The sequence below is a fragment of the Tamandua tetradactyla genome, chromosome 1 (assembly GCF_023851605.1).
Source record: "Tamandua tetradactyla isolate mTamTet1 chromosome 1, mTamTet1.pri, whole genome shotgun sequence".
NCBI lineage: Eukaryota > Metazoa > Chordata > Mammalia > Pilosa > Myrmecophagidae > Tamandua > Tamandua tetradactyla.
In genome coordinates, this window is record NC_135327.1 from 102,621,225 (window position 1) to 102,765,403 (window position 144,179).

The 144,179-nt window shown below is 37.3% G+C and overlaps 1 long non-coding RNA gene and 1 pseudogene across 2 annotated transcripts; both read left to right on the forward strand.

Moving 5' to 3' along the window:
- The first annotated feature begins 722 nt into the window (after window positions 1-722).
- On the forward strand, window positions 723-68,397 carry LOC143685803 (uncharacterized). 2 transcript variants are annotated; one of them, XR_013176751.1, is made up of 6 exons: window positions 723-803; window positions 20,995-21,135; window positions 26,003-26,125; window positions 32,442-32,600; window positions 66,828-66,984; window positions 68,077-68,397. It is a non-coding gene; the product is annotated as an uncharacterized LOC143685803 (long non-coding RNA). The 2 variants fall into 2 exon arrangements; XR_013176748.1 differs by lacking the exons at window positions 32,442-32,600; window positions 66,828-66,984; window positions 68,077-68,397 and adding an exon at window positions 30,267-30,969.
- On the forward strand, window positions 14,579-15,830 carry LOC143685792 (isoaspartyl peptidase/L-asparaginase pseudogene; annotated as a pseudogene).
- Window positions 68,398-144,179: the final 75,782 nt, after the last annotated feature.

Sequence of the window (144,179 nt, forward strand, 5' to 3'; positions counted from 1 at the left end):
AATTAGATGATTTTCATTTTCAAATTAAATCTTTCTTCTGCAGGATCCAACCTGCCACTAAACCCCTCAAGGGAATTATTAATTTCTGTTCATATGGACTTCAGCTCTGTTTGTTTCCTTTTCATAATTTCCATCTCTCTACTGATAGTTTGTGTTCAGCTATTGTTTTCTTGGTTTCCTTTAGTTCTTTATTCATGTTTTCTATTAGCTATTTATGAATATTTTGGACCATTTTCTAAAAGACTTTTTCTGGTATGGCCTAATTTTGGTCCTTTTCACTGATGATTTCTAATGCTTCATTTTTCTCTTTTACCTGGGCCATCACTTCCTGTATCTTTGTATGTTTTGTAATCTTTTGTTGAAACATGAATATTTTGCTATTTTAATGTGTTATCACTGGAATTTAGACTCTGAGGTATCTGTTCCTTAAGCTTGTATCCTGCTCGTATCATGACAGAACTTTCCTCGAATGTCAGAACCAATGCATACAATAAAAGGATAAAAAGAAAACACTTTTCTCAGTCTTTGCAGATTGACCTGTGTTTGTGCTCTTCTTTAGAGCTTATCCATACAGTAAATTTAGGGAAGAACTCCAGGACAAAGCATAGGGGCTTCCTTGACTGATTTTGCTCATGTGATTTTTCTTGGGTATGCACGTGTGGCCCTAGAAATTCCCCCCTTCATGGATATGACATCATCTCATCTCCTGGAAACCATTTCCTCATAGTCCCAGGTGCTGCATTGTGTATCTTAACAGCCAGCAATTCCTAGGCAGCCACTTGACTACTTTCCCGCAGCATCCTGTAAGAGAGCTTTCTGAACTGCAACCTACATGTAGAACAAACTCTGGAATGCTGAGTTCCTCAGGCTACTGCTAGTCAGCTTTGGCCATACATACATACTCTCAGTATTTCCATGAGGGTTACTCTGCTCCCTCTGGAACTGGTACCAGGAATCTGCACTGGGAACGAGGGCTGGCTTTAAGCTGGGTCACTGAGAAGCCAGGGTGCCACAAGGTTCTACTGGTTTTTAGTAGACTTTTTCTCAACTTGGCTCTTGCCCTATTACTGCAGTCCTTTTAACTGTTTTCTAAAGCTTTGAGAAAGATATTTCTGCTCATTCTTGTTGGTTGTATAAAATAGTTTTGGGGAAATGGAGCACAGAAGTGCCTCATTCTACCATCTTCTCACTTCTATTTTAAAAAGAACTTCATGGAACACTTTTTGGTGAAAGTGGGTGGTAAGATCTATTTAGTTTCTTTTACACACTTGAGCTTAGGCTAATTAATGATGGGAAATACAAAAATGAAATTGAAGAAATATTTATCACCCAACCTGTCATAAGAAGTTGACCAAGATTTGGACTTTGCGCTCAAGAAGCCTCATTTTATGTGGGAGACTGATACATGAATGATTTAATTAGGACATAAGGCAAATTTAAATGTGATAAAAAAAAAGGTACAGATAAAATACTAAAAGAAAATAGAGATGTTATTAGTTAGAACTGAGTCTGGAAATTGGAAGAAGATGCACAAAAGAGATACATCTTTTAACCTGGGCTTATTAGAAGTTTAGGTTTTGACAGTAAAGAGGGTTAGGATGCGTGTTGAAAGAACACAAACTCTTGGAATTGTATGAAGTCATGGAAATGAAAGGATCTGGGCAGTTTAGGGAAGACTAAACAGTTGTTGGGGTCTGGAATATAAGATGAATGAAGAGTTAGTGTTAAAAACCTAGACTGTAGACAGATCATGAAGTGTCCCAAAAGCCTTTGAATCTTCCCTTAAACAATGGGAGATCTTAGAGCAGGAGAATATGGTGACCAAATCTGTGATTTAATTATGTAGCTTAGGAGGCAATGAGAGGTGACCATTGGAAAGGTAATGACTTGAGGCTAGAACCCTTTAAAAAGACTACTGCAATTGTACCCATAAAGGAAAGTAGCAATGGGCATGAAAAATAGAAGACAGAAATGGGAAACTGTTGAAACTGAATCAACAATGGGATTTGGCAAGTGATAAGTTAAAGGAAATAAATGAAAGGGAGAAAAGAGAAATGAAAAAATTGGCAACATCATTAAATGGGATATAAGGAGGAGTCGGAAGGAAAGGATTTCAAATGGGATCCATAAAATGCTGCCTTTGAGGCATAATGAGTTCAATGTATTACTTGATCATCCAGGTCTTCCAAACTCTAATTGGAAATTTGGATCTCAGGATAGCAGTAGATGCAAGAGTTGGTGTGTGTGAAGTATGGTTGAAGCTATGGGAATGGGCATTATATACCTGGACTGAAAGTTAGGATGACTGAGGTTTTTCTTTCAATTAAAAAAATTTAAATATATTTTATTAATTATTATTTATATTCTAAATGAACCAAGCAAAAACTCCCCCTTCTTCCCTTCCCCATCCCTTAGTAACATCTAATCTACTTTGTCTCTGCAAATTTTCTTTTTCTAAATCTTTCTTATAACTGACATCATGCAATATTCGTCCTTATATGCCTTTGTTTATCTCATTCAGCATAATGTTTCAAGGATCTTTCATGTTGCAGCATGCCTCAGAACTTCATTTCTTCTTATTGCAGTATATTATTCCATTATGTACATGTGCCACATTTTATTTATCCATTCATTTGTTGATAGACACAGCAAATGTTTCCAACTTCTGTCTTTTGTGAATAATGCTGCTATGAACATTGGTGTACAAGTATTGTTTGAGTCCCTGTTTTAGGTATATACCTAGAAGAGGGATTATCTGATCATATGGTAAATCTATATGTAACTTTATGAGGACTTGTCATATTGCTTTCTTCTGTGGTTACACCATTTTATATTCCCATCAATGATGTACCAGAATTCTGTTTTTTCCACATCCTCTCCATAACTTGTAATTTTCCATTTTTTTTAAATAATAGCCAACTAGTTTGTTAAGTGGTATCTCATTGTGAGTTTGATTTGCATTTTCCTAATGGTTAATGACGTTAAGCATCTTTTCATATGCTTGTGGCCATGCGTATATCATGTTTGGGGATATGTCTATTCCCCATTTTAAATTCAGCTATTTGTCTTTTTGCTTTTGCACTTTGAAGGTAATTTATATATTCTGGATATTAAGTCCTTATCTGATATGTGGTATGGTGTACAACCATTTTCTCCCATTCTGTAGATTTCTCCATTTTCTTGACAATGTGCTATAATGCACAAAAGTTTCAAATTTTGTTGCAGTCAAATTTATCTATTCTTTCTTGTTTGGTCATGCTTTTGCTGTCATATCAAAAAATTCATTGTCAAAACTCAAGTCATGAAGATTTGTGTCTGTTATCTAAGAGTTTTATGGTTACAGCTCTCATATCAAGGTCTTTGATTCATTTTGAGTTGTATTTTGTGTGTGGTGTGTGATAGGGTTCCAAATTCAATTCTTTTTCATGCGGATCTTCAGTTTTCCTAATACCATTTGTTGAAGAGATTATTTTTTCCCTATTACATGTATTTAGCAATTTTGTTGATCTTCTCCATAAATATACGGGTCCATTTCTGAACTTTCAGTTCTATTCCATTGGCCTATTTGTCTATCCTATTCCAGAACACACTGTTTTTTATTACTGTAGCTTTGTAGTACATTTTGAAACTGGGAAGCATGAATTCTCAAAATCTGTTCTTTTTCAAAACTGTTTTGGCTATTTGGTGCCCCTTGAAATTCCATATGAATTTGAGGATAAAGTTCCCCATTTCTACAAAGAAGGCTGCTGGAATTTAGATAGGGATTGTACTGAATCTGCAGATTGCTTCTAGATAGAATTCTAGACTGATATCTTAACAATATTAAGTCTTCCATTTCATGGACATAGGATGACTTTACATTTATTTAGGTCTACTTCAATTCTCTCAGTAGTATTTTGTAATTTTCAGTGTATAAGTCTTTCAAATCCTTGGTTAAGTTCATTCTTAGTGTGATGGATTAAATTGTGTATCTTTTTTGTACATGTTTTCGGTTTTCTTCTGCATTCTGGTGGATGTGACCCCATTGTAAATAAATAAGATGTATTCAAGATATTACTTCAGTTGAGGTGGAACCAATTGAATCAAGTTGGGATTTAATCCATACTACTGGAGTCTTTTGTAAGCAGAGTCTATATCAGAGAGAGAAGCCAGAGCTGGAAATCAATGAAGCCTGGAAGAAAAAGGAGATGCCACTATATACACCATCACATGACAGAAAAACCAAGATCCAAGGATTAATGGCAGCCACCAAAAGGCCACAGTCTTTGGGAAGAAAACATTACCTTGCTAACACCTCAATTTTGGGCTTCTAGCCTCAAATTGTAGCCAATAAATTCCCATTGTTTAAGTCAAGCCACTGTACGGTATTTGTTTTAGCAGCTGAGAAAATAAAATTCCTCGAAAAAATTTAATTCTACACATTTTATTCTTTTAGATGTTAATGTAAATGGAATTGTTTTTAAAATAACCTCTTCAAATCATGCATTGCTAGCATAAAGAAACACAACTGACTTTTGTGTTGTTCTTGTACCCTGCCACTTTGCTGAATTTGTTTGTTCGTTCTGGTTATTTTCTTGTGGATTCCTTTTGGTTTTCTACATAAACATCAGTTGTCTACAAAAAGAGATAGTTTTACTTCTTCCTTCACAATATGGTTATCTTTTATGTCTTTTTCTTGTTCAATTGCTCTGGCTTGACAACACTGAATAGTAATGGTAAAAGTGAACATCCTTGTCTCATTCCTGATCCTAGGAATCTAGTCTCTCACCATTGAGTATGATGTTAGCTGTTGACATGCCCTTTTGCATGTTGAGAAAATTCCTTTCTATTCCCAGTTTGTTGAGTGTTTTTGTAAAGAAAAAATGCTGGATTTTATCAAATGATTTTTCTGCACCTATGGAGATAATCATGTGGGGTTCTTGCACCTTTGTATGATCTATGTGGTGCATTAAATTGATTTTTGTACACTACCTATAAATTCCTGGGCTACCTATAAAATCCCACTTGGTCATGTGCACAATCTTTTAAATATGGTACTGGATTAAGGTTGCTAGTATCTTATAAAGGATAGTTGCATCTATATTCATAAGAGATATTGGTCTGCAATTTTCTTTTCTTGTGAGGTCTTAATATCAGGCCTTGATTTTAGGGTAACATTGGTCTCATAAAATGAATTAGGAAGTGTTCCCTCTCAATTTCTTTGGACGTGTTTGAGAAGGATTGGTGTCAATTCTTTAAGAGTTTGATGGAATTCAACAGGGATGTCATCTGGTCCTGGATTTTTGTGATGGAAGGTTTTTGATTATTGATTCAATCTCCTAACTTGTTTTAGGTCTTTTGAGACCTTCGATTTCTTCTTGAGTTGGTTTAGGTAGTTGTTTCGAGGAATTTTTCCATTTAATTGTATTGTTTTATAGTCCTTTTAATTTCTGTAAAGTCATTAGTTTTACCAACACTTTCATTTCTAGTTTAGTTATTTTCATTCTTTCTATTTTTTTCTCAGTTTTCCAGTTAAAGATTTGACAATTTTATTGAGATTTTTAAATATGAACTTTTAGTTTTGTTGATTCTCTCAATTTTCTATTTTCTACTTCACTTATCTCTGCTTTAATTTTAATTATTTCTTTTCTTCTGTCAATTTTGAGATTTGTTGTTGTTCCATTATTGGTGATTTAATTTTCTTTTTTGAATATAAAAAATATTAACCTCTTTTCAAAAGTTAAAATAATATAACATATATTCATAGAAGTGTATTTTTTTCTCTCATTGTATCTACCCAGTTCCTGCCCACTCCCAGTAACTAATCTGTTTCATTATTTCTTGTTTAACCTTCTTATATTTGTTAATTTTGTTTTTCTTTTTCTTTTTTTTTAACATGGGCAGACTCCAGGAAATGAACTTGTATTTGTTTTTGAGAGAAATTATTCTTATTACTTTATAACACAAAGCATATTTCATAAAATTATTTGCCCTTTGCTTTTTTCCACCTAACGATATATCCTGGAAACCATTCCATAGCAGCTTATAGAGATCTTCCCCATTTTTTTTTTTTTTACAGTTGTATAGAATCCGTTGTGTGATATATAATAGTCTATTCAAACATTTTCCTATGTATGACTGTTTAGCTAGTTCCCAATATTTTACAATTCAAAAAAGGCTGTAATGAATACTTGATACTTTTATATTGTTGATGATGCATTTTTAGGGAAAAATCCCTGAATAACATACGTATAATAAGATTCAGGATGAATGAAAGCTTTACCTTTCTTTTGTAAACTGTGAAAAGGGCCATTGGGGTGGTCTGTTTATTTAGCTCACTCACATCAACCAACTTCATCCCTCCACTGTAAATGTAAAATATTTATATTATTATTTTAATTTATTTTCTTCCTTTGTAATTTAAAATGATATACTTAAAACATAATTTCTTGTATCATAACTTTTTAAGGCTATCTCTTGACTTGCCACCTTGAAAGATGAGAATATTACTTTCTCTATCTTTTCTTCACCTTTTCATTCCCTTCCATACTCCATCTTCTCTTGACTACTGTACTGGTTTGAAAGGATATATGTCCCCTAGAAAAGCCATGTTTTAATCTAAATCCCATTTCATAAGGCAGAATAGTCCCTATTCAATACTGTATGTTTGAATCTGTAATTAGATCATCTCCCTGGAGATGTAACCTGATCAAGAGTTGTTAAACTGGATTAGGTGACATGCCTTCACCTATTTGGGAGGGTCTTGAGAAGTTTCTAGAGTCCTATAAAAGAGGAAACATTTTGGAGAATGAAGGTGATTCAGAGAGAGCCAGAGAAGAACAACAGAGCTACAAGAGCCCACAAGCCAGCAACCTTCAGAGATAAAGAAGGAAAACGCCTCCCAGGGAGCTTCATGAAACCGGAAGCCAGGAGAGACAGCTAGCAGATGACGCCGCTCTCACCATTTGCCCTTCCAGCTGAGAGAAGCCCTGACTGTTTGCCATGTGCCTTCTCACTTGAGAGAGAAACCCTGAACTTCATCCGCCTTCTTGAACCAAGGTATCTTTCCCTGGGTGGTTGCCTTAGATTGGACATTTCTGTAGATTTGTTTTAATTGGGGCATTTTTTCGGCCTTAGAACTGTAAACTAGCAACTTATTAAATTCCCCTTTTAAAAGTCATTCCATTTCTGGTATGTTGCATTCCAGCAGCTAGCAAACTAGAACAACTACTTTTTCTCTTTTATATTCTCAAGGATGTTAAGTGTGGTGTAAATTGCCAGAAATTCCCCAGAAACCCTTTATTTTGTTTCCTTGTAGTGTCAGAACTACCTGGGTTAAGCTGGGCACAAAGTACCTAGCTCAAGCCTATTCTCCAGCCTCTTTTTCACCAGGTATGGCCATGTGACTGAGTTCAGGCCAATGGGATGTGGTTGCTCAAGTGAAACATACAACTTCTTGATCATCTCACCAAAGACAATACCCATTGAACTACGCATCTTCTTTCCTCATCCTCCAACCTGGAATTCAGATATGTGTTGAACACCTCGCTCCACCACCAAGGCATGTATACTGCCCACACAGAATAAAGGAGACCTTTTCTTTACACAAAATACCTGTTTCCAAAACCACTCCCAATTGGATCTGCCTCTTTCTTGATAGACCATGCTTTCCCAATTTGTCTGCTTAGTGGGGGTACCCTTTTTTGGTGCAAGGCTAGCTTTCATTGGCTAGACATGTTCTTGCCTGAAGGGGAAACATTTCTAAATTTGCAAAAAGTCAAAATATAGTCCATAAAACTACAAAATTTGCATAAAGGCAGAAAGAATACCTGGAGGTAAAACAGTTTCAATGAAACATGCAGATGAAGGCCATGTAGGAAATGGCAGTGCAGAAAGATGGAACATACCTGGGTCACTGAAGACCACCCACCTCCAGATACTATATGGAAAATTATTCCACTTATTTATTTATTCCACTGCATGTCAGTTGTGTTTTTTCCTGGTTGTTGGCTACTTAGAATATTTACCTTCTCTTCTGCAATCACAAAATAGCCTTCTGTGCTTTTATTCTTAGGTTGACTCTAAAAACTGAAACATGATAAAGTGCTCATATTATTATGACTATGTGAATGGCTGAGTTATGAGCTAGGATTTTATTTCCTTCTATATGAATGAATACCATAATGTCTGAGCCACTTGAAGTATATTTCTATTTTGAAGATCATCAAGATCAAATAGATTCTTCATTATTATATTTCATCAGCTCTCGCCTTGGATTTTCCAATTGTTTAGCTTACTTGCCTTGTTTGCCATTATTATATTACAAATTTACTTCTCTTTCATTCATTCCTTTCTTTTATTATACATTTCTCTTCTTTCTTTCTTTTTCCTTATTCCTATTTTTTGTTCCTGAAGGTCTCCCCTTCAGAATCCTTCATTCTTCTGCTCCAATTTCCTGATTATTTTTACTGGGTCTGAAATTTCATGATGATGTCTTTAGGCATAGGTCATTCTTTTCCTATATTTGGCCCTTCAATCTGAGGACCCCACAAACTTCATTCTAAAAATCAATTTTACTTACAAATACAATGTCCACCAAGCACACACTCCTCAAATCCTTCCTTGGGGGGGAACAATGTCCAACCTTTCCCAATTGCATGTTCAGTCTTTAGGAAAACAACCCCTGTTTTCCTTACCTACAAATAAATGCTGGCTCTCTGGGCTCTGTGTGAAGAGAGTAAGAGTGTCAGCTGTTGTATCTTAAATAGAAATTTAATCAACGCTCCTTTTTTTGGCCTTGCTTCTACTTCTACATTTACATACATATTGACTCTGAGGCCAGAACCTTACTAAGGCAAGAGTTTCCTTGAGCAGAAAGGTTCCCACTTCCTCTGCATCACCTTTGGAGTTTTTCCCCCTAACACAGATGCTCAGGCTTCATTTTAGACCTACTGAATCAAATTTTCCAATGACAATCTGATGCAACCATTAACATCACTTTACAGACTGTTTGGAAACCAGTGATATGGACTAACCTTGTGCGTTAGCAATTATCTCTGCTAACTTTAAGTCTCAGCTTGAAACTAACTTATGCTCATGCTTATTATCAGGCCTCTGGGGAACAGATGTCACAGCTCAGAGGTGTACCCTGGGTTTGGACATTAGGACCCTAAGCATTGGTAGCCAGGACAAGGCAGTGTGCTTTGGAAAGCAGCAGTGATTGCACCTGGTGGAAAGGATGTCTGACAAATACTTGCACCTGGGCTTATTCACAGACTAGAATACCCATGAGATCTTCACCAAGCTCAGCTGGACAGGGACAGAATTTCTACAAAGTGGATTGCAGCAAAGAGAATGAAAAGCTGATTAATGACTATTATTGTGACCCTATTTTTGTTCCTGGAGAATGTTGGTTAGGAAGTGAAAGCATGAGCACATGCTATTTTTCTTTCTCATTAGCCATCCTCTCCTTCATTTATAATTTTGCTTTTTGAAAGATTGGTCAATTCTCCTTATGATCCATTCACCTTTCAACTTTCATCTCTTCCACATTCTCAGCCACCGCTGCCAAAATCTATTCTTGTCAATGTTACCTGTGATCACCAAATTGACAAATCAGGCGAACAAGCTTTAGATCTTAACTTTAATTTGGAACTGGACCTGGGTTGAATTTTAGCTCTACCACTTAGTAGATGTGAAATCTTGGAACATCTCCCTGTCACTCTGATCCTTAGTTCTCTCATCTATTAATGAGAATATTTTAACTAATATTGTTGTGAAAATTAATGATGTGAATGATATAAAAGTTCCAAGCAGGATTACTGGCATCGTGGGAACACTCATTAATGACAAGTGTTATTATTATTGATCTCCTATATGCCAATTGACACTCCATGAAACATTCTTCCTTTGACCTCTATGATAATGCGCTCTCTTGCTTCCTCCTACATCCCTGAACTCCTTTCAGTGTCCTTTCCATGCTGCCTTCCCTGGATTCACTCCTCAAATGCTAGCCTTCCTTTAGGATTCCAGTCCCACCTCTCTTCTTTTCTGACTTCCAGATTAGTTTTTTTCGCAAATTTTTCACATCTGAGGCCCATATCATTCAGGAATTGGGTAGAACCCAATTCAAGTTCCTTTTGAAAAATTAAACATGGTTTTAAATGACTAGAAATAAAATTGTTTTTAAACTTTTTAGACTATTATCACTGTTTTAAACTATTTAGTAAAGTTGTTTTATATGCATGAGAAAAATAGTATGGTTTTCAGTCTTTCATCAAGACACCTCTGAGTTGTAAGTCAGGTACCACAACTGGGCATTTTCTATTCTTATTCTTTATTTCTTCTATATTATAAGAACATAATTCATAATTATAGGTTCTTGACAATGGCATTAAGTATTGTTGGCTCTCTAAGATAGTTCTGCATATTTGGATTAGACATGGATCAAGAAATTTTGCAATTATCTTATTGTAAATACTGTTAGCTTTTTCCAGGTGCTGAAAGGTTGAATATTCCAATTTGAGAGACAATAGCAAATAAAGTCCTAATGTATCTTTTAGAGATACTTTTAACTCTGAAACATAGCTTTGCGTTTCAGTTGTAACATTTGACCCTGGTTTTAAAATATGCCCCAAAATATGTTACTTATCTTCACACAGGGGGAAAAGTTCCCCAAGTGATTAAAAGAATCAAACTCATGCAGAAATAGTAGAATCAATATTCCATCTTCCAGAGAAACGGAAAAACACTAAACACTAAAATTATTATATTTAGGCCTCAAGTCAAAGTACTGGATGCATTGCAGAGACATACCATTTGAAAAAGATAATAACATCGATAAAATCATGGAAATGGGTTTTACTGGCTTTATCATATCATGAAGGACTGTTTTTTTTGTTAAATCTCATCTCTCATTTCCTTCAAAAGCTGAAAATCAGAACTTGAACTTGTTGCCCATTTATTTGCCCAACAAGTTGAAAAGAAGCTAAAATTTGATCTCATTTACAATTTTTACTATTTACTTTAACTCTGAATTAGGATCTGGAGATATTTTTACTTTCCTTCGATTCTTATGGGGAAGGCAGCCTGGGGTTTGCATACTATCTGCTTTGTAATATTGCTATTAAAGAATATGAAGACCCTGTCTCTCAGTGCCCCAAATGAGCCATGAGGCTGACTCAGACAAACCTCTTGTCTGTCTTTTCCTATTAAGAGAGAACAACTCTATAGCCACAAACCCGAACAATTCAAATAAAGAGACCTTACAGCATACAGTTGAGAAACCAAGGTAATAACTGATTAATAACAATGTAATCTTGAGTAGAAACAAAAGTCTTTCTGTGATGTCTGTTTCAAAGTTCTGAACCTTTCACATAGCTATTGATTACTTAAGGCTGTCAAGGAGAGGGTGTCTAGCCTAAACTTGAGTCGAAAATTCTCCTCAACAGAACACCAGGACTTTTAATGATAAACAGAAATAAAATTGTCAGGCACTTCTTTGTGTATGGATTAGACTAGTGCCAGGAACTGGTTCATACTCTACTCATGTAAAACAAGATATCTGCTAGTGTGGGAGGTTTACCCCGTCTCATTTATGTTTTGATTTTGTTATTCCAGTTATGTTTTGAGCTTATGAAAAGAGACAAATCAATCTGTATTTGGGCTTTTTCTGACTTACATTTCAGTATTTCATCATTTTCTTTTTAAAAAGAGATCAAATAAGGAGATTGACTAGATTCGTAATACGTTTCCCCAAACCTAGAACTCCAATAGCCAGTGCCTTCATTAAAATATTTAAAAATTTCTATTTGTTACAACAATGTAAAAGTAGTAAACAGAAATTGGATGTGACAAATTCTTCTGGGTTGCATTGCTACTTATTCTAAAATATTATCAAACTTTAAATCTAAATTTAAAACCTTCTGACATATAGTTTTAGGGCAGAAGATATTTAAAAATAAATACATTGCTGCTTCTTAGGGCTTGAGGTTTCCAAAAAGAGACTGTTTGATTTTTGTATATTCGAGAGGATCATCACACGAGACTCTTAGAGGCAAAACCTAGGTATTTCAGAATCAAAGTGTTTTCAAAATTATCCCTGTTATTGACCACTGAATAACTGGAATTTAAACTAGTAAAAAGAACAGAGGAAAATCTGTAGAGTGACAAGTATACCATAGAAAATTCCCATCCCACAAAAAAGAGAAAGAGGTAGAAAGAGTCTAAGAACAGACAGCAGTATAATTTGGGAGCATACAATTGTATGAGGAAGAAGTTCTCTGAGCTCTCCCACACCAAGCCAGTCCCCGAAGGAAGGACGTGGGCCCAGCACTGAACACTGGCCCTGCCACTTACTGCCTGCTTGAGCTCACACAAGCTTCTCCATGTGTCTGGGCCTCAGTGTCCCCAGCTGAAAATGGAGACAATCCCTTCTTCACAGATTGATGGGGATTAAATGGCACAATGTACATGAAAGAATCTACCACCCAGTCAACTCCCAATAAGTGTTCTTCAGTTAAAAAAGAAAATTACATATGAAGAAGAAGCATAGAAGCATAACAGTAAATGGCTCACATGCTCTTTTTTGTGGGGTCTGGCTTAATGATTGCTTAAATTTACATCATTACAGAAAAAGCCATCTATTCCTATTTTGCTCAAAGAAAAGTGATAGGTCAACCAGTTCAGTCCAGAGCTAAAAGCGTGGATCCAGTTTTCAGTAGAAGACTGATAAAATAGTGGCATTGGTTCCTTTTGAAGTACCAATCAGCTTATGTTATGTCTTTCTATCTGAAGGTCTTCCTTTAATATTTGTTGCAATGCAGGTCTGTTTGTAATAAATATTCTCCATTTCTATATGTCAGAAAAAATCTTTATGTCTCCTTCATTCTTGAAAAATATTTTTTTTCTGGGCCTAGAATTCTGTTTTGATCATTTTTTTTTCTTTCAGTGCTGTAAAAATTTCATTCTACTCTCTTTTGACTTTCATCTTTAGAGATGAGAAGTCTGCTGTAATTTTTATCTTTGTTCCTATGTATGCAATGTGAGTTTTTCTCTAATTGCTTTCAATCTTTTCTCTCTGCCAGTGTTTTCAGCAGTTTCAATATGATGTGTCTAAGTATTTGTTTTGTTTTTTGGCTATTATCCTGCCAGGGTTTCTTATCAACGTGGCTGTTCTAGTTTGCTAGCTGCCGGAATGCAACAGACCAGAAACAAATGGCTTTTAAAAAGGGGAATTTAATAATTTGCTAGTGTACAGTTCTAAGGCCAAGAAAATGTCCCAATTAAACAAGTCTATAGAAATGTCCAATCACAGGCATCCAGGGAAAGATAACTTGATTCAAGGAGGCTGATGAAGTTCAGGGTTTCTCTCTCAAGTGAGAAGGCGCATGGAGGCACGGTCAGGATTTCTCTCTCAGCTGGAAGGGCACATGGCACACATGGTGTCATTTGCTACCTTTCTCTCCTGGCTTCCTGTTTCATGAAACTACCTGGAAGGCATTTTCCTTCATCTCTAACAGTTGCTGGCTGGTGGACTCTGCTTCGTGGTACTACAGCATTCTCTGCTCTCTCTGAATCTCTTTCATTCTCCAAAATGTTCCCTCTTTTATAGGACTCCAGAAACTAATCAAGACCCACCCAAATGGGCGGAGATACATTTCCCCCAATCCTGCTTGACAACCATTCTTGATTGGGCTACATCTCCAGGGAGATGATCTAATTACACATTCAAACATACAGTAGTGAATAGGGATTATTCTGCCTTTACGAAATGGGATTTTGATTAAAACATGGCTTTTCTAGGGGACATACATCCTTTCAAACTAGCACAGTGGCCTATAGGAGAGTATAGGCCATTTGGTCCATAGGGAGGAAGGTTCTCGGTACGGTTTCCTACCTTTCTTGCAGTGGTGACAACTCCTTTCTTCGTCCCTGCACCCTGAAGGAGGATTTCACTGGTTTTCCTACCCTGGCTCCAATTTTTCTCATGAACAGCAAATGGAAGTCTGGGAAGAAGAGCCTGTGAGCAGGTGTGAATTCCCCTTTGTCTGCATCTACCTGGGGTTCAATATCCTCATGCTGGTCAACACTAAGTCTTTAGCAATTTGTTAAAACTTGTATCTGAATTCTTCTCACTATGACAATCACATATTCCTCTTGTGCTCTGCCCCGCATGCATCTATCTGAACAGTGTCTTCTTGGAGTTTCCTTTCTTTATAGTTCAGGCTAATGGTTTGTCCTGAGACCTCCACACTCTGATGGGTGCAAGATAATTTATGATTTTGAGAATTTACCAACTTTTTTTTGTTAAGGTAAGAGTGATACTCTTCCAGCTCTAAGTAACTGAAGCAGAAGATTGAAGTCCAGTAGTCAAGATATTCTGGACAGAAAATTATATACTTCAAACATCAATGATTCAGCAATTCACCTAATATTTTATTCATTAGAGAGAAGAAATTAGTGTCTTACATCGAAAGTGTTGACTTCCAAGTGCTACAAAAATATAATATTTTGTGTTTTTTAAATGGAAAATTGAAATATTTATTAGAGTCATTTTTATTTTATGATTTCTGTAGAGCAATGGTACTATTAAATATCTCTTATATTTAATGATCCTGAGTTCAACGCAAGTTGTGGATCTGTGTTAAATGTAAATGGTGAAGTTGAAATGGATGCTAGTATCATGGATGGAAAAGATCTGTCCACAGGAGCAGTATCTGCAGTCTGCTGTATAGCAAACCCTATTAAATTTGCACGTCTTGTTATGGAAAAGACACCTCATTGCTTTCTGACTGACCAAGGTGCAGCAAAATTTGCAGCTGCCATGGGGATTCCAGAGATTCCTGCAGAGCAACTGGTAACAGAGAGAAGCAAAAAGCACTTGGAAAAAGAGAAGCTTGAGAAAGGTGTTAAAAAATCAGAGTGTCAAAAAAACTTGGGAACTGTGGGTGCTGTTGCCTTGGACTGCAAAGGAAATGTCGCCTACGCAACCTCTACAGGGGGGCATCGTTAATAAAATGGCTGGCCAAGTTGACGATTCACTGTGTGTAGGATCTGGAGGTTATGCTGACAATCTCATTGGAGCCATTTCAACCACAGGGCATGGAGAAAGCATCCTGAAAGTAAATCTGGCCAGACTCACTCTCTTCCACATAGAACAAGGAAAGACATTAGAAGAGGTTGCTGACCTGTCATTGGGTTATATGAAATCAAAGCTTAAAGGTTTAGGTGGTGTCATCTTGGTCAACAAAACAGGAGACTGGGTGGTAAAGTGGTCCTCAACATCCATGCCCTGGGCAGCTGCAAAGAATGGCAAGCTGCACTCTGGAATTGATGTTGGCGAAACTACTAGCACTGCCCTGCCCTAAGCCCATGGGACATTGTATTTTAGATGCTAGCTTGGAGGTAAAGTACAGTTTCCTCGTGTGGAGACTTAGCTTAATCAATTAGATCTAGAAATGGAAAAATTATGCAATCTGTCACTCATTTTGTTGCCTTGATCAGTAAGTGTCTATCTGAATGATTGGTTGAGGAGTGGGTTTTGAAGTGGTGAGACAAATGCCTCTATTTATATCAAAATAAGACCAGTGAAGATGATAAACTCTAGGGAGCCTTTCTTATTAACAGTCCTCATTGTGTTAGGTCAGAATGAAGGAATGACACAATCTTGACTTGAATGAAGAAACTGCTTCAATGCAGGAAGTGCTTTTTGGCACTGGGAGACCTGGAGCAGGGACAGAATCTGTGGGCTTGAAAGGTGCGGGGATCCAGGGGAGACCCAAGCTCCCTGGGGCTCTTTTGGTTGCAGACTTTCTAAGAGGACCCAGTGAAGGGGAATGGGTGGGAAGGAAAGGATCCAGTAGAGGTGTATGAAAGAAAGACAGGAGCAGCAGCAGAAGAGCTAATGGGAAAAGCCAAGCTGACTCTCACAATGTCACAGAGTTCATTTTCAGTAAAATAAGTGTCATAACTATCAGGTTAAATAATGAAAATCCTTTACAGGAGATGTTCCCGGTTTATGAGAGGATAAACTGATTTTTCCTAAAAAGCTCAAATCTTCTCAAACTAATGTAGACATGTTTCCAGAAGCTTGAAAAACATTCTGTGGTAACGCAGAGCTCCCTGATCTGGGGAAGAGAGGTCCTGGTGGAGCCTGGCAGGCACTGTAGGTTCCTGAGGGTTTTCTGCTCGCCTTGACCACACGGTGCCCTCCCACTGGCCAGCATGCCTGAGCAGAGCCAACCTCCACCTATTTCAGTGCCTCTGAGTCCTCATACAGTGAGTGACCAGGCTCCCAACTCTCCCACTTCTCTAAAGGCAGGGGAAGGGCCAGTGGATGAGGAGATGACACTGGGCCTTGCTGCATTTTCATGCTGTTTCTTAGTTTGGGATTTCCCCTTCCTGCTGAATTAGGTGTGTGTACAGTATGGTCAGCATGGTAAAGAAGGTAATATCCTTGGTGGAGAGTATTCCTATTATTCTCTCTTTATACTGGAATTGCTATTTCTACTGTGACATATCGCTTGGTCATTTTTGTTTTTTGTTTTTTTTTCAGTCTGTCAGGGCTACCCTTCTCTCTGGAAAGAAATTGCTTAACTTTAAATTCCATGTGCCACTAATAACTTTTCTTTGGTCTCAAAGAGTAGGTAAGATTCTAAAATATAGACAATGTCTTCCTTACCCCTGTGTTCTGAATTACCTTACTTCTGACCTTTGTTCTTCGCTCTGAATACCAGGTTATACATATATAAAATAGCCTCTCAAAATCCAGAAATGATAATTACCACTCTGGACTAAATGTGACTGCTATAAAAGCCTGTAATCTAGGCCCCTGTTTCCTTATGAGCATTTTCTAAAGGAGACCATACAATAATTGCTCTTTTGTTTCTGGCTTATTTAGCCTCACCAAATGTACCACAGGTTCTGTCTTATTTCTGTCTGTCTTATTTCACTCAGCATTATATCCTCAAGGCTCATCCATTTTGTCATGTGCTTCAGGACCTCATTTCATCTTACTGCTGCTTAATATCCCATCATATGTATATACCACATTTTGTTAATCCACTCATCCACTGATGAGAGTAATCTATCATATTGTTAATATAATGACTGTGAAATAGTGGCCAATGAGATAGAAGTAACATATAAAAAAGGTGCTATAACCAGAAAGGGGGTTGATAATTTAATTAACTATGGACTCCAATGTGGCTCGTGCAGAATTCCATCTGTATAAATCAGGCAGTAAAAAGTGGAAAATAAAATTTGTACAAAGATGAAAGTTGAAATATGCCTGGGGAATGTGTGTTAGAATATGAAACTACCTGAGCACCGAAAGCAGTGATTGGAAGGAGGAGCACAGATGTGATCATGTTCTAGTTCTCATATCAGACCAATCACCCAGATCTGTAACTGTATCATTGTCTTGAGGGATTTTTATCAGAGAAACCAGGGACTACTGGAGACAGTGTAGAGATAATGAAATAAATTAAATCTGTTGAAGTATTAATACTTTAATTTTCATTTAGGCAGAACTTGTTTTAAATCAATTTATGTTTCTTCTGTGAAGTGTTCGACATGTTTAAGAGATTTTGATGTGCTAGAGAATCTAATTATTTGCCCTACATTTTTAATTAGAATTACCTGATTGATATTGTGACTTAAGTTTTTTTTTAGTAGATTTTTTCAATTAGAGAAGTTGTGGTTTACAGAACAATTTGACTTAAATTTGACATGCATTAGGAAATGTAATTAATTAAGCTTATAACCAAAGTTTGACTGTTTATTAATGTTTAAATTTCTTTGTGTTGTATTTCAAAAAGGTACTTAAGAGTTTACAAAGATTGCATTAGTTTTGAAAGCTGGCCTTAACAGGAATGGGATGTGTTTGATAAAATAAAAAAAATTTTGATTTGTAAGTGTAGGTTAAAATGTTTAAGGGAATTTAGTGAACTAAGTTTTTGAATGGGTTTTAATTATGATATGAGAACATTTGCTATATTAAACTTAGTTTTTAGTTAAAGTGAAAATAAATCAGGGCCGTGCGACGGTGGCTCAGTGGCAGAGTTCTCCGCCTGCCATGCTGGAGACCAGGTTGGCCTCCCAGTGCCTGCCCATGCCAAAATTGCATAAAGAAATAAATAAATCAGAGTAAAGCGTGCTTATTTTAATAAAAAATGATTTAATTCATAAATTAACTAACAAGAATTACAAGTTGAATTTAGAGGTTTAAGAAAAATTTAGTTTTTAAATTAATAAGAATAATGAATTACATATTTAGACAGCTCTAAGTGGTTCATTTTGCATATAAAATCCCTTCCTTGGACGTTAAAATATCCACTGATCTTCAACCCAATGATAACTGTCAACTGAATATGACAAGATGACAAATTTATGTCACTCTAGAAAATCCATTTCATTATACTTATTTGTATTTAAACAGTGATATTTCTTGCATTTTAACATAAAAGTATCATACGTTTATTATTGGAAATTTGTAAAGAAAATTATAAGAAACAATAAAAAATCACCATTAACTTGTCAAAAAATAACCACTGCTAATATTTTGTTTTATTTTATCTCAGTCTTTTTTATATATTCTAAGCATTAATCCATTAAAATAATGGACCCATTGTATATATGATTATTAAGCTTATTTTAATGTAATTTTATTGATATATGTTATATATTCACAAACCACATAATCATCCAAAGTGTACTGCCAATGGTTCACAGTGTCATCGTATAGCTGTGCATTATCATCACAATCAATTTTTTTCTTTTTTGTGAAAAATAATACGTACAAAAAAGCAATAAATTTTAGAGCACAGTGTAACAATTAGCTATAGAACAGATTTCAGAGTTTAGTACAGATTACAATTCCACAAGTTTAGATTTTTACCATTAAGTGCTCCAAAACACAGGAGATTAAAAGAAACACCAATTTAATGATACTCATTCTCATTTTTTAGTACTCATTTGTTAAACCCTACCTTCACTGTATAACTTCACAATCTCCTTTGATCTTTCTCCCTCTCTTCAGTGGGCTATGCCCATCCTATCTTTTTCATGTTGGAAGGGGCTTTTGATAATATGGGGTAGGGGGTTAGAACTGATGTTCTAGAAAGGCTGGCCCTGGTAGGTTTCAGGACTTATCTGGCGTAGGAAATCATCTGGAAGTTGTAGGTTTCTGGAAAGCTATCCTAGTGCATGGAACCTTTGTAGAATCTTATGTGATGCCCTAGGTGTTCTTTAGGGTTGGCAGGAATGGTTTTGGTTGGGGTTTGGCAAGCTATGATAGGTAGCAATGTCTAGATGAAGGTAGCATAAGAGTGACCTTCAGGGCAGCCTCGACTGTATTTGAACTCTCTCAGCCACTGATATTTTATTTGTTATACTTTTTCTCCCTTTTGGTCAGGATGGCATCGTCAATCCCATGGTGCCAGGGCTAGACTCATCCTTGGGAGGCATATCCCACATTGCCAAGGAAACTTTCACCCCTCTATGTCATGGGTGTAATGATTTCACTTGTAGAGTTGGGCTTAGAGAGAGAAAGGCTGTATTTGAACAACAAAAGGCTGTATTTGAACAACAAAAGAGGTTCTCTGGAAGTAACTCTTAGGCACTCCTATAGGTAGGCTAACTTCTCTACTATGTGAATAAGCTTCACAAGACCAAGCCTCCAGATCAAGGGCTTGGCCTATTGACTTAGGGGTCCCTAATGTTTTGCATATATGGTTTTTTATATGTTGCTTTTAAAATTTTAACTGTGATTATAGCAACATGTGCAGATTTTATATGTCAAAAAGAGAGAGTCAGAGTCCTGGCTGACAACTGAAGTCATCTAATAGAGGGAGTATTGGATTTTGAGTCAGAGAAAGGAGGGTAAATCCTGATTTCAAGGCCGACCAGCTGAGGGGACCTTGGATCAGTCTCCTAACATCTTCTGCCTCCACTGCCACACCTGTGGAGGTGATGATACCTGCCTTATTTGCTTGTTGAGGCCATGTGGTATCTGTATCTGCAAAGGGCAGCACCTGACAGTAGTGGTAGCTTTTGTTATACTAAGAATCCTAGCAGCTGATGTCAGGAGCAACATAAATCAGTGATCTGAGCTTAGGGCATCTCAGAGACATGGAAGAGTTTTTTGTTCTCCTCTCAATTTCACATATAACTTGTTTGAGCTGGTCAGCATGGTTGCCAGTAGATTTGGAAGCATGTGCTATAATCGCTGCAAGGATGAGTATACAGGCCAATTGATGGTAAAAATTCAAAACAGGCCAAACAACACACTGCCCTGAGAGGCAATAACATATGGATTTACATAAAAGTAAGTATTTGTTCTAATTGCTTTTATGCTTGGTCAGAGACAAATAATTTAAAATGACAAAAACAAGTACTTTGGAACAGGTACATTGGAAAACCCAGCAGGCTAAAATTTAGCACCCTGGAGAGTAATAGGTATGAAGGGAAAATATTAAGAGGGTGGCCCTCAGTTTTCAGTTGGAAAACTGGAGACTGCATTTGTGCGAGTCCAATTAGTACAGCTTGTCAGATTTTGTCAAATTGCAGAATTACATTAGTTTTTAAAAAGAAATTCTTTATATAATGGTATTAAATGTCTTTATTCCCTTGTGGTTGAACATAACCCTTTCTATGACTTTTTCTTCTCAGAAGAGAAGAATTTCATTTTATGTACTAGACATCCTATTTTTTTAGACAGAAAAATGAGACATAAAAAAGACCTCCTGGAAATGATGAGGAGAAGCCAACTTACCCTTCATACATACATTCTGATTTCCAAATATTCATAACCACCTCTCTTAAGACACTCTCCTGAATTTTACCCAAGGCTGCCTCATTGCCCAACTTCTCTGACAGGTTTTTCCTTCTTACTTATCGTTGTACTGATATCTGGTGTCAGAACATTGTGGATTGTGCTAGAAACACTATGTAATTATATAGGCTTTCTGAGCTCAAAGTTACCTCACCTATTTCATCCCTTTATTTTTCTAACAGGGGAAAAGAAACCCAAGATATAAGACATCAGTGGGAAATTGGCACTGTGGATATTGGAGAACCAATGACACTATATTAAACTTCAAAATGAAAGGATTCTCGTGGCAAAATTCACTTGCTTCCACTTTCAAAGGTCAACAGGTAACATCTTGAAAAGTGGAGTGATTTTTCAAGTGATCTGTAAATATTTCATGCGTTTAGAAATGAATGTTGTAACTTAATCATTTTGGTGACTATAAATACTCAGACGTCATTGCTCTCTGTCTTCCCCCTTATACCTAAAGACTTGCACAGTGTGTAGACTGTAATAGTTTAATGGCAGAAATAGACTATCAAGCTGGCACGTCTCCATTTTTAGTTTACTAAAATTTTGACCACAATTCGTAATATATGCAGATTAAGATTATTTAAAGAAAACGGCATTCTGAATACAAATATACTCCTCTTTGATTTGAAAACAGTATTTTTGTCCTTACAAGATCCAATAAGTTGTTTTTAAATAATTATTGTTTTATTGGTAGCAAGGTCAAGTGTTGAAAGAAAAAAGTGGGAATGGCATTAAAATTGTAAAACAATATATTTTGATATCAAAAGAAATTGTTGAGGTAAACTGATGTCTGCAGTTTTTAAACTTTGAAAATTAATGCCTTTTCTATATTGACATGCAAAGACTCATTATAGAGATTGGGGGAAAAATAAAAGTACTAAGGATTCTTGAAGTGTGCAAGTCATACGGTCTTAGGTTGTTTAAGCAGGTATTTTGGGTACTTTAAAATGTTACATGATTTAGTAACATAACAAAAATATATACTTTTTTCCTTAGGTAAAAATCATTTTGAAATCAAGAGCTTTGTCTCTTATCATGTAAACAAAAATAATTTTGACTTCATTAGTTAAAGATATAGAATTTAAAGAGGTCTGCAAATTCAATGTGGAAAGTGCAGTAAAAAAAAAAAGGATATAGAATTTATTAATCTTACTACTGTGGTTCCATCAAAGGGGACTTATTTGATTATTGATTTTGGGGAATAGACTCCAAAGTAAATTAGGGATTCTGATCTTTAAGAAGTTTTAAAAGACTGACTGGGCTGATCCATTTGGAAGGTACCTTCTAATGAAAAGAACATGTATTTTCAAAATATGCTTTGTTAAGAGGGTTCCCTTTTTAAAATCTGAACAATTCTGTTTGCACCTGTTTCTATTTTGAGGAATTCAATTTGCCCTGAGAGTTTGAGTACTCGCCACTGTCTCTGGGAGATAATTGTTAAGTCAAGGTCAATGCAACTAACCGGTTAAAACATAATGGTGTGCCAAGGCCACTGGTTTAATCTAGGCAGGAGCCAATAATCTTCACATACAGAAAAGCTCTCCAGACAGCCACATTCCCTAGCTGTGGTTCCTTAATCTATGCTGCTGGCCACTGAGAAACCAGGGAAAAGAAAGTAGAGGCTTTGGAGACCCCAACAGAAAAAGTAGAAACCAGCCCACATCTGTCCCCAGGTGTTTTGGGGTCACGATGTGGTTACAATAGTCCTTACTGTATGTACAGAACAGCACATTCATATTTACCTTTCTAGAGCTGCACCCACTGATACCATAGATTTGGAGATGGACTACCTCTAGAAAGAATTAATGCCCCCAATCAATGCAAGCATTTTCTTTTCCTTTGCACAGATTTTGGCTGCATAATGTAATCAAAGAAAGGAACAAAGAGCAGCAGTGGTAGCAATAACAACAAATTTTTACAACACAAAGAAAGGAGCATAGCCAACTGAAGAAAGGGTAGTTTAGATCAGGCGTGGACTTGTGCACCAACTATGGCTTGTGAGACAACTGTTTTTATAAATAAAGCTTTATTGGAGCACAGCCAGGCCCATTCATTTACATATTGTTTATGGCTACTTTCATTCTACAATAGCAGAATGAAATGCTGCAATGCCTAAAATATTTATTATCTAACCTTTTATAGAAAAGTCTAAATCCCTGGTTCAGATTAAAGAACTATGACATATCTCTGTTTTTTTTTTTTAAAGGCTCTTTATATTGTTACTTCTCAATAGCAATTTTGGCCTACTTCACGGCTAGATAATGGGTCTAATGAACTGTTTATCACAGTGTGGTCATTAATAAACAGCCCCAAATGTCAAGATTTAAAATTCTTTTTTTCACAGGCCTAGTTACAGTGAAGAGGGCTCAACACATGAAAGTTGTGGCTGCACATTCACCCTAACGGGACCGTGTGAGAGATTAGCAAATCTTGGTGCAGAAAGTTCTAAAGCATGAGGGACATTGTAGAGTTCAACATTTTTACTGTGTCTTTGCCTATGTCCTCATTAAATTGTGAATTTGTATAAAAGACCACAATGTTAAAGAAACTTGTAATGATAAAAGTGTATATTTTTGCCTTGGTGCCTAAAAATATTTTCTTCTTCAACAATTTGGTATAATTATTTTATTGTATTGCATTGAAATGTTTAAGACTCAATTAGTGCCACTAAATTATAACTGCACTTTTGACTGTGACCAAAGCAGCCAGGAAGGAAATTTACATTGTAGTTGTAAAATACAGATGTAATGGTAGATAAAGCTTTTTCCCATGAGGTCAGGCTTTGACAATGGGTGCTGTGCTAACAAAATGCAGTATACTTGGGCAAACATTCCAGATAAGACAGCACCCAGTTTTATCCTACCCACTAAAAACAAAAAGGCCTGAGGGACACTATAAGGAAGTAATCAAGGTAATAATAACAAAACAATAATAGCCAACATTTATAGAGTTCTGACTTTGTGTAAGGCACTGTACTAAGGATTTTTCAAAAAATTAATTCATTTAATATAATAAACCTATTAAACAGGAAGTATTATTATTATCCCTACTTTATATACAAGGGGTCTGAGGTGTAAAAATGAATTTTCATGCCTTCACTGTTGGGTTGTTGGTGGGGTGGATATTGGGCACCTGCTGGATTTTATTTATTTCAGGGGTCACTTTCTCAATGCAGGAGGCCCCGAGGACATACCTCATATGGGGAAGAACATGAAATGGGTTAGAGGGTTAGTGACCTTCTCTCTTTCTCAGCGTGCTGATTCCCATGTCTTGCCTCTAGGTTGTCCTCAATTACCTTCCAGATGCCCTCACGATGGCAACTCTGATTCTTCTTCCTGCCCCTTCTTTTGCTGCCTCCTCCCTCACCCTTACCATACCCACTTCACTCCAGTTGTATCAAGCCTCTTGCAGTACCAGAAATGTATCTTTCCTATATGATTTCAGATCCATCATTTCCCAGTTACACTGTTTCTCAGTCTTCTTAAGTCTTTGGATCTACACCTCTTAAATCAGGCAAAGAACAGCATTTAATTCATAGGATTGCTTGAGGAATAAGCGAGGTTGTAAAAGCCATGGACGTGACATACTACTCAGTAAATATAAGAAGTCTATTTTTCTTCTTTCTTCCTATTGCTCCTGGAAAAGCAGACCTCAGGGGTCAGATGCCTGGACTGGAATGCTGACTACATTTACCAGTTGCGTGACCTCAAACAAGCTCCTTAACTTCTGCATGCTGAAGTTTCCTTGTCCATATCATGGAGATCTTGATAGTACCTACAACACCTGGTTAATCTGAGGATTAAATGCAGTACTATATGGAAAGAACATTACTTGGCCCAGAGGAAGCATTGTAAATGTTCATTATTTTTACCTTCTCCCTCCACTTTCACCTTCTTCCCCTAGGAATACTCTGAACTAACCTGTTGTCCAACGTGCTCACACACACGCAGATACCCACACTCGTGCACGCAAATATATTCACGCATGCACACACAAGAATGAGTTAGACACCTTTCCTTCCTTAGCTTATCACTTTTGTGGCACTTCAGATTGTTGTCTGTCTTCCCGCACCTTTATATGCCCAATATCTAGGAGAGTACCTAGCATCTAATAGGTGTTTAATTATTACTAGTTGAAAAAGAAATGGATGAATGTTAATCACTTAGGATGATGTAGAAGTATGATGGAGCCATTCATCCATAAGAAACGAATACCCTTAGGTATAAGGCTGAGATTAAGTATGATGGGAGAATCTGACTCAACACGATGAAACTCAGAGTATTAAATACCTCAATGGGTATTTTTTTAATGGTACTTAAAACTTAGTAAGTATCCACAACTTATTGGGATTTAAAAAATGAAATGCCAAGTTAATCTAATGAGAGTAGTTAGATATAATATGTTTTAAATACTGATCTCAAGGTCCATTTGTATGGGGAAAAAAAATCTTAAAAACCTTGATCTAGATTATGAACAAACAGGAAATAAGCCCATAAGATAATTACTTTAAAGACAAAATATCTAAAACGTCTAAGAATAGGTAAACTACAAAAACATTTCCCATGTTACAATCATTATCCTTGGTTGAGTTAAGGGACAAAGTGTGACAGAGGAGAGGAGAAACAAAGTTTTTGTTATTAAAACAATTATTCTGGTGCTGCATACAGAAATTATCTTCAATTAGCAGATATCACATGGCATGAAGTATGGAAAGTTTACAATAATATTGACTCATGAGAGAATGGGATAGCTAGCACAAATAATACTTATCAAATAGACACTAGACATTTTAAAAAGTAAACTTAAAATAAGATCTAGCTCTTTAAATTTGTAGATTTTAGTTGTTTTGCGATTACATAGATGAAGTCCCTGAATTATTTGGTGAATAGATTGAAATATGACCATTATAGAAATAAAATGGCAACAACATTTACTACTTTTATTTAACTTAATATTTGTTATATCTATTGCGCATATATAAGTTGTACATTTATGATCTGTTTATGATTATATAGCTTTGGTTATATATGATCTTTGTTTCCTAAGACTTAGCAATGAGAATTATCGACTGTGATGACTATTGCTTGGGAAACCAATTAGGAAATTCCTGCACAAATATTGAGTGTCTGTTCTACATGACCCTATGAGGGATTCACCTTTTTTTTTTTTTCACGTGGGCAGGCACCAGAAATCGAATCTCAGTCTCTGGCATGCCAGGCAAGAATTCTGTCACCAAGCCACTGTCGCACCACCTGAATTCACATTTTTGATGAGAAAGAAAAGAATAACTGGAGCCTAACTGAAGTAAGAGTTTCAGAAACTAAATATTAACTTAGTCCTAATCTGGGGCTAGTAGATGATGTTTCTTTTAAAAAAATATTTCTATTGTGACATCTTCATCTACCATATAGTCCATCCAAAGTATACAATCAGTGGGTCACAATATCATCACATAGTTGTGTATTTATCACCATGATTGTTTTTAGAACATTTCCATCACTCTAGAAAAAGAAAAAAAAAAAAAAAAAACATACCCCTTACCCTTCTCACTGACCATTAGTATTGCAATCTACACAATTATTTTCACCCATTAAGCCCCCTATTATTCACTTATTTTTTGTCCTTATTTTTTTACTCATCTTTTCACATCCAGGATAAAGGGAGCATCAGCCATAGCTCTCACAATCACATGGTCACACTGTAAGAGCTGTATAGTTCTACAATCATAAAAAAAAAACACAGTTCAACAGTTTCAGGTACTTCCTTCTAGCCACTCCAATAAACCATAAACTAAAAAGGAATATCTATATCATGCATAAGAATAACCTCCAGAATGACCTCTTGACTCTGAAGTCTCTCACCCACTGAAACTGTCTCATTTCTCTTTTTCCCCTTTTGGTCAAGAAGACTTTCTTAATCCCATGATGCCAGGTCCAGGCTCATCCCTGGGGGTCATGTCTCATGTTGCTAGGGAGATTTACACCCCTGGGAGCCATGTCCCGATGTAGTGGGAAGGGCAGTGATTTCACCTGCCAAGTTGACTTAGAGAGAGAGAGGCCACATCTGAGCAACAAAAGAGGTTCTCTTGGGGTGACTCATAGGCATAATTATAAGTAGGCTCAGCTTCTCCTTTGCAGGAATAGGTTTCATAGGGGTGAGCTCCAAGATCTAGGGCTCAGTCTATTGAACTGGCTGTCCATTATTCCCAAAATGGGGAAGTTGAATATTTCCTCCTTTCTCTCTAGTCCCCCAAGGAGACTTTGCAAATATTTTTTTGTTCTCTGCCCAAATTACTCTGGGATGAATCAGGTCATCACACTAACCTGTACAAACCAACAAGATCTCACTCTCTATTGAAGATCCCATGTAATTATGGTGTTCACATAAACTCACCATGCAAATTAAATTAGATAATGTATGCCAAGAATATACATTTTGCCAAATAAACATCTCTTCCTTTGGTCTCACACAGAAGTTAGATGATGTTTGAATGCCGTTTCCCTTCAGGCTAAGTTTCCCAAACATACCCTTATTGTTTTTTTTTTTTTTTTTCCTTAAAATCAATTCAATTTTGTGATGAAAGCCTTCTGGATTGTGCAGAATCTTCTGATTTTCAATTTACCTAAAGTACCTTATGATGCTATTAATAGTTCAGCCCCACATTCAGAGCAAATTAAAATTAAGAACAGCTTTTTAGCATCTGTTTGGTATTATGTTAAGTATGGTTGGGGGCATAAATCATTCATAAAAAGAGACATACAGCAATAGAATAAATGTTAGGTGTTTGTGAATTGTATATACTGTGTGTAAAAATAAGAAAAGGAAGGAGGAAAGAATGGCAGAAGAGAGAGGAAGACCATGTAGAATTTTATCCTCACCAGAGGCGCTTTATTGGTACAAGCAGAACTGGTTGGGGGAAGGTAGGAGAGGATGCTTCAACTGAGAGGTTCACATGAGATACTGCCCACCCGGGAGACTGGTGGTGGCCAGTGGAGGGCTTAGCTGTCATCAGATTCAATATCAGAAATTCTTTTAGCAAAGACTCCAAGCAACACCAAAGTCTATGAACTAAAAAAAAAAAAAAAAAGTTTGTGGAGTTTGAATTGGGCTCTTGAGATCTTCATGGTGATATTAATGTGGGAAAAATTGCTCTCCCTGAATTATATGCAAATATGAGGATATTTCTGTCTGGGAGAGTAGAAGTATGTAAAGACAAGCTGATAATGGGGTTGTTTGATGAATAGCCTAAGTAAGAGAGAAAGCCAAGATGGTGAAGGAAAAATTGTTGAGATCATGGGGACTAGAAAGTTTTTGCAATTTGAATGAGGGTTAAGGGACATAGGAAGTGACCAAAAATGCATTCATATGTCACCACAGGTCAAGTCATCTGGAAAAGGTCTAAAATTAGGACATGGTCTTAAAAAATTATTCATCTAAGCAAATGGGAAAGACTTCTATCTTAAAAGAAAAACATTTTGGTATGGATGATGGAACAGGTGCAGAACCCCAAGATACATTTCCAAGGGAGGGTGCTCCAAGTCTCAGGGCTGACAGAGTCACCAGTGGATAAGAGGAGGCAAAAAAGAGTCCACACTGTGAAAGAGGGAAAGGTGTGTGAGGCTGAAAAACTAAGAGCTAGAAAACAAGATTCCTAAAGAGCAGGAAAATGAGCTTGCTCCTTTGTAAGTTATTTGAGTACATATAGCTTATATACCCCTCTATCTAACCAGCAGTAATGAGACAACCTGTGATAGGTGAAGGCGAATGCAGAGAAAGAAAGGACAGCCTGAAAAGGAAAAAGCTCATATTTCTATGGGGTGGTGCAATAATAGGGGTCTTCTGTTTGGAGGTGCTGACCTATTTGTTAATTAATTTGTATAAGTCGGTTTTCCAATTGCGGCCTTTCACTTTGTTCACATCAGGGTGGTTCATAAACTCTGAACCCCATAGAAAAGCTGAAGACTATGTCCAGAAATCCCCTTCACATACCATCTACCTCTGTGTGTATAGCTTAGATGCACCTTCGATTGCTTATACAATGTTGGATCCATATTATACAGAGTAATATAATGGAGAGAGCACAGGTTTTAGTATTACAGATCTGGGTTTGAAGCCAGCTCAACCATTTACTAGTTGTCAAATTCTGGACACATTTCTGGACTTCATTGAGCAACAGTTTCCTCTCTTGCAAGGTGAAAAATAGTAATATAGTAATGCTTATTACTGTGCATGGAGCATATTAGTGATCATTTATAGAAAATGTCTAGGGTAGTGTCACATACACATGTGGCACTCACTTAATGGTGCTATCTTTATTATTCTCTAAAGACTACCATTACTACAGAACGCATTAGTTTCTTGTAGTTTGAATGTGTTTCTTACCCCCCTCCCCCCTACCCCTTCCAAGGAAACTGTGAAAAAACATTCTTAGTCATTCTTTATGTTTCTTTCTGCATTGAGTGCATGGTAGTATTTCCAAAACAATTTACCATGAGTACATTTTACTGGCTTTAGAGTATTTATTTTCTTTTTCTTTTCTATAGTGGTGCTAAGCAGGCTGGATTTTCTCATTTTTAATTAGCTATTTCCAACCATTTTTTTAGAAAAAGCTTTTGCTCCCTCTGCCTGGCATTGAACAATAAAGAACTAGTGTTGTTCTACCAAGAACAATTCTTAATGTGATGGTAGCACAACACTGTGAATGTAGTTTGCAACACTGAATTATATATTTCAATGTGGTTAAAAGGGGAAATTTTAGGTTGTATATATGTTACAGAAATTGAAATTAAAAAAAAAAATCCATGAAACTACACAACTCGAACAGTAAGCCCTAAGGTAAACCATGGACTATAGTTAATAGTACAGTTATGAAAGTGTACTTTCTTCAATTGTAACAAATGTATCATACCAATGCAAAGTGTTAATAATAGGGTGGTATATGGGAACCCTGTGTTTCATGCATAATTACTCTGTAAACCCACAACTTCTCTAATAAAAAGTTTTTTAAAAAATATTAAGGTACAAAAAGTATCTAAGAATGACAATCTAAAAAAAAATTTCTCTTTTCTGTACAAGGAACCCTTCTGACTGGAAGAAACCTCAAACATTTAATCCTATGAAAATCTGTAAATTCTATTGGTGAAAATAATTCATGTCAAATGCTTCCATTTAACTTAATTCCCTTCTTTGAACAGAATTTTTACCTTCGGTACAGTGACCTGTGGCAGAATTTAACGATTATATGAATCTCTTCTTTTCTTGGCTTTAAGGAAAGGATTGCCATTTTACCCTGGTCATATTTCCTTGTCTTCTTCAGTGATTGAATGATGGTGGTTGTTTAGAGAGAGTTGTTATTTTGAATGCCTCATGCAGATTGCAATAATTCACTTGTGAAGCACTTTAAAAAGGCAGTTTATAAATCAGAAAATTCTTCCCTTTCCCCTAGGGATTAGCTCTTGAAACTCATGAGGGAGCCAAGAAGATTACTTTTTGATATCTCCTGGAATTATGTGCCATCATAAGGTGCTGCTCCCGAGGGGAGGAAAACAAAGAAACAAAGCCCAACCTCTTCTTGGGAGGAAAAGAGCAGCTCTATGAGCAGACCCCAATCTGGCTAAGAATGCATCTTGATTTTTAACAGTATATACATATATATGTTTTTAAAATTTTACAGTACGAATACCCAGTCACCTGACATTGAAGGAGTTCCTCTAGGAGTCAATTTATTGTCTCTCACAGGCCCCAATAACTTCACTTTGCTTCAAGCAATCCCACTGAAGTGCACAAAATGGATTTGACACTGAGTAACCCAGATATTTTAACCTTCCACTAAAGAGCTGCTGAAGTGTTGCCACGTCAAGGCTGAGTCCCTTGTAATGGTGGTTAACGACTCTGTGCTCTAACTAGATGCTGCCCTGGGTTACTGCTGCTCTGAGAGCGAGAAGGAAACCATAATTCATCTGATGTGGCTTTTAGCTGAGGAGCATGTTAGCATTGACAAATGGCAAACCGTTGTGCAAAATCCTGAGTAAGTTGCATGTAACTAGAGCGCGATCACTTCCTCTGACATATGTTCATCCTGCCCCATTGAATATGGAAATGGCAAGATACCAAAAAAAAAAGCAATCAGGTGATTGATTTCTTTACAAATAGAGAAATGTTTTATTATATAAACTTTATGAAATAAAGTTTTTTTAAAAGTACAATTGAGTATAGTCAATTTTTATTTCCTACGTTCAAATTATAAGTACTGTGACTCTTGCTTCTTAATCCTCCTAATTCATTCACTCATGTGGGAACGCACATAGCTAATATGTATTAAGTCCTTGCTATATGTAAACCATGGGTCAAGGCACTTTGGGGAGTATGAAGATCAATCAGGTACAATCTCTGACCTCAAGGGTTTGGGAAGAGGCTAAAGCCAAGAGTTAAAAAGCATGTATAGTTCAAATTATAATCTAAGAGTGTATGTTATAAGTGCTGTAATAGAGCTTCCCCAGGTCATTAGGGATAAAGAATGTGCTCCTGGCCAGGGTGGTCAAGAAAAGTTGTAAAAAGAGATGAGAGCTATATCTTGTAGAAAAGTATAATTTTGAGAGCCAGCATGATTTCATGAGAGAAAGCAACATGAAGAAACACATAAAGATGGGCTCCTGCAATGCATTTTAGGGGACAAGCAAGAGGCCAGCTTGAATAAAAACTGGAATTTATATAAACTAGAAAGCTAACTCAGGTCCAGAATGTGGAAGAATTTGATTGCTAGAAGTTTAATCGTTATTTTTTAGGCAATGGAGAGCTGCTTGTGTTTTTGAAATGCAGAGTGACGTGATTAAAGAGGCATGCTAAGAAGATTAATTTGGTGGTGGCATGTAGGGTGGATTACACTTCTCTATCTTATAGATCAGCAGGCTAGAAGGAGGTCCTGAGGGGATTACTTGCTATTGTTTTTATTTTCCATTCTAATGCTTTTACCTTTAGCTTGAAAAATCAGAGTTGACTATACTTTTCATAAATAGCAATCCACATCTATCATTCATATTTTCCACTCTTAGTGATTTAATAGGACCAAAAGTTTCCTTTCATTTCTACCATCTGCAGTCTCTCCTTTCTCAATCTTAGAATAGCAGTGATTCTCAAACATTTTTGAGTGAAATACCCTATTAATTTTTTATTTTGCATATTACCACCCAACATTTAACAAAGCCCTGGGAACTAAATATCAAGTGTATTAGGGTTCTCTTGGGAAACAGAACCCCTCACCACTCACATATATATATATATATGTTTACACACATATAATATGTAAAAATTATGACATTTTTAATAAGAATTGGCTCACTTGCCTATTGGCAAATCCAGATTCCATAGGGTAGGCTGCAAACTGGGAACTCCAATGAAGGTTTTTGATGAATTCCTTCAGGAGAAGCTGGGTGGCCAAAGTAGAGATGGAAATTCTCCTTTGTGACTGCTGAAATAATCATTCCTCCTTTTATGGGCTTCAACTGATTGGATGAGACTTCTCTTGTTGTTGAAGGCAATCTCTTCAATTGGTTGTAGATAAAAATCAGCCATAGATGCAATCAACTTATTGTGATTTAAATCCATGAAATATCCTCATCAGATCAGTTCCTGCTTGACCAAACAACTGGACACCACAACCCAGCCAAGTTGACACATGAACTTAACCATCACACCAAGTTATTTCAAACTTCTGCAATAACCTCAAGAGACCAGATGATCAGTACTGTGATCATCATTCTACATGCAACCCTAAAAGATGGTAAGTAAAGCAATATTCCTGTCAAAATCCTTAGGATCAGTGGCTACGCTAAGATCAGAAGGCCTGATTCATTCTTTTACTCAGTCATCTCTCTCCATAGTGGAAGCCTGGGGAGTGCTGTCATGTACTACTACATAGAGTACCAGTTTTACCGGACAGTTGGTTACGTATATAATAAGAGTTCTTCTCTGGTAGATCAATTTCAAGGAGTTGATATGTATGACAGCTATTAGAGATTATAACCCTTTCAAACCCACTTTCCACCTCCCTTCCTGTACTACAAAGACTGCCAAACTAAACCCCCTCTCGACAATCTTTCGCAGTCAGGTTTCTCCTTATGGTCTAGGTTCTGCCAAGAAGAGACTTGCACACGGAAGAAATCAATAGGAAAGGGAAACAGATTTTCTGGCAAGCATGATGGCAGAGAGTTTGGGTTCTTTCCGGACAACTACAGCAAAGAATCTCCTCTCTGGTTCCCAGCAGCGTAGGTGTTTAAACATTTGTGGTTTTTACGAGAACAGTCTTGTTGAATGGCTGGTCGTTCCCCTGACTGCATTGTCACTGGTTCAGTAGCATCCAAACTTAGTTTCTTTTCCTCTTATATGTCTTGCGAGCTCCTTTAGACCCGAGAAAAAATCCTTTCCTGCTTAAAGTGGCTGGAATAATTCCTGTTGCCTGTAACTAAGAATCCTGACTGACACAGCATGAGCCCTAGTTGCCCAAAGAGCTTTTCCATGGGAATGGAATGGTCCAACAAACCAAAGAATGAACTGACAAGACAGAGTTGTATGGTGTACTTGCTGCATATATTCTACATGTTCATTTTTTCTTTCTTTCTAATACATAAATGATAAGGAAAAGTACAGGATGGCTGTTTTTCATGAAACTGATTTGTAAAAAATAACTACTCAAATAATCTTAAGTATAAGGAGGTGGATGGTGTGGTGGAGGATATTGTAAGCAGACAGGTACAACAGTAGCAGCTTGGATGGCAGGGAAATTCAAGGACAGGAAATACAGTCAAACTTGAGTCTCAGAAGAGTTAGTACTTGCTCCACCACTGCTTTAGTGATCTTAGAGGAAGGACTTTGAGGAGTTTCACTCCAGTACTCTGTTTAACACGACCAAGCTACTTTCAGCTCATTTTTCAACTTCTGTTAAATTGCATATTCATCAAGATTCTTGATTACTCAAAGTTTCTGCTCCCTCTTCACTTGGGCTTCTACAGATGTTCATAGTCATGACAGTATCTTGTGGCTTCTCTCAGTATACCCTTTCAGCTTCAACTCCTCTGGATTCTCACTAAGGTTCTAAAATGAGATTCCTAACAGTGAGAATCTGGTTAACCAAGCTCATTGTTTCACGCCAAACATGCAATCACCAATCATATCACATCAACTGTGATTGGGTGGGCTGTGTAATAGAGATGCAAGCTGTCCACCAAAACTGGTGTTCCTTTTGCCCAGTACAGAATTGTCAGTCAGAAGTGTCTGCTCCTTGCCATCAACTTAGCGGGCTAACCTGGGGTAAGGAAAGCATGTTTTAGGGAAGCTCAATTTTACACATGTTACAGTTGAGGCACCTATTTGGAGAAGGGCTAATTCGCAGCTACTCTACCACCAGCACTTGAGGGCTTAGGGCTACCAATAGACTACTAAATAAGGCTTGCTTTCCAGGCAGCCTGTGTGAGAAAGGAAGCCCAACTCTGGACACAACTAACAAGTTATTCTAGGTTTGGGTTGACAAAAAAGAGAACTGAAATTATGACACCACCCCTCCCCAGTGCACAGTCCATACCTTCTGCCAACCACACTCATCTGATTTCATCACCTGCCCAATCTGACTCTTTGAAATTTAAGGAGGCAAGTTAGGCTGTCCTTTTCCTATGTGCCCCCTCTTTTTGGGCAATTATCTTATTGCAATGCAAATGTTTACCCATCCCCACTAGCACCTGGATGGTAGATGTGATAGGCAGAATTTCTAAAATGATCCTAGGACCTATGAATACATAAGATAGGACTACTGAAATTATGCATTTTTTTAATATGACACAATTGATCTTCAGATCAGGAGATTGGCCTGGATTTTCCATATGGGCACAGTGTGAACACATGAACCTCTAAAAGCAGAGCACTTTCTCTGGCTGGTAGAAAGGAGGAGAGATTGAAGCACAATGTGATTCAACACACTGCTGCTGGTTGGAAGATGCAGGGGCCATGAGAGAAAGAATGAGGTGACCTTAATGAGCTGAGAGAGGTCCCCAGATAACAGATAGCAAAGAAATGGGAGCCCTCAGGCCCACTACTGCAAGGAACTGTATTCTCACAACCTGAATGTGCTTGGAAGTAGATTTCTTCTCAGAACTCCACATACGTTCCCAGCATGGCTGACATTTGATCTTGGCTTTATGGGACCCAGACCAGAAATTCCAGCTATGCTATGTTGGACTTCTGACCTCTAGAATTGCATGCTAATAAAAGGCTGTTGGTTTAAACTTCTAATCTGTGGTAATTTATTATATAGCATTGGAAAATATAGCAGAGACTCTGTCTTTTAATCTTTTCCTTCAGTGTTTAGCCAAGTGCCTAGAATTTACTAGTTGCTCAATAAATTCTAAGCAAACAATTCCTTCAAGGAGGAGGGGAGAACAGGGAAGACGGGAGGAGGAGAAAAAGGAAGGAAAATGCAGAAAGAATGGAAGATGGAGAGAGATGAAGGAAGAAAGAGTGATTAGGAGTAGGAAGTCCTCACTTAATGTGCATGCTGGAAATCTGTCAATAAAAGCCTGGATTAACCTTTATCTTCTCAAGAAACTCACACTTGTCAACCCTCCATGTTTTATTATGCCATTTTCTTGGTGCCCTGTTGCGGCACATTTTGTAACTTACCTGAACAGAAATCATAGATATGGTTCCATTTTAATTAAGACCAGTTAGGATTTAAGATATAAAAATTCATTTTCCAATCTCTTATGCATCCAGATAGTAAAGAATAGCCTGTAAAGTCTCTGAGGACAGTAACTCAGTAAGAAGTGAGACATTAATGTGGCTAGATTTTGAAAGAATGTGGCAAAAATATTTGTAAGTTGCTCTGTGAAATGCTATCCCTTGTCCTACTATAAGAAAAAAAAGAATTTTATCTCCTGCATGGCTACATGTTTAGATTTTGGAATAATGTAAAGAGAAAACAAACTTCTGATACATAAAATGTCATTTTTATAGCTCCTCACATAAATAGCAGGATAATTTTCTTCACAGAAAATATCCCTTCATGAGAATCTGGTTGGATGAGAAACTGGTTGGACCCAACCCTAAAGTGAAACTAGTATCAAAGTCCACTTTACTTTCTTGGACATTCCCTGAAGTGCAAACCTTGGAGGGAAACCTTATATATGAGTTTCAATTTAGTTTTCACAATCAGCTGAACTCCATGTTCAAAAGGCATGTTCAAATATCAAGGCAAGGAAAGGTACTATAGGGTTAAATTGCTTTCTTAATCTAATTAGACAAAAAAGGGGTGGTATATATCAAGGGGTTTATTTATTTATTTTTAAGTGTTGATTCCACAGTGCCAGGGTCAGACTCATCCCTGGGAGTCAAATCCCATGCTGGCTGGGAGACTTTCACCCCTGGATGTTATGGCCCACATAGGGGGAGCATTATGATTTCACTTGCAGAGTGGACTTAGAGAGAGAGAAGCCGCATATAAGGAACAAAAGAGGTCCTCCAGAAGTAACTCTTAGGCATGCCCATAGGTAGGCTAAATAAATAAACTGTACAAGAGTAAGTCTCAAGATCAAGGGTTTGGACTATTGATTTTTGGTGTCCCTAATATTTGACACAGTATCAGGGGTTTCCTCAGCGGTAAAGTTGAATAGTTCCACATATTTTTTCCCATCCCTCAAGGGACTTTGCCAATAAAATGTGTATTTCTTAAATAATAAGACTTGAAAGTTGAAGTGACTCCTTGATCCAAGGGCTGCAAAATGGGTGCTGTGTTAGTTGGCAGGAAAACAACACGAATCTTGTTTTACATCTCCTTCAGAGCTTTGGGCGATCAGGTTCGTTGTCAATGAGCTGTCATATTTTGAAAGGAATCTTTTTTTCTAAGCAGTAGGGCTCAAGAGTAGGCTTAAAATATTTAGTACTCCATGTTGTAAACAGATGTACTGTCATCCAGACTTTGTTGTTTCATTTATAGAGCACAGACAGAGTAAATTAAGCATAATTCATAAGGGCCCTAGGATTTTTTTTCTTTGTATTCTGTATGGCGGGGGTCACATTTCATTCTCTTTACATGTGAACATCCCCTATTGCAGCAATATTTGTTGAATTTTTGTTTGGTTTTTAATTTGTTTGCTTGCTTGTTTGGGAAGTGCATGGGCCGGGAATCAAACATGGGTCCCCCATATGGCAGGTGAGAATTCTACCACTGAACAACCCTTGCATCCCCTTTTCCTTGTCTTTTATGACTTTGGCACTTTGGAAGAATGCTATTTATTTTGTAGAATGTTCCTTAGTTTGGGTTTATCTGATATTTTCTTATGATTACAATGAAATTCTTTAACTGGGGTAAGGATACAGAGCAGGTTATCCTTCTCGTTGCATCAGATCAGGGGTACATAAGGTCAAATATCTTAATGCTAGTGATGTATCCTTGATCACTTCATTAAGGTGGTATCTGATGGATTCTTTGTTGTATAGTTTCCATTTTTCCTCTTTGTAATGAATGACTATTTTGAGGGGGATACTTTCAGACTATGAAAATATCCTGTCTCTCTTCAAATTTTGCTTGTTAACTTTAGCATCCATTGGTGATCTTGTGTACCACAATTATTACATTAATTAATTGGAATGCTCCTGTAAATAAGAACTGCTCCTTTTCAATTTATTTGTATATTCAGTTGTGTATTTGGCGTGGTATACTCTGATGGATAGTCATATTACTCTATGGCTTATGATTCAACATTCTCATTATTAATTTTGTTGCTCACAGTGCTTCAGCTTTGGCCATTAGGTGTTCTTGCAGGTTACCCAGACTCTTTCGACAGGCCCCACCACTAGATACTCCGGGTTTCTCTTGTATTTTCCCTGTCTCAGCCACTTGTTCATGGGACCTTAGTATTTTGTTAGAGAAATAATCTAGTTAATATGGACAGTGAGTACAGCCTGGATCCAACACAACAGAGACTAGGAATCTTTCTGAGCTTCACCCCTACTTTCACTCTCAGTTGGGGTACCAGTCAATGCATTAAGCTAAACTTTCAATCCTTCATGTTTTATGACTTGGAGTGAAGTGAACAGAAGGGACCACTGTTTTCTGTACACCAGCAGGCTCTCTGATAAGTGCTTTACATGAGGTTCTCAGGTAATTCTCACAAAAGCCCTATGAGGAAAGCATTAGTATCCCCAGTCTACATTGATTGTAGACCTGAGACTTAGGTTAAGCACCTTGCCCAAGGCCATGAAGCACATTTGCTGGAGAAATAAGATTTAGACACCACACTCTCTTGCTTTAAGGACTCAAGTTCTGCCTCGAAGCAATGTTACTATAACTGAATTCTTGGTAAGTATGCTCTCTCTGTACTCATTCCTCCAATTCTGAACTCTCTTTTTCTTTTCCCAGCCTCTTTTCCTTCTCCCCCCAGGAGGGACTGAAGTCAGCATCACAAATCATGAACACTATAGGGGTTCTTAGAGAAATGCTAATACAAATGAGAAAAAGAGGCTCAACCTGGGGGGTGGGATTTAGTTCAACTCAGGCAGCTAAGTAGCGAGTTGAGCCTGGCTGCCAGCCCTGGCTTCTATTACAACATTCTCTCCCTCGTGTTATCGGAGCCCTGCTCTGTACAGATGCATTCATTCCTCTGTGTCTGAGCTTGCAGAAAAGCTTTCTGGAAGCTGGAGGCTTTTCAGAGTACATCAAACCTATCAAGAAACATCTCTTTATTCACATCACTATACCAGCATCTCTGGGGCCTATAAACAAACTCTAACTCTACATTTCTTTGAAATAAAAGAGTCATGATTTTGATTTAGAATAGACCTCTCCAGCAATAAGAGAGAATTTATTCCTCAGAGTTTTAAAATCTTTCTTCCAGAAAGAGGGAGCAAAGAAGAGAGGAAGGCTTTTTTTCTTTTGTCAGTTAATCACAGGAAGAGTCTAAATTTTAGGCCATCTATACTTAAAGCTGTCAAAAATTATTTCATGGATATTCACTCCCTCAACCCCCCAGGAAAATTGAACATAAAAATAGTCTCATGCTAATTATCATAATTAGAAAGTAGAAACTAGTCTTAACAATTACTGTCCATTCCATGTTAGTTTGGGGACCTGAATGATGCTTTTCCTTGGAGCAAAGTATAAACACAGACAAGGAACATGCTTGAGGCCGATATGATACTCAGCAACTGACAAAGAAAAGGGCTGGGAGAAAGATCCAGGAGAGAGTAAAAATGTAGCTGGTTCATACTGGCAAAAATAAAGATGGAACCATTCATTGACTGAACAACCTATGTGCCAGATACAAGGTCAAGGGCTTTGTATGGATATTATCTCTAAGTCATATGATGAAAATGCATGATCATTATTATGATATTCATTTTGCAGAAGAAGAAGAAGCTGAGGTCAGAGAAGGTAGGCTACTTAGCTAAGATCACACAGTTATGTGCCGGCACCACCCAGTGCAATTCAAGCAGCACTTAGCAGTCAGCATGGTGGTTCCTGAAAGAGGTCATGTGGTTTCCACCAGGCAGGCAGAGCTGGAGACTGGGTTGGGGGCGGGGTGGGGGTTGGGGGCGGGTGGGGGCAGTGCTCTGCAGACTGCTGGGCTGCTGATGTTGTCAGGGATATCTGTCTTGGTTTTGTACTTGGTTGGGGCTCAGGGTAAGGCTTTCAGTTTTCAAGGTGAGTGACTGACAAGGACAAGAGATTATGGCATGGTGGATAAAACCTAGGGCTCTTAAATGAAGTACATCTGGGCTAGAGATAAGAATGACAGTATCCTGGGCACAGCACCTAGTCTCTTTCAATTGCAAGGCTCTCATCTGTCAAATAGGAATAACAGTCATATCTTTCTAATAGCACTTTTGTAAAAATTAAGTAAGATGATATATGTAAAAGTACAAAAAGCCCTGTAAAAATGCATATTTCGGATATAATGCAATTGTCAATTGTCTCCCAGACCTTGGAACTCCCAGCTGCCCGGCTACTATGTAGGCTGGCCCAGATAATCTCATTAACCACTCAATAAAGAATGTCGCATTTTACATGATTGAATTTTGGGGGCCTCGCTTATAATCTTATGGTGGGGATTTGCTTGTACTCAATTGTGTCTGGAAGATTGAAAAACCTCATTAAATGTAATATATTAATGATAATAACAACGAACGGAAAGGAGGAGAAAAGGCAGATTTATCAGGCGCTTTAGGCCTGAGCACTGAGTGAAATGTGCTTGTAAGCAAGTCCACATAGCCATTCTCAGGACAAGATTTTACTAGAAATAAATATGGACACAGAATTAGGGAAAAAACATTGCCTATTTCCCCAAAGCAAGGAGTAAATTAATTCAGGAGAGTCACAGGGGACCAGTAATCAGGACTGGGATTCTAAGACTGCTTAAATCCTCTTTGCTTTATGTCAAGAATAACATAGAAAATGGGGCAGGGCTGACCTTTCAGGAAGGGAAGTCAGCACAGCTAGCAAAAGTTGGGGAAAATAGACCTCTGAGAAATGAGATGAAGATTGATAAATCCATCAGTGTTAAAGACATTTTAAACCAGAGAAACAGGATTTTTAAACAGGGTTAAAACTACGCCATACATCAGAGTACAAAACGCTCCTGGCAGTATTTTTGAAGCTCCTTGGCAATTGCCCAAGTAGAACTGACACTTGATTCTACATAATCTGCCTAATAAAATCCTATTAAAATTGTGACATTTAAAAAGTAGTTTCTAGTACCTAAATGGCTTAAAAGGAGAGTTCTATTTTGTACAGCTAAGTTGCAATAATTGGTTTTAAACTGAATGCAAATGCACTGATTATCAAGTAAGCAATGGGATTGATAAAAATGTGACAGTTGGCTATTTGTTTTCAAGCTTTTTCTTTCTTACCGATACTCTACAGGAACTTCTATCAATACCCTGATTAGAAAAACAAAGTCCTGGTAAATGATGAAAATGTTATACAAACAAGAGCTATAGAGCAAAAACTATTGTGCCAAGTAATGATGTCTGTTCATTTCAATGTGTTTGTCAGCAAGTGCATGTAGCAATTTTCATTACAAGCTTTACTAGAAATAAATACAGACCCTAATTTAGGGAAAAGCCATTGCCTATTTCCTCTTCCTGGGAAACCCATCTGGCTGCATCTTGAATATGGCTCCCACATTCTGTTGATGTGTTAGAGCCAGAAGCCTACAGAGTAATTAATTTAGGTTTTGTCTACACAGCACCAACACAAGCAACTGGAAAATGAAAACTTCAGTTAAATAATTGGGCTTTGGGAGGGGAGTTTCTATATGACTTTAAACAGCTAGTTAGCTCTTTTTTATTCAGTAAAATGAAAATGCATTTGGACTAACTGGTTCTTTCATCATCATGTGGACCATAATATCAGTAACTGACCGATGAGACCAAAGAGAGGGTAGGAATGAAGGTGTAAAGAGTCTCCTGAAAATCTACCATGAGTTAGCAGTACTATGCTAGACTCTTTACATTTTTATCTCATTTTCCCAATGCAACAATTTTATAGAGCAGCTCTCAAATTTCAGTGTACATCACAGTTATCTGGAAACCTTGGTAAAACACAGTTTCTGGGAAAAGGTCTGATAATTTGCATTTCTAATAAGTTTCCAGGTACTGCTAGTATTGCTGGTCTTCAGGTTGCATTTCTTTTTGTGGTAATATATGTATAGCAAAAACAAAAAGTTTGAAATGGCAAATTTTAAGTGTGCTACCATCACCATCATCCACTAAAACTTTTTCTCAAAACAGAAACTCTGTACCCATTAAGTAAATTCCTCATCCCATCTGTTCCTGGCAACCTCAAATCTGTTTTCTGTCTTTATGAATTTGCGTATTCCATACATTTCACATAAGTGGAATTACATAAAATTTGCTCTTTTGTGTCCGGCTTATTTAACATAATGTTTTCAAGATTCATCCATGTTTGCATGTATCAGAATGTCATTCTTTTTAATGACTGAATAATATTCCACTGTACATATATACTATATTTATCCATTCATTTGTCAGTGGACACTTGGGTTACTTCTACCCTTTAGCTATGTGAATAATGCTACTGTGAATGTTACTGTACAACTTTTTGTGTAGACATGTGTTTCTGTTTCTCGTGGGGGTATATCTAGGTTCATATGGTATGACCATTGCTGGGTCATATGGTAACCCTATGTTTAACATTTTGAAGAACCCTAACATTTCCACGGCAGCTGCACCATTTATATTCACATCAGCAATGAACAAGGGTTTTGTTAGCTTCGTCAAAACTTTCTTGGAACTGCTCTATAATCTAAGACTTTTCTGACCAAACCTTCCTTTTTTCCCCTCTCTCTTCCAACATTGTGGTCAGATGAGTCTCCCAGCCTATTCTGGCTTTTCCCCCATTCCTCTGAGAGGAGTGTCCCCTGATACATCTCTTATATGTCTGATCTTGAAGGACCTGAACTAACAGATACCAAAATGAAAGAAAACTTATGTTATGCAATCTATGTTTACATGATAAGCATTTGATTTTTAATAAAAAGGAGGCAGAAAAATACGGCGACTAAGGTTTAACCTAAGTTTGAATATCAACCATACCATCAATAGCCATGTCACCTTCAGCAAGTTGCTTAACTTATCTAAGTCTCAGTTTAATCATGTGACAAATGATGATACCAATAGTGTATAGTTCAAAGGGCTATTGGGAGGATTTCAATAAGATCATGCATATGAAGTACCTAGCTATGTGTAAAGAACATAGAAGATGGTGAGCAAATATTAGCTACCATTATCATCATCATCATCATAAGAAAGTAAAGCAATTTGGGAACTTTGTTATCAGGTTTATGAAATAGAAGAAACACTGGAATAAGGATCAAGAGATCTGGCTTTTATTTTTTGTGCTTATTTCTGATGCACACAGATATATACTTATATTTATATATTATATATTAATATACACTATATCATTATAAAGCATACTTCCTTGCTTGTAGTAATTCTCTTTGCTATCGAACTCCTTTTACTCTGATAATAATATTGTTATTCTAGATTTCTTATGCTTATTCTTTACATAGCATATCTTTTTCAATCCTTTTACTTTCCACCCATTCTATTCTTAGAATTTAAAGTACTTCTCTTAGGGGAAACAGATATCTGCTTTTTTCTTTTGGATCCAGTCTGCTAAACCCTACTTTTTTAGTTCATTTATATTTAATATAATTACTCATGTGGTTGTATTTAGGTCTGCCATTTAGATATTTGTTTTCTGTTTGTCTCATCTGTTTTTCCTCTATTTCTAATTCTTTGCCTTTTAAATCAACCAACTATTTTTAACTAAATAATTCTAATTCCCTTATTGACTTTCTAACTATAGCTCTGATTATTTCTTTTTAGTGATTGCTATTCTTATATTACATATTATATATTTTATTATATATGTCTTCAGTTCACCTAAATCTACTTAGAATTAATATTGACTTATATCAGGTGAAATACAGAAACATTTGTAATAGTATATTTCCTTTAACACTCTTGTTTTTAGTTATAGTGGCATCATAATACATTTATGTATGCTATATACCTATTAATAAAGTGTTATAATTTTTGTTTTAAATGGTCATATGACTTTTCAGAAAATTAGGACAAAACCATCTTTTATATTTCCCACATATTTCCCATTTCCAATGCTCCTTATTCCTTCTTGTAGATCCCAGGTGCCATCCTCTGTCATTTCCCTTTAGCATAAAAATTTGTTTTACCATTTCTTTTACTACAGGTCTGCTGGTAAAAATTGTCTTTTTATTTACATAAAAATATCTTTAATTTATTTTCATTATGGAAGAATATCTTTGCTGCATATATCATTTTTAATGGAAACTATTTGCCTTCAGCCCTTTGAATAAGTTCATTACTTTCTGGCTATCATGACTTTGGATGACAAGTGAGACATTAATCTATCCTTACTTCCCTCATGGAATGGTTTCTATTTTGATTTTTTCTTTTAGCTGCTTTCAAGATTTTCTCTTCATTCTTCTCTTTCAGCAACACAAGACAAGACAAGTGTGCTATCATCACTATCATTCAATCAACCATTTTTAAGAGTGGTTTTGAATTTATTCTGCTTTGGATTTGTTATGCTTCTTTGACCTCTATCTTAGTATTTTATATCAAATTTGGGAAGTTTTCAGCCATTATTTCTTCAAATATTTTCTCCTTCCCTCTTGGATTTAAACTATTTGTATCTTATACCCATTGCTGTTGTCTCACAGGCCTTAAGAACCTGTTCATTTTTCAATACTTTTTTCTTCTCTTTTTCAGATTGGGGTAATTTCTATTATCTTTAAGTACCTGGGTTCTTTCTTTTTGCATCTTTAATCTACTGTTGAGCCCATCATATGGACTTTATTTGTTATACTTTTGAGCTGCAGAACTTCAGTTTCTTCTACTGAGATTCCTATTTATTCATTGATATCATTCTGTCTTTATTTCTTTGGACATTTTTTAAATTAATTTTTTAATTTTTTAAAAAATATAACAACAAACTCAGTAATTCACATTATCATCACATAGTTGCATATTCATCCTCATGATCATTTCTTAGATCATTTGCTTCAATTCAGAAAAAGAAATAAAAAGACAACAGAAAAAAAATTCATATATACCATACCCCTTATCCTTCCCTTTCATTGATCACTAGCATTTCAATCTAAATTTATTTTAACATTTGTTCCCCCTATTATTTATTTTTATTCCATATGTTTTACTTGTCTGTTGATAAGGTAGATAAAAGGAGCATGAGACACAAGATTTTCACAATCACGCAGTCACATTGTGAAAGCTATATCATTATGCAATCATCTTTAAGAAACATGGTTATTGGAATACAGTTCTACATTTTCAGGCAGTTCCCTCCAGCCTCTCCATTACAGCTTGACTAATAAGGTGATATCTATTTAACGCATAAGAAAAACCTCCAGGATAACCTCTCAACTCTGTTTGGAATCTCTCAGCCATTGACACTTTATCTCATTTAGCTCTTCTCCATTTTGGTCGAGAAGGTGTTCTCAATCTCTTGATGCTGAGTCCCAGCTCATTCTAGGATTTCTGTCCCACGTTGCCAGGAAGGTTTACACCCCTAGGAGTTATGTCCCATGTAGCCAGGGGGAGGGCAGTGAGTTTGCTTGTTATGTTGGCTGGAGAGAGAGGCCACATCTGAGCAACAAAAGAGGTTCTCTGGGGGTGACTCTTAGGCCTAATTTTAAGCTGGCTTGACCTATCCTTTGTGGGATTAAGTTTCATATCAAATTTTAAACCCCAAGATTAGGGACTCAGCCTATTGCTTTTGTTGTCCCCACTGCTTGTGCGAATATCATGAATTCTCCACTTGGGGAAGCTGAATTTTCCCCCTTTCTCACCATTCCCCCAAGGGGACTTTGCAAATACTTTTTTACGCACTGTTCAAATCACTCTGGGATTTACTGGGGCATCACTCTGGCAAACCTTCGAAATCTTATGCCCTACACAAGGGTCCATGTACTTATGGTGTTCAATTAAGCTGTCTTTGGGCATATTTTACTTAAATACTTTGCATATGTAAAAAGATGTTGCTAAAAGTCTTTAACTGCTAAGTCCAACATCTGAGCCCACTTGAGGTCACGTCCCATTTTTCCTTTTTCCTGAGTATAGATCTCACTTCCTTATTTATTTACACATCTAATATATTTTTTTGGTTGAAAACTGGACATTGTAGATGATACAGTACAGAAACTGTTAATTCTCTTGTATTCTTCTGAAGATTGTTATTTTTATTCTAAAAAGCAGTTAACTTCCCTGGCCTCAAACTGAAAATTATCTTCCCCAAGTGATACATCCGTCCTGTTCTTTTGTTTTCCATCACTGCTTTTTAGCTTGGGTTCCTAGGAGGTTTCCCTGTGTCTACACAATTTCCTAGTCAGCCAAGGATTGGGCAGAGATGGGCTCACCCTCTCATGGTTTCCTTGCTTCTAGGAATTCACCCCTAATTTGAAACTGTTCTGGTGGTCTTATGCTTTGTCCTCTGACACTTTAAGTCTATAAATTTTCAGCTTTCTACTGCTACAGCATAAATAGATTGAGGAATACTCTCAGTTTTGTTTTTCTTTTAAGCAGCAAAATCACAGATTAAACTCTGTGTAGATATATCTTGCAAGAATCAATTCCTTGGGGAATGTGAGCCAAAAACAGTGGCTTAGTGAGGTGTGGGACTTAGTTCATCTTCCACAGTAGCCAGTAAATAGCCAGGAATAGTACAGAACAACTGCTGGGCCCATATCAGTGAGCAGATAAATACTCCAGTCTGGACCAGCTGGACCAGCTGTGAGCCTACCAAGAACCGTGAGTTCCCCAAGCCACAGCAGTTGATGTCCTTCCCACCAACCCCAGGCTGTTTCCCAGAGGGGATAGGAAAGAGACTTTACCAGCAGCAGGGGCTGAGTACAACCAAGCTCCAACTATGGAATTAATTGACAAATTCTGACTACTAAAAATAGGCCCCCAGCTTAGCTGAACCTGGAGTAAAACCTGAGGTTGCTGGGTTTTGCCCCAGTGCAGAGGGGGCAGCGGTGATGGAAAAAAAGAAAAAAGGGGAAAAAAAAAACCAGAGGTTTTTCAGATCTGATAGCATATAATACTTGAAAGGGTCTGGGCCCTGAAGGAAAGGAGGGGGCACATAGGACCTGGAGATACACAGAGCAATATACCAACCTAAGCTCTTGATTGGCAAACCCAAGGAAATGAGTCCTGCTCTGAAAAGGATTTTTCTTTTTGTTTTTTTGTGGTTGTGTTTCTACAATCTGATTACTCTTTGGATACAGCTACAAGGCTTCTCAGGCTCCAACTGCCCCAGGCATAGGCAAAATTAAGCTTGTTTGAGTATTTGTCTGGAGCCTGTGCCTTCCCAAGAAGGGGGGTGGAGCCCAGCTCAGATGGAAACCCTTCTTCAAGGAATTCAGACCCCAGGGTCTGGAAAAGTGCAACTATTAAAGCCAGCACAACCTCTCTTCTGTTTCAATCATGCCCCCAGCAGGGAGAGTCTGCTGAAGTTAAAGGTACCGCATCACCTTATGCTGGTGGGACCTGCAAGCAGACAAGCACCACATCCTGGGCAAGTTAGGAAAAATACAGAGTCCAGAGAATTAAAAAACAGGACCCATCTATATGCTGTCTACTGGAAATGCATCTTAGACCCAAGGATAAACATAGGTTGAAAGTGAAAGGTTGGGAAAAGATATGCCATGGAAGCAACAATCAGAAAAGAGCAGGAGTAGGTATACTAATATCCAACAAATTAGACTTCAAATGTAAAACAGTTAAAAGAGACAAAGAAGTACACTATGTATTAATAAATGGAACAATTCAGCAAGAAGACATAACAATCATAAATATTTATGTACCGAACCAGAATGCTCCAAAATACATGAGGCAAACACTGAAAACACTCAAAAGAGAAATAGGTACATTTACCATAATAGTTGGAGACTTAAATTCCTCACTCTCATCAATGGACAGAACATCTAGACAGAGAATCAATAAAGAAACAGAGAATTTGAGCAACACAATAAATGAGTTAGACTTAACAGACATTTATAGAACATTACCGACCACAACAGCAGAATACACCTTCTTCTCAAGTGTTCATGGACCATTCTCAAGGATAGACCAAATGCTGGATCACAAAGCAAGTCTCAATAAATTTAAAAATACTGAAATCATACAAAACATTTTCTCGGATCATAAAGGAATGAAGTTGGAAATCAATAATAGGCAGAGTGCCAGAAAATTCATAAATATATGGAGGCTCAACAATACACTATTAAACAACCAGTGGGTCAAGGAAGAAATTACAATAGAAATTGGTAAATATTTCAAGGCAAATGAAAATGAAAACACAACATGTCAAAATTTATGGGATGCAGCAAAGGCTGTGCTAAGAGGGAAATTTATTGCCCTAAATGCCTATATCAAAAAAGAAGAGAGAGCAAAAATTGAGAAATTAACTGCCTACTTGGAAGAACTATAAAAGAACAGCAAACTAACCCCATTGCAAGCAAAAGGAAAAAAATCATGAAGATTAGCGCAGAAATAAATGAAATTGAGAACTTGAAAACAATTGAGAAAATCAACAAAACCAGAATTTGGTTCTATGAGAAAATCAGTAAGATAGATGGACCATTAGCGAGGTTGACAAAATGAAGAAGAGAGAAGTTGCAAATAAATAAAATCAGAAATGGAAGAGGAGACATAACCACTGACCCTGCAGAAATAAAGGAGATAATGAGAGGATACTATGAACAACTTTATACTAATAAACTAGACAATGTAGATGAAATGGACAACTTCTTAGAAAGGCATGAACAACCAACATTGACTCGAGAAGAAACAGACAACCTCAACAAACCAATCACAAGTAAAAAAATTGAATCAGTCATTAAAAAGCTCCCCAAAAAGAAAGTCCAGGAACATATGGCTTCACATGTGAATTCTATCAAACGTTCCAGAAAGAATTAGTACCAATCCTGCTCAAACTCTTCAAAAAAAATTGAAGAGCAGGGAAGGATACCTAACTCATTCTATGATGCCAACATCACCCTTATATGAAAGCCAGACAAAGATATTACAAGAAATGAAAATTACAGACCAATCTCTCTAATGAATATAGATGCAAAAATTCTCAACAAAATTCTTGGAAATCAAATCCAGCAGCACATTAAAAGAATTATATACCATGACCAAGTAGGATTCATCCCAGGTATGCAAGGATGGCTCAACATAAGAAAATCAATTAATGTAATGTAATTAATTCATGTCAACAAATCAAAGCAGAAAAACCACATGATCATCTCGATAGATGCAGAAAAGGCATCTGACAAAATTCAACAGCCTTTCTTGTTGAAACACTTCAAAAGATAGGAATAGAAGGGAACTTCCTCAACATGATAAAGGGAATATATGAAAACCCACAGCTAACATCATCCTCAATGAGGAAAAATTGAAAACTTTCCCTTCAAGATCAGGGAAAAGACAAGGATGTCCATCTTTGTTGTTCAACACTGTGTTGGAAGTTCTAGCCAGAGCAATTAGACAAGAAAAAGAAATACAGGTCATCAAAATTGGACAGGAAGAAGTAAAACTGTCACTGTTTGCAGATGATACAATATTATATGTCGAAAACCCTGAAAAATCCACAGCAAAACTACTAGAGCTAATAAATGAGTACAGCAAAGTGGTAGGTTACAAGACCAACACTCAAAAACCTGTAGTGTTTGTATACACTAGTAATGAACAAACTGAGGGGGAATCAAGAAAAAAATTCCATTTACAATTGCAACCAAAAGAACAAAATATTTAGGAATAAATTTAACTGAAGAGACAAAAGACCTATACAAAGAAAAGTACAAGAATTTTTTAAAAGAAATCACAGAAGACCTAAATAAATGGAAGGGCATACCATGTTCATGGATTGGAAGACTAAATATAGTGAGGACGTCAATTCTACCTAAATTGATTTACAGATTCAATGCAATACCAATTAAAATTCCCAAAACTTACTTTTTAGAAATAGAAAAACCAATAACCAAATTTATCTGGATGGGCAGGGTGCCCTGAATAGCTAAAAATATCCTGAGAAAGAAAAACGAAGTCAGAGGTCTCATGCTACCTGATTTTAAGGCATATTATGAAGCTACGGTGTCAAAACAGCATGGTACTGGCATAAAGATAGATATACTGACCAAAAGAATTGAACAGAGTATTCAGATATAGAGCCTCTCATCTATGGACAATTGATCTCTGATAAGGTAGTCAAGCCGACTCAGTTGGGATATAGAACAGTCTCTTCAATAAATGTTACCTAGAGAACTGGATATCCATATCCAAAAGAATTAAAGAAGATCCATATCTCACACCTCATGCAAAAATTAACTCAAAAGGGATCAAAGACCTAAACATTATATCTAAGGTCATAAAGCTTTTAGAAGAAAATGTAGGGAAATAGCTTATGAATCTTATAATAGGAGGTGGTTTCCTAGACCTTACACCCAAAGCACGAATGTTGAAGAAAGAAAGAAAGAAATGGGAACTCATCAAAATTAAACACTTTTGTGCATCAAAGAACTTTGTCAAGAAAGTAAAATGACAACTTACACAATGGGAGGCAGTATTTGAAATGATGTATTAGATAAAGGTCTAGTATCCAGAATATATAAAGAGATTGTTCAACTCAACAACAAAAAAGAAAGACAACCCAATTACAAAATGGGCAAAAGACTTGAACAGAATCTTCTCAGAAGAGGAAATACAAATGGCCAAAAGGCCTATGAAAAGATGCACAATTTCCCTGGCTATTAGGGAACTGCAAATCAAAACCACAAAGAGATATCATCTGATAACCACCAGAATAGCCATCACCCATAAAACAGAAAGCGACAAGTGCTGGAAAGGATGTGGAGGAAGAGGCACACTTATCCACTGTTGGTGAGAATGTCAAATGGTACAACCGCTGTGGAAGGCAGTTTGGCGGTTCCTTAGGAAGCTAAGTATAGAATTGCCATATAACCTGGCAATACCTTTTCTAGGTATCTATTCAGAGAATATGAGGGCAAGGACACAAACAGAGATTTGCATGCCAATGTATATAGCAGCATTATTAAAATAGCCAAGATATGAAACAGCCAAAATGTCCATCAACAGACAAGTGGCTAAACAAGCTGTGGTATACACATACGATGGAATATTATGCAGCTGTTAAGACAGAATAAAGTTATGAAGTATATAACAACCTGGATAGACCTTAAAGACATTATGCTGGATGAGATTAGCCAGAAACAGAAGGACAAATATTGTATGGTCTCACTGATATGAACTAACATTAATGAATGAACTTGGAGAATTTCAGTTAAGAACAGCAGTCATCAGGAGATAGAAATAGGGTAGATATTGGGTAATTGGAGATGAAGGGATACATATTGTGCAACAAGACTGGTTGTAAAAATTCGGAAATGGCTAGTACAATACTACCTAAACTGTAATACAATAATGTTAGAACACTGAATGAAGCTCAATGTGAGAATGAGAGAGGGAGGAGGCCTGGGGGCACAAATGAAATCAAAAGGAAGGATAGACAATAAAGACTGATGGTATAATCTAGGAATGCCTAGAGTGTACAATGATAGTGACTTAATGTACAAATTTAAAAACGTTTTGCATGAGGAAGAACAAAGGAATGTCAATACTGCCGGGTGTCAAAAATAGATGGTCATTCATATTTTAAAATTTTAACTTACATGTGAGACAAAGCAAAAAATGTTTATTTGGAACAAAATTTATATTTTGACTAGTGCATTTCCTAATATAACTTATGTGGACAGCTTAATTGAACACCATAAGTTCATGAAACCTTGAGTGGGGCATGAGATTTTGTGGGTTTGTCCAGAGTGATGCACCGATAAATCCCAGAGTGATTTGAACAGTGAATAAAAAGTATTTGCAAAGCCCCCTTGGGGGAATGGCAAGAAAGGAGAAAAACTCATCTTCCTCAAGTGGAGAATTCTTGATATTCTCACAAGCAGTCGGGACAACCAAAGCAGTAGGTGGAGCCCTCAATCTTCGGGTTTGTTTATATGAAACTTAACCCCATAGGTCAAGCCTACTTAAAATTAGGCCTAAGAGTCACCCCCAGAGAACCTCTTTTGTTCCTCAGATGTTGCCTCTCTCTCCAGCCAACACAACAAGCAAACTCACTGCCCTCCCCCTGTCTACATGGGACATGACTCCCAGGGGTGTGGACCTTCCTGGCAACGTGGGACAGAAATCCTAGAATGAGCTGGGACTCAGCATCAAGGGATTGAGAAAACCTTCTTGACCAAAAGGGGAAGGCAGGAAATGAGACAAAATAAAATATCAATGGCTGAGAAATTTCAAACAGAGTTGAGAGGTTATCCTGGATAATAATTCTTACGCATTATATAGATATCACCTTTTTAGTTAAGCTGTAATGGAGAGGCTGGAGGGAACTGTCTGAAACTGTAGAGCTGTGATCCAGTAGCCATGTTCTTGGAGATGATTGTATAATGATACAGCTTTCTCAATCTGACTGTGTGATTGTAAAAACCTTGTGTCTGATGCTCCTTTTATCAACCTTAAGACAGATGAGTAAAACATATGGATTAAAAATAAATTAATAGGGGGAACAAACGTTAAAATAAATTTATTTGATTGAAATGCTAGTGATCAATGAAAGGGATGGATAAGGGATATGGTATGTATGATTTTTTTTTCCGTTTTCTTTTTATTTCTTTTTCTGAATTGATACAAATGTTCTAAGAAATGATCATGATGATGAATATACAACTATGTGATGATGTAATGAGTTATTGATCATATATCAAGAATGGAATGATCATATGGTAAGAATGTTTGTGTTTGATTATTGTTATATTGATAAAAAAAATTTAAAAAAAAAAAAAGAATCAGTTCCTCTCTGGTCTCTGCTTTTTCCTAGACCCCTTGGGGAACTCCAATGCATCCATATTTTAGCTGTTAGCTAGGAATTTTGGTAGAGTTTATACTCAGAATTTGGGTCTTTTCCCTTTTGATACCTGATGTTTCTCTTAGTCCATTTGTTACCATCTAGAAATGGATTGAATAAAAATCTAAAATTGTCATGATGGGGGAAATCAGATAATTTCCATGAAAATCCTTTTACATTGTGAAATACAGTTTATATTTAATAATTTGTACTATCAAAGTTAAAATGTTTCTCTCTCTTAAGTTTATATAGCCTCCTAATATTTTCCAAGGACCCTGATAGTTCATGGAGAATTATATATAGTGGAGTAAAAATTTTCAAGTAATACTTTTCTGTCTGATACCTTTCTCTCTTTTCCTTGCTTTTGCCCCCTGTCCCCCACTTTTCCAGTTCATTCTGGTATGAGATTTTCTCTATTAACATATGATATTGCTTCTGTTTTGTGTCTCTCTTACTTCTTCCTATCAGTGTTACATTTTCCCTCATCAACCATAATTCCATCACAGTTACTCTTTCAGCCTCTTGGATGTTAGATATTTGTAATAAAGTGGAAATCAAGCTTAGGGGAGACTCAAATAGCTTTTATTCTCCAGATCAAGAGCACCACTATTGGAATAAAAAGGAAATAGTGGAGATTTGAGAATTTTAAACACAGAGTGGTAAATCACAGCTGAATTGCAGTTTTCTCTTGTCTTTGTGTCTGAATTTCTATGTAGGTCTGGCTCTCTGTATCACTTACTTAAACCTTTAATAATGTTTGTTGAGTGTTTACTACGTGCTGGGTACAGTGCAAGGCCCTGGAAATACAATGGGAGGTAAATCAGACAAAGTCCCGCCCTCAAGGAACTTCAGGCCAAATGAGAAAAGTAGACAATCAAGTCAAAGCACAATAAACAAGAGGAATTTTATGCAAGTCAAAGCACAATAAACAAGAGGAATTTTATGCAATGGGGACATATACTAGGAAGACCTGAGAGGTGGTGAGAGAAGGCTTCCCTGAGAAAATGATATTTGAAGCTATATCTGAAGAATGAACATCAGATAACTAGGGAGAGGGCTAATGGTAAAGAGTGTGTGTCAAATTGTATTTTCCAAAAATACCTACAACCATATATCTGTTCTACATCTCCTTCCAGAACTTTGCCATTCCTGCCACTCACCTCTCCCTCAACTCGAGCAGGTCTCTGTGCCTGATTTAGCTAATAGAATATGGCGGGAGGGGTATTATATAATTTCCGAGGGGGGTTATAAAACGTAAAATGGCTTTGTCTGGCTCTCTGTCTCAAGACGGCGACTTTTGAGCCATATAAATTCTCTCTTTTTTTTTTTACATGGGCAGGCACCGGGAATCTAACCCAGGTCCTCTGGCATGGCAAGGCAAGCGTTCTTGCCTGCTGAGCTACCATGGCCCACTCCATATAAAATTTTTAGCTCACCTGATGCTGCTGTGTTAGAGAGACCACATGGAGATAACACATGTTTTTATATAGACATGTATTTATATTGAGATGCCCAAGGAACAGTTGTTTCAGCCTCTCGGCTCTTTCAATCTTTCCAAACCACATGTCAATCCTATGTATGACCAGTTCTCTAGAGATGTATACTAACTTGTAAATGTATTTAAAAGGTACCACCAGTATTTGTGTTAATGAACTCAGTTTCCATGTATGGAAGTTACAGTAATTATTTTAGATCATTAGTGCAGTCATGCATGTAAATTGCTGGTTAAAGTATTCATGATCTAAAAGAAATCAGGGTAGGGCTTGTGGAAATTCAGCTAATATATGAACAGAAGCTCTAAAAAAGAAAAAAAAATAGGAATTTTTTAACTTCTCTTAGAAAACGTTTTCTGAACTGCATGATACTGTGTGAAATAGTTGGTGCAATAGTAAAACAACAAATGGGCTGAGACTTCATAGGAAGTATGTTAATAATTCACATGGAGGCATTGAAAATTTTATGTATAAATACATTTGCAAGCCATATTATTTAAAAAATAAATTATTCTGTTAGCATCCTAACTCTCTCAGTCTGAAATAAAAATGTCTTCTGCCTTTTACTCTTGAAGATAAACCATTAACCCATTTTGGGATAAATACATAATCTAGACTGCTTTCTTGAGGCTTTACAGATATTATGTGCAGGACGGTGGCTAATCTTTTTGTATCTCCACTGATGTAAGTATTAGGTGGTATTATTTGGTTTACATGACATAAGATTTAGGTTCAGAAATCTAGATTCAAATGTCTGGCCCATCAATCATTGGATATTTGAAACTGAACAAGTTGCTAAATGTCACTGAGCTTCATTTCCTCCTGAAGGGATAACAGAAAACCTATGCACAGAGTTCTTCCAAGGATCAAAAGAATACATGGGAGAGCACCTGGCATGCCATAAGGCACAATGAACATGCCAAAAGCATTATAACAAGAGGAGAGAAGCAAAATGAAGGATTTAGATCCAAGGAGAAATTTCTCAACAGGGGCTAGAGCTATATATTTTGCCCCAGCCCTATGGTTCTAATTCGTGCGCTAATTCACTGCATTTTACCCATACCACCAAGCTGCATGAGTGTATGGCACTGCTGGGTGTCTGCTGATTCTGCAAGTTGCTTTCTGACACAGACCTCACAGTCCTGCCCCTGAGCAGAGTTGTACCCTCGGAGGGCTGGAAGGAACAAGAAGGGAACAATCAGTCTGATTCTGTAAAAGCCAATTTAGCCGATTTCCTTGTTTCCATTAATTATTTAATTTCCACTGACTGCCTTTCATTGTTATAACAAGTATAGCTGTGTCTGTACAGAACTCATAGCAGAATTCTGAGGGTGTTCAATGTATCCTCCTCCAGCTTCTTGCCGTTGCAGCTGGATACCGAAGGGAAATGAGAAGGGAGACAGGGCAGAGAAAGGGAAGACGGAAGGACTCCCATGAACGTAAGGGCCTTAGGAAACTATTTTTCATGAATACCTTGCTATTCACAAAGATTCCTTAATCCTAATATTGGTAAATCAGCTGTTTGTCAATTGACCTTTTTGTGAATTGTTCTAGAATCAAACAGAAGTATTAAGAAGAATTGATGTGGGAGAGGCGATTTTTGTTGGAGAACCATTGAGCCTTTCATCTTGGTTTTTCTGAAGCCTGAATAAAGTCGAGGAATTCTCAGGCCCTTAGAAAGACTGAACTATAGCAAGTCATACAATGTACATTCACAACCATTTCTATCATTAACCTACACAAACTCAGAAAGTGACAGGAACACACTGATTCCTGAATACATTTCTCAGGAGAAATGTGGGGCTTTCTGGCTTCATTAGATTATCAAGGTTTATACCATTATTTCTTCAAATTTCACACGTGGTGATTGCCCTGCTTTCCTATCCTGCTTTGACTCCACAGATCATTTTAACTCTCTGGCTCCATTGTCTGTGAAACGGTTCCTAAATGGGGATACGCAAAGGGGTTTTCTTCCTCCAAATGCTATTAGTGACCTAACAGAAGAGGGCATGATTTAACTTGCCAGCTAAATGCATAACTGTAGCCGCATGGAATGAATGAAGAGAGCATATGCCACAAGCTGCTATTCATATGACCTTTAGCTTCTCAGTGATATATGGCTGCTGTGAACACAATTGAACTATAACCAAGAGAAAAGAATTTATCTTCTATCTTCAAAGTATCATAATCCTAAAGGCATTATCTTACCCAATTTGTTAACAGTAAAAGCTCATAACTGTAAGAGCTTGCAAAAGGACGACAGAATGAAAGAGTTTTAATGTATTTTGCCAATGGGGAAATTTACCATCTGCCTGTCTTCATGAATCACATATGCCGAGGATAATATTTTAGAAGATAGTGACAACAAGATGTAGTAATTTGTAAATGAAAATTACCGATGCTACCCTTTTTAAAGCAATCTGTGGAATAAATCAGTACAGCAATCTATCGGGCTACAAGTCAAAGACTTGAAAGAGGAGAATAATAAACTATATTATTGGGTTTTTGTAATTGTGATAAATATCTCAAATCTTTAAAATATAATTACTTTGGTTCAAATTTAACTGTTCCCAGAGGTACCCTTTCAAGTGCCCCTGAGACAGGTAGAATAGGAAAATACGTTATTAAACCAAGATACAATAGAGTCTTATTTACAAACATTGTCAAATTTGCGATTAAAATCACAACAATCTGTCATTGACTGGTTTGATTTCTTAGAAAGCATTCCCTATAGCACAAATCCAGAAGGTGTTATTGATGGAATGTTTCAATTTTTAACACATAGAACTAATTCAAAAGGCATGATTTTAACTCTTAGAAAAAGCAAAATACATCTTAAAATTGTGGCAATTCAATTAAGAATTTGGGAATGACCCACTATTTTCTAAAAATGGTCTGAAAATACTCTTGTTTTTTTTTGTAGTAAATTTACAATGAAAAACATTCACAAATGAAGGGAATTAAAGAAATGGAAGAAGAGACTTTCTTTCAAATCAACAGGAATTCACTAAAAAGTAGAGTCGTATAGATAGTGACAATTCTTCTATCCTAAGTCAGGTGTTTTAAGCCTGACTGTGGGCAGAGAAGACAAATTAAAATGATTTTCTGTTCTCTCATTATGTCAGCAGTGGTACTGATACTGCCCTACTTTATTGTCGGCTTTTGAAAAATTTAAGAGTAGATTTTCTAATATTAGACATATTATCTGAAAGGAACTCTGTTGTCAGTAAGAAGGAGGGAGAGGACCACAACAACCCTATTTTCTAAAACATCTAGCAAATATTATTCTTCTCTGAAAACTGAGTAAGAGAAAATCTCCTCCAAAGGAAAACATACATCCTCACAAATTTGTCCATGCATTCTCCATAATCTACAAGGCTAAGTTTTCCCAAAAAATTGCAGGATATTAGTCGGATATATTTAATTCTTGGATCTGGCAAAGAAAAGGCCTACATTTTCACAATTATCACAATAATATATGCTCAAACTTATGGTGTGTATATATATATACATACATACTATATATATATAGCCATGTGTTGTATATGTTATAATCATAGTTTCCTTCTAAAGGTAGCCATTTGCATGGCAATTAGGTGGCACTTTGGCAGCTATTTTCTGTTATCTAAGTCTCTTAAAGTATAATCTCAAGTGATAAAGTACATTCTCATTTTGCCTCAATTTTTTCACAATCTTTGACTTTAAGGAGAGAAGATACTTAATAGCTCCTGGATGTGGAGTTGAATCAGTGTAAATTCCAAGCTATTAGCAAGTCTTAAAAGTGTCAAACTGCCTGTGGACACTTTTTGCCATTTTCTTAAATCTAAGAAGTACTAGATGAAAGTTTCAGCACCTTCCAGAAAAAAGTTCTAGGAAAGCATTTTCAGAAAAGAGAGACTTTCAAATTATTGTCTGAAATAATAATGATAATAAAGAGTTGTAGGAACTGCCTGTAGACAGAAGAGACACTAATAAATTGAGAACACAGACTCTTAGAACTCTTGTTATTGAACAAAGGCCATGGATTCTTTCGTTTGAGGCACTCACTAACCAACTCCTGAGACACCAGGGTTTCAAAGAGAGAAAGAATTTATTGCTAGGCACGCAGTAGGAGAGCAGATGGCCTAGCGGCCCAAAATCTGTCTCCATGAGTTTAGGGGGTTCAAGTTTTTTTAAGGATTTTAGCAAAGGGAGATTAGATCATTTTGAATAGCAAGTTCAGAGCAGGAAAGGACAATGTTATCATTATCATTTCAACAGGAGAACATAAGCTGAAAGGAGGGGAAGCAGAACTATCACTTTGGCAGTAAAGGTATGAGCCAAAAGGAAGGGAGACAAGTTATCTTTCAATAGCAGAGTCTAGCTGATAGGATTTGTAAATGTCTGGGGTGAAACTAGTTAGTGGCTGACTTTAAATTCTTCATTAGCATTAGGGCTTTTGCCCTAAAGAAAATGACTGAAGACACAAGATAAGGAAGCTTACACTCATTTGAGATATCAGGGCAGCTGAATTATAGTTTCAGGATTTCAGGTATTCCCTTCTGTCTACTCCAGTATCCAGAAAGCAAAAAAGGAATATGATTCAGTATCAAAATCATCCTGTAAATACTGATTTATTGGTCACACTCTTATACATCAAAAGAGGCCATAAGTAAACTTGAAGATAAATGACAAATTAGGAAAAAAATTCAAGCATAGTACTAAATCAGAAATAAAACATCCTGTAATAAGATGTGCAGTGTATAATTCACAAAAAAGAAATGCAACAGACCAATAAACATGGAAAACTTTTTAAGGTCCATAACAATTAATGAAATGCAAATTAAAAGGTCCATACATTTTATTTTTCTCTCATTACATCGCAAACATTTTTTAAAAAATGAAATGATACCAGTGTTGATGAGAATGACGATAAAGAGGCTGCTTCTTTTTCTGTGGTAGCAGTAGTAATTGCTAAAATGTTTCTGGAGAGCAGTATGGCAATATATATTAAATACATATTCTAGAAAGTCACTTGACCAGATAATTCTAGTTCCAGTAATTTATCTGAAGAAAATAATTGGAGATATTCATGTAGATTTATGTACAATGAGGTTGTTTTCATTCCTGCTTTGTTCTGCTTGAACAGTGACAATATTGTACAGCATATCATAATTAGCAATGAGATATTCAGAAATATATAATATTTGGTGAAAGGATTGTGGACAGAGAAGGCAAACTGAAATCCAGAAAAAAGAGTTTGATCCTGTGAGGATAAATTGCTGCCCTCTTTGAATGGAAGGAAGCCCATTGTGCTGGTTTGAAATGATGTATGAATCCTAGAAAGGCCATGTTTTAATCCTAATCCTATTTTATGAAGGCAGCCACTCCTTCTAATCCCTATTCAGTATTGTACATTTGAAACTGTAATCAGATCATCTCCCTGGAGATATGATTTAATCAAGAGTGGTTGTTAAGCTGGATTAGATGGTGACATGTCTCCACCCATTCGTGTGGGTCTTGAGAAGTTTCTGGAGTTCTATAAAAGAGGAAATGTTTTGGAGAATGAAGGAGATTCAGAGAGAGCAGAGAACGCTGCAGCACCATGAAGCAGGGAGTCTACCAGTCAGCGCTTTGGAGATGAAGAAGGAAGCTCCTGGGGAGCTTCATAAAACAGGAAGCCAGGAGAAGAAGCTAGCAGATGACACGGTGTTTGCCATGTGCCCTTCCAGATGAGAGAGGAACTCTGACTGTTTTCGCCACGTGCCTTTCCACTTGAAGGAGAATGTGCCTTTCCACTTGAAAGAGAAACCCTGAACTTCATCGGCCTTCTTGAACCAAGGTGTCTGTCCCTGGATGCCTTAGATTGGACATTTCTATAGACTCGTTTTAATTGGGACATTTTCTTGGCCTTAGAACTGTAAACTAGCAACTTTTTAAATTCCCCTTTTTAAAAGCCATTCCGTTTCTGGTACATTGCATTCCAGCAGCTAGCAAACTAGAACAACCATGTAGTAAACCTGCTCCCATTGGCTAGATCATCAGCCTTCCCAGATCCAACACTATAGTGGGGCCTCAGAGTTGATTGTACCTGATGACATTTATCTACCCAAGAGAGCAGAATCCAGATTAACCTGGGGCAAAACCTATGGTTTTGAGTCCTTACACGACCTCCACTGCTTAAACCTTGTCACTGTATTCATGTACTCCTCTTTGTAAGAAGGGGGTGGCTAGAAGAAGAAATTGACTTCTGTACAGTTGGCCATCTTATCTACCTAATTGACTGGTGAGCACCCTTCTTGCAGATAAAACACATGGCGAACAAATATCCTTGCATTGTTCCCAGCATTCCTGTCACCAATCCTCCAATTTTGTTTTCTCCAGGTCTCTGACTATCCACTAGGATCACTAGCCACTCTCAATGCTATACCCCTTAAAGGTTGATATTTTGTGTTCTTATTTTCATCCAGTTTAACATATTTTCTGATTTCCCTTGTGATTTCTTCTTTGACCCATGGGGAAATGCAATTGCAGTGGAGGGCCAATGGAGGAGGAAGGGTGGCACCTTCCTGTGCATGGCTTTACCTGTACATCCTCTTTGAGTGGCTGTGCAGCAGAGTGCCTATGGTGGGACACCTCTCTGTGTAAAGTTACCCCCAGGAGACCCCTGGTGGGCAGCCCCATGGTGAAGTGCCAATACTGAGGCTTGTCCTCATGAAGGGCTTCCTTGGCATCCAGTCAGGCAGCTCTGCAGTGAGTTTCAAGGTATGGCTCCTCCCTATGGATTGCTCCCCCAGCACTCTAGAAGATGGATTTCTAGCAAGCCTTGCCATCTTGGCACCTCATTGAACTACACTATCTAGTGAGCCATGGCCATAGACTCTTCCCACGGCCAGGATCCCAGCCCTGGGAGTGGCAGGCTTCTTCCCTGAATGCTTTATCTTAGCCTTAGTGGTTAGAGTCACTTCCTATATCTGCTAGTCCTGTACTCTTTAGAATTCGTTTTACTATCTATTAGCCAATCCCTTATTATTCCAATCCTCTCTTGATAAATTTGATGTTAAACTTTTAAATTACTGTGTGGTTTCTGTGTCCATTTGGGCCTTGACTTATATACCAAACAAGCTAATGATTTGAAATATATCCAGATAAAGCTGAGCTGGCAGTTTAATCCAGAGCGTCTGATAAATGTGAGTATTAAAAAAAAAAATTAGCCCAATCTAAAATTATATTCCTCATTCCAGGGTCAAGCATTCTTTAAAAATGCAAATACTTTCCAGGGTTTGGGCTAATATATATTAATATTCTGCAAATATTTTGGTGTGATAGTCTGCTCCACACAAGTTTGACTGTGTAATTGTGATCCCCCATCACTGGGCATTTTGGCATCTGATTCTAGTAATTGGTTTGGAAGCAAGGAGTAGTTAAGAAGATGGGAATAAGGTTAACTGCCTACCTCAGAATCTCTGGATGACTAGTCAAAACATGTATTGCCAGGCCATGCCTCCAGATACTGTGAATTTTTCTCGCAAGTTTCCAGGTTATGATGCTTTTGGCTCAGAGAACAAATTTTGAGAGCTACTGAAGTCCATGTAAGAAAAATACCTCAGGTAAGATCAATACAGTGTCTTTTAAAGAATATAGGAATAGTCTCATCATACAGAGAGGGTGGTTCTGCTCTGACATAGGAAAGTCAGTGGAGCTTGGAACTTTGGGTGAATCTGAGTCATTAGCTTCCTCCCACATAGTACCATGTCAATTATCTGGGTTATTCTTTTTTGATCAATATCCTTACTTTCAAAAAGCTACAGAAGCATTGTAATTTGACAACTGGCTGCAACATTTTTTAGTTTTATCCTTTATTCTCTCAGTCTTATCGCTGCAATAGATAAAATTCATTTATCTTAATCATTTAAACTGCATGGTATTCTATACCTTGAAGTGTTACTTTAGGACTTTGAGTTTTTCCTTTTCCCTCTCCTCTCCTCCTTTCTCACTTTCTCTCACTCCCTTCTTTCTTTCTCCTTCTTTCTCTTCCTCTTCACTCTCCCCACCTCCACCGTCTAGATGATCATGGGTAATAGTTGTTTTCCCTACTGTGGGTCATGGGCTGCCAGGTAGCCATGTAGGCTTTGTCCAATACTACATTGATCTCCACTCTCTTCAAATCAATACAAGCCATGTGTACTTCTTGCAATCATTCCTTTAATTCAACTTCTATATCAATCAGTGCTGTTGATTTCAAACAATAGAACAAAACTTAGGTAGCTTAAGCAGGAAATGAATCTATTAAATATTTTTAGGAAGCTCACAGAATCTCCAAGAGGGTCAAAGAATTGGCTAGGGTGGCTAGGAACCATGCCCTAAGCAGGTGGCAAGACTGACTGCAGCAGCAACCCTTCCCCTCTGGGTACTGCCCCTACTACTCCTGCATTGCTGCCTCTGAAATCTCAAGGTCTCTATATCATAATCCGCCACCACCACTACAATATGGATTCAGAGATGGGCTTATATTGCTCCTTTCTGACTCAAAGAATAACACTGGTGCACCTGACTCATAACACTAGCGTTAAAAGCCCATGACCCAGATGCAAGGGAGGCTGGGAAGGTGAATTCTTGTTTCAGTTTGCACCTCAGAGGAGCAAGACTTATAATGTGGGCAATTACAAAAATACTGTAAAAAAGTCCAAAATATTTTTACAGTTTTTTTAGTAATGAATGTTAGCATCTTGGTAGAGAGCAAGGTCACATGGCATCAGGAAAAGCACATGCCTTAGAGAAAAACAACTTGAGCTTGAATCCTGGTTGAGCTAATTACTAGCTGGGTGACCTCAGGTCTGAGGCTTATTTTTCTTATCTTTTAAACACAGACACCTCACTGTCCTGTTTGGAAAATTAGTGATAATGTGTTTGGCACTTAGTAGGTGCTCAATAAATATCAGCTTTTTAATATCCATTGTTACTGTTATATGAATGAATATCGAGTGTGGTTAAGAGCTAAACAGGATAAAAAGATCATGATGGGAATACAGATTCCAATCAGGCAATGAAGATATTCGCAGGTTCCAAACAAGGACTGAAGGAAATTATCCGCAGGCTGATGAGAGTATAGAATGCTGTTAACGTTAAAAGAGATTATGAACAAATTAACACATGAGGAAAGGTATTCAATCTCAGGAGGCAGAGGTTACCAAATTAAATTCCATAGTATGGTGTGGACTTTTAGTCTCCTGTTGCACAGTGACCTTTAGAAACAGTTTTTCGTATTCTTATGACCAGATAAAAAGTATCCTAGACTAAGAAAGCTCTTGGCCTCATTTCTCAGTCTTAAATCTATCACTGATGAGTAAGCATACCTTTGTCCCTGGTCCCCAATCCCAGAAACGGTATCTATGTTCCACGACAAATCTGTTTCATTAGTTAAATAAACATCCATACAGGGAAGACAAATAAGTAGGTACAGAGATGATAGAATATAATGTGACATTAAAGCCAAAGGAGGCTTGGTGTTTATAATTGGAGCATTTAAAAATCTTATCAATTTTAAGCAGAAAGGTATAAGAGAATTTCGTTAAGCATATAAATAGTATCAGAATGTTTGACACAACTTGAATTTCTAGTCGTACGTTTAACTGATGATATTTAGAAGAGAAAGATTTACATGTTAAGTTTGTAAGTTTGTCCTTGTCACATATTTGTTGTGCTTCAAAAGAAAATGTTCAAATGAAACATGATTTAAAATTTTAAAGTTTTAACTTAAACTTAATTTATAAATTGGACTGATAGTGTAATGGGACCTTGGCATGCTCAACTTCAGTTAATCAAACATTACTCAAAGAACAAATGAAAGTGATTTTTATGCAAAGTTTTATACATAATTTTTTTCTTTCCTTTTTTTTTTTCTTTTGCATGGGCAGGCACCGGGAACTGAACCCAGGTCTCCATCATGGCAGGAGAGAATTCTGCCACTGAGCCACCCCTCTATATATGTTTATGTTTTGCCACATACAGACTAGAAAGAATGAAACTAAGACACTTAGAAGAGTAAGATTTGGCCAAGTTGATTATTTGTCCAAACTAGTTTCTGTCTTATATGTCAGTGACCAAAATGATAGAGCAGCCTTAAAACATTATTCTGATGTGCTGAGGGCAAAAGGAGAATGAACAAAACCAAAGGCAATTGCAACGACAGCAGTGATGTCAATAGATAAGAAAGATCTATAACTGTAGACGAGCCCATAATTAAGGTAGAATGTCAAATTTCATTATTGGAATTCGAAAAGCTGGGGAGGGAATGAAGATTTGTTTCCGTTAGTATTTTAGTACTGGTACAGGAGGAAATTTTTAGAGTATCATGAGAGAGTTCTATGAGGATATACACAGAATACACATTATGTAGCTCATGTATGCGTTATATAAAATACAGAGGAAAGCAGGTCAATAGGAAAAGGCTGAAGATCAAGACCAGGAATGACGCTGCCTGACTCTGTACTCATGGGAAGACTATACCAGTGTGCTAGAGGACTGCTGGTTCAGTCTAGCCTCGCTCTCCTGCCTTCTCGCACACGCGCACAACAAACCTCTGTGTGGTTCATTCACGGTGCTGGTTTAGTTCTTATTAGCAAACATTTTATTAGAGCGCTAAGAGCCTGCGTAAAAGAACACCTTTGAACATTCAGTGCTCATCATCATTTTGTGTTTGGACAAAGTCTAGAATCCATATCAAATTTCTAATCGAATGGAAATAATTTTATTTCAGTGAGTCAGCTGAATATCCCTCATAACTCTATATGAAATGCTGGGGTACTACATTGTGGGATCCTGTCTTTTCTTCCTCTTTCTCTCTAGGACATACTGACTAACATTGCCACCAAGCCACCATGTTTTTAACCTGGAGAAGAGTAAGGTAGGGCCTGGGTCCTGGAGGTAGATGGCTCTGAACCCGGTTTTATCACATTGGGCAAGTCAATTGGTTTCTGTAAACCTCAGTTTCTGTATCTGTGAAATGTAAGCAATAATGAGCCCTATCTCATGAGGCTATTATGATGATCAAATGGACCAAGGCTATTAGAACATGTGGTATAACACCTGCACATAGTAAATGCTAGGCAAAGAGTAGCTATTATCATTAAAGCAAGAAAATAAAAGCATGCATTAGTAAATGACTGGAATATCATCATTATCATAAGATGTACTAGCTTGTATGTCTTTTTCATTTGTCTTCATTTTCATATTAATTGTTCCTTCTTATTCTCAAAGGTATGGAAAGGAATACATTGAGATGTTAAGGAACTGTTCTAAGGTAATTCAAGAACAGAGCATTGATTCGGGAGGAGGTTAAGGCAGGGGAAAGATGCCTCTCAATACAGAGAGGTACCCTTTCAATTAAGAGAAGCACCATATATTGCATGTACTATGATTTAACATTCTGCAACACTCACTCTCTATATCCTGAAATTTGAGACAGTATAATTAGAAGTACACACATTCCAATCCTTGCTATGACATTTTCTAGCTATGTGAACTGGATAAAAGTGACTAGCTCTTTGTGCCTCACTTGTCTCAATTTAAAATAGGGATAACAATTCTACCTGCCTCATAAGGTGAAATATCATATGAGGTAACCCATGTAAGTCATCAGTATATTTTTTTCAAAAACTGGATGTTCAGTAGTTGTTGACCTACAAAAATAATGGAGATGAAAGTCAGCATCTACTTCTAAATAAAAATCTAATGCCCACAAGAGTCAAAAGATGTCAAAACAACATTGGTAAGAAAAAAAACACAACACATTAGTAATAATAATGGTGTATAATCCTGTGATCATGTGATTTTAGATATCACACAATTGGAAACTGGCTTTTATTCTCTGCCCAACTTGCATTCTCCAATCAGGGTGGATAAAGCAAGCAACTCAATACTGGAAAATGGGCAGGACAAAGGAGGGTCTTACAACCTCTCCAAAACCATGCAACTGAATCAGGCGCCAGCCAGTGGGAAGGTTCTTGGAATGCTGCCTCAATTCTGAAAGTCTCAGGCAGCCACAGGAGCTAGAATTATTCCCATTGATATTTAAGCTAGAATTCTACAACTGCCACTAGGTTACTGGCACCAAATCACAGCTGGGACCATAATACACAGCATTGAATAATACAGCTGGACCCCTACAACTCTGGACTGGCTATCTGGGCAGGCTTGTTAGATTTTTTACTTGGAATAATGCAACTCTGAATTTTATGCAATTTGAATTTTAGACTCTGCTCGTCATTTAACGTTTAGCAATATTCTATCAGTTTATTAAACACATTGAATAGATATTTGCAGTGTGTTAATCACTTTATCAAATGAGTGTTTGGAAATACCTTGTGTGAGTCACTTAGCTGAGCCTTTTCTGTTTTGAAACTGAAGTCAGTTATGCAGCTTTGGGATGTAAATACCTATGTGTGTGTGTGCGTGTTCTTTTCTTTAAGTATCAACAGATGTGCACATTGTACTTAAAATTAGAGAGATTGACATAAGACTTTTTTTCTCCCCCGAGGGAAATGAAATGCAAATAAATGGCCCATTAGCACATAGATTAGTGCTCTGATTCATGCAGAATGTTTCTACCTGCTTTAATATTGTGCTGTCTAAGATGAATCATCAGAGAGTTGATAGATTTCCTTCTCCTGCTTCAATTTATCTGGATGTTTGGGCATAACATGGACTTAGTCTTAAAGGAGATGTTTGACTTGGAACTTAAGTCTTAAGGAGCAAATTAGCCAGATTATATGTTGCTAAAATAAGTAAAATTAAGAGTGACTTGAATTTCCACCCATGTGGCAGAATTACAGGCGGAATAAATAAGTGACCAGGCTATTCTAGTTTCTAAGCTCAGGAACCATAAATGATTAGATGGAAAACTATCTAATCAGTAAGGAGGTCTCTGTACCTCCCTCCTAATGCACCCAGTTTTCTTTTCTTTTTCCAGAGTCACAGAGATTAAAGGCACTTAGCACATGTTTAGGAGTTCTAATTTTAGCCATGTGATTGGTATTAGAATCTTGAAGACTGAGACACTCTTCTCAAATGGTTGACAAATTGAAAGATCAGCAAAATAAATCACTAGCAACTGAAAACATCTGTGGGTAAGTGAGGGCCTGGAATCTCATTGATGGCTTTCCTTATAGAAGACTCAATTAGTTGAACTTCACACTGGTGCATTCAACTATCACATAAAGTGGTGTGCAAATTACATTTCACAGTGATACCAAGGGCTTGATCCCTCCCTTTGATATGCTGTGAGCAAAAGCACATTCTCCAGGAAACACTGAGACACAGGGAGAAAGGGCAGGACTGAGCCCTGGTAGGCCTGCCGCTTCTGCCAGCCACACAATAAGCCAGAATGTTTAGACAGGCATTTGAAAAGAAACATTGGGGATCGTTTTGTAGCTTTATTCACCACTTGACTTTTCACTCAACCCAGCATTACCGAGATTAGTTGCCATGCTAGCATAGTAAGACAGAGGTGTATTCTTTCATCTGGGAGTACAACTCCACATGTTTCCAAGAGTGCAAATGATCTTTCACAAAACCCATAGCCTAAAACATTCCAATTGTCATTATGGTCTTTAAACAAAGGAGGCACCTGGTCACATTTATACAGTGTGGGAAGCACCTTAGCTCAGATGTTCTGAAATTTTAGGATTTGGAAAGAGCAATGTCAGGGTCAAACCACACGAAAAGGCCAATATTGAATGTGCATAACTTAGAAAATGGAGAGGGGTACTTCATTTGTTGACTCATTCTTTTTTCTTTTTGAGAACATGCAAAAAATGCCTAAGAAAACTGGATGAAATGTTCTGCACCGCATTTTTATAATAAATATTAAGGTGCTAGTATCTCTAGCTTGATTAAAATACTTGATAAGTTTTATTGTTTTAGGTACATTTCTAATCCTTACCTAGGTAAACAACCCCAAACCTGTGTCTTAGTCGGCCAAGTTGCCATGACAAATAGCACATAATGGTTGGCTTAAGCAATGGGAATTTATTGGCTCACTTACAGTTTACCAAACTTACAGTTTACTAAACTGTAAGTAAGAAGTCCAAAATCTAGTTGGTGGCAAGGGAGCACTTTCTCCCCAGGGCCTGTAAGATTCTGGTGCTGGTTGCAGGCGATCCTTGGGGGTTCCTTGACTTGTGTCACATGATGATGATGTCCTTTCCTTTCTCTTTCAGGTTCCATACCCACCGCCCTTGCTGCGTTGGGCTTTCTCTTACTATGTCTGAATTTCTTCTGTTTATAAAGGACTCCAGTGATCCTGATTAAAACCCAACCTACTCATTCAGCTGGGCCACACCTTAGCTAAAGATAACATCTTGAAGATATTGGATTTTAAACCACATTAAACACACCTGTGGAACCAGCAGCGGGCAAAGAAACAGAATGTTCATGGTCCCTCAACTCCCCTCCTCCCACCCCCAGAGCCGCCTTAATCGATTACTAAGCCCCCGAGAATTATCACCTGCCTGACTGTTTTTCTTTCGCGTGGGCAGGCACCGGGAATCGAGCACCGGGAATCGAGCACGGGTCTTCGGCATAGCAGGCCAGAACTCTGCCTGCTGAGCCACCATGGCCCACTCAAGGCATCCTTTTTTTTCCTTTATTTTCTTGTATACCAGTGTTTATTTATAGCAGAATTACTCACAAAAGCTAAAAGGTGAAAACAAACCAAGAATCCAGTAATAAATAAATAGATAAACAAAATGTGGTACATACACAGAATGGAACATGATTCAGCTAAAGTAAGAATGAAGTCATGATATAGGCATCATAGAAAAAAATTGAGAACATGATGCTTAATGAAATAAATAAGGTACATAAGGACAAATGTTGCATGATGTCACTTATAAGAGACGACTAGAAATAACAAATTTACAGAAGCAGAAAGTATATGTTATTAGGAATTTGGGGTAGGAAGGAAGGGGTAACTTTGGAAAAAAAAAGAATTAAAAAGTAGATGTAAGGTTGAAACCCAAGTTCTTTGGCTCTGTGGGTATTTTTGTTGGCTGTTTGTCAATTCCACCAAATACATATAGATTATGTACATGTTTTTATACCCAAAGAAGTAATTTAGCTTATTATTAAAGCCCTTGTAGATGAATTGGTTCTACATTTTTAACATTAATTAATTTTGTTTATTCCTAATCAGGGATAACATTCCTCTTTCTAAGAAAAATAAAATTAGATTGGAAAAAATAACCCAAACTTCAAGGATATTTACTAGTTCTTTTGAGCATATTCATGAATTCAAACTCTAGAGAACCAGTGATTCCTGAATGCTCACAAAGTATTAAATTTAAAAGGAGACTGGGGTGAGGCTGGGCACAGAAGTGGGTAATGAAGACATTTGTCACATGTTGCCATTTTATTTAAAAAAATCAATTTGACACATTTGTGTGAGTCTGCTTCTGAGTTTTACTATTCTTTTCCTTTTTCATCTGTATGTCTGTCCCTTTCCCTATACCACACTGCTTTGACTACTGTAACTGTACGGTGAGCTGTAATATCAGATAGAGTGATTCCCTCTTATTTTATACCTCTTTTTTTTTCAATCTACTAAATTTATTTTAACATTTGTTCCCCTTATTATTTATTTTTAATCCATATGTTTTACTTGTCTGTCAAAAAGGTAGATAAAAGGAGCATTGGGCACAAGGTTTTCACAATCACACAGTCGCACTGTGAAAGCTATATCATTATACAATCTTTAAGAAATACGGCTACTGGAACACAGCTCTACAGTTTCAGGCAGTTCCCCTCCAGTCTCTCCATTACACCTTAACTAAAAAGGGGATATCTATTTAAAAGTGTAAGAATAACCGCAACGATAACCTCTCAACTCTGTTAGGAATCTCTCAGCCATTGACACTTTATTTTGTCTCATTTCACTCTTCCCCCTTTTGGTCGAGAAGGCTTTCTCAATCCTTCAATGTTGAGTCCCAGCTCATTCTAGGATTTCTGTCCCACATTGCCAGGAAGGTCCACACCCCTGGGAGTCATGTCCCATGTAGACAGTGGGAGGGTAGTGAGTTTGCTTGTCGTGTTGGCTCAGAGAGAGAGGCAAGGCAACCTTTTTGACTGAGAGACAGCCACATTGTCTTATTGCAGTCCCTCCAGCCAACAGTGTCAATTCCCTCCTTTAGGGCTTTACCCATTCTGTGCCTGTGGGTCAGAATATTCTTCCCTCTGATGTGCATTCTACTGATTCTTTCTTGTCACTCAGATCCTGGGTTAAATGTCATATTCTCAGAGGGAACTGCCCTAACCACTCAATACAAAGTAGCAATCATTATCCATCACAGTGGTCCTCAAAGTATGGCATAAAAATTCCAGGGGTCCTTGAGACCTTTTCAGGGGATCTTTGAGATTTTTATATTTTTATATTTTTATACTACTACTAAAAGTCATTCTTGGTCATTTTCACTCTCATTGTCCTCCAAGTATGCAGTGGAGTTTTCCAGAGGCTACATGAGGTGGGATGACATCTCCTAATGGCTGATGAAATGTGTGCTTCAGTGTTCTTGTGTTTTAAACATTTCTCAATTTTAATTTCTAATATAGTAAACATTGGTAGATATAACCCATATTGAGGATCTCAATAATTAAGAGTATAAAGTGTTCCTGAGACTAAAACCTTTAAGAACTGCTGCTCTATTGCTTCATCATACTACCACTTTTTTAAAAACGTAGCCTGCATAGCTCTTTTACCATCAGATGTTTTTCCTTATTTTTAAAATCCATGCATTATATGCCTTTTCCCTAGATTGTTAATTCCATGAGAGCGGGGATCTCACCTATCATGTTTACTGCTATATTTCCAGTTTTAAAGAGGGCTTAGTTTATAACAGGCGCTTGTGGTGTACTGAATTAAGTACCCTAATTCAGACAATCTCTTGGTCTTGATCTACACTCCAGTGGGCGTGGCCCTGTTATAAATGGGATCTCAAGAAGGTGTTGTTTTTGGTTAAGGTGAGGCCCAATTGAATGAAGTTGGGTCTTTACCAGGGTTTTATGGAAGATTTAGTAGGACAAAGCCACAGGGAGGAGCTGGAGGTTGGAAGCCAGGGGAGTCTGGAGGAAAAGGAGAGGACATCGCCTTGTGACATTAGGCAGGCACACAAGCCAAGGAGCCTCAAGGACTGCCTGCAGCCAGCATCAGAATGTGGCAGACTTTGGGGAGAAGGCATCCCTTGCTGTCTCCTTGATTTTGGACTTCTAGCCTCAAAACTGTGAGTATGTCAATAAATTCCTGTTTTTTAAGCTCACCCAATTTGTGGTGTTTGTGACAGCAGTTCAGGAAAGCTAAGACAGGGTTCAATAAATAGTTGTTAAACACAGGTGAATAGTCAGAAGACAGGAAAAGAAAATTCAGAAAATTCAGAAAAAAAAAATCCAAAGGCATGTAACAATGTTAAACATTGTTTGTGCCCAAGGAAATACAAATAAAAATTAAATTATTAATAAATATTTAAAAGTGATAATACACAGTACTGATGAGGGCAAATTGAGGCCAGAATTCCCATTTCTTGCTGAATGGGAGTGTCTGTTTTTTCACTGTTTTTGTAAAGTAATAGGAGCCTTAAAATACATGCCTCCCATTTGGACGTAATAATTACACTTTGGGTGATTTTTTTTAAAGGAAATAATTTGAAATATCAAATGTATTATTTATAGTAGAGAAAAATGGAAGAAAATCTAAATGTTCAATAATGCTTGAATGGTTACATCAATTACAAGATATCCATATAATGAAATGTTTTGCAGCCATTGAAAATAACATTTGCAAATTATGTTTAATAGAATGGAGAAAGGGTTATATTTATAATTTAAATGAAAAAAGCATGATAAAAATGTATAAACACTGATCCCAACTATAAAAAACTATGTACTGAAAAATAATGGCATGAAATACATCAAAATTGTAATAATGGCTATCACCAGGTGGTAGGATTATGGATGATTTTTATTTTTTTCTTAATATTTTTCAAGTTTCTCACAATAACCTTTCATTGCTATAATAAGAAAGTTATTTTAAATCACAGTATAAATGCTAATAATTTAGTAGACAAATACAAATTTTAAAATTATGTTTCAAATAAATAACAGGAAAAAATTACATCTCAATTGTTAAATTACTATAGACTGAAAATTGAAGAGACAAAACGTTGTAAGTAATGAAGAGTGGAGTGTCATGAGTCAATCTGTCTTAGTTTGACTTCTGAGCTGTATGACTTGCTAGCAAGTCATTTAGATCCAAAATCTCAGTAATTTTACCTGAAAGATGAAGTAAGAATAATGCCAACCTCAAAGAGTGGTTATTAGGATTAAATTTGATAGATATCTGTCGTAGCCCCATGCTTGCTACCTGATAACAATAGATATTAGTCATTATTACTGTTGTTGTTGCTATTATTATTATTATAATGGATAACTTCTAGACATATTTCAGAAAAGAAATCCTAAGATTTCCTGGCTTTAGGATTACCTCCACCAACCAATGTGTGCTGGAGGAGGCCTGTTTCCCTAGCTCTAGAGAATCTACCAAAGAAGATGAAAGGAATGTTCAGAACACAAGCCTATGTGGAAATTGGTAAAAGCTGGTAAATAAACACCAAAGAGGTGTCACTAACCCTTAAACTTTAAGACTTAAAGGTGGCTATAAAAGACAGTCTCCGTGTCAGAGTCCAGTTTCACTTTGGGCTATTAGCAACTAGGGGAGAGTTTTGTCACTGCCCTGCCTGGGGCACAGAGACAGTCCTCTCTTGTGTGTTTTAGGTAGCTCCAGTCTTGCCAGGCACTAAGTGTCTGGGAAGCCCAAACCGACAACTTGGACTCCATCTTTGATACCTCTCTCTTTCTTCTTCTTCAACAGTATTCCATTTCATCCCTGAATCCTTCTATTTTGAACTCCTAAACATCCCTGCCACTCTAGTCACCCTACTTCTATCCGTCTTCATTGCCACTGCCTTAACACAGCAATCTTCTCAATGGTCTGGCTTCAGTCTTGCCCCTCTCCAAGCTAGTCCCCATACTACAGAAAGAGTCTTTCAAGAATTCAGTCCTATTATGTGCCTCCTCTGGGGACCATCTTTCAATGGTTTCCAATTGCTCTCAGGATAAAATCTTAATTCCGGTTTACCTCGATATCCTCTCCATCTCACTCTACTATCCAACACCCTACCTATTGAAGTATGTTCATATTCTTGAAATCAACCAGCTCTCACCTCTACAATGTCTTCCTGAAATGCCCTCCATGTTCAAACTCTGTTTCTCCTCCTTCCCCCATCCATACTCTCAATGCCTCTACTTCTCCTCTCATCACATCTTTCAAAAGGCCTCAACTGAGGCCTTTTTTGGTGGAAAGCTTTCTCTAAATCCCCCATCTGGGTATGGCACCTACCCACTATGCTCTCAAGAGTATCATGTGTTACCACCATCCTATCTCTCATCACATGACAGTATCATCACTGGACATAGTCACCATGAAGCAAAAAGACAAACTCTATTCACTAGAATAATGTCAGTGTCTGGCACCATATCTGAAGTGGTGGTACCTCTATGAATATTTTGTTGAATTGATTTGATTATTTGAAAGCACAGGCTATTTTCGCTCCTTTTGAAGATATAACTACCAAGAGGTGAAGTGATTTGCTCAACTTAAGAAAATTTTAAGTAGTTAGAACTCTAACCCAGGTCTATCCATCTCTGATGACTGAAATACCACCATTATATCAGGTGCAGCCATTTTCAAAGAAAATATACACATTTACCCAAAGACATCAGAACAATTCTAAAAAGTCCTTTAAAATTTCAGCTTCTTGGATCCATTTTCCTATTTAAAAATTTTCTTGGTAAGTGATATCTATCATCACTTGGTTATGTTTACAAAATTTGCCTTACTGGCAATAGCAGAGAAATTTGGGGGTGGTTGGGAAGAGAAGGTCACAGAACACCTAAGAGAGCTACAGGTATCAGATAAGCTAGTGGATGTTATGACTCAGGAGTGAATGTGGCAGAATTAAAAGTTGATGACAGGATTAGAGAAGATCTCTAGAAATGTAATTGGAGGAAGGGGAAATAAAGATGTTAAAGTCATGATATTCTCTTTATTCATATCTGAATACAAGGAGACATGTATCAGGAAGCAGGAACACTTCTCTTGTAGGTAACTGAGACTTAAAAAGCACTGCGAGAGAAAAGGTGAAAATTGGGATATCGTTGGCCATTTTTCTCCATTATCCCCCAGTAAAATACAAGAAAATTGTCACTCGCTTATGATTACCAAGGAAGAGTTTGATATAGCTTGTAAAACATCAGGTTCCAACCATATAATTATGTGAATTTCTCTGAATATTACATGAGTTTTGTTTGTTTTATCATTTATTCCATGATTTCACTTTGCATATGATTTTCAGCCTGTCTTGATTGTACTATTCTATCTTGACCTATCCTCCTGAAAAAATTCTTATCCATCTTTTGGTCTCAGTTAAAATGGGAAAAAAAAATTTGTGCATGTACTATATTTTTATTCCAAATCTCTGGGGTTTAGGTTGGCAAACTATAGCCAAATCCAGGCTGATGCCTGTTGCTGAAAATAAACTTCTACTGGAACGCATCCACTCTCATTCATTTATGAAATGTCTATGACTGCTTTTATCATACAAAAACAGAGTCAAGTAGTTTGCAACAGAAAAAGTTTGTCAATCCTGAGGCTAGGAAGGGATGGGCTTTCATTTTTTATTTTTGACAAAATAAGACAAAACAAATAAAGTAAATGTGCACAGGGTGCTTAATTTCCTTTTGTGTGTTTGTGTGTTTTCTGTGTTACCTGACTATTCTGTAAGAAACATAATTTTAATTAAAAACATATTAAAAGATTCAACTCAATTAGTATTTTTGCCTGCTAAACCTTTCATTATATTCTGTTTCCTACATGTTTCCATGGAAGAGTTAGCATTTTCTGTGTTAGCAATTATCACACTGCATGGTGATTATGTGTTGCCGTCTCTCTCATACCAGCCCACGAGCTACGTAAGAGCAGAGATTGGGCTGAACCTTTTTTTAAGGGCCTACCCCAGAGCACAGTGGTATTATAACTCAATGAGAGAGAATACTGCCTTACCTTTATAGTTTACACTATTTTCACAATGGTTATTTAGCTGTCTTCAGATTTTTGCTCAAATATTACCTAATCAGAGGCGGCTTCTCTGAACAGCCCATGAAAAGAGCAAACTATTGCACTCTAACCCCTTTATTCTACTCTATTTTTTTATAGTACACATGACTACTTGGTATAATAAATATTTATTCATTTATTTCTCCTTCCCAGGGCTAGACTGTTAAGTCCCTTTGCATAAATTTTTAGTCTGTGTCGTGTACTGCTTTATTTTCGGTGCCTAGAGCCCTGCTTGGAACATAAGGTTGGTAGAGCAGTTTTGTCCTTCTTTTGTAAGTACTGAAGTAACCCAGGTGGAAAAGTTTAAAGTAAATGGATTGTAATTGTTGGATCAAGGAATAATACATGGGGACGACACGAGAGAAGAAATGAGGAAGGGGAAGAAGACAGAATAAATGAACTGATGTTCTTTGAGGACTCAATGTGTTAGAAGGAGCATCTAGAAAATGAAAACCATCCAGTAGTAACAGCAGTGGTGGCAGTACTAGCAATTCCACATTATAGCACAGAATATACAAAGCCATTGAGTGGTAGATACTTTATATACCATTAAGAAAGAAAAAAATTTTCCAATAATTATGATACGCCATTGATTAGTAGATGCATACTGATTTCAGAGCTGGTAAAATGGAACGAAAATATGTGTTAGAATCAATGAAATAAGGCTAACCACCTTTGAACCCCACCACTACCCCAATACCTATAGCAAGTACCATTTATCGGTTGCCACTAGCCTTCACATCTACCATAGGAGTTTTCAATCCTTGTAACAATCCCTGATTTACAGATGAGGAAACTGAAGCTTGCAGCAACTAAACAATTTGCTCAAGACCACAGCACGTTTGTTGGCAGACTGGGATTTAGAGTCCCCAGGCATGAGTCCACATGATGGTAGTCCAGTGACAGGGTGAAACCTTAGCATTGCCATTAATTTGAGAAAAATTTATTCATAAGTACTAAATTATGATCTCCATAAGATAAGAATTAAAGACATAATCACAATATTGTTATCATACCAAAAATTAATAATTCCTTTATATCCTCTGATATCCAGAGTTCAAATACTTGATGGTCCTATACATTTTAATAACAGATTTATTGAGATATAATCAAATACTGTAAAATTCACCCTTTAAAAGTATAAAATTCAGTGGTTTTTAGTATTTTCACAAAGTTAGGTGATCATCACCATTATCTAATCCCAGATATTTTATCACCTCCAAAAGTAGTACCTTGTGCCCATTAGCAGCCACTCCACATTTCCCCTTCAACCTCCCAAGTCTTAGCAACCGCTAATCTACTCTCTTTCTCTATGGATTTAGCTATCCTGGATATATCATATAAGTGGGGCAAAATAATAAGTGTCTTTCTGTGTCTGGCTTCTTTCACCTGGCATAATGTTTTCAAGATTCATCCATGTTGCAGATATGAACAGTTTGTATCTTTCTCCTGATGAATAACATTCCATTGTATTGGTATACCACATTTCATTTATCCATTCTTCAGCTGATGGGCATTTAAGTTGTTTCTACTTTTTAGCTATTATGGAGAATATTGCGACTGTGAACTTTTGCATACAAGTTTTTGTGCTGACATGTTTTCAATTTTCCTGGGTATATATAAACCTAGGAGTGGCATTGCTTGGTCATATGGTAACTCTCTACATAACTTTCCAAGGAAATGGCAGACTGTTTTCCACAATGTCTGTACCATATTACATTCCCACCAGCAATGTATGAGAATTCCAATTTCTCCAATTACTCACCAAAATTTCCCATTGTTGTCTTTTTTTTTGTCTTCATTGTATTCTATTGCTTTCTTGTATAACAAGGCCTTTTTAAGTTGATGTATAATTTATATATATTAAAAATGCACAAATATTAAGTGTACAATTAAGTGAATCAAAATACCATCCTAGCACAATAGACAAAACATTTTCATCACTCCAGAATGCTCCCATGGGCCTCTTCATAGTAAATACGCTACCCAATCTTAAAGGTAAACCACGATTCTATCACCAAACATTAGTTTAGGCTGTTCTTGACCTTCATATAATTGGACTCATATAGTACACATTCATTGTGTCTATTTTGTTCAACATGTTTAGATTTTCCTCTTAGTGCTTCATGTCTCAGAACTCCAACCTTTTTCAATGCTGCCTAATTCCTTTTTTTTTATTAATTAACGGAAATAAAGAAATTAACCCAACATTTAGAAATCATACCATTCTACATATGCAATGAGTAATTCTTAACATCATCACATAGATGCATGATCATCGTTTCTTAGTACATTTGCATTGGTTTAGAAGAACTAGCAACACAACCGAAAAAGATATAGAATGTTAATATAGAGAAAAAAATAAAAGTAATAATAGTAAAAACAAAACAAAACAAAACAAAAACCTATAGCTCGGATGCAGCTTCATTCAGTGTTTTAACATGATTACTTTACAATTAGGTATTATTGTGCTGTCCATTTTTGAGTTTTTGTATCTAGTCCTGTTGCGCAGTCTGTATCCCATCAGCTCCAATTACCCATTATCTTACCCTGTTTCTAACTCCTGCTGAACTCTGTTACCAATGACATATTCCAAGTTTATTCTCAAATGTCGATTCACATCATTGGGACCATACAGTATTTGTCTTTTAGTTTTTGGCTAGACTCACTCAGCATAATGTTCTCTAGGTCCATCAACGTTATTACATGCTTCATAAGTTTATCCTGTCTTAAAGCTGCATAATATTCCATCGTATGTATATACCACAGTTTGTTTAGCCACTCTTCTGTTGATGGACATTTTGGCTGTTTCCATCTCTTTGCAATTGTAAATAATGCTGCTATAAACATTGGTGTGCAAATGTCCGTTTGAGTTTTTGCCCTTAATTCCTTTGAGTAGATTCCCAGCAATGGTATTGCTGGGTCGTATGGCAATTCTATATTCAGCTGTTTGAGGAACCGCCAAACTGCCTTCCACAGTGGTTGCACCATTTGACATTCCCACCAACAGTGGATAAGTGTGCCTCTTTCTCCGCATCCTCTCCAGCACTTGTCATTTTCTGTTTTGTTGATAATGGCCATTCTGGTGGGTGTGAGATGATATCTCATTGTGGTTTTGATTTGCATTTCTCTAATGGCCAGGGACATTGAGCATCTCTTCATGTGCCTTTTGGCCATTTGTATTTCCTCCTCTGAGAGGTGTCTATTCAAGTCTTTTTCCCATTTTGTAATTGGGTTGGCTCTTTTTGTTGTTGAGTTGAACAATCTCTTTATAAATTCTGGATACTAGACCTTTATCTGATATGTTGTTTCCAAATATTGTCTCCCATTGTGTAGGCTGTCTTTCTACTTTCTTGATGAAGTTCTTTGATGCACAAAAGTGTTTAATTTTGAGGAGTTCCCATTTATTTATTTCCTTCTTCAGTGCTCTTGCTTTAGGTTTAAGGTCCATAAAACTGCCTCCAATTGTAAGATTCATAAGATATCTCCCTACATATTCCTCTAACTGTTTTATGGTCTTAGACCTAATGTTTAGATCTTTGATCCATTTTTTTTTTTTTTTTTTTTTTTTTAAAGGAAAGACAGAGAGAAGGAAGGAAGGATAGAAGGAAGGAAGGAAGGAAGAAAGGGAAACATCTTTTAAACATTTTCTTGTTTTATTGTATTCTGTTTCTCCGTTTTTGTTACATGGGCTGGGGCCGGGAATCGAACCGAGGTCCTCCGGCATAGCAGGCAAGCACTTTGCCCGCTGAGCCACCGCGGCCCGCCCCTTTGATCCATTTTGAGTTAACTTTTGTGTAGGGTGTGAGATATGGGTCTTCTTTCATTCTTTTGCATATGGATATCCAGTTCTCTAGGCACCATTTATTGAAGAGACTGCTCTGTCCCAGGTGAGTTGGCTTGACTGCCTTATCAAAGATCAAATGCCCATAGATGAGAGGGTCTATATCTGAGCACTCTATTCGATTCCATTGGTCGATATATCTATCTTTATGCCAATACCATGCTGTTTTGACCACTGTGGCTTCATAATATGCCTTAAAGTCAGGCAGCACGAGACCTCCAGCTTCGTTTTTTTTTCCTCAAGATGTTTTTAGCAATTCGGGGCACCCTGCCCTTCCAGATAAATTTGCTTATTGGTTTTTCTATTTCTGAAAAATAAGTTTTTGGGATTTTGATTGGTATTGCATTGAATCTGTAAATCAGTTTAGGTAGGATTGACATCTTAACTATATTTAGTCTTCCAATCCATGAACACGGTATGCCCTTCCATCTATTTAGGTCTTCTGTGATTTCTTTTAGCAGTTTTTTGTAGTTTTCTTTATATAGGTTTTTTGTCTCTTTAGTTAAATTTATTCCTAGGTATTTTATTCTTTTAGTTGCAATTGTAAATGGGATTCGTTTCTTGATTTCCCCCTCCGCTTGTTCATTGCTAGTGTATAGAAATGCTACAGATTTTTGAATGTTGATCTTGTAACCTGCTACTTTGCTGTACTCATTTATTAGCTCTAGTAGTTTTGTTGTGGATTTTTCCGGGTTTTCGTCGTATAGTATCATATCGCCTGCAAACAGTGATAGTTTTACTTCTTCCTTTCCAATTTTGATGCCTTGTATTTCTTTTTCTTGTCTAATTGCTCTGGCTAGAACCTCCAACACAATGTTGAATAATAGTGGTGATAGTGGACATCCTTGTCTTGTTCCTGATCTTAGGGGGAAAGTTTTCAATTTTTCCCCATTGAGGATGATATTAGCTGTGGGTTTTTCATATATTCCCTCTATCATTTTAAGGAAGTTCCCTTGTATTCCTATCCTTTGAAGTGTTTTCAACAGGAAAGGATGTTGAATCTTGTCAAATGCCTTCTCTGCATCAATTGAGATGATCATGTGATTTTTCTGCTTTGATTTGTTGATATGGTGTATTACATTAATTGATTTTCTTATGTTGAACCATCCTTGCATACCTGGGATGAATCCTACTTGGTCATGATGTATAATTCTTTTAATGCATTGTTGGATACAATTTGCTAGAATTTTATTGAGGATTTTTGCATGTATGTTCATTAGAGAGATTGGTCTCTAGTTTTCTTTTTTTGTAATATCTTTGCCTGGTTTTGGTATGAGGGTGATGTTGGCTTCATAGAATGAATTAGGTAGTTTTCCCTCCGCTTCGATTTTTTAGAAGAGTTTGAGGAGAGTTGGTACTAATTCTTTCTGGAATGTTTGATAGAATTCACATGTGAAGCCATCTGGTCCTGGACTTTTCTTTTTAGGAAGCTTTTGAATGACTAATTCAATTTCTTTACTTGTGTTTGGTTTCTTGAGGTCATCTATGTCTTCTTGAGTCAAAGTTGGCTGTTCATGTCTTTCCAGGAACCCGTCCATTTCCTCCAAATTGTTGTATTTATTAGCGTAAAGTTGTTCATAGTATCCTGTTATTACCTCCTTTATTTCTGTGAGGTCAGTAGTTATGTCTCCTCTTCCATTTCTGATCTTATTTATTTGCATCCTCTCTCTTCTTCTTTTTGTCAATCTTGCTAAGGGCCCATCAATCTTATTGATTTTCTCATAGAACCAACTTCTGGCCTTATTGATTTTCTCTATTGTTTTCATGTTTTCAATTTCATTTATTTCTGCTCTAATCTTTGTTATTTCTTTCCTTTTGCTTGCTTTGGGATTAGTTTGCTGTTCTTTCTCCAGTTCTTCCAAGTGGACAGTTAATTCCTGCATTTTTGCCTTTTCTTCTTTTCTGATATAGGCATTTAGGGCAATAAATTTCCCTCTTAGCACTGCCTTTGCTGCGTCCCATAAGTTTTGATATGTTGTGTTTTCATTTTTATTCACCTCAAGGTATTTGCTAATTTCTCTAGCAATTTCTTCGTTGACCCACTCGTTGTTTAAGAGTGTGTTGTTGAGCCTCCACATATTTGTGAATTTTCTGGCACTCCGCCTATTATTGATTTCCAACTTCATTCCTTTATGATCCGAGAAAGTGTTGTGTATGATTTCAATCTTTTTAAATTTGTTAAGACTTGCTTTGTGACCCAGCATATGGTCTATCTTTGAGAATGATCCATGAGCACTTGAGAAAAAGGTGTATCCTGCTGTTGTGGGATGTAATGTCCTATAAATGTCTGTTAAGTCTAGCTCATTTATAGTAATATTCAGATTCTCTATTTCTTTATTGATCCTCTGTCTAGATGTTCTGTCCATTGATGAGAGTGGTGAATTGAAGTCTCCAACTATTATGGTATATGTGTCTATTTCCCTTTTCAGTGTTTGCAGTGTATTCCTCACGTATTTAGGGGCATTCCGGTTCAGTGCATAAATATTTATGATTGTTATGTCTTCTTGTTTAATTGTTCCTTTTATTAGTAGATAGTGTCCTTCTTTGTCTCTTTTAACTGTTTTACATTTGAAGTCTAACTTGTTGGATATTAGTATAGCCACTCCTGCTCTTTTCTGGTTGTTATTTGCATGAAATATCTTTTCCCAACCTTTCACTTTCAACCTATGTTTATCTTTGGGTCTAAGATGTGTTTCCTGTAGACAGCATATAGAAGGATCCTGCTTTTTAATCCATTCTGCCAATCTATGTCTTTTGATTGGGGAATTCAGTCCATTGACATTTAGTGTTATTACTGTTTGGATAATATTTTCCTCTAACATTTTGCCTTTTGTATTATATATATCATATCTGATTTTCCTTCTTTCTACACTCTTCTCCATACCTCTCTCTTCTGTCTTTTCATATCTGACTCTAGTGCTCCCTTTAGTATTTCTTGCAGAGCTGGTCTCTTGGTCACAAATTCTCTCAGTGACTTTTTGTCTGAGAATGTTTTAATTTCTCCCTCATTTTTGAAGGACAATTTTGCTGGATATAAGAGTCTTGGTTGGCAGTTTTTCTCTTTTAGTATTTAAATATATCATCCCACTGTCTTCTAGCTTCCATGGTTTCTGCTGAGAAATCTACACATAGTCTTATTGGGTTTCCCTTGTATGTGATGGATTGTTTTTCTCTTGCTGCTTTCAAGATCCTCTCTTTCTCTTTGACCTCTGACATTCTAACTAGTAAGTGTCTTGAAGAACGCCTATTTGGGTCTAATCTCTTTGGGGTGCGCTGTACTTCTTGAATATTTAATTTTAGGTCTTTCATAAGAGTTGGGAAATTTTCAGTGATAATTTCTTCCATTATTTTTTCTCCTCCTTTTCCCTTCTCTTCTCCTTCTGGGACACCCACAACACGTATATTTGTGCGGTTCATATTGTCCTTGAGTTCCCTGATACCCTGTTCAAATTTTTCCATTCTTTTCCCGATAGTTTCTGTTTCTTTTTGAAATTCAGATGTTCCATCTTCCAAATCACTAATTCTATCTTCTGTCTCTTTAAATCTATCATTGTAGGTATCCATTGTTTTTTCCATCTTTTCTACTTTATCCTTCACTTCCATAAGTTCTGTGATTTGTTTTTTCAGTTTTTCTATTTCTTCTTTTTGTTCAGCCCAGGTCTTCTTCATGTCCTCCCTCAATTTATCGATTTCATTTTTGAAGAGGTTTTCCATTTCTGTTCGTATATTCAGCATTAGTTGTCTCAGCTCTTGTATCTCATTTGAACTATTGGTTTGTTCCTTTGAGTGGGCCATATTCTCAATCTTCTGAGCGTGGACCGTTATCTTCTGCTGCTGGCGTCTGGGCATTTAGTCAGATTTCCCTGGGTGTCGGACCCAACAAGGTTGTAAGATTTTTCTGTGAAATCTCTGGGTTGTGTTTTTCTTATCCTGCCCAGTAGGTGGTGCTCGTGTCACACGTTTGTCTCACGTGTTTGGAAGGGATCCCCCCGGTCACCGATCTCCGCGGCCTGGGGATTTCCGATCCAATTCTCTCAGTTGGTTCGGGGGGCCGTGCGTGGTGTGGGTGTCAGCCGCCGCGGCTTGAAGGGACCCTGTGGCTCCTTTATTAATTCCCCTATTGGTGTTTGGTTGGACCCAGTCCCTGCCACTGTCGGAAATTCCCTCCTCTCCCTGGAGGGGTGTCAGTCGCCGGCCGCAGCGGTCCCGGGGAATTCGCCACCGGACCAGGAAGTCGCCCGCAGGGGAGGGGCATCGGTTACTGGCTGCCGAGGCCTGGGGAATTCGCCACCGGACAAGGAAGCCGCCCGCGGGGGAGGGCCACCGCAGCTTGGGTAGCCCTCTGATCCGAGACTCGTAGCCGGTCAAGGAAGCCACCCGCAAAAGAGGGGTGCCGGCCGCCACGGCTTAGGAAACTTGCCTCTCCGAGACTCTCAGCCGGCCCAGGAAGGAGGGAGGGAGGAGCTCTGGCCGCCACAGCTGCCGCTGCTCGGGAAATCGTGCGCCGCTCGGGGATCTCACCACAGCCGAGTCTCGCAGTCAGACTAGCCAGTCCAGACTGGGGTACGCTGTGTGTCCATTCCCTGCCGTGGCCCTGGGAGCTGTTCTGCACTGTTTTTGTTCACCTAGTAGTTGCTCTGGAGGAGGAACTAAGACGCACGTACCTTACTAGGCCGCCATCTTGGCCCCCCCCATTGTTGTCTTTTTAATTATAGCCATTCCAGTGTGTGTGACATGGTATCTCATTGCAGTTCCATTAACTTTTTAAAAGTATCTGGTTTCTAAGAATGTAAAATGTTTAGAATTGATCATCATGAGGGTAAGCTCTTAAAATTTGGTGAATTATCTTGAAAGACATGTGTATACACATCTGCTTCTATTAAATTTCCAAGGCTCAATCTGATGGATTTTAGCAGCACCCCTGTGGAGCAAGTTGGTAGGAAAATCATCATCTCCAAGAGCTATAAGCTGAGAGAGGCTGCCAGCCAAATATAAATCATCCTGTTCACAGTTCAGTGCTTTATTACCAGGTCACTCTGCACATGGAGAAGGAATGGGAGAAATAAGAGACACAGAAAAGACTCACTGAATTGTACATGCCATTAGAATATCTAAATCTAAGGCAGAACTCGTACCTACAGTATGTCTTTTTATGAAAAATGAAAAATATTCATTTTTAAAGCCAGGAAGGTGACAATGAAAAGACGTTGTATCATGTAAGATGACATGTTTTATTTTTCATATTTGTTCCCCAAAGAGGTAGTATTGCAAAGAAATAGCATCTCTCTGAAAGCCAAAATGCTTCCATCATTTATGAGCTCTCCGTGGTGCTGGCAGAAAAGCAAATATTTCAGTTCCCCCAAATCAAGACACAATTTAACTTTTAACATAGAGTCCTGTTATAAATTGTGTATGTACTGTGTATACAAATCTGTTTTATGTTATATAACTCAGCCATGGAAAATCAATATTTGCTACTGTTTGTCAATCAGAAAAAGACTATAATCTTTATGAGTCTTTTTTAAATATGTAAAACAATGGACAGAAGCAAAAAGACAATAAGATACCATCCCCCACCACCAAACAAACAAACAAAAAACCAAAGCAAACCCAAACTAGTTCTTTCAAATATTATTGCATGGTTTATCTGTTTGATGCTCTCAGAAAAAAAAAAAAAAAGAAAAAGAAAAAAGGGAGATCTTTCAAGTTAAGTTGCAACCCTTAAATGTGTACTTAATTTTATCAAGAAAGTATCATTATATTTTATTTCATGCTTATATATTGATTGAGATTATAATACTAGTCAATTATTTATATACCTCCTTCCTTGAATCCCCATTGTGTTAATTAATTCATTCCATATGTAGTGAGTGCCTTCCATGTATAAAACAGTAGACAAGTTTCTTCTCTTGTTGATGTAGCTAACCTATGTGGGGAGAACTGCATTGCTATCTGGAATGCTCCACCCCCAGATACCTGCATCACTCGATCCCTCACCTACTCCAAATCTATTTTTAAAATGCCGCATCATCATTGGGGAACACTCTAAATAAAATTGAAAACCTCCATCCACATCTCCAGCTCACCCCATTCTCCTTTGCTTTATGTTTCTACATAATGTTTGTTACCTTTTAATCTCTATACAATTTACTTTTGTTTCTTCACTATTTTATTATCAGGTCCTGAACAGCCTTTACACATCATATCTATAGTTGTCGAATAGACGAAAATGGCAACCATTTTTTTTAACTGCAAACTGTATTGAGATATATTCACTGTATAATCCACCCAGAGTATACAATCAATGTCTCACAGTATCGTCACCTAGTTGTACTATCATCAGTGCACTCCATGTTAGACCACTGTCATTACTTCAAAAAGAAAAATAAAAAATTGTCATAAAAAAGAAAACTCGAAACATCCCTCACCCCTAATCCACCCCTCCATATTACTGACCCCCTAGTTTTGGGTACACTGGGGTGATGGGAGAGTTTTTGTAATGGATGGTGGTGATAGTGGCACATTTGGTACATTTGTTGCTGTTGATTAAGGAATAATTAAAATATTATTGCTAACTATAGTCCATAGCTTATAATAAGTACTTTCCCCCCATATAGCACTCTATTTTAACTCTTTGTACAAGCACTGCACATTTGAACTAGTTCATGAAGGAACTTATTTCTATTTGTACTGTTAACCATAAACAAAATCTACCAAAAGGTTCACTGTGTTATTACACTCCCATATTTTGACGTCTAGCTTTCCTTCTGGTGTCACACATGACTCTAAGCAACCCCTTTTAACCAAATTCACCTACAATCCAGCACTATTACTTATAATCCGAATTATGAGCTATCCTCACCTCTATCCATTTCCAAACATTTAAGTTCCGCCTTATTAAAGATTCTGCACTCATTAGGTAACTGCCCCCCATTCTCTAGCCTCATTCTGTCTTTTATTACCCTAATTCTAAGTTTTATGACTATGAGTTTACAAATTATCATTATACTCTTAGTAGTCTTTTACAAAATTATTAGAGAAATTACAAGTTTGTAGAAAAATCATGACAGAAATGAAGTTCCTATGTACACCCACTCAGACACACAATTTTCCCTATGATTAACACTTCGCATTAGTGTGGTACCTTTGTTACCCCTGATGAAACAGTTATAATGATGAACTAATTACAATAATAATATTAGTTACAGTTCATAGCGTCCATTAGGGTTACTAGTTGTAGAATTCTTTTTTTTTTTATTCTAGTAATGTATGCCACCTAAAAATTTCCCTTTTACCTCCATTCAAATGTACTACCCAGTAGCATTAATTACCTTCACAACGTTGTGCCACTATCACCAACATCCACCACCAAAACTCTCCCATCACCCCACACAGAAATGTTGCACAATTAAGCATTAACTCTCTATTCCCTAACCCTACTCCAGCTGTGGTAAACTGTGTTCTGCTTTCTGACAATAAATTTGCTTATTCTAATTACTTCATATCAGTGAGATCATACAACATCTGTCCTTTTGTGTCTGGTTTATTTCACTCATCATGATGTCTTCAAGGTTCATCCACGTTGTTAGATGTATAAGAATTCAATTTCTTTATGCAGCTGAATTATATTCCATTGTATATATATCCCATATTTTGCTTATCCAGTCATTTGTTGATGGACACATGGGTTGCTTCCATCTCTCTGCAATTGTATGCCATTAGTGTGCGAATATCTGTTCAAGTCCCTGCTTTCAATTCTTTGGGGTATATGGTAACTATTATTTAATTGTCGGAGTTTTTTACTTCCCCAGTGCTTTTGTTTTTTGTTTTTTGTTTTTTTTTTTTGCATGGGTAGGCTCCTGGAATCTAACCCGGATCTCCGGCTCAGCAGGCAAGAATTCTGCCACTGAGCCACAATTGCACCGCCTTGTTGTTTTCTTCTAGTAGCACACATTCATTAGCCTTCTTTAGACTTTGATTTTGATTAAATTACCCATAAACATTTTTCTCTCTTTTCCCAATTGCTCATTTAAGTTTTCTTTTCAATTGTTTCTTCTCACATTCTGTGTGTTCTCATCATATTGGTGAGTCTCAACACTAAACTCTCTCTTAAATGCCATAGCCAAGGCCAGCTCAACCTTGATGTTCTTCAAGCACCTTCAATTGAATACGTCCAAAACAGAAATTACCATCTCCACTCCAAAATCTGTAATGGATTTATAAGCTTAATCTTGGTTAAAAAAAACTATCACTAATACCCAGTCCCCTAAACTAGGAATGTCCTCTCCGCGACAATCTTATGAATCCTACCTCTCAAACTTCTCTCACCTAACTATGTACACACTGCCACTGTCTTAGCCCAAGGCCTTTACCACCCTCCCCTTGGCAGCTGCACCCTCTTCTGCACCAGTGTCAGGTGAGGTCCTGGAAACCTCAGGGCCCTGCAACACTCACAGCTACATTTTGATGAAAGCAACTGAAGTCTTTCTGGATCAGTTGTGATACTTGGGTAGCATTTGTGGGGTGGGACATTTGTGATGTGATGGAGTCTCTGATAAGACAAAAGCAAAACATAACCATGTATGGGGTGGACACAGGGGACCATCTCTGGGGCTGCTGGTGAGAAAGAGAAAAGCAGCCCCTGACGTTTGGAACCGGCCTGAGTCTAATAGCTGGGTCTTGGTGTTGCTAGGAGCTGGACTGGCATTCACACGTGGGCAGTGATGTTCTCACAATCTCACAAATCCCAGTATTAGGTAGGGATACTCTGTGACTGTGATGAAGCGAGACCAAACAAACAAATAAAACGAACTGCATAATCTTGTCTAAGTGTGGACAGAAATATGGTCAGTGTACAAACCACAAAATACCAAACATCGTCTCTCCTAGCTAATATGAGTGAGTTCTGTTTTTTAAAGATTTATGGCTATAGAGACACTCTAGTCTTGGCTTCTGGGTAAGATTTATTAAGATACCCAATCATAGAATTACCCTTACTTCCAGAGCATATCCAGTCCAGAGCAAAGCCCTGTTTCCTCGAAACCTTCCCTAAATCATCTAGCACAAGCTCAAATCTCATGAAAAATCCTTTCTAATACCAGCATAAATCCCATAAAACTCCTGTCTAATACTCTTTTATTGAGATGCCACACTGTATGGCTGCAATGAACCATAAATCCAGCTTGTCCAAAAATCGTAGTTCCTAATAGTCTTTGGGTGGAGGGCATGGACACTGGGTTGGGACCCTGAATTGAGGGTGATTAGGTACTTGTTGGGTATTCATCAGTAAGCTTGCATGTTCCCCATTTGTCTATTGTTTCTTGCGTGTTCAGGTCCCTTGGTTGTGAAATCTAGGAAGGACGTGGTGAGAGGTTGGATGTTCTGAACCTCAAACAGTTATTGGTTTGAAAATGGCTTTATCTTGAAACTGCTTTGGTAATTGTGTTTGCTGGAACAGATTTCCATTTTACCTCTCTCAACATGTGTGGTGGCACTGTTATTTTTTCAGGAGGAACTCTGTACTAAAATACAACAGTTTAGTTTTGGTAATGGTTGATGGTGATAGTAGCACAATGTTGTGAATGTAATTACACCACTGAGTTGCACATTTGAAAGCGGTTAAAAGGGGAAGTTGTATATATGGTACCAAAAGAAAATTAAAAAATCATAGAACTGTACAACACAAATAATGAACCTAATGTCAACTATGGACTACAGTTTATAGTATAATTATAATAATATTGTTTCATCATTTGTAACAAAAATACCACAGTAATGCAAAGTGTTAATAATGGGAAAATTGCGTCTATTGGAGGGGGGTATGGGGAGGTCTGTACTTTATGCATGATTTTTCTGTAAATCTACAACTTCCCTAATAAATGTGAATGCTTTTTTAAAAGTCTTGGGATGGGAGCATGGGAAGAGGGGAAATGAGGGGTTTTATTTACTTAATGGGTACAGAGTTTCTGCTTAGAGTGACGACAAGGGTTTGGTAATAGGTAGCAATGGTTGTCGCACAACATTGTGACTTTATTTATTGCCACTGAGTTGTACACTAAAAATGGTTAAAATGGCAAATTTTGTGTTACATATTTGTTGCAACAATTTTTTTCAAAGTCTTTAAAAACAGAATGTAAACATAAAATTTGACAATGTAAAAATGGCGACTAATAAAAACTGGGAGGTAGAGGGCAAGGAAAAGCAGAAAGAAAATTAGCGTGCCAATGTCCTTATCTTTTATAATGGGAAGCCAATAATAAAGAGAATTAAATATACTGAAATAAATTAGGAAATGAAGAAAGATGGTGGGAATAGTGCTCTAAATTTCTAGTGTTCATTCCACATCTTTTATAGTAAAGTATAATTATATTTTTAAAATATATAAGTAATCATATAAATAAAAACTAAAAATAAACTTTTAACAGTGAAGAAGTAGGTTTGGAAGGGGGAAATGTGGGAGATGAGACTTAAGAAAAAAAGCTTTTTATTTCAAAATACTTCCAAACTTAGTTACAAAAGTACCGCAAACCCCATACAACGAACTCCTGCACGCCCCATCCTCCAAAACACCCAGATCCACCAATTTTGCCACATTTGCTATTTCACTCTATATATCTATCCAACAATCTATCAATCCATCTGTCTGTCTATCAATACATTTTTTTGAACACTTGAGGGTGGGTTGTATACACCATGTTTCTTGAACACTTAATCCTGCCATGTACATTTTCTAAGAACAAGGATATTCACTTATATATTCACCACAAGTGCAGTTATCAAGTTTAAGACATTGAACATTGATATAAAGCTTGCAGTCTATTTTACAATTTTTTTATGTGTCCCCTTAATGTCTTTTGGATCTTTTCTCCTCCATTGTTAGATCACATCCAGGACCATGTGTTACATTTGTCATTGTCTCTTTAGTTGCTCATTCTCCCTTTTTAAATTCTGGGAATATATATATATATATATGTTTATGTTCATATATATTATGAACCTTCTCATGGAGATGAAGCTTTTTTCATTCTCATAAATAGGCATACATATATACTAAAATATTTTATATATTACATGTAGTAACTTATGTGTATAGAATCGAATAAAGAAAATATGGAGGAATAGCTAACAAAAAATTTAACAGTCTTGTTCAACAACTATTTTTTCTAGTCCTTATTCATGTCAAAATCACTTGCAATAATTCAACTAAGTTCAACTCAACTCAATGGAAATCAATTTAATGAACTAAAATAAAACCAAATTAAACCTACTTAGTGTTAACCCTGCATGGGTCATTGGAGATACAGACAAATTAGCCATGATCCTGTGTCCCTGTTCAAAAAGACAGTTGGGTGCACAACCAGAGAAGTGCTACAATACTGATGAGATGTGGAATGGAGGAGAGATTGTGTAAATGGCTAAAAGTTCAAAATTATTCGACTTCCTCAGTACTTTGTCTTTTGCTGCCATCTCTGCATCTCTCATTCTGACCAAAGCATTTCATTTGGGGGCAGGCATTCAGGGACTGACTGCTCATAGATAAGATATCCTCTCATCTTTTCATATCCTATATTCCAAAGCCAATGCACTCATAACATCACTGTATCATTTGTGTTTAAGGTCAAGCTACCAAACTATAAAAAAAGTGCATTATATTGCTATGATATGTTTTTTTTCTGGCTTCTGGAGACCAGAGAGGAAAAGTCTGCTTGCAAAGAGGCATTTACATGGGAGACCCAGGTCCACAAAGGGGATTTGCCTGTGTATTATTGCATTATTGATCTTTGTATTCTATGGTCCTATAAAGTGGCCTGGCTCCAGGGCCTCAGTAAATGTTCATTGCCAAATGGATGGAGTGGCTCTTAACTTTTTCTCTATTTTCATACATCTATAATGAACAAACAAGCAAAATTTTAAAAGAACATAGGCCTGAAAAAAAAATAATAAAAGAACATAGGCCTTATTGATGCAAGTATAGCTTTATATAGATTTTGATATTTACCCAGCAAAATCAATGACAGCATGGACTTTTTTGTTACCTCTGGAAATAAGTAAAATACAGTCCTTAATCTTACGACTGTTTATGATAAAAACAAAAATATTTAAAATTTGGTTTGATTATTTTTTCTCCCTTGGGAACCACTGATTTGCTGTTTTGACAGCCTTTTGAAGGCAGCTTTATCATTTTGCCAAGCCAAGTGGGTACATCATTCACATCTTAGCCTTTTTTTTTTCCAGAATGATTTACACTTATGTTGGCAATACAGTTTTTAAAAAATATTTTTATTGAGAAATCTCCACATACATAGAGTCTAACCATATTGTACAATCAGTGGCTCACATCATCACAGAGTTGTGTATTCTTCACTATGATCATTTTTAGAACATTTGCATCACTCTAGAAAAAGAAAAACAAGGAAAAAAAAGAGAACTCATACATACCAGACCCCTTACCCCTCCCTCTGATTGACCAACAGTATTTCAATCGACCCAATTTTTACCCTTTATCTCCCCCTACTGTTTATTTATTTTTTTATTCTTATTATTATTTTGCTTTACTCACCCGTCCACATCCTGGATAGAAGGAGCATCAGACACAAACAAGGTTTCCACAATCACACGGTCACACTGTAAAACCTGTGTAATTGTACAGTCCTCTTCAAGTATCACGTTAGCCTCATTTTTGACAGTACAGCTTTCTAGCAACAAAGAGAAGCCTATCAGTTTCCCCAAGAGCACAAAAGTTAGTAGTAAATTTTATTTTCTGTCATGTCAGTAATTCATTCATAAGCAATGTAACCTTTATCCTTTCTTATTTTGAAAAATATTAAATACACGTAAAGCACAGGGAAGACTATAACAAATATTAAGAAATTTTAGAGAAGTAGAACAATAAAGTTGAAATGTCCCTGATAGTCTCCCTTTCTCTCCATCCCCAGGAACAGCCAGACACTAATCTGGATGCTTTGATGATGTTACTACATTTGTGTGAATTTAGAATTATGTCTTAAGTTTTAAAAAGAAAATTTAACACAAAGGACATCCTACTTTAGCAGTCTGAAATCTGCTTTCAGTGCCCTCCTATAGCATGTCTTCAGGAGATATTATTTATGTTCATATATGCAGAACTAACTTTTCATTTTAATTGTTATCTAGTATTGCATGGTATAAGCATACGCAATTTACTGATGTTTTTTATTTGTGGACATTTAGGTTGTTCCCGTTTTTTTGTAACTACTCACTGTGCTGCAGTGGATGACTTACTATAATCTTCTTGTGCAGGTATGTGAGATTTTTCCATAGTGCATACAATGAGAAGTGTTATTACAGGGTGGGGGATAGCGCATTTTTGCTAGATGTTGAAAAATTGGTCCCTGATAGTTGTACCAAGGAGTGCTCTCATTAATCTAAAATAGCTCCAGTTTCCCCACATCTTTGCCAATATTTAGTATTGTTGAATTTTTAAATTTTCGCTAATCTGATGTGAAATAGTGTCTGATTGCTATTTTAATTTGTATTTCCTAAGAAATACAATCAGAGTACACAACAAAGACCTATTTTCCTGGGGGCATGGGTATGTAATTACATGTTTAAAGTCAGTGGATGCATGAACTAGTAATAATATTGATTTTCATCACAGTTTAAAGTATGAAGCCTTATCAGTATAGCTTTAATTTTGTCAGTGAAAATGCTTTCAATTGCAGATCAGGGAATTTCCACCACCTCAATTTTCTATTTCTTACTTCCCTCTGGAGATGGACTTGGATAAATTTGGCTGCCACTTGAGGTTAACACTCTCACGGTAACAGTGTGATTCTGTATCATCCTCGTGATGATAATGAATAAATGAGGGAATAGGAAATTGGCTGTCAACTTAATTCTGGGAACAGTGGCCCTTGGGCTTGCTCCACTTAAAATCCTGAGTCAGCCTCTCCCAGCATATCTAATGTTCAGACTCCCCAGCACAGAGGCTCTGGGCACCGTTGTGCACGCAGCCAGCACAGTCGAGTGCTACCGGCTGTTTGTGGGAACGTCTACAAGGCACACTATCGATCCGTCAGAGGGGAACAGAAATAGTCCTTCGATAACACTAGCATAGCGAACGTGACGTTTCTTTCTCTTTAGCAGATGCCCGAATATCTAGCGGTGGCCACCCCAAGTATGGCCTGGCCCCTGTAAGCTCTCACAACCTCAAGAATAGATCCAGCCATTTTAGAGAAACAGCAGATTGAGCCCTTTACCAGAGAAACAAAACCCCATAAATACTAAGTGAAATATTATTTTCAGTGTGTGGCTTCATTTAGGGATTTCGTGGTAATCCATGGGCATTTAAGCCTGATAGTATCGGAACTGTGGAGGATTTTCTGAGAAAACAGGTCTTCATACCATGGACACCTCTGAGAAGATAATTATAGTTGGGAAGGAAGAAGGAAGACATATATTGTTCCAGAAGAAAGCAGTGATCGTGGCTCTGTCTCGGCGGCACCATTAAGGAGAGAGCCGAGTGATAGTGAAATCTTATGCCTACCTTAATGGAGTCACTGGGAATATTGCAGTCTTCTGGCAATTTCTGAATGGAAAAATTACTCAAGCAGAGAAAACTGCGGTGATAGGGAAATGCCTTAGGTTGGGGATTCCTAAATCTGGCTGAAATCAGATTCCCTAAGGAGCTTTAAATTAAATAAGTTTTAAAAATACATGCATTTTATTAGATTCCATTTCACAAATCATAAAAGCAACTGGTTTTAACTGCAACAATGAAATAAAATGAAGATATATTAAAAATTGCACCTTTTCTATTCCATGCCTCCCAAACCACATCTCCAGCAAGAATCACTGTTAAAAACATGATGGTTATCCGTCTGCACCTTTCTCTTAGGTACGAACAGCTACATACATACAAATATAGCAACAAATGTACAGAAAGGGTTGATGTGATTTTTTTTTTTCAAACAGGCATCTTGGTTACACATGCCGTTTCTCACCTGACAGTCTGTCATAGATTTCACTCAAGATCGATTTACATAGACCTCATTTATTCTTTTTAATAGCTGCTTAATACTCTGTAGGATGTATATTTTATGTTTTTTTTTTCTCTCTCTAATGCAATTCGGGTTGTTTACAGGTTTTTCTATTACCACAACGATACTGCTGTCAACATACCAGTGTCTCTATATTGATCGCTGGTGGTTAATTTCTACAAGGTCCATTTAAAAAAAGCAGGTTTTCTGTTTTCAGTGGGTGCCGACACATTTTGTTCTAAAATGCTGTTACAATGCTCATTTCCCTGTGAATGCCCTGAAACATCTGTCTTCCAGAGTCCTGGCCATTAGAAGATACTTTTACTTTTTTTAATCTATGTGTGGGCAGATAGGTATGGAATGCTCTTTGCTCTTGTGCTGATTTGAATGCTCCTGACTACTAACTTAAAAAGCCATCATCTTTTCCTACCTGAGTTGGTCCTTCGGATTTCCTCTTTTGTTAAATAAGTTTTCACACCTGGGCCCTTTTTGATTCTGTATTGTTTGTTTCTCGTCTTTGTTTTTCAGACATTTAAAAAAAAATACAGAACAGCGCTGAAGATGGCGGCTTAGTAAGACGCGCGGATCTTAGTTTCTTCTCCAGGACACCTACTAGGGGAGTAGAAACGATACAGAAAGCACCCAAAGCCACAACAGAGATAAAAAAGACAGCGTACCCCATCCTGGAACGGCTGGCTGGCTGAGAGAAGCAGCTCGGGTGAGATCGCCGAGGCGCGCGGGCCTTACCGGGCGGGGTGGCAAGCGGCCGGAGTTACTCCCTTCCCCCTTCCCGGGCCGGCTGGGAGAATTGGAGAGGCGGTCCCCTGAAACAAAGACGGCTGGCGCCCACACCACGCGCAGCCCCCGGACCAACTGAGAGAATTGGATCGGAAACCCCCAGGCCGCGGAGAACGGTGACGGGTGGGGGAGGCCCCTTCCAAACCCGTGACTCCCGGGGAACGTGCACTCTCTCGGGCGGGCCGCTGCCGCTGGCGCCCTCCCGCCACGCTTGTTGCCCAGGGCCGACTAGGAAATTCGGACGGGCTCTTTCCCTGGCTGCGGCGACCAGCAAACCTCCCTGCGTTCGGACCCCGGGCCGGCTCAAGCCATTTCGGCTAGCGAACCCCCAGGACGGCGAGAGTTTTCCAAAGTTTAAGGTCCCACAGCACCTTTTACTGGTGGGACCCGCAGACAAACAGGTGCCACGAGCGCCACCTACTGGGCAGGATAAGAAAAACAGAACCCAGAGATTTCACAGAAAAATATTACAACCTTGCTGGGTCCAACACCAAGAGAAATCTGAATAAATGCCCAGACGCCAGCAGCAGAAGATAACTGTCCACGCTCAAAAGATTGAGAATATGGCCCAGTCAAAGGAACAAACCAATAGCTCAAATGAGACACAAGAGCTGAGACAACTAATCCTGAATATACGAACAGAAATGGAAAACCTCTTCAAAAATGAAATCGATAAATTGAGGGAGGACATGAAGAGGACATGGGCTGAACATAAAGAAGAAATAGAAAAACTGAAAAAACAAATCGCAGAACTTATGGAAGTGAAGGATAAAGTAGCAAACATAGAAAAAATAATGGATAGCTACAATGATAGATTTAAAGAGACAGAAGATAGAATTAGTGATTTGGAGGATGGAACATCTGAATCCCAAAAAGAAACAGAAACTATCGGGAAAAGAATGGAAAAATTTGAACAGGGTATCAGGGAACTCAAGGACAATATGAACCGCACAAATATACGTGTTGTGGGTGTCCCAGAAGGAGAAGAGAAGGGAAAAGGAGGAGAAAAAGTAATGGAAGAAATTTTCACTGAAAATTTCCCAACTCTTATGAAAGACCTAAAATTACAGATCCAAGAAGTGCAGCGCACCCCAAAGAGATTAGACCCAAATAGGCGTTCTCCAAGACACTTACTAGTTAGAATGTCAGAGGTCAAAGAGAAAGAGAAGATCTTGAAAGCAGCAAGAGAAAAACAATCCATTACATACAAGGGAAACCCAATAAGACTTTGTGTAGATTTCTCAGCAGAAACCATGGAAGCTAGAAGACAGTGGGATGATATATTTAAAATACTAAAAGAGAAAAACTGCCAACCAAGACTCCTATATCCAGCAAAATTATCCTTCAAAAATGAGGGAGAAATTAAAACATTCTCAGACAAAAAGTCACTGAAAGAATTTGTGACCAAGAGACCAGCTCTGCAAGAAATACTAAAGGGAGCACTAGAGTCAGATACAAAAAGACAGAAGAGAGAGATATGGAAAAGAGTGTAGAAAGAAGGAAAATCAGATATGATATATATAATACAAAAGGCAAAATGTTAGAGGAAAATATTATCCAAACAGTAATAACACTAAATGTCAATGGACTGAATTCCCCAATCAAAAGACATAGATTGGCAGAATGGATTAAAAAACAGGATCCTTCTATATGCTGTCTACAGGAAACACATCTTAGACCCAAAGATAAACATAGGTTGAAAGTGAAAGGTTGGGAAAAGATATTTCATGCAAATAACAACCAGAAAAGAGCAGGAGTGGCTATACTAATATCCAACAAATTAGACTTCAAATGTAAAACAGTTAAAAGAGACAAAGAAGGACACTATATACTAATAAAAGGAACAATTAAACAAGAAGACATAACAATCATAAATATTTACGCACCGAATCAGAATGCCCCAAAATACGTGAGGAATATACTGCAAACACTGAAAAGGGAAATAGACTCATATACCATAATAGTTGGAGACTTCAACTCACCACTCTCATCAAGGGACAGAACATCTAGCCAGAGGATCAACAAAGAAATAGAGAATCTGAATATTACTATAAATGAACTAGACTTAACAGACATTTATAGGACATTACATCCCACAACAGCAGGATACACCTTTTTCTCAAGTGCTCATGGATCATTCTCAAAGATAGACCATATGCTGGGTCACAAAGCAAGTCTTAACAAATTTAAAAAGATTGAAATCTTACACAACACTTTCTCGGACCATAAAGGAATGAAGTTGGAAATCAATAATAGGCAGAGTGCCAGAAAATTCACAAATACGTGGAGGCTCAACAACACACTCCTAAACAACGACTGGGTCAAAGAAGAAATTGCAAGGGAAATTAGCAAATACCTCGAGGCGAATGAAAATGAAAACACAACATATCAAAACTTATGGGACGCAGCAAAGGCAGTGCTAAGAGGGAAATTTATTGCTCTAAATGCCTATATCAGAAAAGAAGAAAAGGCAAAAATTCAGGAATTAACTATCCATTTGGAAGAACTGGAGAAAGAACAGCAAGCTAACCCCAAAGCAAGCAAAAGGAAAGAAATAACAAAGATTAGAGCACAAATAAATGAAATTGAAAACATGAAAACAATAGAGAATATCAATAAGGCCAGAAGTTGGTTCTATGAGAAAATCAGCAAGATTGATGGGCCCTTAGCAAGATTGACAAAAAGAAGAAGAGAGAGGATGCAAATAAATAAGATCAGAAATGGAAGAGGAGACATAACTACTGACCTCACAGAAATAAAGGAGGTAATAACAGGATACTATGAACAACTTTACGCTAATAAATACAACAATTTAGAGGAAATGGACGGGTTCCTGGAAAGACATGAACAACCAACTTTGACTCAAGAAGACATAGATGACCTCAACAAACCAATCACAAGTAAAGAAATTGAATTAGTCATTCAAAAGCTTCCTAAAAAGAAAAGTCCAGGACCAGATGGCTTCACATGTGAATTCTACCAAACGTTCCAGAAAGAATTAGTACCAATTCTCTTCAAACTCTTCAAAAAAATCGAAGTGGAGGGAAAACTACCTAATTCATTCTATGAAGCCAACATCACCCTCATACCAAAACCAGGCAAAGATATTACAAAAAAAGAAAACTACAGACCAATCTCTCTAATGAACATAGATGCAAAAATCCTCAATAAAATTCTAGCAAATCGTATCCAACAACACATTAAAAGAATTATACATCATGACCAAGTAGGATTCATCCCAGGTATGCAAGGATGGTTCAACATAAGAAAATCAATTAATGTAATACACCATATCAACAAATCAAAGCAGAAAAATCACATGATCATCTCAATTGATGCAGAGAAGGCATTTGACAAGATTCAACATCCTTTCCTGTTGAAAACACTTCAAAAGATAGGAATACAAGGGAACTTCCTTAAAATGATAGAGGGAATATATGAAAAACCCACAGCTAATATCATCCTCAATGGGGAAAAATTGAAAACTTTCCCCCTAAGATCAGGAACAAGACAAGGATGTCCACTATCACCACTATTATTCAACATTGTGTTGGAGGTTCTAGCCAGAGCAATTAGACAAGAAAAAGAAATACAAGGCATCAAAATTGGAAAGGAAGAAGTAAAACTATCACTGTTTGCAGACGATATGATACTATACGTCGAAAACCCGGAAAAATCCACAACAAAACTACTAGAGCTAATAAATGAGTACAGCAAAGTAGCAGGTTACAAGATCAACATTCAAAAATCTGTAGCATTTCTATACACTAGTAATGAACAAGCGGAGGGGGAAATCAAGAAACGAATCCCATTCACAATTGCAACCAAAAGAATAAAATACCTAGGAATAAATTTAACTAAAGAGACAAAAAACCTATATAAAGAAAACTACAAAAAACTGCTAAAAGAAATCACAGAAGACCTAAATAGATGGAAGGGCATACCGTGTTCATGGATTGGAAGACTAAATATAGTTAAGATGTCAATCCTACCTAAATTGATTTACAGATTCAATGCAATACCAATCAAAATCCCAACAACTTATTTTTCAGAAATAGAAAAACCAATAAGCAAATTTATCTGGAAGGGCAGGGTGCCCCGAATTGCTAAAAACATCTTGAGGAAAAAAAACGAAGCTGGAGGTCTCGCGCTGCCTGACTTTAAGGCATATTATGAAGCCACAGTGGTCAAAACAGCATGGTATTGGCATAAAGATAGATATATCGACCAATGGAATCGAATAGAGTGCTCAGATATAGACCCTCTCATCTATGGACATTTGATCTTTGATAAGGCAGTCAAGCCAACTCACCTGGGACAGAACAGTCTCTTCAATAAATGGTGCCTAGAGAACTGGATATCCATATGCAAAAGAATGAAAGAAGACCCATCTCTCACACCCTATACAAAAGTTAACTCAAAATGGATCAAAGATCTAAACATTAGGTCTAAGACCATAAAACAGTTAGAGGAAAATGTAGGGAGATATCTTATGGATCTTACAACTGGAGGCGGTTTTATGGACCTTAAACCTAAAGCAAGAGCACTGAAGAAGGAAATAAATAAATGGGAACTCCTCAAAATTAAACACTTTTGTGCATCAAAGAACTTCATCAAGAAAGTAGAAAGACAGCCTTCACAATGGGAGACAATATTTGGAAATGATATATCAGATAAAGGTCTAGTATCCAGAATTTATAAAGAGATTGTTCATCTCAACAACAAAAAGACAGCCAACCCAATTACAAAATGGGAAAAAGACTTGAACAGACACCTCTCAGAAGAGGAAATACGGATGGCCAAGAGGCACATGAAGAGATGCTCAATGTCCCTGGCCATTAGAGAAATACAAATCAAAACCACAATGAGATATCATCTCACACCCACCAGAATGGCCATTATCAACAAAACAGAAAATGACAAGTGCTGGAGAGGATGCGGAGAAAGAGGCACACTTATCCACTGTTGGTGGGAATGTCAAATGGTGCAACCACTGTGGAAGGCAGTTTGGCGGTTCCTCAAAAAGCTGAATATAGAATTGCCATACGACCCAGCAATACCATTACTAGGTATCTACTCAAAGGACTTAAGGGCAAAGACGCAAACGAACATTTGCACACCAATGTTTATAGCAGCATTATTTACAATTGCAAAGAGATGGAAACAGCCAAAATCTCCATCAACAGAAGAGTGGCTAAACAATCTGTGGTATATACATACGATGGAATATTATGCAGCTTTAAGACAAGATAAACTTATGAACCATGTAATAACATGGATGGACTTAGAGAATATTATGCTGAGTGAATCCAGCCAAAAACTAAAGGACAAATACTGTATGGTCCCACTGATGTGAACGGACATTCGAGAATAAACTTGAAATATGTCATTGGTAACAGAGTTCAGCAGGAGTTAGAAACAGGGTAAGACAATGGGTAATTGAAGCTGAAGGGATACAGACTGTGCAACAGGACTAGATACAAAAACTCAAAAATGGACAGCACAATAATACCTAATTGTAAAGTAATCATGTTAAAACACTGAATGAAGCTGCATCTGAGCTATAGGTTTTTGTTTTGTTTTGTGTTGTTTTGTTTTGATTTTACTATTATTACTTTTATTTTTTTCTCTATATTAACATTCTATATCTTTTTCGGTTATGTTGCTAGTTCTTCTAAACCAATGCAAATGTACTAAGAAATGATGATCATGCAGCTATGTGATGATGTTAAGAATTAATGATTGCATGTGTAGAATGGTATGATCTCTAAATGTTGGGTTAATTTCTTTTTTTCTGTTAATTAAAAAAAAAAAAAAAGAGAAGGGATAATTGGAGATGAAGGGATACAGACTGTACAACGGGACTGGATATAAAAACTCAGAAATGGACAGCACAATACTACCCAATTGTAATGCAATTATGTTAAAACACTGAATGAAGCTGCATGTGAGGTATAGGTTTTTTGTTTTTGTTTTTTTTGTTTTTTTTTTCTTTCTATTATTGTTTTAATTCTTATTCTGTTGTCTTTTTATTTCTTTTTCTAAATCGATGCAAATGTACTAAGAAATGATGAATATGCAACTATGTGATGTTATTAAGAATTACTGATTGTACATGTACATTGAAATGATTTCTAATTGTTTTGTTAATTTTTTTTTTAATTAATAAAAAAAAAAATACATATTCCTAGGGCGCTTCTCAGAAATCTGATTCAGAGGGTCTCGTTTGGGGCTTCGGAATTAGTGTTAATTAAAACTCTCTCAATGGCTCTGATGCTTTCTTCCCACCCGGCAAAGGGTACGTGGGGTCCTAAAGCAAAGAGGCTCTGGAATTATAAGACGCTGTCTTAGCTAAACATGGCAATGCCGGCATTCTCTTTTCCACTCCTATTCCCATTTCCTGGCCATACTCTACATCTGCTAGGAGCTCTCACGATTTTTTCACTGACCTGTTTATTCATGGCTTCATGTATTATCTAAGTGCTATTATAAGATCTGGGGGTGTATCTGTGTCCAGGTAAGGAAGGTCTGTGGGTGCACGCCCTTGGCAGGCTGGATCTTTGGAAACAAGACAACAACCAAAAAACACCAGCAAAGAAGGTGATAGTTTATGAGATGTTTTCAAACATATATGAACACCAAGGGATTTCCTAAGCATTTAAAGATGGTTCTAAATGATTTCCACTACTGTCATTTTCAATTATTGCTACTCATTCCAGTTTGCCGAGGACTCACCTTGTTATAGCACTGAAATCCTGTCTCCGGAAAATCCCTCAAGCCTGGACAAACTGGGTTAGTTGATCCGCTATTCAGTGCTGCTGACATTTTTCTGCGCCACCACTGGAAGCTAAAACCTCCCGTGTTCCACTGTGCAGACCCAGTGCTAGTAGTTCCCGTTTACAGTTGACTGCAATTTAGTGTATGGCAGTTCACTTCAAGAAGTAAGAATTTTTAATTAAATTGCCCTACTAACATGTTCTCTCATTAATCATGGTAGATTGTGGAAATGACCGCAAATCATTCCCTTTCGTCTACCCATGTCCCTCTGAAATGCAACCTGCAGCAGTTCCCATCAGGATGTGGATTCTATTTCCCATGCTAATTCTGGGCTTGGCCATGTCACTTGCTCTGGCCAGCAGTACAAAATAAAATGAAACTCAAACAGAGGCTGTTGGGAATCCTTCTGCCATCATTTACACTGTCCCCAGTCAAACCAATGCAGATTGGAAGCAATGCCCAGCCAACACACAACATCATGGCAAAAAGTAACTGTTTGTAGTTTTAAGCTATTAAGTTTTGGGGTGGTTTATTATGCAGCAAAAAGGAACTGATCCACGAATGGAAGCTTTTGATCCCTACTCATATGTCAAAGGAACTGGATTTTTCTCTCTGGGTCTGAATTTCTGAAGAATATATAGAATATACAATTGTCTCCATATAAAGTTGAGGTACCCTGTGTTCCAGTCTCAATAAGGGAGTCACAGTCAAAGATACAAAGATTTCCTAGTAAAACAGACAAACAAAAAAATAGGCAAGGAGCTAAAATCTTTTCTGAAGTTTCTTGATAAAATGCCAAGGGGGAAGTACATTTATAATGCACTACAAAACTTAAAATCCTCTGCTCCTGTTTCTTTCTCTCGCATATGCCTGCTACCCCCACATATGCCTGGTACCCACAAATCTCTCTGCTTCTATTTTAAGATCTCCAGACTCTTTTCCACACCCTAATTTTTCATATGCCCGAAACTGAGTCCATTTCTTTTCTCTCTTCTTTCTAGAGTCACTGCCTCCCTTTTAAAATATAAATCAGCAAGGGGGCTCCTCAATATTTTCCAACTTGCCCATTACCGTAATATCAACTGCATATCAACTAACAGCAGGAATAAAGTTAAGAAGATGGAGTAATCCTTTTATAAGTGTGTGTGTGTTTGTGTGTGTGTGTGTGTGTGTGTGTGTGTGTGAACTTGTGATTGGGGCTTGGGAGCCATGGGGAAAGTCTGTAAAGAGTTATGCAATAATAATATTTCCTTCTGTGTCTCATAAAAATATGTGATGTGTAAAAACACTAAGTAAAGTTTATAGTTAAAGTTAAATAAAATAGCTAAGGAGGTTATGTTAAATTTATTTAAAAGATGTCTAAGAAAATAATAATATAGAACTCAAGTTTTAGATGCTCTCAGCTGCACATATGGATTGTTATGGGGCAATAAAATGAGCCCCTGAATGAGCCACACTTGGGGGGAGTTTATAAAGTAAGTCATGACATTTGATTAAACAACCATGTTTACACTGTTCTGTTAAAAAATTAAGGAACTATACTAGGAGAATAGAAGGAACCAACATAATTTATAAGCCATTAGCGTAGGGAAAATTTTCTGAAAATTCAATCAATCCAGTTAAAGGCAAGGAATATTTCAATTGGGACAACTTTAACCCACATAAATACATTTGGGATGAATTGACATCGTCACACTCTTCAGGCTTTCATGCAGCAAATCTTCAAAATCTCCAAAAAAAGGTTTATGGTTTCCTTCTTGTAAATGTTGCATGTTTTCTTCTACCTTTATTCTAGGTAAGTCATTATATATAGCCATTATTAATATAATCTTAGCTTTTTATGTTTCAATATCTTTTTATTTATTTAAAACAGTGGTATTTTGCATATTTATCCAACACTTTATTGAAATTTTTAATGATTTATAAGGGATTTTCATGAACTTTCAAAATATATCATTTTCCAATAAAAAGTAAGAACACCTTCTCTTCTCCTTCCAATAGATATACCTCTTATTTCTATTTTACATCTTAGGTATTAGTGAGAACATTCAGGAAAATTTTATATAATATTTGTGATGAGATATCCTTTTCTTTAAAAAAAAATTTGGTGGAAATGCCTTTGGTTTTTCACTATCAAATATTATATTGGTTCTTGGTTAAAGACGGGTACTATTTTTTCAAATTAAGGACTGGCCTCCTTTTGGTCAAATTTTTAAAGAGCTTTTTATTAATCAGTATTGAGTGTTGAATTTTAAACTACTCTTTGAAGCAATTAAGACAGATTTGAAATACATTTATAAAATAACGTGAATGTGTCCAAACAGATCAGAATTATTTTATAAGTGATACACAGTCTAATTTCTCCACATGTAGAAAATGTATAATAAGCAGCAATGTGTAAGTACAGCAGGAAGTTTAGGTTCATACTCTGTTTCTTTTTATTTAAGTCTAAGTAATAACTCAAAAGTCATGACTTTAATATTATGCTTATTCAATTAATTTTTAGTTTCTGTCACAAATATTTTTTTTCCCTGTAGGTTAGAATGCATCAGATTTGATTAATGCAGAAAGCTCTGACAGATATGTTAGTGAGTTGATTAATGTTTAAAATTTATATAGTAAGTTGGCAGCCTGGCTAAGGCAATAAAATACTGAGAAGTAAGAATACAAGCTTGTTCGTAGTTAGCATATGCTTCCTGTGTCAGCATCATAAAATTCTGCATTTGAGAATTTTGTTCACATGCTGTAGTTTTATTGGAAGTAACAAATTGTGGTAATGCAGATTTCTCCCAGTTAAAAAGAATCTAAATATCTAGTGTTGTATGGGTTGCTTAGCATTACTTCTTAGAAAAGAGCCTTTAAATATAAATCTTTTTTCATATCTCCATTTGAAGTTTTACCTGTAGTTACTATTGCACAAAATGTGTAGATCCTCTCTATCAAATTCATTCATTTAATTGCAAGCACTTTTTGAGCACCCACTATGTGTGTTACATGCTTAAGAGAGTCCATGAATAAAACATACAAACATCCCTGCTCAAGGAAACTTTACAGGTTAGCAGAGGAGACAGACAATAAAGAGTCAATATAACATACAAGTGAATTGCGCTGTATGTTAAAGGTGGTAATTGCTTTATGTGAATGGGGAGGGGGTGTTGGGGCTGGGAAGGAGTGCAGAATGCAGTATTAAAAAAGTGGTGGGTATAGGCTTCACTGGGGTGATACTGGAGGCCAAACTTGGTGAAGGTCTGAAAGTTAGTCAAGCAGGTTTTTAGGGGTGGCAGACAGAAGAAATAGCAAAAGCCAATGTCCTAAAGGAGACACATGCCTGGCTTGTTCAAGAAATAGGGGAGAGACCGTGGTGGCTGAAATAGAGAGAGTGAGGGGAAGAGTAGAAGGAGTCAGCAAGGTAATGGGAAAGAGAGGTCATGTGGAATTATTGTAATGATTGACTTTTTTTTTCTTTGTAACATTTTTTATTGTGAAATATAACATCTATGCAAAAATAAAATGATAAATTTCAAGGTACATTTTAACGAGTAGTTTTAGAACAAATTGCAAAGTATGGTATGGGTTACAGTTCCACCATTTTAGGCATTTCCTTTTAGCAGGTCTAAGACACTAAAGATACTTTATAGTCAAAGAGACTAAAAAGAAATATCAATATAATGATTCATACTCATAGTCATACTCATTTGTTAAATCCTATCTTCCATGTTCCATCTCCTCTTTCTTCTTTCATCCTCTCCCTTTCCTTAGGGATATTTGTGCAATAACAATCCTGACTTCTTCGTGTTGAAAAGGGGTATCAGCATTATGTGGTAAGGGGACACAACTGGTTGACGCTCTTGAAGCAACTGGTAACTCTGGATTTCAGGGCTTATCTGGCTTACGAACCATCAGGAGGTCATAGGTTTCTTAAAATCTACTAATGGGGTTCGGCTCCAATATAAATGGTGCTTCCTAATCGACCTAGTGTCGCAGGCAAATGGTTATCGAACTGACATAATCAGTCACCGAAGACTGGGAGTAGTCTTTCTCTCACCATTATCTATTTCTATCAACGAAACTGAAAATATGACTTTTAACCTCTAGGCAATTCCAGTCAGAAGCCTGGGCAGATGGAAACTCAGACAGACTTCTTCATGTTTGTGATGGATGTCTTCATGACCACTCAGAGAAAAGCGCTCCTATGGGACACAATTCTGGGCTCTGGATTGCTTAACATCTCATAGGAAGGCACATGGAGACACCTCCTGGATTCTGCATCTCCAAACATCCATGTCTAGGCATCTGCTTTCTTTGTTGGCACTCTAGGCATCTCCAAATGTCTGCATCTCTGTCGACTATAGTTCCTGCCTAGCTTTTGTTTCCCTCCTCAGCTTGTGTAGTCTCCTGGGGCTTTTGCATTGCATCTGCATCTCGTAATGATTGACTTTTATAGGAGGCCATCAAGGGTTTTGAGCAAACACTTGATACAATATGACTTAGATTTTGCAAGGATCACTCTGATTGAGGTGCTGAGAATAGATTGCAGATGAGCAAGTGTAGAGGTAGTGAGACCCGTTAACAAGTTATTGCAGTTATGCATGTGAAAGATGATGGTGCTTCTGACAGGGGCAGCAGTACAGATGGGAAAGAGTGGACAGAATCTGGGTTTGTTTCGATGGTAGAGCCAATAGGATTTCCTGACCAACTGGATGAGGGTTAATAAGAGAGATGAGTCAAGGATTCCAAGGGCTTTGGCCTGAGGAACTGGAAGGATGGAGTTGGCAACAAGATGGGAAGGCACCAGGTAAAGTGGAAACAAGGAAAGGTATAGAAATCAGGAGTTCAGTTTTGGATTTGATGAATTCAAAAACATTTCTATTAAATAGTTGTTTATGATTTATTTTAAGTATATATATATATATATATATATATTTTTTTTTTTTTTGCGTTGGCAGGTACCAGGAATTGAACCCAGGTCTTCGGCATGGCAGGCGAAACTCTGCCTGGTGAGCCATCGTGGCCCACCCAGTACATATTTCTTTTAAGTACACATTCAGTACAACTGAATATATGATTGTTGAATATATGATTCTAGAGCTAGATGCATAAATTTGGAGACTTTAGCATGCAGATGATATTTAAAATTCCATTTCAAATCTTAACCCTTATTTCATGGATGTTATACAGAAAGACATTCATTTAACAGATGCAGAAATTAAGACACAAAATCAAAAGTGTAAATATGCATAAGTTAAACTGACTTAGGGTTCCTTTCTGGCAGCGGCGCCAAGGACATGCCTGAAGAGAACGTGTTACGTATATGTGTATGTATTGCCTTACATTTCTAAATTAATTGTAAAAATAATGATTATTTACACAATCATTACAGCCACACTAACAAATATTTTTTTAAATCAAAACTTTACCCACACCCCATCCTCAATTTCCCAATTGTTCCCATATTTCATGTTCTTTTCCAGATTTTATCCATTTGTTTATTTTAACAGGAAAGACTTCATTTTTGACGCTTATTTTTATGAAACATTATATAACACCTTCCATACTATCTTTTAATTTTCCTAATTATTACTTTGACGCCTGCATATGCCATTAAATTGACATATCATAATTTTTTTATTTAAGAGCAGTATGCAAACTTGGCTAACAGTGTTCTTTAAAATATGTACAAATAAAAACCCATGTTTTGTGGGGGAAAGCTGAAAGGAAATATACCGAAATGTATTCCTTCCTCACTCCTGACTCAGTCTGGATGTGACATTCTCTCAGCAGGTCTCCCTGACGCTCAGACGGGTCGTGTGTGCCCCTCTGCGTTTCTAGCACTTCCTCCCTCCCCTCCCTATAGGAGGTAGCCTGGTGGGCTGTCTCCCCCACTTACTATCAGTTCCATGGAAGAAGTGACTGCCTGTGCTTGTACATCCTTGCTAGTTATTGTTCAGTAACTAGCTGCGGAATAAGTGGATCCACGTATGAATGAATGGATGCTTGGAGGCTACGCTATGAATGGGTAGCAGAACATTGACAGTTCCAATTTGGGTTCATACTTTCCAAATTTCCTTAAAAATACAAATGTTAAAGTACTTAAAATGTTCTTTTGTGATCAGGAATAGGCAAAAGAGAAGAGTCAGAGTAACAGAAAATCTTGAAAAGAAAAGAGGCTTCTTTTTTTTCTTTCTAAAAATGTCAATACTATCCCCGTAGCGTCAGCAGAGAGAAGGGTACACTGACTGCTTCCATCTTTGTGCCTTGTGGACACGTGGTAGGATTGTACTTCCTGCCCTCTTGTGGTGGGGTAAGGCCAGGTTACTTGTTCTTACAAAAGCGATGCGAGAAGTAACACGGTCACTGTCACTGGCTGAGCAGAGTAATCACTGCTGGTGCGAGCCCCTCCAGAGCTCGCTTCTCTTGGGCACAGTGAGCAGATTGTACTAGCTTCTGGCTGCTCAGGCAGCCTGATCTCAGCACGAGACCCACAGGAAGCAGGGTCTCCACCAAGCGGATTTGGATGTGAGTGAGCAGTTAATCTTTATAATGTGTAGTCACAGGGATTTGGGAGTTGTCTGTTATTGAATTATAATTTAGCTTATCTAACTAATACACTTACAGGACAACCTTTGCTTTGTTACGCCTTAAACAGGGACAGCCATTGAGCTCTAGAAACTAAGCATGGGGATATTAACTATCTCTATAAAGACAGAATGAGATTTGAACACAGAAAGAGTAGAAAAGAGAGCACATCCACTTTGCAAGCCAGAAAATCTTGCAGGCCCATGTCCTCCATCCTTTAGGAGCTAGTTACACCAGCAGTTTTGCCTAATAGATTAGTGATTGCATGCAGTCTTTGACTATGTTATTTGGGGCCCTTGAACATTTCCTATTTAAGCTCAGTGTTTTTATTATTGACATAAAAAAACAGAACATGGCCCATCGTATTACTTCAGAATTTTTTTAGCCTTCAACGCTGGAAGCTAGATTGATACTTATCACTCTCTGAAGTACAGGCAGTAAAAATAAGAGTTATAAATGTCAGTGTTGATGTGTGTTTTAGTGCCTCGGATCAGCCCCCGAGGAGGAAGCAAGCAGGCTGTTAATATGGAAGTTCCCTGCATTACTCAGGGTCTTACAGGACTGGCATGACTTGGTATCTTTTGGAAAATCTATGGGGAAAACAGGTCTAGAATCACTGAAAAAATATGGTGCTTAGAGTCAAAAGACCTGGATTTGAGCATCTACTCGACCACTCGGGAGTTCTGCTACTGTGTGAACTTTACCTGTACCTCAGCTGCCTCGTCTATAAAATGCAGGGTAATGAGGGTTCTTGTGAAAAGTGCATGAGATAATCTATTCGAAAACATGTTGCATAGGGTCGGAGCTTCCAAGGCTCAAAGGGATTAACTTCTTCACTCTTGAGTCTGGTTCCCTGACTGGGAAAGCTGAAGCCGTTGGAGATGATACATCCAGAGAGCCCTCGCTGCTAAATTCATGACTTTAAAAATTCTCAATGGGTGAGTCTTATACAAGGGCCACTTTCTGTGTAGACTCAGGGATTTCTATACTAACAGGAAACTGTCCATCCCATTAGTAGCTCACCCTTAAGCATTCATGGCCATGACTCAGATCATGTGCTCTGGTGATTTCTGCCTATCTCTGGGCAAATTCACATAGCTCTCCGAGGAAACTGGTATAGCAGCCTTCCTGGTCTCATGGCTGGGCACAGCAGATAATGAGGTGTCCAGTTCACCCAGAAATGTTGCACAGTATGAAAGCTCAGAAGCATACCTGCCGTGGTTTAACTTAGATCTCTGGCTCTACCTGAGAACTCTGCCCTTAGGAGCTCATTGGTCAACATATTTTCAGTTCTGGCTTTCACTGAGCTGGGCCAACTAATGAGGTCACCTGAAGTTTGGAGCAGAAATCATTTTGAGGAGTGGGCTTGGAATTAGCATCTTAATGTGGGCTCCAACTAGGCAGTCACTGAGCATAGGTGATGGAACCTGTGCCTCTATTTCAATCTTGGTAATTTAGGATTAATGGACGTTCCAGGAAATTACCCAAGAAGGGGAGTTAATAGTTTAGTTTGCCCTATCCCAGATCTATTGCCGAGGCTTTATTGGTTTAGGTGGTAAAATATCTTTCAGCAAATGTTTGTTAGGTTTTCTTTTAAACTCGCTTCACAAACTCACTTCACCTCACAATCCCTATTCAAATGCACACAGGAAGAGTGTTATTTCAAGTCCTTCATATGTGTAGCTCAAGATAAGGAGACTATAACCATGAATTCTCAAAGTCCTTAGTCACAGAAGTTGTCTAGCATTAAAATGGGAATTTGGCTTTTATACCAATGTAGGATCCACTATTATCTCTCCTTTCGACTTTGAATTTCCCAATCAAGTAAGGAGCACTTCCCTCCCAATTTTGTTGAAAAGTTATTATTTGCCTGGCACTTTGTATATGCCATCATATTTAAAACTGCCAAACAGCTCTATGAGGTAGGCAGGCACTTTATCCTCATTTTGCTGATAAGAGATTACATAATTTGCCTCAAGCCACTCAGCTGATAAAATAGCACAGTCTATGTTTGAACTTTGGGTGTCTCACTCCAGAGTTGAAGCTACTGCTTCTTAGTGGGTGAAAGGTTCAGAAGTCCTGAAAAGTCCTTTTTGAGTCTTTTTTTTCAGAAAAGAGCAGAGAGAGGGAAAATAGTCTAAGAAGGTGGTGGAATAAGAAATTTTGAAAGAAGCTTGAGGTAGATCCATACATGTCAGAAGATCTAGGAAATCAGTCTGGACTCTGGAATCCTCCTTTCTGGATAATAGGGAACTGTCCACTAATGGGGAATGGTTAAAGAGGGATGGTATATTCGAATAGTGGATGTCTTTGTAGCCCTTAAAAAGCCAGAGGATTAGGATATGGGGTCTGTGTTGTCCAATGTTAACTGACTAGTCTCTCCCTTTTCTCTTTTGTAAAATGGGGGAAAATCATAGTACCTATTTCATAGGTTTGTTGGGGAAATTAGCGCAATGATTTATGTAAAATGCTTAGAAGAGTGCTTAGCACATGAGCACTCAGTGGATGTTAGCTGCAATTATCTACCTGTTTAGCCATGAAAACATGTTCATGACGTAGGGACATGTGGACACAGGGAGCTAGAAAACAGCCTCTATTAGGGTGGCACTATTTTTAATGTACATATGTGTGCAAAAGAAATATCTAGAAACATACGCACCATAGTATTAATAGTGTTAATCTCTGTTGAGCTAAAGAGATACTAGTTAGTTAATGTGGGGCAACACACAGACCCCACATCCTAATCCTCTGGATTTTTAAGGTGGTTTTATAATTTTGTAGAAAAAATTGGCTTCAATTTTGACATAACAGTAAAGCAAAATAAATAACCCCTGGGGGAAAACATTCTGTGACTCTAGTTTCTTCCTGTATTCAGAGTTCCAAGGCAAATTAGGAAAGAGGAAGATGGTAAGATATCACTCTCAGTTCTGTTGGCTCCTGAATGAATCATTTTAACTTGAATTTCAGTAGCTCACAGAATACTTCGGTAAACCCAAAAAAGTGAATATCTGAAAGCAATTTAGGAAGTAACTAAATTCTCAGAAGGATCACTCCTGGCCTCTTTTTCAGGCTTTAGAACGAACGTTGTATTTCCAGGGCTTGGCATTGTGATAGTGTTTTGCAGATAATAATAATGACAAGAAAATCCCCCAAATCTCAGTGTCTGTCTTTTTAAAAACAAACCTAAGATGCCAGGACTCAGTGCTCTTTTAATCCTCTTCAAAATGGATAATATTGTCTCCGACTGAGGTGACTAGAGTACGTTTGATATTCCACGTTCATGGTGTCTGTGTGAGAAAATAAACTTGGATTCACCAATCCCCAATAATGTGCCCCAGAATTTCCTCAGTATCATTTTTACAATACATATTGTTAAACACCTGGTCACATTGAAACCCAAACTAGACTCATTTTGGAATTAGACAAAATACAGTGATAGAAGTGAGCGAGAAAACTGTCATTCTCTTTCCCTCTCAGTAGCAGTAGGGACCTGTCCCACAGTCTATATTGGTGAAAAAATATTAATGTCCCAAGGTATCTCACATCAAATAATCTTACTTTATCACCAGACATAAAATCACAACAAGTGTGAGGGTATACAGAAGGGCAAAAATTAGAATTCTCAATTCTTCAGTGTTTTTCATCAACGTGGTTGAAGCCCTAGGGTTCTCAATCTCATGTTATGACTTTATTTTGTTTAACTCCTAGGTGCAAAAAGTAGTGTAATTTAAGTAAATATTTAACTTAAAATTCAACCATCGTAGTAAATTTATTTATTTCAAACTTGTTAGTCTAAAAGCAGACTGCCCTCTGGTGGGCTATTGGTAAAATACTTAGCATCTCTTTAACTGAATTGCTTTATAAAATATTACAGATTGTTAATTCAATTCATGTAAATAAAATTATTTGGGAAAAGGTAAAAATTTACAAAGAGTAAATATTCTTCATTAATGGAAAAGCAGATTATAATTTGAGTTTAGCTAATTTTTCTTGACTAGTTTTTCTTTTAAGTGTAAATTTATTTTAGTTTCAAGCTTCAATTAAAATAGTGCATACAAAGTAAATTATTTTTGGAAATTCATATTTCATTTTTTGGCCTATCTACAGCTTTTTGTTTTTCAGTTGTTTATAGCAATGAAAAAAATCCAATATTAATCTCTCTTAGGTTCCGCTCCCTGTTACTATTTAAGCATAATTTATGGTTTGAAAAAAATTAGAAATGTTATAATTACATTCCTGACCCCCCCAAACCATGATTATATTGCTTAATAGGAAAAAAATAGCTTAAAAATGCCACGTCACAATATAAGGGCTAAGATAGCATAAACAGGCAAACATCTTTAGGGGGTATTGCTAAACACATTAGAATCTTAAACCACTCCAGAGCACTGTCAATCCTGTGACACAGTAGGATTTCATTCTCCTCGGTTTGCAGTTCCCCCCTAACACAGAGGTTCCTGTGAGCTGAACCACAGGAGGAGAAACTAACTGAATTTCTCAGCTTTCATCTAGCCATTCGATGGAAAACCCTGTTTTGTCAGACCATTATGGCCTCAGCACACATCTGATGTTTATGCAAGCATATCTTGTAAACAGTGTTTGAATATAAATTTACAAAGTTTTTCAAATAACATTGTGTGTATATCAGTCAAGACTCAACAAACTGCTTACAAACAAAAAAACCTTAAAGACCCCACATAGAAAAATGCAAAAGAGAACAGAGCACTTTATCTGGTCAATTTCATCAATACGGACCACAAATCTGGAAAATTCATTTAATATTCCCTCCTATTTCTTACTGGCGACATTTTTTGGTGATGGCGTAAGCAATAATTCATCAGCTCTCAATTTCATTTAGCATTTGCAGATGGAACCTTAAAAAAGAATTCTCTCCTTTTGTAAAGTAGAATTGCAGGCTACAATCAAATTACTACATGAGGTTAATTCTGTAGCTTCAAATACTTCGATTTAAGTACAAGAGCAGCTAGAGGAGTGATTAAATGCATGCAAATCCCAGAAATTCTACTTTTCAAGCAGAAACATTTGAAACAGGCAATAGCTACCAGGGTCATATATTCAAAAAGGTAACTGTCAGTTATTCGGGTGTAAGTTAATAATTTTTCATGTTTGCATTTAAACTAATTAACATATGAGACGGTCTTAAAATGTAAAGATGTCTGCTCTTTGACGTTTTATATATTTTTTCCAGTCCATTACAAAGTAAACGGAAACATAAAAGCGAAGAGGTGAGTACCATCAGTGAATTGCTTCTTTAAAACTGTAACAAAATTTATTGCTTTATAAAGCCTCGCAAGAACTTAGTTTCAAAGCGTTCAACAGCAAACCACGATATCAAGGTTTCCTCCCCCTGCAGAGACAACCTGAAGCTAGGGGCTGATCTCCGAGGATTTTGCTTTTTTTTTCCTGCTGCCCATCGCTCCCCTTGAGCCTGAGGGAATTTAGAAAATGTCCTGTCCAGTTGAGTTGTTACTAGGTTTTTCGTTTCGAAAGTATTTAAATTTATGGATCATGAGCATTTAACATCACTGGTCATGCCAAGTTTTCTATAAGGTTTCGGAAATATTTGAATGAAAGTACATGCATATGTAGGTGAGTCTTTTTCTATAAAGAGTAAAACGAAGTCTTACCTAGCATTCCAGGTATGTAGAAACTGAATCACTATCATTTGTGTATGTGTGTGTGTAAATGAATAATCCTACAATTGCCTCCGAACTCGCAATAATCTCTAGTCCATAAATGTCCATTAAGTCAATATTTTTATTGTTTCAAACGTGATTTTTATCTCACAAACGTGCACCGGCTAATTGCAGTTTTGCGCCTTCTGGTCGGAGAGCTTCCCTAGGTGTGGCTGCGCATTTCTTTCTCGATCAACAGAGGGCACTCGGTGGTTTGCCAAGGAACTTCAGCGCTGCGAAAGGGGCCCAGGGCTGGAGAGCAGCCTCTGACAGACGAGGTTTTCACAGAGTTTGTTCCATTAACCGGCAGAAGCTCTTCCAACTGGTCAGCGTATAATTCATTGGAAATACTACTGATCATTGAAACAACATACCTGAATGAAAGAGAATCTGGTGATTTACAAAAAATCAGAGGCAAGTGACTTTTAAGTCGATGCTGTGTTATTATTTGAGAATCACCCAAACAGTGAGTGCTGGAAATCATCATATGCGTAAAATCAAGGTGCGTGCTCAAATGCAAGCTCACCTTGTAGAGAGAGTTTTATTTATGTCGCAGGTTCTAGCGCAGTATGCAGGAGTGCCTTTAGTATGCCTGTTTCGGTAGGACTTAAATGTATTATAGCTGTTTTATATTTTATCCCAGCAAAATGAAATAATTCCTCGCACGGTAATCTCTCTGGGTCATAACTGACACATTAGAGAGGTTCTGGGAAGCTGTTTTCCCAGACGCAGGTTTTAGAGACTTCAGGTGTTGGTGCTATTAATTTTTCACCCAGTCAAAGGCACTAAATTTAAACCGAAAACTTGAGAGAATGAAAAAAGATGCACTTCAAGAAAATTAGATTTCCTAGGGGTATTTGTCCAAGATCTACATTTACTGATACGTAATTTATTAAATGCTTCAACACAACAGAGTAATCATAACCAAGTGGCACAAGGATTGCATTTACTCTTCCTGGCAGAGAAGTTTCACAAATGTCTTAAAGCTATTGTAAAAGCAATGGTGAGAAATCCTAATAGACACTAGAATCAACATATTTGACAGAAGTGTGTGCATTCTCATGGCCCATTATTTTAAATGAGAGTGTTCTATCTCAAGAACTGGAATGATACCACAAATAATGAAATGAATGGGAATGTAATAGTCAAACAGCGTGACAGCTACTGCTCAGACTTAGGAAAAAAAGAGCATTTTAGGATACAGATGCATTCTAAAAATCCCCTTATGAGAAAATATGCTCCATTATCTCAGAAGGAAATAAATGCAAGGTTTTCTTATGTTAAATGTATGTTTATGCAATATTAAGGATGATGAAGCAAATATTTAACAGCTAGTGTACAGCATTCGGCTAACAATAATTTCTTTTATCATTTACCCAACTAGAAGATAAGTGCCGTTTTCCTTCTTTTGCAAATATATTTGCCAGCAGCTGTTTCAACATTTATAAAGACCATTTCCACTGATTGCCAAATAACCATAAATTCATTTACGCATATTTCTGAGTTGTAGGCATAAAAATAATTGCATGTCTGATTAAATCCACTTATGCCTTCATGTCTTACTAAATCTATAATAGATATGAATTGTTACGATGTATTACATCTAAGTGCATAAATAATATAATGCAGATGTAGAGTCCAGCTTTCCTACAACAGAATGTGCGGCAATAATTTATACACATGCAGTTGGGATATATTATTAAAAATAATTTATTTTAGAAATTGCTATGGAATACCTGACACGTAAAAGTAGAACTTCAGCTGTAAGACTGAAGAAACTGAACTTGCTTATCATTGCTTCACTATCCTGACAAACATAGTAAATAATTATTTTAATAAGCTTGTCACTAGAAAGGAATCATTACACCAAAAGATCCGTTTCTTATGATACAAACTATGGAAAAATCATATGCACACTTCAGCTTTGCTGAATTGCTAGGTGTATTAGTTGCTCCTTCCACTAGCCATCCACCACCTCCTCCCTATCACTCCATCCACCTCCACCCACCACCTCTGCCACTCTGAACCAAGGTAATTTAAATGATTATAGTATTTAGAGAAAGGTTTTAAAGGACTGTTCAAAGTTAAGAATCACAATGCTTAGAAACAACAGTTTGATTCCACTCTAAACTCCCTGCAATAAAGATGGAATTTTGCTTTCTTTTGATTGAGACTCAGCTTATAATAACTTTAATCACATAATATTTAACCATATTTGTTATACCACAACACTTGGTAACACTTCATTTTGAGTGCTCCAGCATTATTAATTCATTTGGTATTCATTGTAATAATACAGATCATAATGAACTCATTTAGTATTCATGTGGATGTCATAAGTACTTCCATAGGAATTCTACTGCACTTCAGCATTAATTAAACACACTTCCTAATTTTCTTAGGAAAACAGGGATATACTGCATTTCTTAAGTACAGTCTTTCAATAGAATATATACTGGCTGATTATTAAGTCATACATGGAATTGTCTGTATACAACTTCATGAACATACCATTCTATCTGGGAAACCATGAGCAAAGCTAGAGCCGTGATTACATTTTTCTGGACCACTATATATGTTCTTAATATCAGCATTTCATAAATGCAGAGAGAAGTGATATTTACATTCATGTTTCTCATGCGAAGAAGCAAGCAATCTACATTGATTTCTAGAATTTCAAAGAAAGATCAGGCCTTTTTTTAAAACAAACATCCAGAAAATGAAAGCTAACTAACCAGATAGGGTGCTGTCTCCCCCCGCCCCCTGCTTCCCCTGACCTCTTGTGCCTTCTCCATGGTCTCTGCTCCTCTATATTTGCAATTGTGATATGCAGCTTGTGTGATGTCATTTATTCAGCAAGGAAAAAGTACCAGCCCCCATTAACACCCTGAAGTGGCTGTTAAGAGAATAGTACAAAACCATTTTAAAGAGAAGCCTCCTACAAATTATTAACCTTCAATCATATCTGGATTTCTGAAGCTATGCATGCTTTATATATATATATATATATAAGAGAAGTTGTAGATTTACCATGGAGGCTTTTAATATGTTCATGAGAGGAGCTGATCCCATTCTCTGCAAGAGATCACATTTCTTAGCCCTAACTCACTCACCCCTTATTTTAAAGAAAAATGAAACCACATTTGAGTGAGTGTGGGACCCTGGTCAGGAGTTTCAGTTTTAAGCACCAGGGAGATCCTATATTAATATGACGGATTGAGGGTTTGTGTTTTTTTTTTTTTTTTTTTGGTTTTTTTTTTTAAGTCTCATCACTTATCTGGAGACTGAAATCAGGCAGCAGCATTAGGAAGTAAACCTTTAGGAACTATATATTTTTCTCACTTGATTCTGCAGTTTCCAGGAGAGGGGATTATTTAACTCTTTAAAGCATCTGGGTGTCTCTTAAAATATGAATCTAACTACTATTTAAATATTGGAATTATTTGTTCATTATTTCTCACTTGTAATAGGAATAGAAAAGCATAGGTTAAAGAGCTAAATTATGGTATTTGGTGTAGATCTTTACCAAACAAACTCTCAATGCTGTGATAGTCTATGACGGTTCTAACATTTTCTATAAGAATTATAATTAAAAAAAAGTTGTGCTAACCTTAGTATTACTTGATCCCATAGCATGAAATGAAGAGAAGCATGCAATTAATGAAGACCTTTATTTTCCCAGTATGTTTATAGATAAGGCAGATATCTTCCATGAAATTTCATGCAGTGAGAGTAGAATATTCAGCTCACAATTTTAATATAGTAGAGGAGACAGATCTGTTCTTTCTCCTATGGTTTGTAACTCCTGTTACATCTAATAGAAACACTACATCAAGGCGTAGGGAGAGAAAGCAGATTTCTGTTCTGTAGCTTGGAGAATTACGGACTATTCAGAATCTCCTTGATACTTGGATGCAATGGGAACAGTTTTAAAATGCTGACTTCTAGACTTTGGTTGATTTCAATATTCAAAGCAGACTTCTCTCATACAAAAAGTACTTCAAAGGTATGCAATGCATTTATTTTTTTGTTTGTTTAGATTTGCAGTCCTTTCTCAGAGATTAGTTCTTATTTGTCTTTGCACAGAAATATTTTTAGTTTGCTAATGCCAGTTACCTGGATGTTGCCTGTTTAATAGTAGCAGATTCTGTTTTGCCATTCGAGGCAAACAATTTAATTAGGAACACAAAAAAGCTGCCTGCTTTATTTCTCCTCTGCAAGTGTCTGCTTCTTGTCCTAGAATAAGAAACTGCCGCTATAAAAATCTCTTTCTTTGAGCCATCTCTAATGAAACTTCTGATTCCTCTTGTTTCACTGAGCTTTCTCTGCAACAATTTATTCTTTCTTTCTAAACAGACCTCTAGGTATGTGAGGCCGTTTGTAAATTATATGGTGCTGGCAATATCATGAAATATCATGACTGCAGTTTATGGGCAGATGAAGGGGGATGAGTTGTAACAAGAATAAATTACACAAAATACATTGGGGGAGGAATGGGAGAACATTGGTGCCAGCAAAATTATTAAACTTTAGAGTGGTACTTAATGAGGACACTAAATTAAGTGACCTTATGAATGGCTGGACACAGCAAGTGGCCTTCTTAGGGAATTATCTTCCATTATCTTACAAAGACACAAGGGGACATGGTATCACAGCCCAGGCTCACAAAAGCCCAGGTGAGCTGCATGTTAGCCAATAAAGTAGGAACGGAGGGCAACTATCCCTTTAGAATCATCCTGAATACGCTACATAAAATCATGTTGTGATTTTGGTATAGTTTATGGTTTAGGGTGATACATTTTATACCTAAATTTGCTTTCTTCCAAATGTGTCTGGCCTAAAACAGAAAAACTTTGCACTGTCTCTATAATTAATATAAAATAATGAAGACTGTTGGGAGCTAGGGAACTACTGATGTGCTATTGATTTCTCTCTCTCTCTTACTTAACTGTCTGTGAAATGGGATGGTGATTATGATTGACCTTTAGAAACTGAGACGTTACCAATATATGATTGGAAGTAGATTAGAAAATACAGGCATATGTATTTTGCTCCTGGGTACCTTATTTAATAAAAACATCAGTGTTTTATTGAGGTATAATCTGAACAGAGTAAAATGCACAAATCTTATGTGTACAGTTCAGTTCATTTTTACATGTGTATGCATCAATTACCTAGATCAGTATTTTCATTAATCCAAAAAGCTCCCTCCTGCCCCTTGTCTAGTCCATACTTCTTCAGAGCACATAGCTTTCTAGACTTCTGTCACTATGGATTTGTTTTGGATATTCTTGAACTTTGTGTCTATGCAGTGATACAGTGTGTACTCTTTTGTGTTTGGCCATTTTTCAGCACAACATAATTTTTGACACTATGACCTGCCTCCATTATTAGGGATTGAGAGAATTGGGAAAACAGGATTATCTGCAGTCTAAATATTAACCCCTGAAGTGTGAATCAGCCTCTTCCCCCCCTATTTTTTCCAATTCCACTCTGTTTTATATCATTATAGCTCTGTGGTGAAGAGTGTGGGCTCTGCCATCCCTCAGGCTGGGTGTTAATGTAGTTCCCTCCCTACCAGATGTGTAAACTTGGGTAAATTACTCAAAATCTCTGATACTTAGTTTTCTAATTGGAAAAAAAACCCAAAAAACTGGGGTTAGTAACAACCTCATGGGGCTGCTGTGAGGGTCTAATGAGATAACCCACCTCAAGTGCTCAGCGTGGTTTCTGGCACCTAACTCGATGGTATTTAGACCAACCGGGAATATACTAATCAAGAAAAGGTGAGTTCTATATTGGACTGCTCATAAGGAAAGCGTGAAGAGACGTCCAGGCTCCGCAAAAAAAAAAAAACCAATATAAAAATAAATCAACCACAAACATCCCAGGAGGGCAAAGAAGGTTGCTGATGAGTGCTCTTTCCTAGGTATAACTGTGTAATCATTAGTGTCATATTTGAATAATGAAACCACTATTTGAATAAAAGTGTTTACATGGAGTTCACAATTGCCAATGCATAATTATTTTAAAACAACAGATAAATGCCAATAGGAATTGGCAGATTTGAGAACCAAAAGGGGGCTTAGAAATGATTCAGCTTATTCCCATTCTATAGATGAGGAAAACAGAAAAGTCAGGTCCTTTGTTTAAGCTCAATGAAAGAGCCAAGATAGCTGCTTCATAGGCAAAGAGTGGCTCCCATGCGAACAGCAACATCACCTAATGCTGACTGAACTTTTTAGAAAGACACCATTTCAGGCCACACTCACAAACGACAGAATCGGAATCTCTGGGGAGGGGATCCAGTAGTCTGAGCTGAACACGCTCTAGTGTTCCGATAGTTAGAGAGCTGCTGGTCTTGCTACTTGAAGCATAGTGGCATCTGCTTCACCTGGAGCCTTGTTAGACATATGGCATCTCAGGTCTCAGATCTAGTGAATCCAATTTGGCAGTTTCATAAGAAGCTCAGATGATACGTATAGACACTGAAGCCAGGACGCAGCAATCCAAACTACCAGTCATGATCAGAGCCATCTGAGACTGAGTAGTCTGCCAGCATCTCTATCTGTTTTGGCCATCAGAATCCACTAACCTTAGCCTCTTCAAGAGTTCCTCCTTCCCCAAAGGATCTGCCCTTAAATAACCCTAACACTAAAATTAGTGAGTTTCCCCCCTGTGCCAGATCTTATGTTAAGCCACATCTGCCAAGCTTTTCATGCTGAAAAGTCCTTTAATATAGAAATAATTATCCCCATTTTTCCTAGTAGGAAAATAGTCTCAAAGAGCTGTTCTTAACCCAAGTCCATGCCATTTGTAGCTAGTAGAACTGCAGCAAAATTTTGGCTGTTTAGGACTTTCTTCCATGATACGTTGAGATGATAGCTCTCTATTGTTCCTGGACTATGTAGTCTGCCAATTATCAAAACCAAGATCTGCTTATCTGATCATACCAACTCTAATTTACAGAAGTCATAAAAAGCCCAAGGGTGCCCACAGATATGGTATCTTGAGCATTACCACTGATAATTTTTTTTTCAACTTAATCTATGTGAAGTTTAATATATTAAATTTTTAATAAGTCATTCTGCTACATTTTACCATTAAAGAAGTCTGGAAATAGACTGACAAAGAAAATCACAGCCAAAACAACTGAATGAATTTGTAATTTCCTAGTCTGCAAATGGCAGCAGAAACAATAACAACAAACTCATATTTACATATTAGAATCCACATTAGAATTTACATATTAGATCCAGAACAAATTAAATATAACACAGAATCCATTGAAACTATATTGTGCTTTAAAAGATTGTAAGTAAAAAAAAAAAGCAAGAAAATTAAAAGATCTTCTATGTACAAAAAAACAAGGTTTCTTTTTTTTTTTTTTTCACTGATAATTTTTGAAAGGAGAGATTAATGATAACCTCTGGGCAATAAATCAGGCCAGTGCTTCTAACTTCACCAATATTGAAGGACCTTTCTCCCCCACTTCACCTCCAATCTGTCACATATCAATACTTTTGTAATGTACAATAACATGAATTAATAGCAAAATGGATTTTATAAGACCCAAAATTACAAGCCAATATTTAAAAAATTTCAATAGCTGTAAAGTTAAGTTGTCAAATTACTATGAAGGTTTCTAAATGCTTTCTCTCATTTTCTGTACTTTTATTGTCATAGACCAGTAACAAATAGTTTGCAACTGAAATTTTTCTAAAAGCATATTTTAAGTACAAAGAAACTAGACAATCTACTAATTGAGATTGAGGTATAGTTAGACCAGTTTAAAAGCACAATGAAAAGGTCAGGCAAATCCTATGACTCCATATGTCCATCAATAGCAAGGCCAGGGAGACCAGCTCTAGGAAAATGAATAACATTTTGTTTTTTGGTTTCTTCATTCATTCATTCATTCATCCAAGCAATATTATATGATCATGGATTATATGCAAGATTCTTGGGATGCGAAACTTGTTAAGATATAGTCCCTATTTTTAAGAGCTTGCATGGTAGTGGGTAATAATTTCCCTTCTGTACATTGTTTATCTGTCTCTCCATCTACCCCTTCATCTACCTTCTCTTCATCCATCCACATCCCTCTTCTTAAAAAAAAGAAGTAAGAAGTTGCAATGGCTTATATTTATACTATAAAGAGATAAAGGTAAAACTAATAAATGTTTTATATTGAATAGCACTTTATTAGTACTTCATTCTTATATTGGCTTTTCACACCTATCCTGGGAGGTAATTGACTAGGTATTATTATTTCCATTGTGAGGATGAGAAACAGGCTCAGGGTGATGCCCTAAGTCTAACTGCTTGTGTTGAGCAAAGTAGGGAAGCAAATTTAGGGTGCTTCTTTCCAGCCCAGTGCTCAATTCATAGCACCATACTCGCAGTTGTTTTTTCTTCCACAATACTTCATCATTTGTCATGCTTGGTTTTCCTTTTCACACCTGTCCATCCATAAGTATCATGACTTCATACCTGTCCTAGAGGTGACAAGGCTCTCACCATAGGGCTTCCACTTGCAGTTTGTTAGAGCTAAGGGTCTTTTTCAAGATATGGGTAAAGACTTAACTGACCCATATCTTCATCGTTCTTGAATTTACTCTATTCTGGATGAACATTTGAATATATGTCTCTATTTAATGGTAACCAATGGCCAATTATTTCCTGTCTATCTGGAATAAGACCTAGTTAAGGCTACTAAATAGAAGAAGCTTATTTTCATCACTTCTACCCTCTTGAAGCTATGTCCTTATCTCCAAACCAGTGATTTGTTCACAAATGCTTTCTCTTCATTCCTTTAGTAAAATGGTCCCCTAGAGCGTTCCTTCATGCAAAGGTGTAATGGCAGCTAGCAACGCAAGGCATTGTCTAACTAGATGTACTTTGTGTTCTGTTTTCTTCCTTGATATATCCATAGCCTAGCATCATGCTTGGGATATGATAAGTGTTCAGCAAGTATTTATCAAGTGAATCTTAAATGAATTTGTAATGTGGTTAACAGAGATTTTTTTTTTCCTTAAGGACTGACAGGAACCTTAGTGTTTTAAAGGATGCTTCCTTTCCCATGTTTGTTAGTTTTAGCTAGCCAGTTTTTCCATTGTCATGGTGATAAAACCCTTAAAACTCTGTGTTTTGCATATTTTTTTTCTGGGTAAGAAAGGAATGGATGGAGATAAAATGTTATTCAGATTGTATCTCACTTCTTTGAGGATGTTGTTTGGGAGGATGTGGTAGAAGCTACCATCCAAGCTAGAGGAGTCTGGGAAACTAGCTAGAGCCAGATGAAAGTCTGGGAGAGACACAGAGAGCGAGGAGGGGCTGATGCAGGAGATGTGGCGTCAGACCACTTTTAAAAATTTTTTAATTTATTATTTTTTTAATTTTTAACATTTTTTAAATTGTAGAGTATAACATTATATACAAAACAGAGAAATAAAAAAAGCAATAGCTTCCAAAGCACTCTTCACAAGTAGTTACAGGACAGATCCCAGAGTTTGTCATGGGCTACCATACCATCCTCTCGTATCGGAGGCTAGAGGGCTTAAATACTTTTTTGTCATCCAGTCAACTTTTTTTTCCTTCTTTCTTTGTGGAAAATAATATATATATGAAAAAGCTATAAATTTCAAAGCACAGCACCACGATTAGTTGTAGAACATATTTCAGAGTTTGACATGGGTTACAATTCTACAACTTTAGGTTTTTACTTATAGCTGCTCTAAAATACTGGAGACTAAAAGAGATATCAATTTACTGATTCAGCATTCATATTCGTTTGTTAAATCCTATCTTCTCTGTATAACTCCACCATCACCTTTGATCTTTCCATCCCTCTCATTAAGGGTGTTTGGGCTATGACAATTCTAAATTTTTGATGTTGGGTCTGTCACTAATATGGGGTAGGGAGATGGAACTATCCGATGTTCTCGAGAGGCTGGGCCCTCTAGGCTTCAGGACTCATCTGCACCAGGGACCCATGTGGAGGTTGTAGGTTCCTGGAAAGTTACTCTAGTGCATGGAACTCTTGTGGAATCTTATATATTGCCCTAGGTATTCTTTAGGATTGGCTGGAATCATCCTGGTTGGAGGTTGGCAGGTTATGATAGATAGCAAGGTCTAACTGAAGCTTGCGTAAGAGCAGCCTGGCGAGTAGCCTCTCTACTCTATTTGAACTCTCTCTGCTACTGATACTTTACTTGTTACACTTATTTTCCCCCTTTTGATCATAATGCAATTGTTGCTCCCATGGTCCCAGGGCCAGATTCAACCCTGGGAGTCATCTCCCACATGGCCAGGGAGACTTTCACCCCTGGATGTCATGGCCCATGTAGGGGGGGGGGCACTGATTTCACTTGCGGAGTTGGGCTTGGAGACAGTGCGGCCACATCTGAGTATCAAAAGAGGTCCTCCAAAAGTAACTCTTAGGCATGCCTATAGGTAGTCTAAGCTTCTCTGCTATCTACATAAGCTTCACAAAAGTAAGCCTCATGATCTACAGTATGGCCTATTGATTTGGGTGTCCCTAAAGTTTGACACAGTATCAGGGGATTCCCTGATGGTAAGGTTTAATAGTTCTATATTCTTTCTCCCCTCCCTCAAGGGACTTTGCCAATACTTTTTGATTATCTGCTTAATATACTGTAGGCTATATCCAGGCATTACAGTAATCTATACAGGATTAAAGGACCTCTTTCTTCTTCTGGGCTCCCTGTGTTTCACTTGTTCAAATGAGTTATACAGATAGGTTGAGTTAGATTATGCACTACAGAAAATGTCAGTTCCAGACCAAATAAACATTTCTTCCATTGGTCTCAAAATAGACACTGTCTTCCTTATCCCTATGTTCAGAATTACTTTAATCGCAACCTGTTCAGCTTCATTCTTATCTCTAAATATCATATTATATATATAAAACAGCCTCTCAAAATCCAGAAATAATAATCACCACTCTGGACTTAATGTGTCTGCTCTAAAAGCTCATAATCTAGGCCTCTGTTTTCTTATAAGCATTTTCTAAGGTGACCATACCATTCTTGTTCTTTTGTTTCTGGCTTATTTTGTCTCACCAAATGTCCCACATGTTCATTCACATCATTGCATGCCTCACGACTTTGTTCCTTTTTGTAGCAGCACAACTTTTGTTCATAAGTATGCACCAATGTCCACCAACCTACTTCTCCATCAGTGGATCCTTCAGCCCCTGCATTTATCGGGCATCATGTAGAGGGCCCAAAGTCCACAGTCCTTCAACATTCTCAATTTCAGATAATTTCATTGTTCCCAAAAGAAAGAAAAGTAATAAACACACCCTCACCAAATAGGAAATCTAAACTTCCTCTTGACTCTTGTCCCTCCTCTATTATTTACCTCTGCTGTTGCTGTGGTAGTGCTGATGGCTTCCTTTTGAACATATAGCATGCAATAGCATTTTTTCTCCCTGTACCTTGGACTTAAACACTCTTTGTACAAGAATCAAATCATTGAAGTAATTCTTGTGGGAACTAATTCATATTTCTAGTATTAATCAGTGGGACACATAGGTCTATACAACCCCTTTCAATCTTGTTCATATTCAATATGGTAATATTATTTATAGACACTTGAGAGCCACCTTCACTCCTATCTATTCCCTTACATTGGAGTTCAACCTCATTAGCTAATGGTTCACCCATCTCTAGCTTCTGTGTTTCTCTAAGTCCCCTATATTCAGTAATATAAGCCTCTGATCATACCTTTATGCTGATCATACAAGTGGAATTATACAGTATCTATCATTTTGTGTCTGGCTAATTTCACTCAGCATTATGTTCTCAAGACTTATGTGCTTCAGGACATAATTTTGTCTTACTGCTGCATAATATTCCATACCATGTATATACCACATTTTGTTGATCCACTCATCTGTTGAAGGGCATTTGGTTTGTTTCCATCTTTTGGTGATTGTGAATAATGCTGCTGTGAACATCGATGTACAAATGTCTGTGTCATTGCTTTCAGCTCTTCTGAGTATATACCAAGTAGTGCTATTTGCTGGGTCATGGGCAATTCAATATTTAGTTTCCTAAGGAACCACCAAACAGTCTTCCATAGTGGCTACACCATTATTCATTCCCACCATCAGTGCATAAGTGTCTCGGTTTCTCCACATTCTCTCCAACATTTACAGTTTCCTGTTTGTTTGTTTAATAGCAGCCATTCTTATAGGTGTAAGATAATATCTCATTGTAGTCTTGATCTGCATTTCCCTTATAGCCAATGAAAATGAGCATCTCTTCATGTGCTTTTGAGCCATCTGTATTTGCTCTTCAGAAAATGCCTATTTATATCTTTAGCCCATTTTATAATTGTGTTCTTTGTTCTTTTATTGTTGAGCTGTAAGTTTCCTTTGTATATACAGGAAATCAAACCTTTGTCTGATATGTGATTTCCAAATATTTTCTCCCATTGAATTTTGACTACCTCTTCACCTTTTTGACAAAGTCTTTTGAGGTGCAGAAGAATTTGATTTTGAGGAGTTCCCATTTGTCTATTTTTTCTTTTGTTGCTTGTGCTTTGGGTGTAAAGTTTAGGAAGCTACCTCCTATTACTAGGTCTTGAAGATCTTTCCCTACATTTTCTTCAAAAAGCTTTATGGTGCTAGTTCTTATATTTAGGTGTTTGATCCACTTTGCATTAATTTTTGTGGAGGTTGTAAAATAGGGGTCCTCTTTCATTCTTTTGGCTATTGATATCCAGTTCTTCCATGCCCAATTATTGAAAAGACTATTTTGTCCCAGTTCAGAGGATTTGGGGGCCTTGTCAAATCAGTTGACCATAGATTTGGTCATCTACTTCTGCACTCTTGATTCAATTCCTTTGGTTAATGCTTCTGTAAGGGAGTGTTAACCCTCCCACTTTGTTCTTCTTTTTAGGATGCTTTTAGCTATTCGGGGTCTCTTTCCCTTCAGATGAATTTACTTAGCTTTTTTCAAATCTTCAAAGTAAGTTGTAGGAATTTTGATTGGTACTGTGTTGAATCTGTAGATCAATTTGGGGGAAGCTGACATTTATTCATGAGCAGGGAATGTCTTTCCACCTACTTAGATCTCCTTTGATTTCTTTTAGCAATGCTATGTAGTTTTCTTTGGAAAGTCCTTTATTTCCCTAGTTAAGTTCATTCCTAAGTACTTGATTCTTTTAGTTGCTATTTTGAATGGAATTTTTCCTTAAATGAGTCCTCAGCTAGCTCATTGCTTGTGTATAGAAATGTTACTGATTTTTGCACATTAATCTTGTATCCTGCCACCTTACTGAATTTGTTTATTAGCTCAAGTAACTTTGATGTAGATTTCTCAGGATATTCCAAATACAGTATCATATCATCTGCAAATAATGAGAGTTTTACTTCTTCCTTTCCAGTTTGGATGCCTTTTATTTCTTTGTCCTGCTTTATTGTTCTAGCTAGAACTTCTAACACAATGTTGAATAATAGTGGTGACAGTGGGCATCCTTGTCTTGTTCCTGATCTTAGGGGGAAAGCTTTCAGTCTTTCTCCATTGAGTACGATGCTGGCTATCGGTTTTTCATATACTCCCTTTATCATATTGAGGTAGTTATTTTGATTCCTAACTTTTGGAGTGTTTTTATCAGAAAAGGATCCTGAATTTTGTCGAGTGCTTTTTCAGCATCAATCGAGATGATTTTTCCCTTTTGATTTGTTAATGTGATGTATTACATTAATTGATTTTCTTGTGTTGAACCATCCTTGTATTCCTGGTATGAACCCCACTTAGATATGGTGTATAATTCTTTTAATGTATTGTTAGATTTGATTTGCTAATATTTTATTGAGAATTTTTGCGTCTGTCTTCATTGGGGAGATTGGCCTACAGTTTTCCTTTCTTATAGCATCTTTACCTGGTTTTGGCATTAAAATGATATTAGCTTCATAAAATGAGCTAGGTAGAGTTTCTTTTTCCTTAATTTTTTGGAAAAATTTGAGCAGGATTGGTGTTGGTTCTTTTTGGAATGTTTGATAAAATTCTCTGTGAAACTATCTGCCCTGGGCTTTTCTTTGTAGGAAGGTTTTGATGACTGATTGAATCTCTTTACTTGTGATTGGTTTGTTGAGATTTTCTATTTCCTCCTGAGTCAGTGTAGCTTGTTTCTGCATCTCCAGGAATTGGTCCATTTCATCTAAGTTGTCTAGTTTGTTGGCATATAGTTGTTCATAGTATCCTCTTATGATTTCTTTTATTTCTTCAGGGTGTGTGGTAATGCACCCCTTCTCATCTGATTTTGTTTATTTCCATTATCTCTGTTTTTCTTTGTCAGTCTTTCTAGTGGCCCATAAAGTTTACTGATTTTCTCAAAGAACCAACTTTTGGTTTTATTGATTCTTTTTATTGTTCTTTTGTTCTCCCATTCATTTATCTCTGCTTAAATCTTTGTTATTTCTCTTCTCCTATTTGCTTTGGGGTTAGTTTGCCATTCTTTCTCAAGTTCCTCCAGGTGTGCTGTTAAGTCCTCAATTTTCACTCTTTCTTGTTTTTAAATATAAGCATTTAGGGCAATAAATTTCTCTCTAAGCACAGCCTTTGCTGCATTCCGTAAATTCTGATAAGTTGTATTCTAATTTTCATTCACCTCCAAGTAGCTACTTATTTCTCTAGCAATTTCTTCTATTACCCACTAGTTGTTTAAGATTATGTTATTTAATCTCCATATGTTTGTGAATGTTCTCACTTTTTGGTGGTTATTGAGATCCATTGTGATCATCCCATTGTGATTAGAGAAAGTTCTTTGAATAATTTCAATACTTTTAAATTTAAAAAGACCTATTTTTGAGCATATGATCTATCCTGGAGAATGTTCCATGAGCACTAGAGAAGAAAGTATATTCTTGTGCTTTGGGGTGCAATGATCCATATATGTCTGTTAGGTCTAATTCACTTATCAAATTATTTAGCTTCTCTATTTCCTTGAAGATCTTATGTCTGGTTGTTCTATCTATAGAGGAGAGTGGTGTATTGAAATCTCCTACTATTATTGTTGAAACATCTATCGCTCCCTTCAGTTTTGCCAATGTCTGTCTCATGTACTTTGGAGCTCCTTGATTAGGAGCATAACCATTTAAGATTGTTATATCTTCTTGGTGAATTGACTCTTTAATTAGTATATAGTGTCCTTCTTTGTCTCTTATGATGTCTTTACATTTAAAGCCTATTTTGTCCAATATTAGTGTAGCTACTCCTGCTTTCTTTGGTTACATCTTGCATGGAAAATCTTTCTCCATCTTTTCACTTTCAATCTATTTGTATCCTTGTGTCTGAGATGGGTCTCTTGTAAACAGCATTTAGCTGGATTATGTTTCTTAATCCATTCTGCCCATCTATATCTTTTGATTGGTAACTTTAGTCTGTTAACGTTCAAAGTTATTACTGAAAAGGCATTTCTTGAATCCACCATCTTATCTTTTTTATTTTATTTGTTAGATCTATATATTCTTTTCCCTCTTTCTCTTTGTATTCTTTAAATTACAAAGAGAAATTGTAATTTCTCTTACTAAGAGTCACTAAATTTTGACCCTTAGTGATACTCTTCAATTCTGTACCCTCGTCCAGACCTCACTTTTCTGTCTTTTTTTTTCAGCTCACAGAACTCCTTTTAGTATTTCTTGCAAGGCTGGTCTCTTGTTGACAAATCCTTTCAGGATTTCTTTGTCTGTGAAAACTTTAATTTTTCCCTCAGCTTTGAAGGACAATTTGGCTGGGTGCAGAATTCTTGGCCAGAAGTCTTTCTCTTTCAGGATCTTGAATATATCATACCACTACCTTCTTGCCTCGAGGGTGCTAGTTGAGTAGTCTCAACTCAGTTTTATTTGTTTTCCCTTGTATGTAGTAGCTTGCTTTTCTTTTGTCACTTTCAGGATTTTCTGCTTCTTTTCAGCATTTGACAGACTGATTGGTATGTCTTGGGGAAAACCTATTTGAATTTATTCTGTTTGGAGTTTGTTGGGCTTCTTTGACTTGTATAGTTATGCCCTTTATGAGGGTTTGGAAGTTCTCCCCCATTATATCTTCAACTACTCTTCCTAGACATTTACTCCTTTCTTCTCCGTCTGGGACATCAATGGTTTTTATATTTGTGTGCTTTGTTTTGTCTATCATTTTTCTGAGATCCAATTCACAGATTGTTATTTGCTATTTTGAGTCTTTGAAGTCAGTTATCCTGTCCTCAATATCACTTATTCTTTCTTCTGTCTCTTCAAATATGGTGTTGTGTGCCTCTAGTATGGTTTTTTATTTGGTCAACAGAGTCTTTAATCTCTGTGATTTCTGCTATTTTTCTATTTATTCTTTCCAATTCCTTTTCATGCTCTTCTACTATCTTCTTGATCTCTTTTATGTCATTTGTTATCCCACTTATTTTATTAAGTAGAGTTGTATGAACATCTTTGATTAGTTGTTCCAATGTCTGTCTCTCCTCTGGTGTTTTAATCTGGTCATTAGGCAGGGCTATATCTGTCTGCATTGTGATATGCTAAGTGATCTTCTGCTGTCTTTATGGCATATAAATATCTTGACTGATTTACTTTGGGAGTTGATTTCTTTCAGTAGTCTAAGGCCTTGTGTCTGTGGGATGGTTGTACATCTAGGAGTAGGGTACAGGGTGGGGTACTCAGTGCAGTGATTGTTTCAGGGCAGGTATAGGTACAGGTTGGGGATGTTACATTGATGCTTGTGAACATGGGCACCCAGCAGCCAGGGAGTATGTAGCTGTGCAGGTCCGCCACAGACCACTGATTTATTAAATGGGTGCTCTTGGGCAAGTTACTTAACCTCTTTGAGTTAAAATGCCATCATCCACAAAATGAGTATCATAGTAGCACTTACCTCATAGACCTATTTTGGGGATTAAATAAGGTTTTCCTTAAGATAGTGTTTAGCTCAGTAAATGCTCAATAAACATGAACTATTATCATAACAATTGAAAAACCATGGCGTTGTCTATGGGTTATGAGCAGGGTATAAAAACTTCCAAAATGCTTCACCATTTTGGTGAAACCAGAAAACATTTATCTTGAAAGGTTTCTACTTGAAATTTGTGTTCATTATGGTCTTTGCTTCATGTGAATATATTCAGGAGAAAATAGACCACTATTTTCAAATAGTAAAGAAATCCTTTCCACCCCAATTAGAATAATCAATAAAAAGAGTAGATTTCTAGGACAGTGTGAAAACAAAAGGGATTTATGAACTTGATTTTTTTAAAGATGGGTGGCAGAATGGGGAATGTGCCTTTGCTTCTTTCTTCCCATCTCCATAGAAGGTAAATTGTATGCCACTGGGTCATGAGACAGCACATACCAGAAGCTGAGGGGCTTATAGGAGGCATTTGGATTCTGATGGGTCATCTTGGATGCTCTGGGGCAGCACATCACTCTATAGAACAGCAGGGCCCAAATGTGAACCTGTAAGTTTCCAGGGATTCTGATCCCTGGAGCACTTGTCAAAAGCAAATATCTGGGCCTTACCCTACAATGCCTGATTCATAGTCTGGGGGTGTGCGCAAAAGTTTACATTTCTAGCGAGTTCCCAAGTGATGCCAGTCTGGCACCACACTTTAAGAACCAGTGCTTTAGAGCCATTTTTCCCAACTAAGAGGTCATTCCCCAGCTTAAAAGACTTTCCAAGTATAGGTTCTGCTTGATGAGCTGTTACATTATTTAAAAATGTTCTTTTCTTCCTGGAACACCCTCTACTTATGGGCGCACATTATCAACCTGCCCCTTTGCCCCTTTTCCTTTCTGGCATGTTACTTTCTTTAACTTTCCCTTGCATCTCCACTCTTCTTTCAGAAATTTTGCCAACACATTTTTGCTGAGTGCTCTGGCTGCTTTGTACTACATTTTACCTTCCCTGTCTGTAGTCTATGTTTTGCTGGATTTATAACTGGAATTTTCCCTTTGTTCTAATTTTTAGCCTAACAATTCCCCCCAAACTCCTTGCCCCTTTTCCTATACATAGAACATAAATGTATCTAATAGAGCAAACTGCAATAGTTCACTTCATCAGAATATGTTCACTACCTAGAATGCATTATTTTGAACCAACAGCAAAACCAACTAAAACTCCAGCACTTGCAATTGATGCTTGAGGCTATGTGTAATTAATTGACTTCCTTGCCAATTTTATTAAAGATTTTGTTACTAAACTTGCTTTAATCAAGGAATAGTTGCTTTCAAAACCTACTGAAACATGTTGGTCTTTTTGCTTTTAATGAATTTTTCTCTTTTGGCTTTAGTGTAAACCTTACAGTCTGTTTATGGCCAAATAATATTTAAATATCAATTTGTGCTATTATCTTAACTGGATCTCCAGCTGTGCCATTATTGTATTTTAAATTTTAAAAAATGGCCAAACAAAAATAGTTTAAAAGTTTTTTATCAAATATATGGCCAAATATAAGAATCCTGGTGAAATTTTAGCTTTCTCTTACTTTCTACTCTCTTTTCAACTGAGAAGATGAAATGGATACTTGCATTAAGTAATACTTTACTTATTACACTTGTGGGGAAAAGTACAACTTGCCATATCCATCAAAGAGAAACTGTGGTACATGTGTGTTTGTGATGTGTTTTTTAGAACACGCTGCATCTGTGCTACCTTGTACTTGCCCACAATAAACAAAGACTAGCATTTAAGAAAAGATGACATTAATTTGTGCTCAGCTTCAGAAAAGTAAGCACTAAGTCAGCTCCTCAGATCACAATGGGTTTCTGCCCTAAGGAAGCAGAGAAGGGAAAAAATAAAAACTCAATTCCAAATGAGAATTAACTAAACATACAGGGTGAGCTGGTAAACTGGTTTTTAGTTGAACTTGCCATTAAATTCACAAGATGTTAGGTTTTATTCATTCACCATATTTCAAACAGCCATAATTGAGAAAGAAGAAACTTTAAACAAAATGTGCTCTTTATTGCAAGGGAAAAGGGTGAGAGAGCAATAAGGAAAGACAAACTAGGTATAGAGAGTTTGGCTGAAAGAAAAGAGAGAAAGGAGAAAGACTTCCCTTTCCTACTTTTTACTTGATCCCTTAAGTATGAGTTCTCTGCATATAAAATTTGGAAATTGCATTTTTGATGAGTATCGCACTTTGTGATTATCTCAATCATCATATTTGGTGAAAATGTCCTTTAGAAAATTTTCATATTAAAAAAACTTTTCAAATGACTGTCCTGAATAATTAAGAATTTTTCCATATTTTATAATATCTGGGAACATTCTTTAACATATAGATTTGGCAAAGATCAATTTTGGTAATATAATCTGGTGAGAATATGAGGTTTCAGGCACATTGAGTATAAATTGCTATATATACATTCTCTGAATGTATGCTACATACGTAATTTCACATTGTTCCAATGATATTCATTAAAATAATTTGTAATGACATAACATAAATGTTCATCAATATGAAACTGACTATAAATTTTCATTTATCCATATTTTGACCTACTGTGTAGCTATTAAAACAAATCCAATATGCATTGAGATGGAATGATCTCAGAGAGAAGTAAATAAACCCCAGCATGTCTATGTTTGTTTTTACATATAACATCTCTGATAGATACAGAAGAAGCTGGGAAGGTGATTTGTAGGACTGGGGGCCTGAGATGGGAGGGAAATTTCCCCCATATTCTCTTTTGGACCCTTTGAATTTTATGCTTTCTGTATCTCTTTCCTATTCAAGATGAATTAAAAATTTAAAAAGCCCCTGAAATCTCTAGTCACATATAAGCCTGAAACAAGTTGTGTTAATGTAACTTATTTCAAAGACTTCAGTAATTCAAGAACTGAAGCTCTAAACCATTTATTTCAAAATGCAATTAAACTTATTATATACAGAAGGCAGAAGTTTTATCTTAGGTCATGCAAACTCAGGGCCAGAAAAGTGTTTCTTTCTAACACCACATTTCTCAAATAGGCATCTGCAAAACTAAAATGCGTCCATTCTTTGCTTTTCCTGACATGCTTAGTAAGTTTAAAGCCTGTCTCTGTAAGGTAAAATAAAGGAAGCTTTGTAGCCATCATTAAATGTCTTCACTGTAAGATTTATTGCCTTAATCGTGACAGAGCAAATGATTTTTTTTTCTTGGCAGAAAAAATAGTCTTAAAAAGAAACTAGGTATTGTTTTTCTTTTCCCAGCAAAGTATAGATACCCCAAAAATTACATGGTGTCACAGAGCATGCCATAGTTAGAAAAAATGATGCACTGCCTTTTTAGTCTTATTAAGAAAATTACACAGTTAACTCTTTGTACCTTTGAAGAATGTCTCTGTCTGATGAACTTTGTTATTAGAACAACATTCAGCTGGAAGTTATGTGTTGAAACCAACTCATCTTGCAGTTAAAGTAAATTCCAAAGTGAAACAGAAAATGACTCTTTAGTTCATAGCAATATACACAAATTCTACAACCATGGCTGAATATACTTTAAAAAATATTGTTATTAATACAATATACAAACACACAAACATTCTTAACATACAAACATTCCATACATGACATGCAGTCAGTGGCTCACAATATCATCACATAGTTGCGTTGAGTATACTTTTTTATTAGTGATTGGGGGTGCAGCACCAAATGTAAAGGATCTATACTAAATGATTGATAAGTGGGTTATTGATGTATGAAGGGAAGGAATCATGTCATCTTCTGTACTACTATCTTCATAGATTTACATGGGGTGTGGTGCGTGCTCCTCACTCACTCATTCATTCACTTTCTTACTCATTTTTGTTAGTTGATCAATGAGACACCAACCCCTGGCCTTGTTGCTAGATGCTGGGAGTCAGAGAAGTAAACAAGGTACAGTTTCTGTATTGAAAGGGAGGTTGGGGAAAGATGAACACAGAAGCAGAAAAAAGTATTTGATAAAATGGAATAAGTACAATAAGAGAGAAAAACACTTAGGAGAGCAGAGGGAAGCCATCTAGTTCAAGCAGAAGTGTGTATGTGTTTGTGTCTTGAGGGTGGAAGGGGGTGGGTGGGGGGGATAGGGAAATCAAGAAAGATTTCCAGGGGGATTTGGTATTTGAAGGGAGTTCCAATGATAAGTGAAAGTTAATAAGATATGTGGGTATGTGTGCATGTAAGTGTGTGTGTGTAGGCGGGGAAGGCATAGACAGAAGTCCAGGGGGAGAATTACAACACTAAAAAGATATGGAGAGTGGTATCAAGGTGGAGGGTGGAGGTGGAGGACAGCTCCAAGCAGTCCAGGGGTTGCTGGTTTATACCATGAAAGGCAGGAGGGAGAAGAGATGAGTTCAGGAGAGAAGCAGGCACGCAAAGGAGATTCCCAGCAAACGGTGTTTGACTACCAAGAGACTGTCAGAAAAATGCAGCAAGAATCATACTCTTCGGACATCCTTAAAATCTATTTACTTCAGAGGTGAAAACCGTATAACTTTACATGCTAACTCCATCATTCAATAGGAGCAGGGGAGCCAGCATAATTGAGTTCATGGTAATTAAATTGTTTTACTGATTACCTGGAACTTTAAAAAAGAAGAAAATTTCCAATGTAGAGGACATTATACTACCTTGACTCCCCACAAGTTGCATCTGACAGATACAACTTACAGAAACTTCGCTGACCTCCAGGACCTCGTGTCTACATCTGAGGGCTTTATCAATAAAGATGATGCCTTTTTTCTGGAAACAGTCCAAATCATCTTTTTTATAAACTCAACAATATTGAATAATCTATAAGAAGAAAGCTCATTGTTAATACTAAAAATAACTATTGTGTTAGGGTAGGATAATTTTTTTAAAATAAATCTTTGTTCTTTAAAAATATACTATGTTGAGGGGCTGCAAGGGTAGTTCAGTGGTAGAATTCTCACCTGCCATGTGGGAGACCGGGTTTGATTCCCAGTCCACGCACTTCCCCAAAAAACAAACAAGCAAAACAAACAAACAAAAATTCAACAAATGGTGCTGCAATAATGGGATACTCCCATGGAAAGATAATGAAATGTGATTGTACCATACAGCATACAATATACATATATATATATATATATATATATGTATATATGTTATGTTGAATCTAAGTTTGCTAAACTTCCTTCATTTCTCTGCATCACTGAGAACTCACAGATGTGTCCATGTATAGGTTTAGCTTCAGAAAGTGTGACCCATGGGCTTGAATATCTTTTCTGACTTGAGATTTTGGCCCCTGAAAAGTCTGGGTCGGGTGGATACATTTCAAAGATGAATTTAAACTGACATCTAACCACACTGCATATAACGCAGTTCTTAAAGTGGTGTTCGTGTCAATCAGCTATTACTGTGGGAAGGCCCTTCCTCACTGGCTACCGGGACCTCCCGATGCCATCTCAGAGGGTGAGGTCGCTCTCTGCTCGGCGGTGTCTTTTTCTCCAGTGGGGATAAACTGACAAACAGGTGGAAAGATATTCTCACTATACACATCGCTGTGGGGGTGGAGTATCTGCTATTTTTGATACCACGTATAGAGACTATTTCAGAACTGTTTTTTAAAAATATCAAATAAACTGAAGAACCCTTAAAGAGTAAAAAGAGATCTCTACAGCTTCCAACTCAAGAACAATGTTTGGTATATTTATGTTACGTTATTGCTCTGAAGAACAAGATATGCTCAAATACTGGGGAGATGGGGTGTTCTAGTCATTGATTGCCTGTGGTTTCTCAATCTATCTAGCTAGGTTTTTATAAAATGCAAGTTTTGCCTTCCCTGCTTGTGTTATCTCAGTCCCATTCAGTTAAGCAGAGATAGATTCTCTGGAATGATCATTCATATTGGTCAAATGCACTTTTAGCCTCTCCACCATATAAAAAAATTTTTTATATATTTTGTGTGTTTGAAAAACACTGCAAGTAAATTATAAAACGTGGTCATTAACACATTTTTAAAGAAAAATTCAGTCGTGAAATCCCACCATCCAGGGATAACAAATGCCAGTTTTGTTACATTTCTCCTTTTATACATAAACATATATTCAAATACGCATATGGAACCATGCTCTTTTCACTAACATTTTACAAAACTTTCCCAATTCATCAATTTTTTTTAAATGGCTGCAATAATATTCCATCCCATGTAATTACATGGTATGTGGATATAAAACATATATCAGTAAAATTGCATTAAAATAAAAAAAAATTCCATCACATGGTTGCACAATAACATCACTTAATGATCTCCCTGTTTCTCTTACTGTTGGATATTGAGTAGGAAGAAAAAGTTTTAACACGAGGGTTCAGAGTGGGAGGCAGGTGACAGATCAGCGTGTGAGTACCTCTCTGTCGCTCCGCCACTAAGTATAACTTTGAGCAAGTCTATAAGCCTCGCTAAAGTAAAACAGGAAAAATAGAGATCACTTCCAAGGATCATTGTGAGGTTAACCACTGGGATGTAAAACCCAGCACAGCACCTTATGCAAAAGAAACAGATGGCAACGTTGAATTCAAATATTGCCAAGATGCTTCCCAGAAAATTGTAACAATTTTTATTTTGACTGGCCACATCTCAACACATGTTTAACAGCATTAACCATTTTAAAGACATATCTTTACCAGGTATGTGTCTCTTTATCTTTTGTTGTGAAACAAAGCACCCTGAAACTTCACGTCTTAAAAACACCGCAACTTATTCTTTCTCATGATTCTGTGGGCTGTCTAGACTCAGCTGAACAGTTCTGCTCGTGTGGTGTCAGCTGGGATCTGTCTTTAGGGGCATTCACCTAGTATTGTGAAATACTCCCCAAGTTTATTGAGAGCCCTTTGGAGAGATGATGAGATGTAAGAGTCAGGTATTCACCAAGGATGCACTTTGATCATGAAAACGAGATAATGTCTTTTGTATGTTAGAAAATTCTAATTTTTTTGTCTGTAGGAGATTCTTTTCAAAGCATACTGGACAACAGCTGCAACTGCCTCTCTTCTGAACCTTTGTAAGTGCTTTTATTTTTATTTTCCCTGTTGAACTTAGAGTTAACCTATGGGATGAGGGTAATGAGCTGAACAGCAAATTAAAAGCCCAAAAATATCACGCACAAAACCCCCCCACTAATTGGGTCATTGGCTTCTAAGCATATACGCATTTTCTGATTTTGTGTTTGGAGGTACAATTTCCTCCAGGATTCCAAGAGCACTTGCAAAAATTTTTTCCCGAGTTGCCTGAAACTATCTATTTGTCAATAGGCAGAGCTCTCTCTCTCCTGAGGATTTGAGGCCAAGAAAATCCTGCCAGGAATAGAAACAGAGGGAAAATCATCCTGTGTGCTTTCCTCCACATCCAAAATTTAGATACAGATATAAATATGGATATAGATGTGGATGTGGATCTAGATAGATGATACAGATATGTAAATATTTATACAGATATATAAATAAGTGGAGAGGGGATAAAATGTATTTCATTGTGAGGCCCGAAGAGTAAGAAGAACTCATGAAGGACACTGTGCAGCTCAGGGGACAGTGGTGATGCGATTAGGCAGAAGACGAGGGAATGGACGCCATACTCAGCTTCTCTGAGTCTCTCTGCAGCGAACAGCCGAGGGACAGTGTCTCTAAGAGAGGAACCTAAGATATGTCCCTCTCAGGGTTCTCAGTTTGTATCTTCAGGAGATCTTTGACTATATGTTATCATAATCATTCCACTGTGGCTGCTCTCATAATAAGCAAAAGTCTAGTCATTCCCCCACAAGAATGGTGGATTTGTGTGTGTGACTTAAAGAATGCAATACTCAGCAGAATTTTTATGCCCTTTCTTTTTTCTTTTTTTTTTTTTTTAACATGGGCAGGCACCGGGAATCGAACCCAGGTCCTCTGGCATGGCAGGCAAGCATTCTTGCCTGCTGAGCCACTGTGGCCCACCCTACTCAGCAGAATTTTTATGCCCTTCCAAGTGCCAGTGCAAAATATGGTAAAAGGCTTCCAAAATGCATCGAATTATCTCTTCCCCTTTGCAAAGGAAAGACTGTTTGGGGGTGCCCCTGACCCTTGCGACAAATCACAATGAAGTCGTGCACTTTAAGGAGAATGTTCTTGGCTGGGAACAGAGCAGACTGCGAGTGCCTGGAGGAGTTGAAGAAGGCTGCAGCCCAGAAACTGCTCCCATTTCCGTGGTGGCTGCTTCCTAAGGGTGTGTTTCAGCATTGTGAACGCCATTCCTATTATGTGACAAGATGACAAATAATATCCAATGAACCACAACACATACAAGGGAACAGTAACATTTTCTCACCTTGGGAGGGATTGAAAGGCCCATCTAGTACAGATGCTGGCTTATATTATTTTGTGAAGAAGGTTTCAAGCTGGAGATGGGTTCAAGGAGCAGAATTTTAACTAAGAAGGAGGTTGAGATAGAAATGACGGTTTAGCAAGACGCCAGCTGGAGAACACAAGTGGACTTGGATGAAATATCCTAAGTCAGTTTTCTACAAGGGTTTTTCCTGGTCTCTCTTCTTTACATCTATATTTGAGCTTGGCAAAAATGTTTTGGAGAATCAAAGCAGAAAGCCTCAAAAGACAAGAAGGTGTAGGAGTGCTGTGGCAAGCACAGGCCTCAAGCAGCTGGTTCTTAGCCCACCCTGCTTTGGTATCATTTGCAAACACATAAGTTTTACTTTTATTTCTTCAGACTGCCACTAGATAAAATCTTATCATCTATATGATCAATAGTTATTTTGTTAAATAATTTCTGCTCGTAGATGCAGACTCAGACAGCAAACCTGCTGTGAGTCAAGTGAGCTGTCTCCTTCACATGCGTGTTGACTGGGTGATGTAGTTTTTCAGTCTGATCAAATAAATATCATTCATAATGACAACTTGCTTCCATTCTGGGTTGTTTGTTTAAGTTCAAATATTAGCAGGGGAATTTAACAGATCATGTGGTAGCAAAATCAGACAGGTGAATGATTCTCTCTTTGATGTCCTTATTCTTACAAAGGGTTAAAATTGAGTTTTTATAGGTTTTAGAATAAATTTGGGGGCACAGGGATAATCAAGTTGTATTCTGGCAAGAACTCAACACTGTTGAGAAGCTATGATTTTAAAATGTATTACTTCATCTCTTAGATGATCTCCACCCCTGCAGATAATTTATGACAGAACTATGTTCATATTTGTAGGTGGGTTAGATCTTGGCTACTTGGAGGGATAGTGGATTGATTTTGAACCCTGGAATCCTCCTTTGTGATCCATGGGCAAAAGGAAGTTTATGTAAGTAATGGAAACAAAGGCCCATATTTCAGAGGATCAGATTTTGCCTCTATCTGAAGGCCTGCATTCAGAACCTCATTATAGAAGTCTCGCATTGTCAACTCTGTATTACCTCTTCACCCTAAATCTTAAAATCTACATAATAGTTTGGAATTCCGAGACTAAAAACAATAGGTCCATGCAAGTCTTACGTTAAGTTCATAGGCTCTAGTATCACACTATTGGGTTCATATGCCATATCCATCAATCACCTATTAGCTGTTTGTCCCTGGATAAGTTACTTAACCTCTCTGAACCTCATTTCTACTACTGTAAAAAGATGATAATATAGCTATACCTTACAGGCATGTACTTTAGGATTAACTGAACTAATGCATGTGTAGCTCTCAGCACACATGAAATTTCCTACTGACATTAGTCCCCTTACATTTCCAGTAAATTCTGCCTTCAATTCTGCATGACATTGCTGGCAAGAGGACACAGTTGTTAGATAAGTGTTTGAGGCACTAACAGCAGTCCCTGGATATCAACATCACATCACTTATGCCTTTCATAAGTAATGACTCAATAATCAATAATCACCTTTTTGGGGTGTGATGAAAGTAGTTTTGGAGATTATAGTGCTTGCTCAAGAAGTGCTTTATACATGGCAGCTAAGAAAAACCAACTTGACTAAGGATCTCATTTCCAAACTTCCATATTTTCTCTTGCTTGCCTTTCTTTTAATTGACTATCTATTCATCATTATATAATTCTCAACACCCACCCAGTGCAGGAACAATTCTGCTAGAGGAGAGGCAGTAGCAGAGTGAGAGAATAGTGGGCTTCCCATGCAGAATGAGTAAATGAAACAAAATCCATCATCTGACTCACTGTAGCATGCATAGTAGGGGAATTAGTATAAGTTGTTGGTTGAAATAACATTTGTATATTGTATGAGCTATCAATTATCATTATATTCTTGGCCAAATTATCATGGAGCATCAAGGAGGGAAGTTAATCTTCTGGGCACCTTTTCAGACAGCCACATGCATGTGTATGTCTAACCCTCCACACACATGCACACATACACGCATGAAATTTCCTACTGACATTAGTCCCCTTACGTTTCCAGTAAAGTCTGCCCTCAATTCTGCATGACTTTGCTGGCCAGAGGACACAGTTGTTAGATAAGTGTTTGAGGCCCTGACAGCAGCCCCTGGATATCAAACATTGATTTGCGGGTATTCTGCCATCCTCTATAAAGAAAAGACCACATCCTCTGCATCTATGATAGAGAAATCTTCAAAAAAAGAGGTTGGTTAAAAATGAGCATTTTAGTAAAAAATAGTTGTTATTCCTCTGTCACTGCCTGAGATAGGAAGATGTGGAGTCAATTGAGTGAGCTTCAATTGCAGCTGACTTTGGAGGAAATAATATACTCGTCTCTCTTTGGATGCATATCGAATAGGGAGCTACTAGAGGGCTGCGATTTTCCAGGCTCCAACCTGATCAGACTTCCAAACACAGGACGTAGCCCTAAAACTGGAACAGGCAAACCCCTGTATCTTGGAGGACCTGTGATTTAAGGGCTCCCCATACGGTCTTAAAATGTGTGTGGGAGGCGCTCCATTTTCATAGTTTTCTTGTCAAGCTTGTCATCAGTCAGAGGTGTGAAAAGGATCAAGCTTTGTTGGTAAACAAGGTTGGCAGTGGCTTTGCAAGGAGATTTCAGAGATACGAGAAAGGCCTCACGTCCCCTACCCATATGCCACTACTCGATTAACAAAATGCCACCACAAAACCTGCATTTGATTGCAAGTCATAGGTTTGATAGGGAGGAATTAAAGTACCTGAAGTGGGGGTAGTTGGGAAAGGAAGAGTGAAGACAAATTTGTTCCTCCTCCACAGTTTTGTTCAGAGCTGGCCTTTGGAGGTAAAGGCAGTGAGTAATCAGGGACTAGAAGCCACTGAGTGGGTCAAATTACATGAGCATTAAATGAGTATATAAAGAGAAAAGCGACTGGAAATAACTTTAGTTGCCTCTATATTATGGAAGGACTTTGAGAACTACATGTGATCCGAGGCTCTGTCTGATACCATCACATGAGGAATTTTCCGTCCATACAAAATGATTTGTATTTTCGTAATGAGAGAGAATATATAACATGATTGAGACCCTAAAGTCTCTCTTATTTCTAAAAATCACACATTTTTGCTTTTTTATGTTTCTATAAAGGAATAGGCAGAAACTTGTCCATCCATGCTCCAAGTGAGGTAAAAAGAACTCTGTGCTTGGTTGTCACCACAGCTAAATTAAATGTTAGGAGCTAATTAGAAAATTCCCCCCTCTTTTGGAATGATTCTCCAGCTGTGACTAAAGCAGGGCTTGGCTGTAAGTCTTGAGCAAAATCCTTTGGGGCTCAGTGACATGGTCAACTAACCTCTGTGAGTTTTGATGACCAGGCTGGTTCAGGCAGCTAAGGAATGCAACTTCCAGGCACAGGGCAGGGAAAGGTTTCAGGCGCACATGGCATTGTAACTGATAAGGAACACGTCAAGTGGTCTCAGTTTCTTGACTTCATTATAGCTATTACAAAGTAATCAAAGCAATGAAATCCATTTTTTCCTTGGAGGGAAGAAGTCAAGCTAATTTTTGTACACTGAGTAAAAGTATTTCATGTAAACTTTTACTCAGTGCTGTGACTACCTGATCCTACAAATAAACATGCTCAGTGAGTCTGGAAAGGCACTATCTTGGGAGGCTCAGTCAGGGTATTAGGGAGTGATTGGCAGGTAAAAAATGCATATAACCTAGGGGTAGGGGACCCATCCATATAATATAACATACTATTATAATCCATATAATATGATAATATAACCCATTAATATAATATAAATTAATTATATTTTTTACCCTAAGACCATCCTATCATGGACATGTCCTAGTCATACTGAATAATACAAACAAGACAGTATGCATGTATACAGAAAACATGATGGGCACTCCTCGATGGGCATGAGAACCATGAGAGAGACTGGCTAGGAGTATTTTGTAAAGGAAGAATGGTGCTTAGCATTGGTTTGTAGATGACCAAGAAGACTACATTGCTTCTCTTTCTCTTTTGTATGCTGTATGGTGGGGTCACATTTCATTCTTATCCCATTTGAGTATCCCATTATTGCAGCACCATTTGTTGAGTTTTTTTGTTTTGTTTGTTTGTTTGTTTTTTGGGGAAGTGCATTGACCGGGAATCGAACCTGGGTCTCTGGCATGGCAGGCGAGAATTCTACCACTGAGCCACCCTTGCACCCCAGACTACATTGCTTTTAATGTTCTTCCATCTGTATTTAAGTGAGTGCATAGTTCCAGGCCTCTTGAACAGGAAGGTTTTAAACAACTAAGAACTCTGAAGAATTTTTAAACTTTGAGTTTTCAATACACTCACCCATTTATCCATTCAATAAATATCTATTTAGAGTCTATCATGTGCCAGGCACTGTCCAAATGCAGGGGATTCAGCGGTGAGCAGGGGAAAACAATTTGAAATCACACAAAAACCAGCTGTATCCTTGTCCTCATAGAATTTACATTCTAGAGGAGGCAATAGGCATTAACAAAATAATTGTATTAAACAATGTAAAATTCCAACCTCGTTTTGAACTTAGGAAGGAGAGGAATATTGCATTATGAGAGTATAAAGTATAGATGGCTGACATAGTCTAGAGGTAAACAAAAACAAAGCAGAGGGAGCGAAGACTCAGCTGGAATCTGAAGCTTGAGTAGGAATTATTTAGGCAAAGAAGTTTGGAGGAAGTACATTCCAGTTAGAGGGAACAATATATGCAAATGCCTTGGAGAGAAGGGATTGTGGCACTGAAGTATAAAGAGTGAGGGAGCACGGTTAGTAATATGGCTAGGAGGCTGGGTTGTGTTAATTATATTAAGACCAGTGGGAGGCCCAGAAATATCATTGTCTTTTAAAACTGATGGTGTTATAAGGCAGACAGGCCCATTTCATATATCCTATGACAAGACTTCGTATAATGCTGTGTTTCCAGAAAATAGGGTTAGACTCAGGGCTGCTGCCTAGAAACCCTTGGGTTGTGGGGTGTATATTTTACATCATACTCTGTTGTG